Raw genomic sequence first — 144,179 nt, 5'->3', positions numbered from 1 at the left:
GTTGTCGTACAGGAAACTCAGTAAGAAACAAAGCTAATATTTGGGACTTCCATGACAAAAATGAGCAAGTCCTGTTGTTTAACTTGGAACTTGGGAGTTCCCTCTGCTCATTTGTTCTTCTGGGTTCAGCCGGTCCCACATTAAGGTTGGGATTTTATCATCAGGATCAGCAGTGCCAGCATCACCAAGAGCCTGGCTGCCAGGAGACTGCCTTCCCGGACTCTCCAGCAGAGAAGTGTGCAGTGCACTTAGCAAGCATCTGAGCCAATGGAGTCTTTCCCTCTCCCTATGCCTCTCCCCGCACCCCTCAACCCCATCCCTGAAACAAGTCAAGCACAGGCTGAGTGAACTCCAGGAGCCACAGAAGCAAATAGGACCACGCATGGTCTCTGTGTCTCCATTTTTATATGCAGCCTTTGAAGTGTGAGGGAAAACTCTTATTAATTATGTCACACATGGCTATTCTCCAGAACTCCATAAGGAATGATGACGGATCCAAGGATTAACTGGTTTATCTCGCTCAGGTTCCACAAAGTCATCTCTTTTTCACAGAGGGTAGGAGTCATTCAAACTAAACCACAGCAAAGCAGACTGAAAAAGAGAGATGCTTCAGTTGCTTGTTTTACAAACACGGAGACTTAGTTTCATCTCCGGAACCCATGTTACAAAGCCAGCACAGTAGAATGCACTCACAAGCCTGAAGCTGGGGAAGAAGATAAAGGCGGGCCTATGAAACATGTTTGCTAGGGAGCCTCTCCAATTTGACAGGTTCCCAATCAGTGAGAGACTCTGTCTCAAAACCAAGGTAGAGAGCACCTGAGGAGCAACACCAAAAAGTGAAGCCTGACCTGCACACACGCATGCGCACGCACACGCACACTCGCACGCTCGCGGATTCAAATATTGGCTCTACTCATTTTGAACTTAGGTTTATGATGGAGTTTGCAGGCTACAAACTCTTATTAGCCTCTTGTACAAAGTGTGGTATTTGGCATAGCCACCAAACAAGAAGAGGGAACATGGCCATTGTTATCCCACCAGACTCTCATTCTTCATGCTGTGAGGAACACAGCTCAAGGCTTTCTGGTTGTCATTCCTGGTGACTGGCACCTTAATCTGCTAATTGTAATTTGCAAGTCTAATTACGAATAAGACTGAAATATCCAGATGATAATTATAGTGAGACAATGTGTTAATATCAACAACTCAGTGTATCAGATCCACCTCTGTTTTTTATTTAAAGAAATTCAACCAACATCCCTTTTCTCTAAAGGATTCTCTAAAGCTACAAATTTGATAGATTATTGCAGCATTTTTTTTACAAGCTAATAATAAATTTTACAAAACTAAATGTTAAAGGCTCAGCAAGCACATTACACGCATAAAGTATTTCCATGTGTATCCATCTAATATATAGAAAAACCGATATTTTAAGAACACTATTTGACAATGTCATGCATGTATATGATAATTTTGGTCATTTTCACCCTTGTTGGCATAACTCGCTTCTCCTCCTGCTGATTTGTTTTGTTTTTTTAAACAAATTTCCTTCCTGTTTTCACGTCTTTTTTTTAATTGTGTTCAGCTGAGTTTAATTAGGGTTGTTTGTATGAGCATGGGGGAGGAGTTATTTACAGGGGCTTATGGGATTTATTAACGACTAGACCACTGAAGAAAAAAACAGACTCTCCCGGTATCCATTAACTGCCTGTAGTTCCCCCAGGAAGAGTGGGCCCCCAGGAGACCCTGCCTTACTCATGTTGAAAAGCTCAAGGCCCCACCCTGTGCAGGTAACATCAGCTGCTATGAGCTGCTGTGAGCTGCTGTGAGCTGCTGCGAGCGTCATGACATGTCCAGAAAATGCTTTGCGGAGTGAGCACTTCCCAGCCTTCCATGCTTCTATCTGTTCCACTTGCATGGTGATGTGTCTTATTGATGCTCCCTGAGCCTCAGAGCGATACAGAATGATACAGAGGTCCCCATGGAGAGTTGTACACTCAGCAATCAATGGCTCTCAATACTTTGATCCATTTTGAGCTTCAATATTAACTACCTTCTGTGGATAAATAAATAAATAAATAAATAAATAAATAAAAGAGGCTTCTCTAACTAAGGCTGAAGACAGCATTAGTCTTTGGGTACAGACAGAAGTAGGAAAACTAATATTTTCAAAATATTAAATAACATCCCCCAGGATACAAACCTAGCAACTGTATTATTCAAGTTTTTCTGTGATCAGCTAGCTCTCTCCAGTGTCTACATACCTCTCCCCCTTACTCCCCAAGTCTCTTGCCTGATGGCAGAAGTGAAGCCAGTGTGGTCCACCGTATTCAAGGACCCAAGTGTCCCAGGCAAGCATTTCACTAAAAGGCCAGATTCTTAAGGAAACCAACCCATTGCCAAGTAAACAGCATGCTGTCCTTGGTGACCTCTGGGCTCACTCTCAAGATTCCAAAAATGGTAGTTTCCTTAGAAGCACCGGAAGAGAAAGCTGGCTCACAATAAATAATCGTGTGAGGTTTACTCTGCACAGCCTTTGAACTTACCCTTTGGCCTTAAGTTACAGCCAAGACCAAAGATGCCACAGTATTCTCAGGACACAGTGATCACTGCAAGTCATCTATTTATACCAAAAGGGAAACTGTTTCAAGCTCTACAAAATCGTTCTCTTCCTAAGGCAACAGAATCTCATTTTCTTAAAGTATCACTCACGAATACACACACTGAGTTTGCTATTTCAGTGAGTTCATCTGGGTTCCCTAGTGCTATCTTCTGCACCCCTTCCATGGTTCACTGCCAAAGCTAAGTAGATTAGCATTCTATATCATCATTACCTAAATGTTGCAGCATAGAACTGAGTAATGGAACAGAAAGCAAGCAAAGTCTAGGCTGTCTTTATATTGACCCTACTTGCCTGTAATTCAAGACTAATGGGCTTCTCATATAACAAACACCAAAGAAACAAACATTTCTGAGTGAACGAAAGAGAGCAGGAAGCTACAACAGACTGAAATGCCAGTCACATCTGCAGACAACACATGAGATTCTTTTCTGAAGGCAGACAGACCCCCATGTCCACCCCTCCACCCTCCACAGATGCAGCACCCTGTGTTATTACCTTTGCTCCACTGTGTCCAGCTGTGCAGCCTTCCCAAAACTGGCAGACAGGCCTGGGGAAAAGATGGCAAGTCACCACTCTCTCCCTGGAGTCCACTTCTTTCAGGAAAAGTTGAGAAAACACTTACGTAGTCCTCACTATCCAGATCTTTGCATTGTTTATGTAAATTTGAACCTGGTTCTATTTATTTAGCTTCCCTGTAGCTTCCATTAATACCCTTGATCTTTTGAGACAGAGCTCATAAACACTTAACCTTTGGAAGAGTGTGGTTAACACACCAGAGGTGCTGGTATGAATCTTTGATTCCAGCTCTTGGGAGACAGAGGCAGGTGAATCTCTGTGAGTTTGAAACCAGCCTGTTCCACACAGAGTTCAAGGGCAGCCACAGCTACATACTGAGAACTATCTCAAAAAGCCAAATGCCCAGAACAACAACAAAAACATTAACAAAATAACCAAAATTTTAAAGGCTTTGAAGATTCTGTTTACCCATTTCTATTCCTGATGAAGACACTGATATATTGAAATAACTATGAGTGTCACCAATTTCTACTCATCTTAAATCCTGGATTTGGCACTGTGGTAGTTGGGACTACTTGATCACACTAGACTGAATATTGTAGCACTTATTATGAGTGGATCAGATTTCTTCCCACAATTGTTCATACTGTGCTATGTAGTATCATGCATGATATCATGTTGTATTTTGATATGTGACAGCCTTAGATATACTGTTTTAGGTCAATGAGGCTGGAGGAGAGTGAGAAAGCATATGCTAACAAAGACACATGCATGCCTTACAGAAGGGAGGGAAAAGCTGCAGAGACCTCAGTGTCTTACACACTGGAGTGAGCCTGCCTAGGGCCATGGAAGCAGTTAGAGACTAAGATGAGCTGTTGACAGGGACGGCATTGAAACTGTCACTCTCAAATTCTAGAATTATAGTGTTTGGTGTGGCAGCGATGGGAGATGGTGGGGACCTTTTATGAAAGATAAGATGCAATTGCAAGTCATTACATTAGTGGAGGTGCCGTGGTCGTGGTCGGAAAGAGTTAGTTCCTATGAGACCCCAACTTTGTTCTCATAAGATCAAGTTATTATAAGAATCATCTTGACCTCTGAGTTACTCTCTGGTTTCCTGTCTGGCCATGGGCTTGTTCTGTCCCACACACATTCTTGCTACTCTGATATATCTACTGTGATTCCACACCACCCCAGAAGTGTGAGCTAAACAACAACCCAAACAAAACCAACTCCTTTCCTTGCCCTTGAATTTGGAGTCAGGCTCAAGTATTCTGTTATACTAAACAAGGCAACAATGCCCCTCTCCCCTTTTCTTTGTATCTTGTTGTAGCTTGGTCTGTCTTTCACTGAAGTGTGTGTGTGTGTGTGTGTGTGTGTGTGTGTGTGTGTGTGTAGACCTGAGAACAACATTGACTAATGGTCTTCAAGGTGCCACCTCCCCTTTCTTTGAGACAATGCAGCCACTTGCCTGGAATCTAGACTTACACATATGTACAAGTGCCGAAAATGAAGTATAATGAAAACTCAGAGAGGAGAGGACAGTTCTTTCGGGAAAGGACAGGAAAGGAGAGAGCATGATGGAATGTGTGTGTCTGAAAAGCAGAGGGAATGTTGTCTGTGTGGGAAGGCAGTGAGGAAGAAAGGGTTAAAATCAAATGTGTATCATGGCATATGCATATAAATCCCAAATAACACAGCTTATTGCTTTGTATTCCAATTTTGAAAATTCATTCTGAAATTTAAGGATTGTTGATTTACAGAGAAATTGTATGTGTCTGTGTGGCTGCATAGAGATTTTAAAAGTCGACCATGAAAAATATAGAATTAAACCCTCCTGCTGCAGAAGTGGCTGAGTGAGTTAAGCACCTGTCTTGTTGGGAACTGATTTTAATGCTTTGTCTTATTTTAGCTCCCCAAATCACACAGGAATGCACATGTTCAGATGCTGAGGGTCCCTGTCCCTGTTTCTGATTGAGCAATAAAGAGCCAGCAGCCAATGTTTGGGCTGGGTAAAATAGGTGGGACTTTAGGATTCCAGAAAAAAGAAATGCAGGGGAGAAAAGAGGGTATTCCATCATGAGAGGGGTATAGGATGGACCATGCCATGGTGGGGAAGCAGAGAGGTCAGAATTAAGAGCCTATGGACATGTAAGAGTCCCGGGGACCACTCCCATGCTTGGGTCTGGGGCAGCAAAGATAAAACACAGATTTAGAAAGTGTTAACTCAGGAATATGGGAGGGGAGTGTGTGCTTGCTGTGGGGAGGTTCAGGAAGTGCCCAACAATTGAACTAGTCAAGGCATATCAGAATATAAACACTGTGTGTGTGTGTGTGTTTCTTTCGTGAATCCAGAGCTCTTGGGCAGGTGCAGAGACAGGCTTGAACCCACCAGGAGCTCAGAGCAGATTAACAATTCACAGCTCCTTGCCTTGCAGTGCAAACCTGACTGCTACATAAAGGTTTGGAAGACATGGCAGCTTTCTGTCATTTCAGTACTCAGGACACAGAGAAAAGGGATCACCGGGGAAGCTGGCTCTCAAGACCGACTAGAATCGGCAAGCTATGAGTTCCAGGAGAGAACCAGTACATAAAATGGAGTATGATCAGCCTGGTGTAGTGGCGTACATCTTTGATCCCAGGACTCGGGAGGCAAAGGTAGGCTGATTTCTGAGTTCGAGGCCAGCCTGGTCTACAAAGTGAGATCCAGGACAGTCAGGGATACACAGAGAAACCCTGTCTCGAAAAACCAAAAGAAAAAGGAGTATGATCAAGTAAAATATCCAATATCAACTTTGGGCCTCCACCCACACATACCTACTCTTAACACATGTGAGCATGCGTACATACATGCATGACACTTTAAAAATTAAGGATAGTTGATTTCTATTAGAAATTAAAGAAGTGCTCTTCCTGTTCTCCACCATGGCGCAAGATCAAGGGGAAAAGGAGAACCCCATGCGGGAACTGCGCATCCGCAAGCTCTGCCTCAATATCTGCGTCGGGGAGAACGGAGACAGACTGACCCGGGCAGCCAAGGTGTTGGAGCAGCTCACAGGCCAGACCCCGGTGTTCTCCAAAGCTAGATACACTGTCAGGTCCTTTGGCATCCGGAGAAATGAGAAGATTGCTGTTCACTGCACAGTCCGCGGAGCCAAGGCAGAGGAAATTCTGGAGAAAGGCCTGAAGGTGCGGGAGTATGAGTTGCGGAAAAATAACTTCTCGGATACTGGAAACTTTGGTTTTGGAATTCAAGAACACATTGACCTGGGCATCAAATACGACCCAAGCATTGGGATCTACGGCCTGGACTTCTATGTGGTGCTGGGTAGGCCAGGGTTCAGCATCGCAGACAAGAAGCGCAGAACAGGCTGCATTGGGGCCAAACACAGAATCAGCAAGGAGGAGGCCATGCGCTGGTTCCAGCAGAAGTACGATGGAATCATCCTTCCTGGAAAATAAACTTGATCCAAAAAGCTAATAAAATTTTCTCAGAAAAAAAAAAAAAAGAAATTAAAGAAGTGCTAGGCAGATTTCCTGAGTTTAATCCTTAGAATTCATAGAAAATCCAGGCACTGCAGCACACCTGTCTGTAATCTCAGCAAAGACAGGAAGATGCCCAGAGTTCATTAGCCAGTCAACCTAGCCAATCCAGCAAGCTATGAGTTCACTATGAGACTCGATCTCAAAGAAAATGATGGAAAAAGATGCTATATAGTCTGACCTCTCTGTCCTATACTCACAAATGTGTACAAACACATACACTACCACAAAACCAACACTCAATAAAATAAAATGAGATTAAGTTAAAGGGAAATTAAAGAGAGCGAAAAGATCCAGAGGGATAAACATGTGTGAAACAAAACAGAACTTGGGTTTCCTCGGCCAAGGTGAAACACCATGACTCAATACAACTTGAGAAGCAATCTTCTGTTTGGCTTATGCTTCTACATTACTGTTCATCACTGAAGGAAGTCAGGACAGGAACTCAACCAGGGCAGGAACCTAGAGGCAGGAGTTGATTCGGAGGCCATAGAAAGTCATGGCTTACTGACTTGTTCCTCATGGTTTACTCAGCCGGTTTTCTTACAGAACCCAGGAACACCAGCCCAGGGATGGCCACACCCACTTCAGGCTGGGCCCTCTGACATCAATCACTAATTAAGAAAATGTCTTACAGCTCATTCTTTAATTTTTCTCCATTGAGGTTCCCTCTGCTCAGGTGACAAAAGGTTGTGCCAAGTGGACATAACACTAGTCAACGCAGTGGGAGAGAAGGGCTTTTTTCTTGTACACACATTTTCCTGAATATTTCTTTTGCAAAAACCCTGGAGACACCTACACTCTTTTCCCCATCTGGCCTGCTATTCCAGGAACACGGTATCAGTAAAACTGCACATTGGTCCATCTTTAATGTATTCCCCAGCTCCCTAAAGTGCTTCCAGTGGTCTCTAAAACCTGTCTCTGGTGACAGTGTATACCTCTTCCAACTGTCCTGTGATTGATGTGATCAGCTCAGTTTCGCAGATGAGAAATTGAGGCTCGACAAAGACGATCGAGTTATCCATGGTCACAGATATCAGGAGCAGCAAGCAGGCATGACCTCAGTGTGCATTTCTAAAACACTCCGTTAGGTTCTCGTCCCAGGGATGGTGATCGCCTGAGTGCTTCTGCCCATCGAGCCTTTCAGTCAGTTATCTGCTATGTCTCAGCCTATTGATCTCTTTGGGGGCTTTCTTCTCCGTCTCTAGCACTATGGGCCTGGCCCAGTTCAAGATTCTCATACTTCCTGCCAATAGTACTCAGATTTCTTCTTTGTTATTTCCATGTGTAGGTGTGTGTGGTCATATATGTGAGTACTGGTGTGCACAGGTACACATATACATGTATGTGCATGAAAGTGGAGGCCAGAGTTTGACTACACACACACAAAGATATATACATACATATATATATACATATGTATATATCTTTATGTGTGTGTGTGTGTGTGTGTGTGTGTTTGTGTGTATAAATGTGGAGGTCAGAGGTCGGCATCCAGTGTCTTCCTTGAGTATACTACACTTTTCGTGGTAAAGTAGGATATCTTTGCTGAGTCAGGAGATTGTGGACTCAGCTAGTCTGGCTATACAGCTTTCCCCAACGGTGCCTTGACTTTTCCTTATGAGCTGTAGGTAGAAGGTTCACTATACCCACTCAGCCCTTTGTGTGGATTCTGGGGATATGAACTCCTGCCGTCATGCTTACCCAGCAAACTCTTTACCTGCTGAGCCATCTCTGCAGTCCCAATGTGACTCTTATTTCTAGTGAATACCTAATTTGCCCCAAATCCGTCCTCCACATCACTGTCCAAGTCATTTGTTTTAGTGACACACGTCTGATCCTGCCTCTGCCATGCGCAGTCTTCCATGTTTCTCCCAGTCCTCTCCATTATACCTACAGTCTTAGCTTAACATAAAGGATACTTGGAACTTTACACAGGAAAACCCTGTGGAATAGCAAGCAGTCTCACATCCCTGGAAAAGACAGGAAAGATTGGTGCCAGTGTAACTGATTTTTTTTTCAAAGTCTACTTTCAATGGCGGCTCTTAAGTGCTTTAACCTCCTTTTTAAACAGTTCCTTGGAGAAACTCCTGTCTGTGTTGTCTGGAAATTGGCAATTTAGTTCACAGGAGTCAGCCAGCAGTGGCAGCTCGATCCACTCTCAAACACTTTAGGGATAGACCAGCAGTCCAGTACAGTAGAGTCGGGATAGCAAACACAGACCAGCAGTAGTGATACTACCTAGCAGAGACAGCCAGGCCTCACCCTCGGCACTAGTCAGCAGGAGGGACCAGGGCCAACAGAACACCAGGAAAAGTTCTTGTCTCTGCCTCTCTCAGCAAAGACAGGACAACAAGCATTGCAGAGCTAGCTGTACCAGCAAGTAGCTCAGCCTCCATCACTGTCCTATTTATACTCCCTCCAAACATCAGGTCTCCTCTATGTGTCTTTCCTTAGCACATGCCTTGCCTCAGCTGACACCATTCTGCCAATCAGCCTAAGTCCAAGGAAACAGCAAGAAACGGCAGCACACCACCAGAAGATTTTGGTGTGTTTCTCTTTATGGAGTCCCAACAAATGCAGCTCAAATATGCAATGTAAGGCAAACCAAAACATTCATGTTGTTAGCAAAGAATCCCTCATCACGTGTCCTTTCATGTGCTTGTTTTAGCAGAACATCCTTTCTCCTGCGTCTGCTTCAGTGAATCATTCCCTCACAGTCTGCTTAGCCTTTCACCTGTGTCCATTTCAGGAAAACAATCCTTCATGTGTTTGGCCCCAAAAAACACCATCCAACACAACTGACTCTCCAAAAACCCTTAAGTTTCCACTTAATGCCAGCATCAGAGCCTAAAGGATGAAGGAAGTCTACCATACCAGACATTCCAATGTCTGCTGGATATTGCAGGAAACGTGGAATTCAGAGATGGGTGGTAAGTCTCACAGGCTGAACTATAAGCTGAATCACTGCTACCCAATGTAGTAGCATACCTTGCCCAAGTTAACACATCTTCATCTTACCTGGTAAGCAACTATTGATCTAGAAAGTTCCTTTTATTCCATTGCTGCTAATAATACTCACTGAAAGCACTTTGCTTGAAGACAGTGAGGGAAGCATATACCATCGTTGAGTAGCCATGGGAGATATTAACTCACTAGCCCAGCGGATAACATGTTTTGCAGGAATCCAGATAGCATTTCACTTCCTCAAGGTTCTGCATTATCATGCTGATCGCATTATGCTGATTGGACTAAGAAATTCCCGTGCTGGTGTATGGAGAATGCCAACAAATATTCTATCTCAAGAAACGTTTAGGGGCATAAGTGCTATAAAGGATCAAGATAGAATTCTACAGTGATACCCTTGTTAAAAACTGATATCCCACCATAAGCCATAACATTACCATGAAGCTGTTACCTAGCCCACAAAGCTATAAGGTTAGATGTGCACAAAATGTGAAAAGTCCTACCGGTTGGAAATCATGTGCTAATTTCTAATTCAGTAAACTGAATGCTGGTCCCTTTTTCAAGTGCTTTTCTAATTGTTCCTTCTGAGGTTTCCCTGGTTCCTCTTTCAGGGAATATAAATATACATACATATATATATGATATACATATATATACACACACTATACATATACATATATATGTATATATATGTATATGTATAGTGTGTGTGACATTGATTTTTCAATTATTAAATTCTTTATGTGATTCTTCTGAGGCACTGATATTACAGCCTGTATTCTGCCCTGTTCACAATTTGTCTTTGAGGGTGCCTATGCCGATTTCCCAGGTGAATTTGTTGATGGGCCTGTCACTAGGACAGTAGCTTTTCAGGCTCATCCAGGTCTCTGCAGCAGAACGTTCTAACTGCCCTGAGAGGCTTTAGTTCATCTGTCCCTAGTTGTCAGCCAGCATTCTACCACTGACAGCTCGGATACCAAACAGGAGTCTATTTAGTGTGACACAAAATTATAGGCCACCTTCCAGATAGGGGAGGTGCTATCCTTGTATGAAAACCCTTACTGTACATACTGCATGTATGCTTATCCTCTAGCTGAAGCCCGTTTGAAAGGAAGCTCTAAGAACATTGGTAGCAAGAAGCCAACGGTACTTAGTATTTATTTTGCAGCATGTGTAACACTTGGTACTTTGTATGTTCGATACATTTTATCTTTGTGGCGATTCCATAAGTTATATACTAATTGTGTTAGCTAATATTGTCATATTAGCTAGTGTCTAAACTCACTTAGAAGATGGGGCTCTGGGCATTCCTGTGAGAAATTACCTAGGTAAGGGTAACTGAATTGGAAAGGCCCAGCTTAACTGTGAACAGCCTTAGATATTTCTATTATCACGACGACACACTGTGACCAAAGTACTTATAAGAAAGTTTTTAATTTGGGGGCTTGCTTACAGTTTCGGAGAGTGAGTAATGACCATCTTGGTGTGGAACATGGCAGTAGAGAAGTGGGCATGGCATGGAATTGGTAGCTTAGAGCTTACACAGAGAGGCTGGGCCTGGCACGGACTTTTGAAACCTCAAAGCCTAGTGACACACCTCCTCCAACAAGGCCCTGCTGCTAATCATTCCCCAAACGGTTTCACCGACTAGGGATGAAGCTTTTGAATATATGAACCTATGGGGCCATTCCCATGGACCCATTCTTCAGGTTAGGATGCTAAAGGAAAAGGAGAGAGCAAGCTGAACACTCATCACTCTCTGCCTCCTGCCTGTGGTTGCAAACTGATCGGCTGCCTCCAGTTCCCTGCTGTGGTGATGAACTGTACCTTTAATTGAGAGCCAAAATAAACCCTTCTTACTTCCTTTAATTTGCTTTGTTAGGTGTTTTGTTGTAGCAACAGGGGAAGTAACTGACACACTAAGTTGCCCTATTCTAGGAATTTAGGATGTGAGGGTAAGAGGGTTGATGGACTAGACGTATAAAGCAACTAGACGGAGCCTGAGCGCCGGAGCTCCGGCCACCTGTCTGGGGCACTTCAGTCCTGAGGCTATGAAGCAACTAGACCTAGTCTGAGCTCTTCAGCCCAGCATCTGCTCTACTCATCCACACGTCTCTTCTCTCTTTCTCTGTTTATCAGGTTCTACTATTTCTGTGAGCTACAGAGCTAGATGGACTCTTGGAGCTGTGCTCTATTGAAGTATTTGTTTTGTTTTCATGTTTATGTTTGGGTGGTTTTGCTGCACACAGGCTCATTTTACCACGTAAAAGCCAGACAAATGCCAGGAGAGACCAGACTCAAGGACTGGGATTCCAGAATTGGAAGCCATCGTGTGAACGATGGGAACGAAATCCAGGTCCTCTGCAAGAGCCGCCAGGGTTCCTACCCACTGAGCCTTGTCTCTAGCTTTAACTTTGTACTTTGACTGGTTTGCCTGATAGCATTCTTACTCTTCTAGGTGCTGTTAAGTTGTTTTTCCCAACTTCTGAAACTATTTGTGACCTCATGTAGAGTCACATGACTGAATGGAGGTGGGCATTGAAATCTTGCAACAATAAAAAGTTTGTGAAATTGTTAACAACAAAAATTAATCAAAAAAACCATAATAAATGTCAGGTGTTTCTGGTAGTGAGTGCCTGTGTGGCATGATGCAGCGTCACAGTGGCCTTGGCTCTGAACACACAACAGTCTCACTTTGCACAGCACATGCCCTCAGTACCACACAACACCAACGGGCTCTGCCCAAAATAGCGTGGATTGAAGACCATTCTATGTTATGAATTATTGTGAATTTATCACATGGAAAACTTTTCTGCTGTTTCAGAAACATGGTGGCTAAGTTTTAGGAAGCAAAGATGACGTTTTCTACCACTATTCCTCAGCAAGTAAGTATCAAACTAGTGTAGGTTAGGATTTTAATGTGTTAGTTTTATTTTAAAAATTGCTGTTTAAGTTGCTGGCTTGTGTTCCATTAAAAAAAATTCTATGAATCCTGAGCTGGGGTTTAGGTCAAAATATCCAAATATTCCTGAAATTGCCCTAAACATATTTCTGCCATGCTGCCAATATGTAGTAACGTATTTATGGGAAACTTCATTCTCAGCACTAGTGATTCCAAAAGTAAAATATTTATCAACTCTGAAAATATCCAAGATGTTCTATTCTCTGCAGGATCAACTCCTAAGCCAGAATTTAATTCTTCATGCAAAAATCACCACCCATCTCTGTAGTATGCCCATTTGCTTACATCTTTAAGAAGTGATCAAATGACATGTATGCCAAATCATTATTTTAAAATAAAAATTTTAATAACTTACTATCAGAGAATATTTTGTTTATATATACGTGTGTGTGTGTATTAGCTGGGGTCGTGTAAAAGTTTCTAAAATGAGACTGTAAATGGAAAACCTTGATAAGCCCTTTTCCTAACCATGGCCCATGTGATGCCCCACCGTTGATCATCTATCTACTCTTCCAATTGTCGAATACAGAAAGCAGATTCTATAAGGAATGGAATTATGGAATCCAGGTCTATTTCTTTGTTTCTCATAAGATGTTTTTATTCTGTCAGTGACTCTAAAATGAGAAATCTGTATATAGTGCTCTTTCTAAATATAGCCTTTTAAAGACACCGGAGAAACATGAATTTTGGATTTATTTACCTTATTATTCAAAGTATACAATCATTGTGTTGTTTTCACAAGTTTTTATTGTCTAAAAACAAATACTTAGAATATTTATACTTTAGAATAACAAGATAATCTATAATAATCAATTTGTTAGAAAAATTACACAAAGCAAATAAGTTCATAAAGAGAATTGTTATTTAGTCCAATCGTTCAAATCACAGTCCTCCAAGACTGTGTTAATTCTTTTGCTCTCTCAACACTCCAGGTCCTGGCACATTTTACACTCTGACATTTCACAGACTGCCATGCATGGTGCAGCTGGGTCTGTGGGCATAAGTGAGAGATTTGGTTCATGTCCTTGCCTAGTGCAGAGCATGTACCAGAGGGCAGGGACTCAACGCCTGCAGCATCTGTGAATTTTTGAGAGTCACTGCTTTTCATACTAACAGTCCCTTCACTTGCTGCTCACTTGGTTTGTGTTATTCATTGAAATGACTTACAGGAAAATAACATCAAAGTTGCTCTATGAAGGTGGTCATGTTGTTCTCCAACTGTATCAAAGACACGGAGGACAGGGGCTGGAGAGGGCAGGGGCTGGGGAGGCCAGGGGCTTGGGAGGTGACTCGTGGGTAACAGCACCTCAGCACAACCCTACCCTGTATCCTCCGCACTCAGACAAAAAGGTGGGCGTGGCTATGCCTACCCCTGTGACTCTGGTGCTCTGGAGAGGGGCAAAGGCAGGAGGATCCACAGAGCTTGCAGGTTGTCAGCTTAGCTCCAGGCTCAGTGAGAATAAGGCGAGGCATCTTCTGTCTTTCCTGTGTACTAAATAGGTGCGCACAGCCATACATACTTGTACACATCACACACACACACACACACACACACACACACACACACACATACACCACGTGAAACATTTTTATTAAAACAAGAAATTAGATGAAAAAGAACAGTCATACAGTTCAGATTCAAGCTACCTCTCCTAGTCAGGGTTTCTTTTGCTGTGATGATACATCACAAAAGCAAGTTGGGGAGGAAAGGGGTTATTTGACTTACCCTTCCACGTTGTAGTCCATCACCGAAGGAAGTCAGGATAGAAACTCAACCAGGGTAGAAACCTAAAGGCAGGGGCTGATGAAGAGGCCATGTAGGGGTGCTGTTTACTGGTTTGCTTCCCATGGCTTGCTCAGCCTGCTTTCTTATAGAACCCTGGACCACCAGCCCAGCAATGGCCTCGCCCTCAGTGGGCTGGCCTCTCCCATACTGATCACTAATTAAAATGCTCTATAAGCTTGCCTACAGTCACATCTTGTGGAGGTGTTTTCTCAATTGGGGTTCTCGTCTCTCGGACGACTCTAGCCTGACTCAAGTTGATGTGAAATTAGCCAGAGCAGTACATGTCTTGTGGGATGAAAAAAACCTGTAAAATCTGTTGTCCACACACACACACACACACACAAAAACATATGCAGCCAATAAGGCAATTAGACTTAAAACATGTTAAAATTATAAAATAAAAGAAAAAGAAAAACCACTGTGTGGTGAGACAAAGCAAAGGAAGGAGAATTGTGTGAGGCTGTGCAGCACAGAGAGCGGGACTCCGGGTCTGGAATCAAGGTAGAATTTAAAGCACGGAGAAAAATTAAATATTCATTACACATTATCCTAGACTGTATTCATCAGCTGCAAGTAACAAGAAACCCAATCAGTAGATGGGAAAGGACTTGTGCGTTCCAGAGATGTCATGCTGTTCTCAAAGACTCAGCTTCTCTATCTCGTCTCTCACTGGAGAGAGGGGCTTGGTTTTGTGCTCAGTCATGCAGAATAAGCAAGCATAAGGAAGGGGCAGGAGTCTGTGGAAAGATGGGAAACTTCTTTACCAAAATTGGATCCTGTGCCTACCAGTCTTAGTTGTGATGGAGCCTTAGGAAGCAATATCTGAAAAATGAATAGATTGGTGAATAAATAAGCCTACTCATATTGTGCATACATCGGGGAGAAGAGGGACGCTGGAAGGGAGCTGGCAGTCTGTCTGGGGCTTTCATCATTCATTTGTTATCAATACCAGAATTGTTTTTGACAATCGGACTTGGACATCCTCTGTAAATTTCCTCCACCACTACCTTCCACTGAAGGCAGGGCCTTCTCTCGTGTTGTTCTGTACATAGTGACGAGAATGCAATCATTCTCATGAAAGGAAATGCACTAGGATGTGTTCCGAGATCTTTACATCTCTCTCCACCTTCCCCAGCTGCCTCGTCCCCTTTTGCCTGCCTCTGTTCTGAGCCAGCCTGTGCTTGCTAGCTATCTTTGCTGTGCTTTCTTGTCTGTTCCCATCTATCATTCACCATTTTTTTTAATAACAGGACATTAGTTGAAAAATAAAAGCATCATCACCATTCTAGAATCTGGGAAGCCCGAGATCAGGATGCCACAGAGTCTGGCTGGGATCTTCTGACTGTCGGAATATGGCATCTCCACTTGCAAGGCTCGGGGACAGGACCAGTCTCTCTTCCTCCACTTCCAAAGTCACTAGTGTCATAATGGGGGTTTCATTCTCCTCATCTCACTTAACCTCAACTTCTTTCCAAAATCCCCCAACACCAAGCATGTCAGCTACGCAACAAAGGAAATCAGGAACTGAGTTTCCACGACATAAAATTTGAAGGACTCTTTCCGTCCACTGTTGGATACTTTTCAAATCCTCTGACCAACTGCCATTTCCACATCAGTGTCCAAGTACAGCAGATGTTCCTGCCTTTGGGGGTGCTCTTCCCAAACTGGAGTTAAAGCTTTCCCTTTCAATGAGTCCTTGCTTGCCAGCACACACTTGCAACACTGCATGAGAAAAGCCCCACCCATCACCCCGGCTTCAAAGCATTTCTTTCTCAGTCTTCCCCCTTAGATTGATTCTTTGGTATCATTATCCTTAGACAGAAGCACAAGAACTGACAGGGAACACAAGTGCAGAGAGTGTTTGATGTATGAATAAATGGGTGAACTCTATCATTTGACACTTCCAACGGCACTGCCTGGAGGGCACCTGGGGAACAAAAGTTGGAGATGTTATAAAGAAAATACATCCTGATCCGGGTGGGAAATTGTAGCATGCTTCTGTCAGTGTTTAGTAGGTTAAATGCCCTAAACAGGAGCAGACAGAATACTTGAACAACATGGTTAGCAGGCCTAACAGCATAGAAGAAATATAAAATACCGCAGAACACATTCTTTTATGTAGACTTATGGCAGATGACACGTACAAAAGTAAGCTGAAATTTGTCACAAAGCACAGTGAAAAAAATCAAAGCAGAAATTATATGAAGGATAGATTCTGATGATAATATAACAATAGCAAACTAGTAAACTATAACTGGAGACAGGGGCTCAGTGGTTAAGAGCACAACTACTGAAGACCCAAGTTCCATTCCCAGTGCTCATACCAGATGACTAAAACTGCCTGTAACTTCAGCTGCAGAGGCAAAGGGGCCACATCTCTGGCACGTGTGCGTACATGCGCACACATACACGCACGCAATGCACTAAAATTATAAAACAATATAATTAAAATGTATAACTGGAAATACTCTCAATAGGTTTCATTTAAAATATAGGACCACATTTGAGTTCCGTTTTAGAGGAGCATAAGGTGTGCATCAAAGTTCTTTTTTAATTTGGATATCTAAACGTTGTAGTGTGGATTACTAAACCATGTGTTCTTTCGTCTCCTGTGTGCTCTGTTTCTACACTGGTTATTCTCAATTCATCTATATTTGCACCAATAGTTACTAGTGTCATAGCTTCATCATGCTTCCAAGTATGTTAAAGTCTTCCAACTTGCTTCTGTCCTCAAAGTCATGCTAACTTTTGCATTTTTATATGAAAATTTTAGCCAACTAGCCAATTTTACAAGAAGAAAGCTTTCTCTGATTTTTCTTAAGATTGTGTTGAGTTTGAGGGTGAGTCCGGGAGCAACCGACACTTTAGTGAAGCTAAGTCTTCCAACCTCTAGGCACTGTGTCGCCTTGTTGGTTCTCAACTTCTCATAACATCTTGGAGTGTTGAGTTTACAGACCTTTCAATTTCTATAGACTTAATCCTATGCACTGAATATATTTGATGCTATTGTAAGATATACTTAAAATTTCTAAATTTCTACTTGTTTGTTGCTAAAATATAGGAATATAGTTAATTTTAAAATGAGTGTGTGGTGATTCTTAAGCCTTGATAAAAGTATCTTACTACGTCTAATGTGTGCATGTGTATGTGAGTGGTATATGCAGTGCGTGTGTATGTGTGCGGTGTATGCATGTTTTCATTCACCTGTGTGTCAATGTGTTGTCGGAGGTGGATGTCCAATGTCTTTCTCAATCTCTCTCCCTGTCTCTCTGAGACAGGATCTTTCACAGATCCTGGAGCTCACCAGTTCAGCTTGGATATCTGGCAAGTGAGCTCAGGGATAGGCTGGTTTCTGACTCACAGCACTGGGGTCACAAATGTGCTGATTTTATGTGGGTGCTCCACACCCAGGCTCTCCTGCTTCTGGAGAAAGTACTATACTGAGTCATCTCTGCACTCCCTCTAGTAGTCTTTCGAAGACCATATACATACACATATGCATATACATATGCATATACATATACATACATATACACATATGCATATATATTTACAATTTTGAACATGGGATACCTTTTTATTTGTTTGTGGATTTGTATACACGTATGCACTTTCTTTGGAGGTACAAATAGCATTAATTGAAGAAAGTAGTATATTTTCAATAGAATGGTGGAAAAACTGGATATCCATACACGAATGAATGAAAGTAGACACCTGTCTCCCACCAGATACAACACTCAAGTCTAAATGGATTAAATGCTTAAACACAAGGCTTGATACCTTGAAATGCCTAGAAGAGAACATAGAGAAAATGTTTTAAGGCATTGTCACTGATAAGGATTCTAGAAGGGGGTACAACCCCAAAGCATTAGAAACAAAAAGAAAGAAGAAAAATGGGAAGTCATCACACCATAACATCCTCAGGCAAGGACCAATCAACAGCGAGGAGAGACAACCTACAGAAAGGGAGACAATATATTCAAGCTATACATTTAAACAAATACTATATAAATTAACGCAGTATATGTCAGGAGCCATCTGGGAAAAAATAAGGCTAGTAGGTGGCCTTCCTGGAGGTGACACACTGCTTTTGCATGGTCTGCTATAGTCGAGCTCTATGAAGCAAGGTCCCAAAGAGACTTCATCTCAGGATTGCTTCCTGCAAGCTTCCATGCCTTTCCTGTCATTATTAAATTAAAATAATAGTTCCTGGGGATTATCCCACCCTATTGAGCAGATTTCCTGCAGATCAACATAAAGATGAACGTTCATGAATTAATGCTGTTTAGATGAATTAATGACTTAATAGAATTCTTGATTTGATTCAAATAATTTCAGGAAGAAAGTTTTAAGAGACGGTGTTAGATGTTTTGCTAGAAAGTTGTAATAAAGGTAGAATCAAGACTAGAATGTGCCCACTACTCATATAGTAAGTAAAGGATATATGATAAGAAATATAATGATGTCTCATATTTACGCTAAAAAGAGAAATAGACTTGAAACAAATTTGCATTAAAGGAAAAGCATTCATGTCCAAGGATGAAGCCATAGGTGTGCACTACGGTAAGTCAAGGCTATATGAAGTTGTTGCTTTGAACTTATAATGAGCACAGAATGAAACACTGCATTGAACTTAATATCAACATCCTTTTGTAACTCCCTTTTGTGTGACATTTTATCTAGGAGCTATCTTCTAAGAAATTTTGTCTATAAAAAATGCCAGTGAAAAGAAATAAAGATGACAGTTTGGCTTGAGGGGCTCTGTGCTACCCACCCAACCACAAATCCATCCATGCATCCAAATGTAGGGATGTACCCATTTTCTGTTTCATCAGGTGTATATGTGTCTCTGTTAGTGACATCTTTCCTTTTTCTCTCTGGTTCAACCAGCCTGGCCAGTGAAGGGCTTCTGGCTGCTTGACCAGAGAAGAGAGCCATCTATCAATAAATCCTTTTATTTAATTCCCCACTGCTAAATAGCAAGTGTTAGTCACCAGATATTAGCACTTATTTAAGGACAAGAAAGAGTTAAGTTTTTAGCACAGAAGAGTAATAAAGAGTTAAGTTTCCCCAGTGCTTACTGAAGCAGAGAACAATAATAAAGAGCTAATAAAGAGTTGTTTTCAGCACTTAATGAATTATAGAGAAGTAATAATTATAAACCATTTGTACAACATTTAATAAAGCACAGAGGTTTATAAAGTAAAAATAAAGCACGAGAGAGATAATGAAAAAAGAAGCCACAGAGAGTTAAAGAGAAAAGAAGTCAGCGGTTTTCAGCCACAGAATAAGCAAGAGAGTGTTAAGTCTCCAGAAGCCAGCAGTTAATAGCATCCAGTACAGTTAGAGAAAGTTACAAGGCCACAGATCATCAGTCTTTTGGCCCTCGTCCAACTCTGTGTGCCACCTCAGCATGTTCCCCTAAGGCTGGGCAGGTCCTTGGCAAATATAGAATATTTACAAACATAAACTGGATATAGAATGCAAAATAAGCTAAAAAACTCAATTGCAAAATCAAGTAACCTGACTAGACAATGGGCAATAGACAAAGATTTTTTTTTTAACATACAAATGCCCCACGGGTATATGGGAAAATGACTAACAGTAACTGATTATCAGAGAAGTCAAAGAAATCACCTCACCCAGGGATGGAAGGTTATTATTAAAACCACCAAAGCTACATGACGGTGAGAATGTGGGCAAAAAGGGAACTCTCACACGTGCTGGTAGGAATGAATGTTAGCACTGTTACTGTGGAAAAGGATATGGAATGCCATTAAGTATTTTAAATAGAACTATCACATGAACCAGTACATATCCAAATACAATTACATCAGTATGTTAACTACATCTGCATCTCATGTTTATTGCAATACTGTTCACAATAATCAAGACATCAAAACAACTTAACCCATCCATGAGTGAATGGGGTGGTCAGAGAAAGACAGTTATACACAGTGCAGTATTATTTAGTTGTGGAAGAGAATGACATCTTGTCGTATGTGACCATATGGATGATGGTTAATGCTATCTGTCTACTTGATAGAATCACTGGGGATAGGAAACTGAGAGGCTGTGGAGAATTTCCTCGATGATATTAACTGGTGTGGGAAGATCCATCTTAACTGTGTGTAGGACTAGCCCATGGAAAGGAGATCCTGGACTCTGTAAGGCAGATGAAGATGGGGAGTAGCATGCAAACTTTGACTACTGTCTGCTTCTTGACTTTGGGTGCTTTGTAGCCAGTTCTGAGGAATTCTTGCTGTCTTGACCTCTCTACAATGGTGGGCTGTATCCATAAACTCGTGAGCTAGAATAAACTATTTCTTCCTTAAGTTTATTTGTAAGGATATTTTATTACAGAAACTTAAAAAAATCTGAATACAATTGAATGCCAGTGTGTTAAATGAAATAAGACATTAGCAAATAGCCACTTTCCTAGGTGGAATAGAAACACTTGACACAGTAGAAGTTGAAAGCAGAAAGGTGCTCACCAGAGGCTGGAGAGATCCCAAAGGATGTAAGGATGGAAAGAGGCCAATCAATGGATAAAGTTAGATACAACTGAGAAACACAGTAGCTTGACTTTAGATAATAATGGGCTGTGTATTTCTAAAACACAGAAAAAAGGAATTAGAATGTTCAACAACAACAAGAAAAATGGATGTCTTTAGCATTATTGAAGTACCACATACTGCTACAAAAATATGTAAAGTTTTATGCTGTATAAATCGTCTACAGTAAATTTTTGTTTGTCTGTTTTTTGAGACAGGGCTCCTCTGTATAGCCCTGGCTGTCCTGGAACTCACTTTGTAGACCAGGCTGGCCTTGAACTCAGAAATCCGCCTGCCTCTGCCTCCCGAGTGCTGGGATTAAAGGTGTGCACCACCACGCCTGGCGACTACAGTAAATTTTAACTTTAAAAATGGGAAGAAAATTTAAACAGATGTTTTAATAAGAATATATAGCTAGCAAGAGAACAAGAAAAAGACATAGCTAGCAAGAGAGCAAGAAAAAGACATTCGACATCAGGAATCACTAAGAGAATGTGAATTACAGCCACAACACCATCTTAGCATGTCAGAACACAAGAAAGAATTACAAGAGGAAGGACCACACAGGAGGGCAGGCAAGGGTATGAAGCAGTCAAAAACACGTTGAGAACTATAGAATACATTAGGAAAAGTTTGTTTATCCTTTAAAAATAATGTGTTATGATCAAGCCAGTCCATATCTAGAATTTATGCATCATAATGAATGGACATCCCATATGGTAACCCTGCAAGTGAATATCTATAGTAGATTTTTAGTAATGGCCCAAAACAATATAAATGATTATAAGCAGGTATTTGTAGAAAGCAAACCATAAAGTGGAATACTGTGGGCAATAGAAATGAGGTAATTCTTGATACACCAAACAGCATTTTAATCTGAAAATGATGATTCTAAGGACAAGAAGACAAGCCACAGAAGGACGTTTACAAGCCCAATATTAAAATTAAATGCGTTGCAAAAATCTATAGAAACTCAGAGCCAATTAATTGTTGTCTGGGGGTTGGGTAGGTGGGGAGAGCCATGGGGAAAGGATTACAAAGGATTAAAACTTGTGAGGGAAGGGTCTATGCTCATTATTGTGACTGTGGTGACAACTTCATATATGTGCAAACAGTTTTTAAGTCTTAGTGCATATGTGAATACATTAGTTATTTTTTACAAAGCTTAAGAAACATTACACACATCAAAAATAACATGGGTAGTGAGAATACTATTAACACCCTATATAAGATTACAAAGGATTAGAATTCAGGAACTACTCAAGGCTCCAAGAAAGAAGGTTGGCTAATGGTTCTAGAGAAGTGAGTAAAAGTGCAATCAGGAATTTTACATAAAGGATGCACAGGTAACTTTCAAGCATGATATTATACACAAAGGCAAAAATTTATCACTAGCCACAACTGGTTTATTATAAATTGATGCATTTACTTTTTAGAATGGCTTGCTACTGCCCATGAAAAATGAATATGCTCAACTCTACAAACTCTATCTACAACCTTCTATTCAACTATTTGCTATACACCTAACTAAATTATACACATCATTCAGTGTATGTGTTTATAAGAAAGGATTCTTACAGAAACATAATCCAAATAAATACTATTCAAGGAGCAATCTGAATACAAAGCATACACCACAAGGTACGGCCACATACAGTTTGTAAGCACACACCACACCACACCACGACTCCTTTGGAAATGTAGTGGGGTAGAAGATGCAGGGTGTAAATCAATCCTGACCTTTTACAATAAGTTTCAAAAGCAGGCAGAACTGAAGAATTATCTTCTAGAGCTGTATGCCTAAGTAGCAAGTTAAGAAAACTCAACAAACAAACCTACATCAAATCAAGGGGAGATGAGACAATGACTCACTCAGGAGTAATCTTTGTGTGAAGACAGAAACCTGGAAAGGTTCACATAAACACATTCCAAGTATGGTAGTTTTCTGCTCCTCTTTGGGGCTTTGGTTTTCTGTCACCACATTGCTGGGATTGCACATGTATACTTGTACGATACTTTTAGATTGGTTGACTTCACAGTTTGCAACCATTTGAGGGGTGGAAGAAAAGGTATAAGATCATGTCTAGACTAGCTACAAGGCCGACACGGTCACCTCCTCCAGGTGAAAGCTTAACACCTGTAGTTCAGCATCATCTGGCAGCTCGGATGGTGGTGGAGGCACGATGGACGATGGTGGTGGAGGCAGTTTGGGGACTGAATGAGTGGACCTGAATGCCTTGTATAGGACCTGGTCCATTGTAAACTCCAATGACTAGTTTTTCCAATTCAGTACTTTCTGCACTAATTCCCATACTAGGCGCGCACACACACACACACGCACACACACACACACACACACACACAGAGAGAGAAAGAGAGAGAGACAGAGACAGAGACAGAGAGACAGACAGAGAGAAAGACAGACAGACAGACAGACAGACAGACAGAGAATGAGTTAAAAATATACTAGACAAATCTTCAATAAATCCTCAAACCCACTACAAACCTCAGTACTTGCAAGGGTTTACTGATCAACCATGTGTTAGGATTGCTGATCTAGGCAATTGATAGGCTGTGGTGGTTTTATTTCATTAAAATTAACACAAAGTCACACTGAATACATAAACATTAAAGCTCACACAGAGACCATACACTTTTGTTTCTCTCCAGCTCCTCCTTCTAGCCCTTTGAGACTGGGCCATTCTAAGTAGCTCCAGGTGTCTTAAAACTTGCTGCACAGACCAGGTCAGCCTCCAACTCATAGAGATCCTCCTGCCTTTGCCTCCTGTGATGGTTTTTATATCCTTGGACCAGGGAGTGGCACCATCTGAAGGTGTGGCCTTGTTGGAATAGGTTTGACCTGGTTGGAATGGGTGTGTCACTGTGGGTGTGGGTATGAGATCTTCACCCTAGTTGCCTGGAAGTCAGTCTTCCACTAGCAGCCTTTGGATGAAGACATAGAACTCTCAGTTCCTCTTGCGCCATGCCTGCCTGGATACTGCCATGCTCCTACCTTGATGATAATGGACTAAACCTCTGAACCTGTAAGCCATCCCCAATTAAACGTTGCTTTTTATAAGACTTGCCTTGGTCATGGTGTCTGTTCACAGCAGTAAAACCCTAACTAAGACACCACCTAAATACTAATATTAAAGGTGTGCCCCACTAAGCTGGGCTCCAGACTACACTGTATTAAAGGTGGATTGTTCTGAATCTGCTACAATAGAGAAGGGCTGCACTCAATCTCAAGTTATGGTTTGATAGCGATGCTTGTGATTTTGTAGACAAGAAATCAACTGGGTACCAGGTCTTTAACTTTCTGTAAAATAGCTAGCCAATCAAAGCTTCCTCATTGTATATAAGGTTTTGATTTTGTTTCCCACAGATCCTTCAGGCACTGTGGAAATTTCTGTTGTTTGCAGCTTATGATTCTTTCTCTGCAATTCTTTCAAGTCAGAGGCTACATGATCACTTTTATCATCTTGTTCAGAGCAACCTCAAAGACAAGGATGCTGCGTGTGGGAGAACTTACTCTGAAGAACTGTGGGCGACCTCCAGCGCTGCCTTGGAAACAACTCGGAATCCTATGCTAGAGATCTGTATTGTCTGCACTGGCTCTTATCACCCCACATAATTTCAGATTCCACACATCATGCTAATTTTTTTGTTCCCTTCTCCTTAGAAATGGATTCAGCTCCCTCTGGCCCCTAAGCTTGCATAGATGCTCATGAAATAATCCCTTATTTAGGCCAGCTTGTCATTTCTAACAAAACAATTGTGGTTTCAAGTAGCATGCAGTATAAAGTCAATTATTTGCAAATTAATACTAAAGTAATTGTCAATTTCAAAGTTAAAAAAAAGGAAAACTGGGCTGGAGAGATGGCTCAGCGGTTAAGAGCGCCGACTGCTCTTTCAAAGGTCCTGAGTTCAAATTCCAGCAACCACATGGTGGCTCACAACCATCCGTAACGAAATCTGATGCCCTCTTCTGGAGTGTCTGAAGACAGCTACAGTGTACTTACATATCATATAATATAATATAATATATATATATATATATATATATATATATATATATATATATATATATATATAAAGGAAAACTACATTTATTTTTATAATGGTCCTGTCATATTCTGAAGACTTTACCTGAATAACCATTTGGGCTTTCAGGTCAGAAACCAAGGAAGCATATTTAACTTCATTTTCGTTAATTGCAACGTAAAGAATTATCTATCAGAACAATTTTAAAAAGAGTTAAAAGTACTTCCACTCTTTATCCTGTCTGAATCCTAAATATAAGGATTTCTAGTGTGTCCAACAATGCTGTGAAGGTCACTGACCACTGGCTTGGAATCCAGGGAAATTAGCAAATCATTTACCCTAACTTTCTGTTGAATCAATTTTAGATTATTAGATACAATAAATTATCACAAGCTACTAAAGCAATACAAAAGCAATTCATCGTTCGTTGGTCAGAACTTTGACTCAGATCATCATACATCACCACGTCTCCATGACTGGATGAGTATCTCCAGGGGTGAGACCTTCCCTTGCTTTCCCTAGCTTGTACAGGCCACTCCCATCTGCGGCTCTTGCCTTCTTCCATCCTGAAAGCCAGAAGAGGTGCCCAGTCCTCCTCACATAACATCATCCAATGAGTCCTTCTGCCTCCCTGACCAACTGCTGAAGAACTTTGTGATTACATTGTGCCTACATAAATACTCCAAGATAATGTCCTATTTTTTTTATAATACTAACTAGATATCTTAATTTCCCTGTCACTGAAGATACAATAATTACCACAGACATATTCTAGGGAGCACATTATGCTCCTCTTCATATAGGTAACCGCATGAGACTTACATCTATAACTTTAAAAACACCAACTCCCACAAAGACTATGACATGAGGATGAAGTCAGGTTCATTTGGGGGAGGGAGGAACTCTCCACGACAGTCACACGAAGAGACTGATGCTCCGTTGATGCTGCTCACACAGCAGACTTTGTATTGTTCAGTTTCATTCCAATCTTTCAGGTAATCCTGCTCCCCTGAGAATGAGTCTCATGAGACTGCCAACTAGTTGCCTTCTTCTGGGTGAACACAAAATGTTCAGCCAACATAAGGCAATAGAATTTCCTCCTTATAGACTGAATTGTGGTGAAGAAAGAAGACTGAAAAGGGTGGGGATGGATGGTTGTTCTGTCTCGGTTTGATTCCCTTGCCTAAATCAAGAGAAAACACTAACTCCTGCAGTTCTTTGGAGATGCCAGATCTTTAATGCTGGCAGCTACTTAGCCTTCCAGTGAACATCTCTGTAGGGGCCACTTCCATGTGTCTTTCCAGGGCTCCTTTGAATTTCTGACTGTGAACTACACTGGCACCTTTTCTGACTCTGACTCCTCCTCCTCCTCTTCCTCCTCCTCCTCCTCCTCCTCTTTTTCTTCTTCCTCCTCCTCCTCTTCTTTCTCCTCTTCTTCTTCGTCGTCGTCGTCTTCTTCTCCTTTCTCTTCCCCTTCCCCTCCTCCTCCTCCTTCTTCTCTTCCTCCTCTTCTTCCTCTTCCTCCTCCTCTTCCTCCTCATTTCCTGTTTTATAGCACTTCATTTTTAATCACTCTTGTTCATTATTTAAAATCAAACTTATCCTGAGTGCTTTACATATTTAACTATATAACGTCATATATATTGCCAATAGAAATTAATGTTTATGGAAATCACAGAGAGTAGTAGAATAATATCTTATACCCAGATTTTTCTAATGCCAAAGCTTCAATTCTTCCTACCTTACTATACCAAACTCCATGGATTGAAACTTAATAATATGAATACAATTCTAAGTTCATAAAGCAGGCCAGTTTTCCCCTTTTGCTTTGGTAAAAGGTTCCAAATAGAAAAACTGACAAACCATGAAAGGTCTTCCTTGTGTTAAATCTGGTGATTTCACAGAGCAGCAAAGGGCTTGCAGATTTAGGTGTTATGTTTGTTCTATCCATGAGTCAAAATCTACACAACCCAACACGCACACACCCAAGGCTTATGTGTACTTTTTGTAAATACACTCGTAAAATCGGAACATCTGGATCACACATAAATCTTCTCTATCTTACATATAGGAAGTGGCAAATATATTGTTGCATCTCCCTCTGTCTCTTTTGTTTGCTTTTGTTTTTGTTTGTATTTTTTTTTTTACCAACATTCTGAGTTTGTGTTCCAATCCCTCTGCAAAAAGGAGAGGCCATAATTCCATTTAGACTCTAACCGTTGCTTCCTTTTTTCTCTGAGCAAGTTACTTAATCGCAGTCAGATATGCTAACTTCCTTTCTTGTAAAAGATGAATAATAAACCTTGGATAACAAGTTAATCTTGAACAATGGTAGTCTAAGTCTGCCTGACAAAAAAACTTTATAATGTTCTAGAATTATTTGAGCAATTTTTATGTTTCTAATAATGACATCTTCATTTGGGAAACATTATTATGCCTTTTACCTGATATTAAATTTGGTTCATGACCTAACTACACCACAATGAAAGATTATGTGAACTAAGTATTCATGCTAACTATAATCCTATGATGGCAAAATAAGTCTCTGTTTATATTTATGTGATATGATATAAAATCAAAATAGCTTGGACATAAGCAGAACAATCAATTTCTTTATTTGGCCTGGTAAAAGAAAAAAATAAAACAAAACCAAAAAACCTAAGTGCTTTCACTCCTGTGCATGATGATGTTCGATTTACTTCAGAAATTCTTAGCAATCAAGTAAATAATATAAAAGTTGGAATTTACAAGAAAAAACTAGAATATGAATGTGTATTTACTATTTAAATTTTTTTTCTCACTCCTGAGTTGATGGGAACTGGGGACAGAGACAGCAGAGCCTCACTGATTCAGGTTCTTAGTTGCGTCCTATAACAATGAAGTATAAGCTACTGTCATGGCACTTACCACTTGAAAAACTCTGGCCAAGTTACTTACTCCTTTTTGACATCTACTTATTTGGAAAAATGCAAGTAATATATACTGCATTATATATGCATTCTATATGTCATCTCTCTTCTTCGTTAGGTATTGTTGTGATGATCAGATAAGAATGACAAGAATGAGCCAGGCATGGTGGCGCACACCTTTAACTCGGGAGGCAGAGGCAGGCAGATTTCTGAGTTCGAGGTCAGCCTGGTCTACAAAGTGAGTTCCAGGATAGCCAGGGCTACACAGAGAAACCCTGCCTTGAAAAAAACCAAAAGAAAAAAAAAAGACAAGAATGTTTTTACAACAACGACAATAACAAAACCAATTTTTAAAGCAGTTCACGCTGGTTTTCCTGTCTACACAGCACTGCATGCTCATAGGTTAGTGAAAATATGCTATGGAAGGACTATCTTTCTCTGTACGCCCTGCGTCCTGCTGTGACAGTCTGTAGAAAGACGAAATACAGGCTTACCTCATGCTTGCTTATGGTGTAGCAAAGTGATTGGTGGCCAAAAGCAGCCAGTGCTCCATTCGACCATTCCAGGACAGCTGGACAGCTAAAGATTTTTGCCATTTGTACAATTCAGAAAAACCTGATTCTGAGATCGTCTTTTAGATTGTACGTGCATGCTGATTTCCTATTGAGAATGCTTTTCTAATCATCAAAAGTTTCATGTGTACAATTATAAGTGATCATTAGCATTAACTAATCAATAACCATACTTGTAAAGCATAATTACCTAGAAACCCCCACCGCCGTATCAATCCTGCATATGTGTCTAGTGACCAGCATGAATGACAAAAGTAACTAGGCATAATTTGGTGCTGTCTTTGAACATTATTTTCAATCACGGGTCTCTAATAATAGGGCAGACAAATAATAATTGCTAAGTGAGCAGTATAAACAAACCATAATGATAGCATGGAAAGGATAAGAAATTCAAAATTGCTGATCATGGTTTCTATAAACAACTGATTTACTTTCCTCTTAAAATGGACAGAGAAAAAAAGAGATGACTTTTTTTAAAAAAAATTTACTTATCGTCAGGATGTTGTGAGGGTATACATAACTTCCTTTTATGTATGCGTGTATGCATGTTCACATAACGTGGACACACCTGTGTGTGGAGGCACACATGTGTTAGCATGTGCAGGCTCCACACTGATGTTAGGAGTCTCCCTCCATCATTTCCAACCTTCTATGAGGCAGCGTGACTTGATGAACCTCGAGTTCTTAGTTTCTACCCTCTGGCTCACCTCTCCTGGCTAGTGAGCTTGCTCTCAGGATTCCACCTCTTCCTCCTTCCCTGGTAGCCAGCATCCCCAGTCTTGTGAGCAGGCTGTAGAAACACTAACCTGGTCCCCAAGTTTGCCAAGTAAGAACTTTACCTGATGAGCCATCTCTTAAGATCCCACGTTTCTAAGAGGTGCCAACGGCCTCTTTTCCAAATGAGTGATAAATGAAAGATTCTCTCTTACTAGAGACTCCTGATTGAAAATAATGTTAAGGGAAGAGAAAAATCATACACACTTTTATCATTTAAGCTAGTCTTCAGGCCTGTATACATAGTAAAAGTCACTGTTAGGGAGGCAACAGGAGTATTCTAAGGGGTCTAGGAAGGTCCTTCCCAGACAAAGTCGATAACATTTGGAGTGTATGTGATTTTTAGTAGACTTTTAACGTATACAAAACTCACATTCACAAAGCTAAAACTGGAAAAGGGTGTGATATCACTGGGTGCTGACAAAACCTCATATTCTGTGGTCTACTTGTTTTCTTTTCTCCACCACTCACGCCCCCGTCTCTCTTTGAGACAGAGTCTGTGTAACCCTGGCTACCCTGGAGCTCACTATGTGGACAAGGCTGACCTTGAACTCAGAGATCCACCTGTCTCTGCTTCCTCACTCTGGGATTATCGGTATGGGCCCAGTGTTCCCTTAGTATTGGTATTCTGTTTGTATTTAGTGGAAACTTAGGAAACAATATACCCAACATTCTCACGGACTAAACTAATTGTCTATCTTTCCAATTCAGTGACATTTCATATGGAGGGGATGCAATTCACCACAACACAGATGTCTGTCTGACTTACAGTAGAAACAAAAGCCACACCTTTTCCCATTAATTTATTCATTTTACATCCTGATTGCTCCCCCATCCCAGTCTCCTCTCACACAGTCCCTCTGCCCATCCCCTCCCCTTCACATCTCAGAGGGTGAGCCCCCCCCAGTATCCTCCCCACTCCCCTCCCCCGACCCTGGCACATCAAGTCTCTGTAGGGTCAGGTGTATCCTCTCCCACTGAGGTCAGACAAGGCATCCTAGTTAGGGAAACAGGATCCACAAACAGGCAATAGATTTAGGGACAGCCCCCTTTCCAGTTGTTGGGGGACCCACATGAAGATTGAGCCCATACTTGGAGCCCAGCTGCTTATCAGAGAGACAGAACACTTCTATCTGTCTTAATTAGGGTTTTATTACTGTGAAGAGACACTATGACCAAGGCAACTTTTATAAAGGACACTTAATTAGGGCTGGCTTACAATCTTAGAGGTTTAGTCCAATATCATCATAGTGGGAAGCATGGTAGCACGCAGGCAGAAAAGGTGACGGAGCTGAGAGCTCTACATCTTGATTCAGAGGCAGCAAGGAGGGACTGTGTCACTGACCTTAGCTTGAGCATAGGAAACCTCAAAGCCCACCCCCACAAGGCCACACTTCCTCCAAGGCTCCACTTCCTAATAGAGCCACTCCCTATGGCCAAGCATTCAAACACACGAGTCTATGGATGTGATGCCTATTCAAACCACCACACTATCCCACTTCAGTTTTTGTGGGGGGTTCTTTGGTTGTATCTAGGAATCCAAAACGCCAGAGCTGATTAGCCAGAGAAACAGGTAAATTATCAATTTTACAAGTACTTGAAGATCTTCACAAATAGTAAAGTCTGAAGAAGTGACTGATACAGTATATATATATCGATGATAGTGCACTAAGTTCCTGGCATAGTCTGAAGAGATATATATGTAGGGGTATGTTTGAGAGTTATGTCACAGTTTATTCCAGTTCGTGGTATCCCCCAATTAATAGTATCTGGTGACTAAGGTTATTTTCTTATCTTGGTATGTAAAGGACATTTTCCCCACACAATATGGCTTGTTGAAATGAAAGAGCACCAATGGTCTATTCTGAAGTTATAACCTTTCAATTGATTTTAAATAGAAATAATAAATATACCATTCTGGCGCTTTTTGAGATGGTATGGCTTTACCTTCTTCATTTCAAGGTCTTCTAATTAGCTTTGGATAAGTCCTTTAATGTCTCTGTGCCTCTGTGGATCTTAAGTAAAACAATGATAGTCTTGCCACATTTGCATAGGGACTTTATGAGGAAACTAATTACTATTTGTACAACACTTAGAACGCAGTATACTTGGTGTACATGCTTGGTAATTTAACATAATTGCCAATAATAGAAGTATGAATCTGTTTAGAATCTTCCACTCACCGCTACTTTTTTTCCCCAATAACAAAACTTTTAAAATGTTCTGGGAAATCTCCTTAGCAGCCAACAACCATCCGTTCATTACGCGCCAACTGTGGTTTGTGCTGCAGACACAAAATAAACTTACATGGTCTCTGCCCTTCCAGAAGTTAATCTTTCTGTTCTAAATTTGGAATGCTTTTTTTTTAGATAGCAAAAGCTCAAAAAAAAAAAAAAAAAAAAAAAAACCAGAACAAAAACTACCAGAGGGCTAGGTGATTAATTTCTAATAACCTCACGGAAAAGCTCAAGTACTCTCAGATGCATGGAAGCGCAACAATCAATTGGGAATGCGTTTATTTTGAAATTTGTGACTGTGTTGATGCACATAACGTACTTGTGTAAAACAGGCAACACATTCCCATATCTCTCCTTAGAAAGCCTGACAGAATTTGTGAGGGCAATCAGGTGAGACCATGAAGAAGGAACTCGGGAAGGGATAAGCTGTCAAGAATGTTGGTGATTGACCTGGTGTGTTGGGAGAATACCTAGAAGAGCGAAGGGAAGAAGTTCCAATGACAGCTGGGAGCTGAGAAAAGACATTCCTGGCCAACGCTGACCTCAGGGTCAGCAGGGTCGGCAGGACGCGGAGGGGCGCACGCACGTCCCTGCAGCCACGCAGGAAGATCAAGCGAGAGCAACCACGGCGTGCGGAACGCGGGCCACACGGATGCGGGAGCAGGCCGAGCCCTGGCACTGTGCCCCCCGCCCGGCTCTGGGGCACCGGATGCCAGGCCGAGGAAGGATCTGGGGTGCTTCCAAACTAACGGTCCCCACGTCCCTCGCTACTTCGAGCTTAGCCTCCGCGGCCAAGCCCAGCATCCACGCAACAAGCAATAAGTTACCGCTACAACCCTGCACAGAGGGGCTCCCGCCCGCCGGGGGGCTTGACCGCGTCACTTCCGGCGCGCCCGCCCGGAAAGAGGCGGAGGTCGCAGTCCGGGTGTGCGGCTCCTGGGGACGCGCCGTGTCGGGGACGCGCGTGGAGGGCGGGCTCGGGAAGGGGGAGTGTCCGCGCGCCGCCGCTGCCGCCGCCGCCACCGCCGCCACCGCCGCCACCGCCACGGTCCCGGTCTCTGCCGGAGAGCTCTCAGCATCTCTCCCGGACACCCAGCCCCTCCGTGCAGCCGGACGCCGCGCTCTAGGGTCTGCGGGAGCCTAGCCAAAGCCTAGCCAAAGTTGCTGCCGACTGCGGGGCGGGCGGCGGGACGGCCCCGGTCCCCTCCCCTCCGTCATCCCTGCTTGCGGACTCCCGGGTCATGGGGAACACTGCGATCGCCAAGAAAGGCAGCGAAGTGGAGAGCGGTGAGTCGAGTCGAAGGCCCTGGCTGGGTTCCCGCCGGATGGGCCGCCGCGCGGTGCAGCGCCCTGGGCCGGTGTCCCCCCCAAGGCCGCGCGCGAGCCACGGGCCGGGCCTTGCAGTGGCCGCGGGGGCCGGCCGCCTCCTCCTCTGTCCCCTCCCCCACGAAGGCTCGGGGGTGAGGGCCAAGCCCCGGGGCTCACTGGAGAGAGGGAAGGCGGGCAGCGAGGTCCCTGTGATCCCCTTTCTTACTAGAGCGAGGAGGGCTGCCACGGTCTGGAACGCGTCCCCAAATATGGTCCTTTTGTGATCGCACCCTTAGCTCTTCTTTCTCCCAGAGCCCCCAACACCCAGACCCTCCTTTAAGGGAGCCACAGGTAGTACGTTTGGGTTGACTTGGCTTTTTCTCCTTCTCCTGGATGTATATCAGTTTTCTCACAAGGTGAGTGTCCGTGAGGGTCTCCAAAGGTGACGTTAACCCTTAGTGTCTAAGGCTCTTTCTTTCACCCAAGAGATTAGAGATGGCAGACATAAATACAAGCAGCAACTTTATCCATTCGAGGAAAAATAAGTGAGACAGCGTTGCGTTTACTCTAGACATCCAGGAATGTTCCAGGATGCCTGTAAAACTTAGAGGCATTTCAGAGTTGAAGTGCTTTCTTCCGAGAGCTGAAAGTTCAGACGTTCAGTACTGTGTACAAAATTTCAAGACAAAAGGGTCGTGGGAATTGAGTTTCTGTGTAGCAACTTGGTTTTATATGTAAGCATACACATATATGCGTGTTGTGTAACAGGCTGTGAGAAAATTGTGTGCCATTATTCGGCTCATATTATAATTTATAATTCACAATAATTAGAGAACGGTCCCTGACTTTTGTTACATTGCCATAGGTTAATGACATCTCAGTCCTTGAAGTAAGTCTGACAATTTGTTCGTGTTACTGTAAGTAACGTCTTCCATTGTGTCTGTGTTTATAACAGAAGAATGAAGCCAATCTTGTAATTAGCTTGAAGCAAACAGCTTTTGATTCTCATGAACAAAGCAGAGTTGAGTTGACAGAAGAGAGTCTAGCTATTGCTTTTGTGGAATGTAAACAACAGTCAGATTTAACGGGTTATGTTTCATCAATAAGGTTCGTTCCAGGGCATGGAACAGCAGGGCAAACTGTTGGTGAGCATGTGACAACTTGAAAAGCCGATGTAGAATTAGGACTTCCTTGTTATCTTAGTAATTGTGCAAATGTAGTAACTAATTGTACAGACTCACAAAAAATGAAGTATGACAAAATACTATATCCATGTAACATTGCTTTTCCCCTATTTCTCTTGTACAATGTATGCTAATTGTGTTATGAAAATATGCTTGATAGTTGGATCAGCCCAGTAATTTTCTTAGCAAGTGCTATCTTGCACAGTTCTTATATTTTTAATGATAGTCCACTCTCCAGCAGTCTATACACTTCCCCTAGACGATATGCATTTAAACTAGCAGCTATGACAAAGTCTTGTGTGAACTTATTTATAGAAACTGAAGAACATTAGAATCATTTGAAAAATATTGTGAAGTGTCGAAAGAAGACAGCAGATGTCCCATGGGATATAGGAGACGGTCATGGCTCAGCTCTCAGGGCTCACAGGGGGAAGTGTCAGCCAGGTGTGCTGGTGCTCTTCTGTAGCAAAGAAGTGGTACAATGTCATAAAACGTAATGACAGAACATGGCTTACCACTCTGTCCCCAACTCTTCTGTGTACTTTTCAGATGAATTATTCCTGAAAATTTGTGGCTCATATTTTAAATGTAATCATTTAAATTTCTCTTGATACACAGAATACACTTTAAGAGATACACTTAAGAGTTTAGTCTACGAAATCATCCTAACTCAAGACCCAACCAAGTGCCAGACCTGAAGAAACAAGAATTGAGATCATGTTATCAACGAGAGAGTAAAGAACAGCTCTGAGGCTCTGACTACCTCTGCATCACTAATTAATCTGTCCTCTCTCAGAGTAGCTACCACCTGCTTGGGTTTCCTCGTAGACCTGTGGACAAGATCCTAAAGTGTCACTTACTGTGTAGCATCAGGTGAAAGGCAGAGTGTCAGTGCTGGAGCTGAGAGTAAATTAGACCACAAGACGTTACCAGCAGCACAGTGTTTGGTTTGAAGAGCTAATTAAAGATAGGAAGGTAAGATTTGCAGTTTGATGAGGAAGTGCCTCCCACAGACAGGGAATTCTAGAGCTTAATTCTAAAAATACTCCCAAGGAATGAAGTTGGGTATAAAGGTAAATGAACAGGCTTTGGGGGGTTGTTTTTGTTTTGTTTGGGGGAGGTTGTTTTGTTTGGGTGTTTTTTTTTTTTTGTTTTGTTGTGTTTTTGTCAGTGTTGTTTTAGTTTGCTTTGGTTTGCTTTGGTTTTGTTTCTTGTTAGCTTTGAGCACCCAGGGCCTTGCTCCTACACCCACAAAATTAAAGGATTCCATTCTGATCATCACAGTTTCTAGACATAAATTACTTTGAATTCCTCAGAGAACTGGGTGTTTCAAAGAACAACTTTCGCCATTATATAAGTCTCCCATGTGTTTTTAAAATTACTCTTGAAATAAATGTCTTCCAAAATTTGAGTATACTTATTTTTCATCATTTAATACACAGAACCTTAAACTTTTAGAAACAGGAGGCTACAAGTCTCAGAGATGTGTTCAATCCTTGTAAGTCAAGAATGTTTTATTTTTGAGTTAAGTATGTTATTCACATAGCCTTATTAATACAAAAAGAAAAACAAGCAAACAAAAAAACTCCATGCTTTTTGTTCTTTTAAAAAATATATTACATCTCCAAGCTGTCTGTGGAGCTATGTATTACAGATGTAACTATGTCCAGGTCAATGGGTGAAAACTGCTGGGCGTTAATTCTCCCATGAGTAGAGTAGGAAAGCCACCCTCTACCCCAGTGGTTATATAATGGTTTTTGGAAATGACCTTGAAGCTTAGACTGGGTGAGGTGGCACACACCTTAAATCCCAACACTGGAGAGGCAGAAGGCTGATCTCTTTGAGTTCAAGGCTAGCCTGCTCTATACAAAGTTGAGGCCAGCAATAGTGGCATTGTGAGATATTGCCTCAAAAGAAAGAGAAAAGGAAAAAGAGACCTTGAGAGTAGGAAGAAACTGATCAAAGAAAGTCATTAGTAGATCAAGTTCAGCAAATGCAAACTTCTTAACGTTTTGGAGAACTAATCTGGCACTTGGCACACATTGCCATACATACATTTCAAACCCTGTGGAATGGCTCTGATGTTACCCCATTTTCAAACTGGATAAAGAAGTGCTGTGTAACTTGTTAAAGGTTGCATAGTAGTTAATCAGGGAGTGACATTTGAACTTGGGCAGGCTAGTCTCAGAGCCTCTGACCGAAGGGTCCTGCTGAGCAGTCTTTTTTGAGTACCCAGCTGAAAGTCAGGTTCAGGACACACAGAATAGCCAATTCATCGTTTAAGTTTATCAGTGATAACACACTGTGTTGCTTCCAATGATGACTCTATTTGGATAGGCTAACTATCTTAAATACGAAAGATTATCATTCCTGTACCATTTTCTGGATTCATATCATCATCTAAAACTGGGAGGAAGGGCTAAATTACTTTCTTTAATTATTTCATTTTCAATTTGGTAAAATGACAAATTAACCATATATAATTAACTTTCTGCTCTTAAAACCTTCATTGCTATATAGTTTATTCCTCATTTCTAACGTGTACCTTCCTGTTAGGTAGCAAGTCAAGAGGCCACTTGAGCTTACATTGCTATTATTAATGAATTTGGAATTTTGCATCGTACCATGATTTTTCAATCGACGATAGATATGGTCTCCACTTCGCTGCTCCGTGAAATGGTTTCTAACTAGATAGAGCTGTTGGGAATTTGGAATACAGCTGCACCACTGAAGAAATGATATTTTACCTTGCATTTGTCTAGATGGTGTTTGGTAGATTGACAGCCTGTTTTTGACAAGAGCTGTCTTTACATATAATAAAAACGCCAACCAACCCTTATTCTATAATTTTGGTAATTTGGTAATAATCATGAGTGTATTTAGATGAACAAAATTCTAGATATATGTTTTCTCAAAATCATCAGCATTTCTTATAAATAACAATTTATAAACATAGTGAACAAATTAAGATGTAGTAATTTGATATACTCACAAAGTTCCCTTTGGTGGAACTTAGTTATGAATATAAGTATATATATTTGATTGAAAATTTTTTAGGATCATTTGTTGACAAATGAATTTAGTTTTCTCTTGCTTCTTATGTCTTTGAACTTTTTATTTATCAGATTGACAAGTTTCTTAAAGGGTAATTAGAAGTAGAGAGTTGTCAGTTAACTGGCAGAGGTACTTGAAAATAGTCTTCTTTGGGTTAAAAGAGAAAAATCAGAATTATGAACTCGGCTTTGACTGATAAGCACATATGATCTCATTATTTCTGATTTTTATTTTTGTGTGGATTACTGTTTAGAATCATCTCCCATTTGGGAGTCATTTGTCCTGTTCCACTCAGGCTCCTCCGCAGGACACAGGCAGATTGCTGCTTCTCACTGCTGGCATCAAGAAAGCGGCTTGGGTAGATCAGTCATGGCTAAGAGGTAGAAACAGCCGGGAACGAGAGGCTGGGTAAGCCAGAATAGCTCAAGATTCTCATGGACAGTTAGAAGTTAACCACAACCAATTGTGATAGACCATCGAATTAACGAAGTAAAGCAATCATTATCATTTCTAAGTTTAAGACTACAGAGTCAGTTCAGTGAATAAACTGCAGACAGCAGGACCTGAGTTCACATCAGAACTCATGGAAAGCCAGACACAGTAGTGCACAGTTGTAATTTCTGTGCCTTTATGGTGAGAGGGAGGCCAGGCTAGGAGGATCCCTGGAAGTTAGCTTGTGTGTACTCTGCCCAAACAACAGAGGCCCTGTGTCAGACAAAGTGGAAGTTGCGGGCTGAGATTTTTCTTTGATCTCTGTTACACTCACATGCATATCGTGCACACTCACTCACTCACTCACTCACTCACTCATGCTCTTCCAAGACTATCTTGTAGTGGTGGCACACACCTGTAATACCAGGAATAGATGGGCTGAAGCAGGAGGATCATGAGTTATCAGCTCCCTCAGTCATATCACAGGAAACCTGGGCGCAGACATAAAATACTTTATAAAGCTTTTTTTCCTTGTTCTTCCATCCATTTACTCATTCATTTATTCAGTACACAGAAGTAAGCCTACGTGTTAGAGTATATGTGATGATGTAAAAATAAAGATGGGTTATATCCAATTCTAAAACAGCAACAACAAAAGTATTTCATGAAAGGTTAGCAGGGCAGCCAAGAGAAGGAATGGTCTTTTCCATTAAGACAGGGTCCAATAAAGACTTTCAAAGAGGTGGACCCTTAGTGGGATACTGAAATGAGAAATGTTTACCAAAGAGGCTATAGGAGAAAATCAAAGGATAGAAACAGCACACTATGTCACGATTAGAAAGACAATTGCCTGTTAGAACTAAATGGTAGACTCTGGAGTTGGTGATCAAGATTGTATAATGAAAGAACTCAGAAGACACGGGCCCCAGGGAAGACTAAGAATTTGATCCTAAAGACAACTACTACAGACTTTGAAGTCAGGGAAAGAGATTTGATAAAATTTCTGTTTTAAAAATAATTTGTTGACCTTGCTGTGGATATTTAGCTCTAGTGGCCTTTGGTGTGTTTTAGTGAATGGGATGCAGGCAATGAGTTGCTTTCCTGTAGCTCATATAATGAAAGGCTTGAATGTTCTATTATAAATTAGATTTACTGTTCTGTGTCTAAGCAAATGGTTTCGGGTTAAATTTAGGATTCTTTTAAAGACAGAAAAGTAGTAATTGAAATACTGCACTAGTTAGTTGAACTTAGTTCTGCCTTCGAAATCCAGTAGAGATGTGATGTCTTTTATCAGGCTTGCTGTAGTGAGGGATGGGCGTCATGCCCTATGGCTACACTGGAGATTCACATGTTGACTCTTTGGTGACTTCACAAAGCTTTTTCTTCTTCTAAGGCAGTTGTTGAATTTCAGTGTGAAAGTTTATGGCAGACCTAAACTTTTCCAAGTAGATATCGTCCTGAAAAATTGAGCCTTTGAGATTTGACTAATGGTCTCACTTTGTAAAATTTGTTTGTCGTTCTTTTTTAGTAGGTGACCACATAGGCATTCCTTGGCTTCTTTTATAAGGGCTGGCTCTCCTGGGAACTTAGCAGTCACGGATGTTCATGGGGAGAGTGTGTCTCCTCTCCAGCTGTAGCTGTGAGATAAATCATCCTGCAGCTCAGACTCACACAGAAAATGTCTGCATATTTGTCATTCTGTCCTCTGACGCTTCTCACTCAGGACTCCTGAGTGTCTGCTTCAGACTAGGCACTGCGCTTCGTATAGATGCAAAGAAAAGTGAGACTTGGTTCTTGTCCTCAAGCTGCAAGACTGCTACTCAGAACTGTCTGTGGCAAGTCATAGGACACATGGGCCTGGCCTCGGTGCTGGGCAGAAGTGAATTGTGGGGCTTTATATAGGGAAGAGTGTAGAGTTCCCGCGTGGTCTATAGTTGTCTGTTGAGTTCCCTGGGTCACTCCCCGCGTGGTCTATAGCTGCCTGCTGAGTCCCCTGGGTCACACCCTGTGTGCAGCACTCTGGTTACTGTGTTGCTCCGTTTGTTTCTCTACTGGGCAGCATGGTGTGTAGGGCAGAAACAGTGTCCAGTGTGTGTATTTTATTTGCAATAAAAACATGAACACAGCTTTCCCTTACACACTGCTTGACTGGATTGCTGAGTAAAAAGAAAGATGAAGCAAAACTTCGTTTTGTTTTTATTTGTATTTGAGGGAAGGTACGAAAAACCAAAAACTACTTTGGTTTTTCAAAAACTGATCTCTCCTGAGGTCTGTTATCCAAGTGTAAGTAGTATAACCTAATCTACCATTACTGGCTTGTTACGGGTCATATCATGCTACCTGCACTTTCTGAGACCACACATATACATACCTACCAGTGTACCTGGGAAGGTTGCTATAGCGTGGTTACATATGAGTCCATGGTGGGCAGGGAGATGGAAGAAGAGTAATTTGGAACAGGTTTTACATACAGTTTAATGAAAACACTAGCATTACCTTAAAAACAGGTTGCGGCAGAAAAATTGCCATGCTGTTTTCATCTCAGCTGTGTGAGCACACAGCTGCTTGATCCACCTGCGTGTAGAGAAGCCCTGCCAAAAAGTATTAAAGCACATTAGCAGCATCTGCATTATCTACAGTAAATTTTGAGTATTAAACAATGGGCAAAACTTGTAAAACTGCCGACATCTATGGCTACCATGGAAGTAAATGGGAGGGGACAGCGTGGGAATGAGAATAAGCAATCATTCATGTGCAGGGTGTATGCTTCAAGTCTTTGGATTAAAGACTAGTACCTCAAGAAGCTGCTGTTGTGGAATTGCTGGGAAACCTTCTTTACATCTCACTAGGGACCCCAAAAGCCCTAACCAAGGGTCTAAAGCCACTCTGAGATGCTGTGAAGCAGCTTCCCCAGCTGTCCTAATGCTGCCAACCTTCAGCGCAGTTCCTCAGCTGTGTGTCCCCAAGCATAAAAGTTGTCGTGCTACTACTTTATAACTGCAGTGTTTCTGCTCTTATGCATTGTAATGTAAATGCCTGCTAGTCAGGATATCTGATAAGCGGCCACCAAAGGGGTCTCCCAAACAGAAGCCATCGGAGGGAAAAGGAGGAATGCACAAGGCAGTCTGTGGTGTAGCCTCTTTAGCAGTTGAGGGTCAGTAGAAGCCACTAACATACCAGAAGGGCTTTGAGCGCCGCTGAGCGGCTTCTTTGTACAAAACAGTAACAGGACTTCACGCCTAGGGAACTTTGTCAACAATAAAATGACTTAGATTGATTTGACATTGAATATAGCAGAATTGTTTTTAAAAACTAACAAGTACATGTGGTGACAACAGAAAATTATGAGGCAGAGAACACACACAGTCAAGACTTTAGTATAGTTTCAACAATGTTATCCCACAGTGTTGGAAGATGCCTTTTTTAATGGTTCTTTTCAGTTGACTGTGTGATGGAGTTCCACTAGGCCAAGTTAAAAGTGGACCCCACATGGTTACATTGTACAAGCTGTGAAGGTTTTAAACCTGTGACAAGTGACAGAAGGGAATATCTACTCGTTGCAAGAAAATCCTCACTTATGATCCAGAGTGCTACAAGCACTTAAAACCCATGTACCTCTCCTGGACTTTCTCAGCCCGCCCACTCTCTGTCAGCAGCTGCCATATGTTCTTAGGCTGGTCACTCTGTAGCTGAAATATATTTATGGAGGGGCTCAGTTGCAGTACCATGACAGGCAAATTTCTTGTTAAACACCTTCATTCGTTATTTTGTTTTTGTTTTGTTTGTGATCATCAGCAATTCCTTGGTCAGGAATAAGAATCTTCCTGCTGTTCCTCTGTTGAAGTCTTACATGGATCTAATCCTCTGTGCCAGCTGGAAACAGGTCATCACCCTTCCTGCATCAGCAAAGAGGCCAAAAGAGGATCTTCTGGATAGTGTGCGTACCATAAGATTCCTTTTCCTCGCTTCAAGGGCGAGGCAGCTGAGTCCTAAGTGACCAGGGCCTATCACTCACTTGCTTATTGTTTATAAGTCACTTATTCATTGAATGACTGTAACAAGTTAAGGCTTTTTCTCTTTACCTGCTGGAGATGCCTACATAGTTAGCTTTCTGTACTATATGATTTAAAAAAAAAAACTCCTCGGCAGTGTGGACTTCATTAAAATCAGTTATTGAATCCTATTCCCCTGTATGATTAAAATTGCCATCTTCATAATGTACTAGAATCTAGCTACCTGGGTTGTAGGTAGTGTGGTTATGGTGGCGAACTTGCACTCTGATGTCTAGTCACCATTGCAGAAGCTTTTAGACTGAAACCTGTGGCTTTCAGTCCGTGTCACAATAGTCTTCCGCCTGTCTTCATTTTGGCATGAACAGTGCAGGAGTCATTGGTGTAAATCTTTCCCATGGACTTGTAGAGCACAGTCACAAATCCTGGGTCATCAAATCTCCATCCCCATCCTCTGGCTAGGGGGAAGGTCACTTGATTGTTTCTGTAAGTGATCAAACTTAAAGGAGACTTGTTCATAGATGCCAAACTCTGAAAGTGTGCAGATCACCACGCTCTGTCATCGAAGCCTGCTCTCCCCGCATCTTCATCATTATTAACCGACCCATGTTATACGGGGTGTATGTGCCCTTTTTAGAGGAGATTGTCATTATTAAGTAGTAGCCAGTCATTGACTACATCACATTTTATTAAACTCCTCTGGGAATGTATAGGTGATAATCTGACATCTGTGCCTAAGGTTGCAGAGGGATGAAGTCTGTCATGTAGGAAAGACCTGGTGTGCTGCAGATCCAGAATATGACATTTTCATCCATACAGGAATCAGAGAGCTTGCTCAGTGTCTTGACTCTAGAGTGTGCCAGGGTTGATGGCTCATGTATAGTGGAAACTAAAGTCACGGATGGTTTAATGGGTGATAAAACTAGCAAACTCAGGAGCTGGAGAGATGGCTCAGTGGTTAAGAGCATTTGCGCCCATTCAGAGGACTTAGGTTCAATTCCCAATACCCACATGGTAACATGTCTGTAACTCCTTTTCCAGATGAGCTACCACCCTCGTCTAGCTTCCATGGGCACCAGGCATGCACATGGCACACATACATTCATGAAGACAAAACATCCATAAATTGAATTCTATTTTGTGAGTGTTACAGGAGAATACTTTACTTTATCTGTACTGCGTTGACCATTTGGGGTCAGAGCTACTTGACCTGATGAGGTTGCTCTTCTTTAGTATAGTACAGTTTACTGTATTAAAGTAATATCACTTCTTTTGTAAAGGGTGCACGTGTGTGTCTATGTGTGTGTGTGTATACACATGAGTGCAGGTGACTAAGAAGGCCAGAGGTGTCAGATCCTGTTGAAGCTGGAGTTGTAGACAGTCTTAAGCCACCTGAAATGGATGTTAGGAACTTAAGTCATACAAGTTCTCAACCTCTGAGCCGTTTCTTTAGCCCCAAATTTACAATATCTAAAATGGGAGAAGAAAATTGGTTTTTGTGGGGGGAGGCGGGGCATGGTTGTAAAATGTTTTCCTTGACCTTTGAAAACTCCTTCTTTTGAAGTGTTTGTCACTCATCTGTACTACTGCTACCAGTTACTGCTTTTATTTAATCTGTGGCTTGCTTCGCATTTACCAAGAGCACGGACCTCACAATCTCTTTTGGTTTTTAAGCCTGGCATTCATTTTAGGCAGGTTCCAATTCTGTGTGGATAACTATTCATCATCACGGGGCCTCAGAAACCTTTGTTATCTGTAACCTCCTTCCCTGTACTTCACTCATCTCATTAAGAACCTTGTCTGTCATATGAACGAACTGCTCTCTGATTGCCAGGGTAGCTAGCAATTCTCTGATCGCAGCGTCTTCTTTCTGATTGCCTTTAACAGTTGTTCTCTGCGCAGCCACTCATTCGCACTTCATTTTCTTCTTACCAGTCAGGATGACATGGAGCCCAGAACCTTTGCAAGTCTTCATATCATATCTGCCTGATAAACCCAACTCTGAGAGACTCCGCTCTCCTCCTCCTCAGTGCTTTCAGCCGAGAATTGAACACTAGGAGAAAGCTATGCACAAGAATGCTCTAAATTCACTGTCATCTTCAAGTGGGCTGTCAGCAAGACAGTTGTCAGCAAGACAGTCAGACTACGTTTCTCTGAACAACTCTCCTTTATGATTCCTGTTTCATTCTTCTGTCTGGCTTCTGCACTATCTTCCTCTTCTAATAATAATCTAACCTCATATATCACAATGAAAACACCAGATAGGAAGCCAGGTATATCTCTTATCAGGTTTCATCCTCAGCTTATAGTTTAGAGATACTTCATATTGACCTATCTAGGAATCTTGGTAATTTTATTAATTCTAAGTTCTATGTGTGTGTGTGTGTATATGTGTTATTAGATTATTTTTGTTGTTACTCCTACTGTGACAATATCTGAGAATTTACAAGGAGGAAAGATTTGTTTTGGCTTATGATGTCAGCGATTCTCAGATCATGGTCAGCAGGCTTTGCTTCTTTGACCTATGACAAGGCAGAGCATTGGGTTAGTGTGTATGTGCTACAGCAGAACTTTACATCATGGCAGCCAGGAAGCAGAAGGATATAGGAAGGCTCTGGATCTCAATGTTCTTTCAACAGTGTGCCTCTAACATTACCTTTATCTGATTTAGGAAGGATATTCTTTGTCTCGCATACACAAATTATGTGTGTATGTATGGTGTATGTAGTATATATACTACATATATGTATGAATATGTAGTATATATACTACATATATACACATATATACATATACATACATATATGTAGTATATACACCATACATACATATATATACACACATATGAAAATAGTGTGAGCATATGCTACTTACATGTGTATTTCTCATATGTATTAGAGTCTATACATATAAAATAGAAAATGGGTGTCCTTGTTAACTTCAGCTGTCAGCTTCACATAGCTCAGAGTCATCTGAAGGAATCTTAATTGCGGAATTGCCCAGATCCAATTGGCCTGTGACTTTATGTGTAAAAGAGTATCCTGATAGACGACTGATTGCTATGTGAGGGTTCAGCCCACTGAAGGTAGCAGCATCCCTAAGCAGGGTGATCTGTGCTTGAAGAGCTGGCTGAGCGCGAACCAGAGAGCAAGCCAACAGTAAACAGCAGTATTCCACCATTACTTTTGCCTCCAGCATCGTGCTTTGAGTTCCTCTTCTTCATTCCATCAATGAAGCTTGTGACCTGAAAGTGAAAGCCTATCATCTTTTGTTTCCCAAGTTCCTTTTGGTTATGCCATTTATCACAGCAGCAAAAAACAAATTAGAACAATGGGCAGTCTGTTAAAAGTTCTTTTTATAGTTATGACTTTTGAATAGTAATCCAATATTGGCTATCTAGGAAATGTTCAGCTTGATTGTGAAATATTATCATTTTGGATCCTTTATGTAGAAGTGAGTTTTGTTGTTATATTTTGATATTTATGACTTTTTTGACTAATGTTTTCTAATGTTTTGTTTTCAAATGTTTGAGGGTTTTAAAATTTTTATTTATTTATTTATTTTAGTTTCATTGGGATTAGAATATATTTTGAAAGATATTCAGTCTTAAAAACTTTTGGACTTAGAGGGATCTGGGAGGGAGAAAGAAGGGGGAAGGAAAAGGGGGGTTGGTTCAGATAAAGGAGGAGATGGGGGAGAAGTACAGAGGGTCAGGAATTTGAAAGGAGGAGAGTAGCAGTGGGGGAGGGGGACTGGAGGTGGTCACTAGAAAGTCCCAGACGCCAGGACCCCAAGAGGTTCCCAGGATTCAACAGGGAGGACATTAGCTGAATTACCCAACAAAGGAGAGATTAAACCTGTAGAGACCATATCCAGTGGATAGGCATGGCCCCCAGTTGAAAAATGGGGCCACCAACCCACCTCAAAAATATTAATCCAGAATTCCTCCTGTCAAAAGGAAGTGCAGGGACAAAGAGTGGAGCAGAGATTAAAGGAAAGGCCATCCAGAGGCTGCTCCACCTAGGGATCCATCCTATATGTAGACACCAAACTCTTGCTGATGCTAATAAGCACTTGCTGACAGGAGCCTGGTATAGCTGTCCCCTGAGAGGCTCTGCCAGTGCCTGACCAATACAGATGTGGATGCTGGCAGCCAAACATTGGACTGAGCGTGGGGACCCCAGTAGAGAATGTAGGGTAAGGACTGAAGGATCTGAAGGGGTTTGCAACCCCATAGGAAGAACAGTTATCAACTAACCAGACCTCCCAAAGCTCCCAGCGACTAAATCACCAACCAAAGAATAAACATGGGGGACCCCATGGTTCCAGCTGGATATGTAGCAGAGAATTGCCTTATCTGGCATCACTGGTAGGGGAACCCCTGGTTACTATGGAGGCTCGATGACCCAGGGTCATCGAATGCTAGGGTGCTAAGGCAGGAGTGGGTGGGTGGGTGGGAGAACACCGCATAGAGGCAGGGAAAGGGAGGAGGGGATAGGAGGGTTGTGGAGGGGAAACTGGGAAGGGGGATAACATTTGAAATGTCAATAAATAAAATAACCAATAAGAAATGAAAATAAAATTGGACTTGATATATATATGGGATACCCGAGTATCACACACACCACTATGTAGGGGAATAATTGCTCCTGATAAATACCCTGTTGATTTTTGAAGAGTGTATATGCTCTACTTGTTGCTTACAGTGTTTTCCCATTTCTCAAGCATCACAGTTTTAGAAAAGTTGTCATGCTGTGCATCAGTGTTACTTATTTTTATTGATAATCTTTTATTGTTAATTATAGCTAATATTTAAAGTCTTACTGGATCTGTGTGCTTCTTTTCAATCTGCCAACGTTCATTTTAAGTTCTTCTGGACTTTAAGACAGATAATTTGTAGATCTTTGTCTTTTACAGTTACTGGTGTCTTTCCTTCTTCAGTTTGTCAGGTATTAGCTTAGCTCATCTGTTAATTCTGGCTAGTATGTGTATGGCATACTTTTCTCAGTAGGCTTTTAACTTCTCAGTACTTCTAGAATAATTGAGATTTTGCTAATCAGCTCTTAACACCCTCTGTTTTGGAGAGTTTCTGTATAGACTGAGGTAGTTGGTAATAGCTTAGGTTTTGCGCTTGTCACTTGTTTTTGTGTTTGTCATACAGCTGATCTTTGTGCTGTTTCAGATTCTCCTGTTTCTCTCTGTGCACTCACTTGTTGATTTTAAATTTGGTCATCTCTAATATCAGATTATTACTATATAAGTTACAATGAATACTAAGCCATGGCCTGCTATTCATCACCCACTAGTTTAGTCTTAGCTGTATTTTTAATTTGGAATATAATTAGAATTCCATGGCTCTTTATTATGGTTATTCCTTGCCATTAATTGGATGCTGAGGATAAAATCAGGTGACATACAGTGATTCCTAAGGTTTCCTGAAAACCAGCTGTCTGTCAAGGCCACTGAGTGTCACAAGACAATGACATTGACTACAGCAGGAAGATCCAGGACTCTTCTACTCTTCTGGACACAGATCTTAGAGATCATTGTGTTTTATTGGCAGGGGTATAATGTTGGCAATATTTTGGGGGGGGGGGGTTTGAGACACGGTTCTCTGTGTAGCCCTGGCTGTCCCGGAACTCACTTTGTAGACCAGGGTGGCCTCGAACTCAGAAATCCGCCTGCCTCTGCCTCCTGAGTGCTGAGATTAAAGGAGTTGCACCACTACACCCTGCTCAATGTTGGTGATCTTGAGTGTGGTACTTGAACTGGTTTCTAAGTATTTTTGGCACCCTTGTCATTCTCTCTCTCTTTTTTTTTTCATATGATCTGTGATTAACTTTGCTCTAAAGTTGCTCAAACCATCCATAGTACTCATTTCTGTGACTGAAAAAAGCAAGATAGACTTGGTATACTCACAACTGAGCAGCCCGTAAAAGTAAGCTTGACCAGTAGTTAATGCATAGGAAAGTGAGATAATAGAAATCAGTCTTGAGTTTGGAGTATTTTGGAATTAGGGCTTTTGTTTGTTTCTTTCTTTGTTTTTCATTTCTAGATGCAGAAACTTAACTCAAAGAACTAAAACAGAAAGGGAGGGAGCCTATGCTGGGAACCACCTGTGACCCTGTCAGTGCAGAGAGTAGAGGCGAATGGACCACAGGGCCAAGGCCAGTTAGGTTACATAATAAGATCTGGGCTCAAAAAAAAAAGCAAAACCAGAAAGAAAATATTTTTCAAGTAATTTGAGAGCAAAAGTAGTAAGATTGACTTTAGGCATAATAATATCTGAAATACTGTAATTATCCTTGTGTCTTTCTTTGTCTCTGCCTCTGTCAACTCTGTCTTAGATACTAATGTAACCGTCTCTGTTCCTCTGAAGGTGGAGCTGAAGTAACGTGAACACTGCTGCCTGCCACAGATGTGCTGCAGGCAGCACAGAAGCGGTCAGTAGGGGCTTGGTTTGTGTGTCAGAGCTCACCAGTGGAGTCCAGGAAGGGTGCTTTGGAGCGTCCCTCTTCTATCACAGAAAGCAAGAATGGGGGCTGAGTCCCCTGTGCCTTCAAGCGTGCTCTATTCTTTACCTGTTTATACTGGTCTACTGCTGGTCCCCAGCAAGGACATTCACTGTATGCTCCATCTCAGATAATGAAGCCATCATTCATACACATGAAAACACAACTTTGAACCAAACAGAGACCCCCAGACCCCACAGTCTGTCTGTCAGTCTCTGGGAACTTGCTCCAGCCCTTTCTGTATAGTACTCACCTTGATTTTCTTACAGTTTTGGTGCTGAATATTGTTAACTTCCATACTTACACCTTATGTAAAAATGTTGAGGGAAGCAGGAAAAAACCTTGATATTTATATAAACACACAAATGTAGGCATAGAGTTTTTTCAAAACCTACTTTACTTAGGGTTCTTAAATGCTTCAACTTTCCTTCTAACCCACCAATCAGAAGTAGGGGGTTAAAGAAGGTTAAATGGGAAAGTGGTATTGTGGACCCGTTTAAAAGTAGTTAAAGTGGTGTTGTGGGCCCGTTTAAAAGTAGTTCCTTAGGGCGATTCTTCTCTTTTATGTCAGGATACCAGCAGTGCAGTTCTATAGCAAGCACCAAGCCTGAGTCAGTAATGGTAGCAGGATTCAGCAGGAACAGCAAGGCTCCCTCAAATCACAAGTGGCCAGAATACCACAAGAAGTTCTTTGGTGTGTTTCTATAAAGTGAACACCAACAGAGACCAGTTCAGACCGGCTAAGACCAGCGAAGCATTACATAGCATAGCAATGCACTAGCATCCTCTCACTGTCTGTGGGGCTCCTTTTATCTTCTTTCTAAACACCATGCGCCCTCCCAAGGGTCTGTTCTCAGCACATCATCACATGTCCTCTCACAAGACAGCTTCTAGAAAAATGTTGCGTGACACAACTGAGTTGTTAAAGAAACCTTAACCTTCCACTTCACACAAATATACATGCACACACAAAATTCAGGAGGAGGTATCTAGTATAGTCAGTCATCCTGTTGAGAATTGCTATTATATTTATAACTTTATCATTGATCCCTTGTTCCTACCAACAGTGTATAAGATAAACTGGGTGTCTTGGCATGGTAGTAGTTCAGACAGTTACTCTTACACCACTGAGAGTTCCATAGTACTTCCTAATAAATGCTTCTTAAGCTGGAAATATTTTAATTAAGAATGTGTTGAGCACCATGACCACTCTGCTAACAGTATAGCATATAAGAGCATAATGAGGTCGGTTAGGAGCTGCATCTTACTGCCACTGCCTGGCATCTCAGGGAAGTATCTTAATGCATATTGCCAGTCTGAGAAAAGATGAAAATGCAAAACTTAAAATGTTAGTTTCAACTGAGTGTGTTACTTTTGCACCCTTAAAATGGAAACCTTTGTAAATCAGGGATCACTGGATTGCTGAAGTCATTTCTCTGTTTTTGTTGTCAGTATTGACATTTCCAGATGATACACAAGATTGCATGGCTCTGCAGCACACTCCGCATCCCCTTCTTACCGCAGGAAACGATGCCTCGCTGATGCCTCACCAAAGAAAGAAAGGTCTCTCTTGCCTTATTTCAGTGGAATGAGGGCTCCAGAGCGCCCAGTGGCATTCTCAACTGTGTGTCAAGGAGTTTATTATGATGATAGAAGCCCTCTCTCCCAAGGTCTTAGCTTTATAAAACACAAAGGCAGACTTTTTCCAGTGAATAAACTATGGAGCTATAGCCCACTGACTCTTAACATGGTTACGTTTTTAACACTGGATAGTTGATACTAGACATTTTCTAAATGCTATGGTTTCATAGTTATGGTCAACTAGACAGCTGTGGCACACTTGTCATTGTGGTATAAACAAATGCTGGATCAGTAGCCACAGCTTGGAAGAAAATGTAGGAAATGATAAAGCCCTGCAAGAACTAACTCAGCATTAAATTATCTATATTATTTTTATATCATAAAAGAGAATAAATATTGATGCAAAAACTCAGCAATGACTGAGGCACAGATTGATTCAGAAGTTAGTATCTGAGTGTAAATGGGTTTGAGGGATTCTTTCATATTTTTTAATGTTTTTTTTAATTTTATATGTGTTCAAACCAATATAAAGTTAAAATCTAAAGAGTTCTCTTCATAAATAACTATAAAATTATAATTAATAAAGCATATCATAGCTAGCTGTCTAGACTTTTCCCTTGCAGTACATGAGGGATGATAAATCTTTTTTTTTTTTTTTCTGTTTTTTTTGAGACAGGGTTTCTCTGTGTAGCCCTGGCTCTCCTGGAACTCACTTTGTAGACCAGGCTGGCCTTGAACTCAGAGATCTGCCCACCTCTGCCTCCTGAGTGCTAGGATTAAAGGCGTGTGCCACCACCGCCCCGCCTGGGATGATAACCCTTACGATTTACTATCATGACTGGTGGAATAGAGTAGTGAGGTCTGCTGTTAGCATCTCTGCCCTGCAGTTCACAAACGTGTTTTTGCAGTGGAAGAAATGGCATTTTTTCTGGTCCTTGGTAAGCTTTCTTTCCTGTGAAAGCTTTAAGGTTTCAGACCATGGATGGCAGGAGCCAGCAGTTGCTGAGCAGCTTGCTGACTCTTTAGTTTTGAAGCAGGCTTCATTCTATAGCTCAAGAGCTGGTCGCTAGAGAAAGCACCCAAGGAACTAAAGGGAACTGCAACCCTATAGGTGGAACAACAATATGAACTAACCAGTACCCCGGAGCTCTTGTCTCTAGCTGCATATGTATCAAAAGATGGCCTAATAGGCCATCACTTGAAAGAGAGGCCCATTGGACTTGCAAACTTTATATGCCCCAGTACAGGGGAACGCCAGGGCCAAAAAGGGGGAGTGGGTGGGTAGGGGAGTGGGGGTGGGTGGGTATGGGGGACTTTTGGTATAGCATTGGAAATGTAAATGAGCTAAATACCTAATAAAAAAATGGAAAAAAAAAAGAGCTGGTCTATTCTCCTGCCTCCATTCCTCATATTATTTTTCTTATAATTATGTGACTAAGTGAGCTGTTTGGAATTTTTTCCTACTTAATGCTTTGAAATGATCTGCAAATTTCTTATAATTTGTTTTTCTGTGTAAGAATATTGGTGGTTTATTAATCTGTGACTCATCTTTAATAATCTGACATTTCAGTGTGTTTTTATTTTAACTTTTATTTGAATGTTTTGACATGAAAATTGTATTCATATGCATTCAAATTAGGCCTGGGTAATGTAATACTTTCATCAGCAGGCCCTAAGCATCTTCTTAGGTATAGCTAAAATGACCCCTCATCTCCATTCCCCTCCAGAATGCACGCAGGGTGAAGGAGAGGAAGCTGAGTTATCAGTGACAGCAGCTGTAGCCTGTATCTTACGGTATCGTGAGCGTCTGAAAACCCTTTAAACGCTAGCTCCTTTCACACAGTGCGGGCTCTCCCGAGGCATCAGAAGAGTCCTGAAATTTCATCTGGACCAGTCTGTTCTGCACCATATTTCTGTGTTCTTCCCAGAGGCAGCCTTTCCTCTGGCGACCCTCCTTTCCCTTTGTACTCCTCATGACACACAAATGTATCACCCTGTGAGTGTCATGGGGAGCCTCCTCCCAGATCTTTTGGCAAGAGGTGCTTTGTCCTCCTTGTAGTGCCTCGGTCTGATAGAGCCTGTGAATCCCCTAAACACAAGTCCTGGCTCATGTGGCTCCAGAAGCCACCACTGCTCTGTGGAGCCCTTGGTGAGGCTTGACACACTTGCCTCCACTAAGTAGCCCTGCAGACCTCGCAGCCTTACCCCAGCTCTTCCCTCCTGACCCTTCGTTCTGGTTGCCTTATGCGAATGGCTGCTATTGGCAAATCTAGTTTTAAAATCAACCAGTTTGTCTGTATGCGGTTCCTTCCCTACCCGAGAGCTGTTAGCACCTGTTTGTTTTGTTTTTTCTTTTGTTTCGATTTGTTTTATTTTGTTTTCAGGTGAGAAAGTAACATGAACTACATGCTAGTGTCTTAGGTATCTGTCTAATGGTTTTCAGTCTCAGTTTTCACCTTGATGTTTTACTCAGTTGATGTTTCATCAGCAGGTCCTAAGTGTTTATGTGTTCTAGGCTCTGTAGTCGGAATCAGGAAAGCAAAGATGAACAAGTCTGTTGTGAACAGTCAAGTGATAGTTGAAGAACAATATAGTAAACCTTATTACACCTTCTCATTATAGAAACAACTTTTCTGTTTTGTTTTGTTTGTTTTGTTTTGTTTTGTTTTGTTTTTCCAGACAGGGTTTCTCTGTGTAGCCCTGGCTGTCCTGGAACTCACTTTGTAGACCAGGCTGGCCTTGAACTCAGAAATCCGCCTGCCTCTGCCTCCTGAGTGCTGGGATCAAAGGCGTGCGCCACCATGCCAGAAACAACTTTTCTTAATAGTATTATGAAGGATTTCATCTTGCTGTTACTGATAACTGCTACCAACCTTACCAAACAAAATAGATTAAATCGTGTAACATTTGTAGTAATTCTCCAAGGAATTGTTAGTAGATTCAGGTATAATACTGAAATGAAACAAAGGATGGGTAGAGCCATATTTTCTTAGTGTTGTATAAATAGGCTTCTGGGAGCAGGAAAATGGAGAATAGTCTTCTGATAGGATGGTCTTTGTGGGAGTTTTATAACCTAATTTGTGTATATGAAATAATGTTCTTGTGTATTCTCAGCTCATCTTCGTATAAGGGTCTAAATTTGTGTTTTTCATCTGTTGTCCAAGTCTACAGAAATGACAAAAGAATTTGTAGTTTTGAATTTCAATTCTACATAGCCCCATTCTGCCACCTTCTGGTAGACTTCATTTCTTATACTGCTATGCGCTGAATGTCATCTAATTATTCATATCATGGTAGGAGATTGTATTTGGGGATGGGCTACTGCAGATATCAGTCACTTAAGCTGTGCTCTCATTCTCACTGTGAGCCTCAAAGCCTCAGACTGACATCTGTGTTTTTAGTTGTAAGATGTGCTTAATGTTATGGGAAGAGAATGTTACGGTGGCTGCTTACCACAGGGTAACATGTAGGGCTGTTTATCACACAGCATGCTTACAACTAGGTCACCACAATTCTGAAGTTCCTTCAGATGTTACCTGATATTAAAACTGTCAAATTTATTATCTATTCATCACAGTCCCAATAAAAATAACTTGGAAATTAGTATAGACATGAAAGTTGATAAAGCAGTGCAAAATTCTAATACAGAAACTAATGTGTGTGGTAGTTTCTAGTTGGAACTTTAAAATGAAATCAGAAAATATTAGTGCTCTTTATCCCTGGTTTTGTGACACCTTGATATGTTTTCACATTTACAAAGTATTTCCAAGTTACTAAAAACATTTATGGAAAGAAAAGTTGGGGGCTTAGCTTTGTGATTGGAGTATATACCTACAAGTAGGAGGCCTAGATAGATAGATGAAGGGAGAGAGGGAGTTTTGAAAATACTGTTTGCTTATTTAAAATAGATAAATTGAAAATAGTGGAATGCAGTATCCTAAAGTAGTTGTAAATATACTTGCTCTACTGAGGACCAATAAATGTCCTATAAGGGCTGAGCAGATAGTTCACTCTATCAAGTTTGAGGCTATGACTTCAATCTCCAAAAAGAATACCTCCAAAGATTATTTTCTTCCCCCTTCTAAGTGGGATTGAAACATCCATACTTTGGCCTTCCTTCTTGTTAAGCTTCATATAGTCTGTGAGTTATATGGTGTGTATTCTGAGCTTTTGGGCTAATATTCACTTATCAGTGAGTATATACCATGTGTGCCCTCTTGGGTCTGGGTTACCTCACTCAGGATGAAATTTTCTAGTTCAGTCTATTTGCCTGCAAAATTCTTGAGTTCATCATTTCTAATAGTATTCCATTGTGTAAATGTACCACATTTTCTATATTCATTCTTCTGTGAGGGACATCTGGGTTGTTTCCAGCTTCTGGCTATTATAAATAAGGCTGCTCTGAGCAGAGTGGAGCACATGTTCTTATTATATGTTGGAGCTTCTTTTGGGTATATGCCCAGGAGTGGTATAGCTGGGTCTTCAAGTAGAACTATTTCCAATTTTTGAGAAACCACCAGATTGATTTCCAGAGTGGTTGTAATCTCATCAGCAATGGAGGAGTGTTCTTCTTTCTCCACATCTTCTCCAGCATCTACTGTCCCCTGAGTTTTTGTTCTTAATCATTCTGATTGGTGTAAGATCAGAGTTGTTTTGATTTGCATTTCTCTGATGACTAAGAATGTTGAACTTTCTTTAGGTACTTCCTGGCCATTTGAGATTCCTCAGTTGAGAATTCTCTGTTTAGCATTTGTTAATTGGGTTCTTTGATTTTTTTTTTTTTTTTTGAGGTTAGCTTCTAGAGTTCTTTATATATTTTGGATATTAACCTTTTATTGGATGTGGGGTTGGTAAAGATTTTTTTCCCAATCTGTAGGTTGCCAATTTGTCCTATTAACTGTGTCTTTTGCCTTACAGAAGCTTTTCAGTTTCATGAGCTCTTATTTGTCAATTTTTGATCTTAGAGCGTGAGCCATTGGAGTTCTGTCCAGGAAATGGGGCCAGGCCAATGAGTTTGAGGTTTTTTGTTTGTTTGTTTGTTTGTTTGTTTTCCCACTTTCTCTTCTATTAGATCCACTCTGTCTGGTTTTATGTTTAGGTCCTTGATCCATTTGGATTTGAGCTTTGTTCAAGGTGACAAATACGGATCTATTTTCATTTTTCTACATACAGACTACTAGTTAGATCAGCACCATTTATAGAAGCTGCTTTCTTTTCTCTATTACACGTTTTTGGCTTCTTTGTCAACGATCAAGTGTACATAAGTGTGTGGGTTTATTTCTGGGTCTTCAGTTCTATTTCATTGATCAGCCTATCTGTCTATGTACCAGTTCCATGCGGTTTGCTTCCCTGATCTTGATTTCAAATGTTGTTGTTCAATAGAAGGGAAGCATGGGCCTTGGAGAAAGTGCTGAATCTAAGGCTTGGGCAGGGAATATGCGAAATATGGAGGTACTGATTACTAAAGAACGTGAGGATGTGTTTAGACATGTGTGTGCTTGAACACATCACAGGGACACAGAGGCAATCAGAAGAACTTCCACTGGCCAGAGTGTGGATAAATAATATGGTGTTGAATTAGAGCCCAAAGTATAAATATATGAGTTGATGACTTAGTACCTCAATGGGGGCAAAGACCCACACTACCTGTACCGACAAATTAAATTGCACTTGGCCCTCAGGGAGGTCAAGCATAGCTCCTTAAGTGTGCTGTTCATAGTCACTTCCTGGCAGAGAGTGTAGTATGGAAAGCTGGGGTGGCAGAGTATTCTAACGCTCAGTACTAGCTACAGGAAATAGTCAAGCTGTCTGCAGTGATGAGCTACATTGAATACACAGCCAGTTCTAGCTGACGGATAGTTTACAGTGTGAGTAACCAGTGCTTCCTGGATTTCTAAGGGTGCGGGGAGAAGGAGGAAAATCTAGAGATTATCCCAGCCAGAGAAGTGTAAGAGACATGGGTACTGATGGAGTGTGGCATCCTGGGTGGAATCCTGGAGCAGAAAGGACACTAGATAAAACCAGTGAGCTGGTTAACCCTAGTGTGTCAATATCGATTGACTAATTATAAAAAGCAACCACATAAAAGCAAAGCAAGATGTCATAGGATTGATGTAGCATTGTATATCTCAATCTATTGTACAATAAAATCTTAGTTTAATGAAAGAAATTTTGATATGTAAAAGTCTATAGAATGCAAATTATCTGCATTGTTAAAAGCTCTGCTTGCCTGGGGATTTTGAGTGGTAGGAGGGAGACATAGTAAGGAAGTGTGAGAAAAGTCACAAAGGCAATGAGTGCTCTCTCATCATCTTCATTGGGCATGGGATCTTATTGTTGTATTTGTACAACAATGAAGACAAATTAAACTAGTGCATTCACCTCAAAGATGGGTCATTTCCAGCATGTCAAGTCTGTTCATTATAACATAAGGAGAACAGCAGAAAAGAAATTGTAGACCTAAATCCAATTTTGCCAACAATCACATTAAATATAACTACTCTTTGTAAGATCCAGCAATGTGCTTTTTTCTTGTCCATTGAATATTTTGGAGAAGATTGTTTAAAATTGGGAGAAAGGGGGTGGGGAGAATATACCATATAAATACTGTTACACTTAATCCCATCTCGACAAATCAAGAATTACCTAGGTAACAAACCTCTTGTGATGTTTGTGAGGTAGGTCCTAATTGATTCTATGCAGTGCCCATCAAAGTTCCAGAAAACTAGTCTTCAAAAAACTAGAAAAAATAATTTTGAAATGTATATGAAACAAGGTAGAGACTAGATAAAGTGGTCCTTAGGAGAATAAATATACATTGGAATTTACTTTGACTCCAAAAAAATGAAATATGTAGACAAATATATGCAGCTGTAAACTTACATCAAGTGATGTGTTTTGGTGGTTCTTTCTCATAAGGATTTTAGTTTATAATGTCTGTGCTTGTTTGTAAGTGGGGGTGAATATGGGCATAAACTGCCCAACTAGAGAGAGCAGGAGTTGGGAAGATGTGGAGAGAGAGTGAGGAAGAACAAGTGTGGCATGAAAGCACAGAGGAGATGAGGGACCAAAGGAACAAGATGGGCTTTTGGGGTATGGAAGATGATGGGAGGGTCAGCAAAAATCAAGGTTTGTTTGAAAATGCCTTGATGAAACCTAATGGTGGAGATGCTGGTTAACTTGAAAATAAAAACAGAGAGCAAATAATTAAGCAAAATCCAGGCTATAGAAGTTAATAAACAACACTATTACATTAGAGTTCTCCAGAGAAACAGAACCAAAATAAAGTATGTATATATACTTTAAAGGGTATATGTTTGGCTGACTTACAGTTCAGAGTTTAAAGTTTCTTCTGAGATTCATCCAATCACTTAACTGTAATCCCCAAGGCAAGACAGGAAATCCACTAGGCAAACTCCAAACTCTACATCTCCAAGTCTGATGGCAAAATGGTCTGCAGATCTCCAACTCCTTTTTCATCTTTGTTGACTGCAACAAACTTCTTTCTTGTGAGCTGGTTCCACTCCCTGTTAGCAGCTTTCCTCAGCAGATAGCCCATGGCTCTGGCATCTTGAACATCTTGGGGTCTCTAAGTCAACTTGAACTTCACAGCTTCTTGTTCCAGTGTCTAGGATCCACACATGATCCTCCAAAAGGCTTGGGGTCACATCTCCAGCTCTGCTCTCTGTAGTACTCTAGGCTCTGGTTGACTTCACTGCTTCTGTTGTTCTTGGTGGTCATCCCATGGTACTGGCATCTCCAATCTGCTGGGGTCTTCCGCTGCAACTAAGCTTCACCAATAGCCTCTCATAGACTCTCTCTTCATGGTGGCAAACCTCATGTTCTTTGCATGACCACTTCAGGCCTTGGCTATTAACTGCAACTAAGGCTGCACCTTCACCAGTGACCTCTCACATCTGGATCAGAAACTGTGTCCTCTCTTGTTGAACACTATGCTGAAAGTCATAGACATAGAGTATAATAAGGAAGGTAAATGGATGGCATAAATCTGTTCAAAATGATTAAATGTATATATAAAATCCCAAGAAATGTAAGAAACAAGGGAGGACTAGTAAGTTCACATGTTAGTCTGCAGTGATGATATGTATATTCTTTGCCCAGGGAGTGGCACTTAGGAGGTGTGGCCTTGTTGGTGTGTCACTGTGGGTGTGGGCTTTAAGACTCTCATCCAAGCTGCCTGGAAGCCAGTTTTCTAGCAGCCTTCAGAGGAAGATGTAGAACTCTCAGCGCCTCCTGCCCAGTGCCTGCCTGGATGCTGCCATGTTCCACCTTGATGATAATGGACTGAACCTCTGAACCTGTAAGCCAGCCTCAATTAAGTGTTGGCCTTATAAGAGTTGCCTTGGTCATGGTGTCTGTTCACAGCAGTAAAACCCTAACTAAGACAGAAGTTGGTACCAGGCTCTGGGGTACTGCTGTGATAGGCCTGACCATGCTTTTGTTTGGAAGAAAGTGGATTTGGGGACTTTGGATTTGGAAAGCAATGGACTGTTTTAAATGGAGCTTAATGGGCCATCCTAGAAGGAATATGAAAGACTTTGTTGCTAACAGTGATTTGAACTGTGGAAGCCTGGCTCTAGAGGTTTTTGAGGAGAAGAATTTTAGTATGTGGCCTAGAGACTGTCCGTGTGATATTGGTGAAGAATGTGGCTGCTTTTTGCCCTTGTCTGAAGAGTCTACCTGATGCTAAGGTAAAGAGATTTATATTAATTGCAATGACAAAGGAAGTCTCAAAAAAGCCCAACAGAGACTTTGTTCTCTGGTTAAGTCTCATGAAGTGTTTTGAACAAGCAGAGCAAGCTTAGAAAGGAAAAATATAAAATGTATGGTTCAGGTAATAATAAAAGGGCACCAGGAAGTGAAATGCAGCTAAATCCCGAATTTGAGGAGATGAAGAGATTAAGGGAGTGCTGATCTCAGGGTAAGACTGTTTGGAGTTGAACAGGAAATAGTTTGGACTTTTAATCTGGAACGAACTACAATCCAGAAATGGAGAGCACACTTGTGATCCGGCTCTTGGAGCTAGAAGACACAGACTTTTGATCTGGATCTTGAGGAACAGTGGCCCAGGCATGGTGGTGCACACTTTTAATCCCAGAAGTCAAAGTAAATCAGATCTCTGAGTTCAAGGCCTTCCTGAGACAGAGAAAGTCTTAGGTGAAGAAAAGCTTAAATTCAGGCCTTTAATCCCAGCATTCCAGAGACACAGCCATGTAGATTTCTGAGTTAAGGTTAATCTACAGATCAAGTTCCAAGACAGCCAACTTTAGGCATTGAGGGAGTTAGAAAATCGAAAGCTGATAATAGAATAAGGGAGGGGTGGGCATGTTCCAGATTCAGCGGCTTTGGCTATGGGGCTTGGGCTTTAGAGTCAAGAATTGAAGGGACTACTGGGACAATTGCTGCTGGTTAGCTGGAGCTAAGAAATTAGCAGTGATTAAGAAGAGACCAAATCACTGAGGTGAAATATTCTGGTAAATTTTTTTCTGATAGCACAAAGAAGCTGTGTTCCAGAGATACCCAAGGTTGTACCTTGTGCTGCAGCAGGACTTAGTAATGTACCCAGGTGGTACTGGGTTTGAATGTATGAAGGGGTTATGGATAGCAACTGAGGCTTGGCACTGAGAGGCCATGGAAGGCCATTATGAAGGTGCAGCCTTAGTTGCAGTTAATAGCCAAGGCCTGAAGTGGTCATGCAAAGAACATGAGGTTTGCCACCATGAAGAGAGAGTCTATGAGAGGCTATTGGTGAAGCTTAGTTGCAGCGGAAGACCCCAGCAGATTGGAGATGCCAGTACCATGGGATGACCACCAAGAACAACAGAAGCAGTGAAGTCAACCAGAGCCTAGAGTACTACAGAGAGCAGAGCTGGAGATGTGACCCCAAGCCTTTTGGAGGATCATGTGTGGATCCTAGACACTGGAACAAGAAGCTGTGAAGTTCAAGTTGACTTAGAGACCCCAAGATGTTCAAGATGCCAGAGCCATGGGCTATCTGCTGAGGAAAGCTGCTAACAGGGAGTGGAACCAGCTCACAAGAAAGAAGTTTGTTGCAGTCAACAAAGATGAAAAAGGAGTTGGAGATCTGCAGACCATTTTGCCATCAGACTTGGAGATGTAGAGTTTGGAGTTTGCCTAGTGGATTTCCTGTCTTGCCTTGGGGATTACAGTTAAGTGATTGGATGAATCTCAGAAGAAACTTTGGACTTTTAACATTTTTCAGACTCCTGTAGTTTATGGGAACTTTGGAAGTTGGACTAAATGTATTTTTTTATTATACTTTGGCTAGGTATAACCCCCCAGACTCATGTGTTTGAAGAAGCCAATGGGGACTAAGGAGTGGAATCAGACTTTATGAGTATGCTTGGTCCAGGGGGTGGCACTATTAGAAGGTGTGACCTTCTTGGAGTAGGTGTGTAACTGTGGGTGTGGGCTTTAAGACCCTCATCCTATCTCCCTGGAAGACAGTCTTTTCCTGTTCCTTTAGAATAAGATATAGAATTGTTAGCTCCTCCTACACTGTGCCTGCCTGGATACTGCCATGTTTCCCTCCTTGATGATAATGGACTGAACCTCTGAACCTGTAAGCCAGCCCTTATAAGAATTTCCTTGGTCATAGTGTCTGTTCACAGCAGTAAAACCACACACACACACACACACACACACACACACACACACACACACACACACACAGAGTGCAGAAAGGTAATGGAATGGGAGTTAGAAGATTTACACTGTAAGATTTTAAGTTGACTGGCAATTCTGAAGCTTCCAAGTCAGTATGGTATGTGAAGGGACTTGGCACAAGTTGATAAAATAAAAGACTAAGACCCAGGAGTAGATACATATATTCAGCCACCTGAATTTTAATAGGTGCAAATGAAGTTTAATTGTAAATGGATATGTATATTGTTATAAATCTACCCAATGGAATCCTTACTAAAAATATGAGCTATTCAGACTGTGTAGGTAAATGCCAGTCACTGTGCTATGCTACATGAATTTCACTTGCTGTGTAAATCTATATTTACATAACAAGGTCATGGCTGTGTCATTTTTCCTCCACGTGAAAGCATTACATACTAAATATGATCCCATGTCTTCCTTAATCTTCAGACTTCTGTACATAATTTTGCTAGGCCCCGGTGTGTTTGCAAACATAGATACAGATATGAAACTGAAAGGCTTCAAGATCTGTATCAAGATACAGATACAGATATAAAACTGAAAGTCTTAAAGGTCTGTATCAAGGTCCGACCATCTGAAGGAAAGCATACACTGGCAGAGTCTCAGACACTTGGCAATAGGTCCAACAGCCCATCTTGCCCACCACCACTTTCACCTCCCTCCCCAGCCAAAACTGAAACTGACTTGAAAGGTCCTTCTGGAGAGTCAGCTCATGCAGCCTAAGGGCTTTTTCCTCTTCTTGAAGTAGGCGTGGTCAGATGAGCATGGTGCCATAGTCCTGCTGTCCCAGTGCTCAAGGACTCTGAGACAAGGGATCTCAAACTCCAGGCCAGCCTTAGCAACATAACAAAGTCCTGTCTCAAAATACAGTGTTTGAAATATCTGAAAATAAATCTTGTCGGTGTAGTTTGTGTTTCGAATGTTTGAGACCCCTGGTTGAGTTCCCAAATAGCATTGAGGTGGGTGGTGGGAATCACATAATATCAGTGTTGTTATTCACTTGTAAAGACTATAGGAGCCTTAACATCACAAATGCAGATCTCACATGTGGTAAAGTATTTAGCAAATATATTGCTGATATTTGCTATTTCTGTGTGCAAGCCTGTATACCGTGTGTGTGTGTGTGTGTGTGTGTGTGTGTGTGTGTGCGTGTGCGTGTGCGTGTGCGTGTGTGTGTGTTCCATCTCTTGGCATTCACAGCACGTTTACCTTCAGAAACTGCTATTGTTTCTTGTAATTCCAGTTTAGCTGGAGCTGCAGTTGTTTCTGTCAGGCAGTAGATGCCAGCAGAGTTCTTTTAAACTAAAAAGCAAGTCTCTGGCACCACCATAGCAACAGCTTCCTGTCACACTACTACAGACAGATATTTTAAAAATTAAATATTCTATGTTTTGCAAGGTCTTTTGAACAAAAGGAACCAGTTTTATAACCAACAACAAAAAACTATCAAACATAGCATTTTCAAGATACTCAGTTTAAGTTTACCTTTTTGATATAATAATTTTAAATCTTATGTATTTTAGTTAAATGAATCCCTGTGTTGTTGTTTGAATGTGGGACTTTATTTAAGCAATATCAAACAAAGGTCTGGCTAGATGTCTGTTAAAAGGCATAATAGCTGACATACTATGTTTAGTTAGGTTTGGCAAGGAACCACCATGGGAGTCTTATCTGGGGAGGCCCATGCAGCAGAGATGAATGCAGGAGCGTTTTCAGAAATCTACCTTTGCACTTAATGAACAGAAAAGAATGAAATCAAACTTTGACTGTAGAAAACCTTGAAAGGTCCAATAATATCACTTCTATTTTTTTTTTTTTTTAAGAATTATTTATTTATTATATGTAAGTACATTGTAGCTGTCTTCAGACACTCCAGAAGAGGGAATCAGATCTCGTTACAGATGGTTGTGAGCCACCATGTGGTTGCTGGGATTTGAACTCTGGACCTTCGGAAGAGCAGTCGGGTGCTCTTACCCACTGAGCCATCTCACCAGCCCATCACTTCTATTATTAACTATAAATTACTTAATGCTTACTAGTGTATTTACAATTAGAGTCCTGTTATTAACAATAATGTTTTCTAGTATATGGTGATTTTAGTTAGACTTTTGGAGTGCTAAAAGTTATGCTTATATTCTTTATTAATCTTATAGTATATAATAATATGCATATATGTAATCATGTGCTCATGAATTCAAATAATACAACAGGAGCACAAGCTGATAGACAGCCAGTATTAGTGTGACGTGACAAGGGTCGTGGAAGCAGGACAGCTTCTTTCCTCGTTATGTAGCAGTTATGTAGCAGTGCTCTGCTGACAGCGCCACCACTCTGTGCTCAGCATGACAGGGAGCAGAACTCTCTCAGGAGAGCCAGTCAAGGGAACTGAATGCTTTCATCTGTTTTTTGCCTACTGGTCACTGTGTGCCAGACACATTTAGACACTGCAGGCTCCTAGTCTTTCTGTCTTGTAAGATATCTCCACGTGTTAATAGATCACTGATTACACACAGTTGACGATTTTAAAAGCAGCACATTTTAAGGTTGAATGGTTGGTCCTGTAGGTCCTGCTGTATGCTTGTCTACCCTGGTGGTATTACTCCAGAGAGTCACTGCAGGGTTTCAATGGCAGAGCTTTCTGCTCAGGGTCTCCCTGGCAGGCCTGCCTGTGACCTGCCTGGTACTGCTTATTTTATTTAACATTATTGTTTTTATTTATTGCATTAAAATACTTAACAGGAAATAGGAATTCAGATATGTTTCAGAAGGACAAAGACTTTTTAAACGTCTTTCCCTTTCTTTTCCCTCTTTTCCTTTATTTGAACTTCCAAAGAGAAAACCATCAATTTCTGACACGCATGATGTAGACAGGCAAATACTCAAAATCCTTAAATGCTACCTTTATCATGCAAACTGGACATGACTTTTTTTTTTATTGTATGTGATGTTTCTAAGAGATCCTTAAATTAGACTAAAGAAGCAGCGGCCTTCTGTGTTAGGGCTTTGACAGTCATTAGCCAAGCAACAGGGATTCTTTTCTCAGTTAAAATTTCTTGGTATGGCTAATAGCCTATAAAATTATAATAGATGGTTACTATATGATTTCATAATTCCAATCTGATTTCTTTTCCTCAAGCTTTCCAAATGTTAGAATGTTTTCAGATGTTATTTATAGACAGGCACATATCTATAAATAAATTAATTAGGCAGTATTGGTATGCTGTTTCTATAATTTTCATATGTATTAGCCTTGAGTCAGTGAGTTAGCAACTTTGATTCTTTTGAAATTATGAAATTAGCTCAGATTTTTTCTTAGTTATGACATGCTATCCATTGATACCTTTTCATACTAATGTTAATGAAAAGTTAACTACTTATAAAGATTCATACAGTCTGTCAGCTGACATCCTGTAAACTAATTCTAGCGTGTTACTATTTGGCCTCTGGTTATTTGCATGGGGTTGTAATACATGTTTAACTAGTTTTCCACATTGTCAAAAATACTTTTTCTCCTTCTCTGTATATGAACCTTTATAGTTACTGTGTTCATTCTCCTGCATATTAGTATCAGAACACTCAAACCTAGAACCTTTAGCAGATATTGCAAGTTTTAAAGTATGCATGTCTAGCAGAGATGAGGCTCGCTAATGTGCTGTTTTATATTAACAGGAAACAGCCACAGTAGTGGTTTGCAAACCCTGCTGACAGGAAGTTTAGCACATGCATAGCTCTTAGCGTCTTGGTAGGAAGTTGAGCTCCTTCTGAAAACACTTGCAGTTACTTTAAAGTGTAAATGCACGCGAATGGCAGCTCACAAAGAACTGTCCAGTGGCCAGCACAGTGGCACGCCCACCGCCCTCCAGAAGCTGGAGGGGTTCGCTAGCCGCCTGTTTCACAGGCACTCCAGAGGCACCGCACAAGAGCACAGGGCAGCTCTGGAAGATGACGGCCTTCGGGCCTCTGAGCACACTGCCTCATGGGACAAATCAAGTAAGTGGTTTGGTTTTGTTTTTAAACTGATACAGTGTAATTAGCAGCTAAAGTACTTGGAGTTTCAGGATCAAATGCAAAGAATCCAGTTTTGTCTTTTTTTGATTTGCATAAGGATTTTTTTCAGGATGGTGAGAAAGTTCATAAAAAATTAAGTTGAGCTGTTTTGTTCTTTTTTTAAATTTTATAAGTACCTAGGACAAATATCAATAACAAAATATCAGTGTTATTCTTATTTAATTCTATTCTATGTCACATGGTTTTTGTTCTACAGCATAAACAATGATCTGCTTACTTTTACATTTCTTTTATTTATAACTAATCTTATGTTTCAGAAGTGAAAAGAAACATTTATGTATATTGTATCAGGCTTGTCATCTTATTTAATGCATATGTAAAAGTCACTCGGAGTCTTACAGAAAAGGCCTTCTAATAAAAGCACATTATTCTATGTAAAATTTTATATATTTGTCACATGATGAACATCAAAATCTTACATCCTTGTATTTTATATCATGTATAAAATAGATTAAACAAATTGTGTAATATATTACATATCTTTAGGACCTGTTAAAATGTTCAGACTTAGACTGTTGTGTTAAAATGGTTTGGCATCTCTGATGGCAAGAAGATTAAAGGCTGAGTTCACACATAACAGCTGTATGCCTCCATTCCCATATTAGCTTGGACCCTTCCCAGGGAGCATGCAGGGGACTACTAAGAAGCAGCCGTTGTCCTTGGCATTAGAGCTTTTTCTACTGCGTTTACATGGTCATTAAATAGAACTAGGATTTGCCTCCTTGGATTCATGGATTGTAAAGCAGTTAAGTAAGAGAACTCATCTTTAAAATGAAAATGTACATGTAGATGGCTCTGGGGAAGCTCGGGCAACTGTTCTACAATGTCAGACTTGCTTTTTCACTCCTTGAAGCTACTTTAGGGAGATATGAAAAAGGGTGTATTTTTGTACAAAACCATTTTCATCAACATATTCTCTCTCTCTCATTCTGTGTGTGTGTGTGTGTGTTTGTATGTATGTGTGCATGTATATCTGTGTGTGTGTATGCATATATATATGCATGTATCTGTGTGTCCATATATGTATATATATATGTATATGTGCATGTGTCTGTGTGTACATATATGTACTTACGTGTGCATGTGTTTCTCTGTGTGTCTGTGTCTTTCTGCTTCTGTCTGTGTCTCTGAGCATCTCTATCTGCATATGTGTGTATGTGTGCGTGTGTGTTTATCTCTGTCTGTGTGTTTTCACACAAGATCTCACAATGCAGCTGCAGATTCAAGGAATTTGTAGCTCCTCCTGCCTAGCTTCCTGGGTGCTATGATTCTGACCCTGTACCATCATGCCCAACTTCCCAGAAAGATTGCATTACTTCAAGTTATCTTTACTGTATAGGAAGTTAATACATGAAGAGTCTCATATCTGTCTCAGTGAACTGTTAAAAAGTGGAATAACAGCTCAGTATTCAACTTCTTGTATGACAAAGTCTCCATGGCCTGGTCCCGCTCTGTAAATTGCAGTCTTCTAAACCCTTTTGGAGATATTTTTGTGTTCTTTAAAGGTGTTTATAATTTTAAATGAGGACAGAGTTGATTTTCTGCTTTGTAGTGAATATAATGGAATTTAATCATTGGAGGTTCTGTTTGAACTAGACTGAACAGGCTGTAAGTGTACAAGACCAATATACTTTCTGGAACATTGTTAAATTCAGTGACAGAGTACAGTTTTGTAATACATAATTTCTTTTAAACAAATAGACTCTTAATAAATACTGTTTTTATCTTTTCTTTTGAAAAGACAGAAACAGGGCACTAGGATCATGGCATACAAACACAATTAGGACCAAACGTTAGAGCTCTGTGAATAATGAGCTGGAGTAAGAAATGGCTAAGGAGCAAGGAAAGCTCAGTCAGTGCTCCTCACCCTCTTCTCCTTTCAGCCCCTCAGCTGTTCTAAGAGACACTGTGAACGCATGTGCGAGGAGGAGCACAGTAAGCGTGTAAGCATGCGCTCTGCTGTGTCGATGCACAGGAGGAAGGCAGAGAAGAGAAACTGTGATCCTGTCAATTCTCTTTTCTGCACTTACTTGTTTTGCGTGATGAAAACAGTTCTGTGGTCACATGTGTATGTGCTAAGGGATGGATTTTTAAAAAATACTTGTTTGGAGTCGTGGGTGTAGAAACCAGAGGACAGATTGCAGGAGTTGATTATCTTCTTCCACCATTGTAGGTCCTGGAGATCAAACTCACGTTACCAGGTTCAGGGACAAATGCCTTTACTCTCTGAGCCATCTCACTAGACCATAGAAGAGCTCTGGCCAGTAAGGAGTTTTCAGGCATTGTTGGATTGTTGGAAGCTACTAAGTGGAGTTTACGTGCATGGCTTGTTTTACAGGGTGCTGTATTCCAAAGTGCTATTTTAAGAAACAACTAAGAGTGGAAGTCACAATTTAACAATTAGGTACATGGACTCTTGAGTAAAGATTAAAGGGTAATTTAGGCAATTGGAGTTTTGGTTTTTGAAAAGGTGTTTGGTTTTATTTTGTTTTGTAATGTGGCTCAGGTTACCTTTGGACTCGATATGTAGCAGCTTATGCTGGCCTTAACTGTCTGTCATCCTCTTGCTTCAGCCTGAGAATAATAGGCATGCCCCTTTCATCAGATGGAAGATAGGAAATGGAATAAACTTTAATCAAAGTTTTTTCTTCTCCAGGGATGTTTCTGTAGGGATAAATATGGAGCATCGGCTACAGAGTTGTTTCTAGGGGTTTCAGCTTTTACTTTCAAATTAATTAATTAATTGTTCCTGATTGATAAAATATGTCATAGCTATCTCTGTGCACACCTTAGTACATTCGGCTGTAGTAACAGCACAGAGGAATTCCTTTTGTCCTGACTCATTGACATTCATTGACTCGTCTTCCTAGAAAATGTATTGTGCTTCCCTTTTCAATATTTCTTACCTCAATAGCAGTTATATAAAACTGAAAGTAATCAAAGGTTTGCATGTTGTGAGCCATTGATTTTCACGCTTAACAGTGTCTAAGCTGCAGCATTTTAAAGAGCAAATGTGTTAAGACCTTACAACACTTTGCCTGAACTTCCCAAGAAATGCTTGTCAGTTTCTTTGTGAGCACAAGTTAATTTTTGTGAAGTGCACGCGACAGCAAATGCTGTGATGCCTTAGGATGCGAATGTCCTCGGAACTTGATAGCTCATGTGACTGTCATAGCTGTCAGCTTTACCCTTCTGAAGCTCTTCAAACCCAATCTGTTAGTCCGTTGAATTTGTGTAATTGTAACTTCTAAATTATTTTTTAATCTCTTTTCTTAATTCTGCAACTATTTTATGAGCTCATTGATTATAATCAATTTCTACTCATTAGAAAGCTATTTTAATATTTATTATGTCATAGTTTCTAAACTGATTATAGAGGTCAGAGAAATTGTCCAGAGTTAAGAGCACTTACTTGCAGAGGACCTGGCTTCAGTACGCAGACCCACAGGACAGTCCACAACCTCCTGGAATTCCTGTTCCAGGAGATCCAAAGACCCCTTCTGGCCTTAGGCATCGGCTACAAATGTGCTACACATGCATTTTTGTAGGAAAACATTCATACACATGATATAAAAATAAATCATTTTTAAAACTATGATTGTAAAAATTCTAAAGATTATGATTATAAAGATTCTGGGGGAAATTAGAAATCAGAAGCAATATAACCCTTAATATTCAGAGTGTTAGGTTGTAATAGCAGGAAGCCTATAGCATGTCTGTCCCTTTCCTGTCCCCTCCCCTTTTCCCATGTCTGTGTGTGTGATGCTGGGAGTATAATTGAACATGGTGGGTAGGCGAGTGATATTTCCAGCCATATTAACATCATTTGTTAAAATGGGAAATCATAACATAATGACACGTTAGATAAAAGAGCCAAAAGAATCTGTAATATGCCATTGGGGATAATTTAATCTGCTTAGTCTTCTACAAAGAAGTCGGTATAGCTAGCATACTTTCTGTTTGTTTGTGTTGGGTCTTTAATTCGGACTAACACTATTAAAACTACAGCAAATATGACAATTTATGATAACCAAATAGTGAATTCCCTGCTTGGCCATATTTGTTCACAGTACTCTGATAGGAATTTCTTTTTGCAGTTTCTTCCTGTGTGAAGATTTACTCATAGATAATGTCTTTCAGATATTAGCTCTTAACAAGACTATCAAAGTACCCCATTCCTCCATCGTTCGTTCTTATCAGAACCCACAATTCCTTTCTTCATGCTCTGACCATCTTCTGCTTATTTTTAGTAAGACTTAAGTTCGTGGTGTGAGAGCTGTGTTTCTTTTAGTCCTTGTGTTGTGTTTGTCTGTGGTTTGATTTTGAACTCTGTGGAAACATAACGACTATGGGTTCATTCTGACACACTGTTCTGAGAAAATGCTTTGTTATCTTAATCGTTTATAGCCTTTACACTTATGCTAATGGACTCTTCTAACTTGTTCTATTGTGGTGTTTGCCATTTCTTTAAAAGGTTTACAGATATTTAGTAAAAATAGCAAAATGCTCACCCACCTCAAGTAAATACTGTGTTTCAATGGCCAGGAATTTAAGTACCAACAATACTTTCCCATTATACCATGTCTCTGAATCACTCTAAATACTCAGCTACCTCCTCTTTCTGTTAATTTCTTTTTCTAGATGTTTTACATCACTGCAATTCTATAGTATGTAGCCTATTGTTTCTGGCATCTTCTATCTATGTTGCGGAATATGCAAGTAGTTGCTTCCTGCTTATTGCTAAATTATCCTGTGTTGTGTGACAAGAACACATTTGCTTTATCTGTTCTGACTAACAAAAAAATTGTTTTTTAGACTGTTTGGCTATATGGATAATGTTATGATAAACATTTGAAAACAAGTCTGAGTGAACAGGGTTCTTAGTAGATATATAGGAGAAGACTGGGAATAAAATGATCGTATGATATATTTTTATATTTTGAAGAAACAGCCACTGCTGGAGAGATGCCTCAGTGGTTCATAGCACTGGCTGCTTTTCCAGAGGTCCTGAGTTCAATTCCCAGCAACCACATGGTGACTCACAACCATCTGTAATGGGATCTGATGCCCTCTTCAGGAGTGTATAAAGACAGCATACTCATATATATAAAATAGATAAATCTTTTTTAAAAAGAAGAAGAAGAAGAAAGAACCAGTATACTTTCTCACAGTCTCTGCGCTGTTTTACCCGTCCCTTGCACTTGGAAGGAGTGGAGTTCCTTCATGTGTTCAGCAGGACTTGGTGGCATCAGGCTTTGGGGCGTAGCCAGATTGAGGTTTAAACTTAGGTTTCACAGTAGGTTTTAGTTTCTCTGTCCATAATAACTAGTAGTATTGGTTAATTTTACAATCTCAGAAGCCATTTGTCTATCTAGTTTGGACATGTGTCCACTTTTAAAATTAAAGTGTCTTCTTTTTATTAAATCTTACGAATCTATTATATATTCTGAGTCCAAATTCTTTTAAAGACTTGTAACTTGCAAACATTTGCTCTCAGCTTCTAGCATGTCTCATCATTTCTTAAAATAATATCTTTGAAGAAAGAAAGGTCAACACTTTAATGAAGTCAGTGTTATCTTTCTCTTCCCCTGTGTACTGTGCCTTTTGGGCCAGGCCTTAGGAAATCTTTGTCTTACTGAAACCCATTCATATTTTTAATTTGTGCTTTCTGCTACAGACCCATTTTTCAGCTTTATATTTACTGTGAAGTATGGGCTGAAGTAGTTTTTTATATGTGTATCGGGTTTTTATTACTTCATTTTTTATGAAAACGTTCCTCCATTGAACTATCTTAATCCCTTTTTCGGAACTCAAGATAGATGTATATTTATCGATGACTTGGCAGCTCTGTGTCAGCGAATGAGGGATATTTATTCTTACGCCAGCCACACTGGTTTGCTCACTGAGTTTTGAAATCAAGCAGTGTTTCATTAATTTTGTCCTTTTACCAAAGTTATTTTAGCTATTATGAGGGCTTTGTCTTTTCATACAAATTTGTGAATCAGCTTATCATTTTCTAAAGAAAAGCCTATTGAATTTCTCTAGATATGGTGTGGGATTCATTGATCAGTTTGTAAGAAATTGTCATCTTGACGACAGACATGTCCCTCTCCATGTCTTTAGATGTTTGTAACTATCTGTGATACCTCCAAGTTCATCTCTAAATACTTTATTTCTAATTCTTTTGTGAATAAGACCATTTCTGAATTTCACTTTTAAATTCTTTCCTGCTTATTTTTCAAATGATTATTGGTAAGTTTCTTTATAACTTTAAAATTCTCTTCAGATTGAATCATGTGGCCTTCACATAAAGCTTGTTATGTATGGAAATGTCTTTAATATTTCTCCTAGTTGCCCTGGCTATACAAAGTTAATGCAGAGGAGTGCTTTGTACCCATCTTACAGGAAAGCAGCTCCTCTCTCACTGTCAAGTGTGATGTAAATCACGGGAATTTTCTCTGCACAGCAGACTGAGAAACCCTTCTACTGTTAGTTCTTGAGAGGACTCGCTGCTGCTGATGCTGCACTTGCTGGTGGTCATGTGGTTTGTCCTTCGTGTTACTGATGTATTTGATTCATTACTCTTCAACATGGAACTGTCTTGCCTTTCTAAGACAAGCCTGCATGCTCATGTCTTCAGCAGACTTGCAGGCACTTTCGTATTATTGGTGAGATTTGCAATTTTCAATCTCATATTTTCAATTTTATTAGTAATTGCTTCCATTTTCATTAGTTTCAACAAAATGGAAGAAATGACCACTTTGGGACCTGCTAATCACCCACAGTTTTCTATTTCTACAGTTGGTTCTCAGATGATAGCACAATACTTACTGGTTGTGAGACCTCTTGGACATGGGCACACTCGGCCAGCATGGAGCCCTGGGAGCCTCCCAGAGAAGTGTGTAGGTTGTTTCCTTCCTTTTCAGAAGGTTTCCTTATTTTCTTTGGGATTTCTTTGTGGTACAGTGTCTGAGGATTTCCACATTCTCTCCTGTTGTTGATTCCTTAATTATGCTTTTTAAAAATTTTTTGAACATATGTGGAGTGTGTGTGTGTGTGTGTGTGTGTGTGTGTGTGGTATGTGCATGCCATGGCATAGATGTGGAAGTCAGAGGAGCGGCCACTTACAGGAGCTGGTTCTCGCCAGCCACGTTGTGGGCCTGGGAATGGAGCTCAGGCCATCAGACTTGGTGCCAGATGTCTTCCACTCAACCATCTCGCAAGCCCTTAATTATACCTGAGAAGAGAATGTATTTTAAAAGATTGAACAAGCCTTTTGATTAATTCATTTATTATTTTGTCTTGCATATGAACACAGAGCATTTTCATGTACATTGCAAAAGATTAACATTCTGCTCACTTTTAGCACCTCATTTTATGTGTATGAGTTTTCAGTGTCGTTGTACAAGTTTGATCCATCCGTGTTCACTTCCTGTCTACTTTTCCTATGAATTATTAAGAGAAGAGCCTGAAGTCACCAACTCGAGCCCGGCTTTGCATCATTGAGTTTCAGTGAACAGTGAGCGTCGTCCTCTGTGGCTGCAGCTCCACTCCATCATCTTGGAGTACAGACCTTCGTATTGCATAGTGATGCCATAGCTGTGCTAATCCCATAGGTCAATGCATTGTTCATGTCTTTATAGAAATACTATCATCAACAAAGTTACTGCTCCGAGAGCTGTAGAAAGGTGCACCTCATATAATTACAGCCCATAGATAATGTGTAGTGATGAGAGTAAACAGATTGGTTGCTGGCTTGTGTGTTTTGGTACTATAGTATTTAACATTCTGTTAGAACACAGCCTTCTGTTTATATGTTAGAAAGTCTACTCTGAAGCAGTATGTCAGGCTAAGTGAGCAGCAACCTCAAGTTCACACTTAAACTGCATTTGTGCACTGCATCGTTTTCTCTTGTGTGTGACTTAATCCCCTAGTGTTGTGTTCATCACGCACCTTCATGTGGGCTGTGTTACCACTCTTGCAATAAGCACGTTGACTGACTGGGCATGAAAGGAGGAACTCAGGTGCATAAGTGGAAGTCAGTGAGAGCTGTTGTTGCTTGTTTTTTGGGCAGGGTCCATTCTGTTATAGCTGTGTTAAAATATTTTTCTTAGTAGGTGCCTTTGGTTTTTAATGACTTTATCTGATAACAATCTATTTTAGGATATGATTGACATAATTCTCTAGTTAAATAGAACTTCTTTGAACCAATAAATGTCTTATCTAAATTTGATTATTATTATTTTCATCTATATTGCATCTGTACATTTTGAACTCTTACCTAGCAGTTTAAGGTTTGATACCACCACATACACAGCCACATATATAAGACTGTGTATAACCATTATATGTGTATATATGCATGTAGGTGCACATACATGTTTCCTCTTTAGTTTGCTTTTTTGGTATTCTTTGTCCCTTCCTGTCAGCTTACCCTTTAATGGCATTTCGTTGTCGTCTGAAAACTCCACTGTGCATTTGTACTTAAAACACATGTTCTCTATTATAATTTCTCCTGGAATTTTACGTTTGTGGGCGATCGTTTTCCTGGATGTACAGTTATTACTGGGCAGTTTTGTTTCTTGTTTCTTCTAGCATTTCAAAATATCATTTCACTGTCTTCTGGCCACTCTTAGTTCTACTTGCGAAGTTAGCACTCAATTGAATTGTTTTTCCTTTGTACATTAGTACTGGTTTTTCTCTTGCTACAAATTAAGATTTCTTCCTTTGTCTTTATTGTTCAGTAACTTGAATTTGAAGTGTCTAGGTGTAGGTGTCTTTGTGTTTGCCCCAGCTAGCATTAGCTTAACTGCTAGCTTCACCTGCCTTGTAGACTGGGGGCTCTTCTTTCAGTAGGACATTGTCAGTCACTGTTCTTTTAAACGTTTCCTCTTTCCTCTTGTTTCCTCTTAGATGTATGTTGAGCCCTCAGATTGGATGCCTGTGTGAGACTTGTACTTTCCTTGGAGTTTGTTCTTCATAGTTACTCATCTATCTTCAGCTCACATTTACAGGGTTAGGGCCATTTTCCTTCTGAAATGGGGTGTTAGTATTAGAGTGAGTTTAAGTTTTTCTATTAATTTGTCAGATCTCTACTTTTTGTTTTTTCATATTTTTCTTTTCTGTACTGACATTTCCATCTGTATCATTCTCATCAAGTCCTTAAACAGTTCCCTTTTATTTCATCTAACATTTCACTAGCCAGTTGCAAATACTTTTTAGCTGTACATAAATGCCATTCCTGCTTGTTATTCTCATCGTGAATGATGTATGTTTGGACAAAAATCAGGGGCTTAAAATAAGGTATTTGTAGTAACTCTGTATTCTATTTAATCTTTTTCCTCCAAGGACTTATGTTTTCATTTCATGTTCAGCATCTTTAGTCCAGTTTGTAGATTGAATGTCCTTCATGGTATGTGCTGCACATCTCTCAATTCTGATTTGATGTTACCCTGAGTCCCAGAACTCAGTGTTGTATGCTATCTGAAATCATGCTGGTGGGCCACGTGATCAGGAAGTACACATTTGGTCCATAACAGTTTTAAATTTTGGATCTCAAATGGGGCTCATAATGCCCTGTGCAGCCATTTCCTTGCTAAAGCTCTGTCTAGACCATCAGTGCTGCCTGCCTCTGCTTGGACATTCGGCTACTGGAGCTGGGCAGTATTCCTGATTCCTTCCACTTCACTTTTTTTTTTTTTTTTTTTTTTTTTTTTTTACAGTGTAGAGTTTGGGTCTCTGATGGTGTCACTGCTAAGCCTTCCAGACCAAGCTGGAGGGATCTGAGCAGACAAGAACACCTCAGACTTGAGTATTTTTACCCAGAGTCCAGTACTGCCTCCTAAAATGCTTCCCAGCTTGTCTGTAATGGGCCTGTACCAGAGCAGTGCAGGTCCTTTCCTGCACCCCTGTCCAGCTCTGTTGTTTCTTGGGGAGGTTTGCTGACTGACTGTTCATCACAAGTGCCGCCTTTTCTGGCAGCTTTAAAGGTGCAGATTCACCTGCTGAAGTTCTGCCTCAGCCCCAGTTCTCTAGTCCCTTCCTCTTACCAGTGCTGCAAATCAGAGGTCTCTGAGATTAGAACACCCTGCTCATCATGCCACCCAGCCTACCCACCTTGCCGTACAGTCTGTCCTCAGAGTACTGTATCATGAGAGGAATGTCACTCTTGGATAATGGTTACTAGTAAATTTGTTGTGTGTGGTCTTTTAAAAATAATATCTTGGTAATATCAGATACTCAATGCTGAATTTAATGGAAATTTACAAGTGCTATTCCCTGATTTTCCTTTATAAAAGAAGATTTAGATAACATTACCCCATGGTACAGAATGTTTAAATAGTTAACATTTGTGCCGCAGTATAGCTTTTGGCTCGTGAAAAATGAAAGCTGTCAGCGATCTGGGCAATAAGATTCATCGCCAATAGTCACTAGCAACAGCACACAGCACTTGAGTCTCCGTGAGGTCCGCAGCAGTAGGAGCTGCTGTAATGAAAGGCATTTAGGCGCAATCACTCTGCTGTCGTTCCTCGCTGGATCCAACATGGGCTTGTGTGAGTATGTGAAGCAAACAGCATTTAAAGATAGGCTTGAGCGGTGTGGGAAGAGGGTAGCTCAGTGCTTACATGGAGAGAATGTCGTAATGTGGACATCACGCTACCCTAAAATAAAAAGGTAGTTTATTTGCTTTAGTTGGTTAAAGCTTCAGGAAAGCTACCTCTTGGTTAGAAGGAAACTGATAATGCTGGTCTAATGTTGCCGTGGTAACAGCTCATGCTGATAGGATTGAGAATATCGTATACATCCTGGTTTGCATTTTCTCTCTGCCATTTTGAGTTATTCTGGAGGTATATGAAGGAAGCTAGGATAGCTAGCTGGGGAAAAAAAAGCTAAACCTCGTTACATAAAACATCTTTGGCATTATTCTCTTATCTAGTAGTACCTCCTACTGGGCATTTGGGCGTTGCTTTGGGGGCTTTTCTTTTAAAACAAAAGAGAGCTCTTGGTTTTCGGCTGCCTGCTCCAGCGTATGTGTTTACACCATCGCTGCCTCCAGAGATTAGCATAACTCCCTTTGCAGTCGGGCTGTTGTTCTGAGCAATATGCTCTGGAGACATTGCCTGTCATCATGAATGGTGAGTTGGTCTCGGAGACTTTTCAACTATATATTTTTAAAAAATATTTAGTTGTACAAGGAAAAATATTTTGTAGACAAGGTTATTAAAGCCAGAGCTGTGGTAATGACCTTTGTGTTGATGCTTTTAAAGTAGGCATTATTGTAAAGAGCCCGGGAGAGCCATTAGGAGCTGTAAACAGCCAGTGCTGACAGCTCCAGCATGCCAGCTCTGATTGTCTCTATGGTTGATCTCTGTTCACTAGAACTGCTCTTGTTTTCTGTATTGTAAAGATAAGGAGAATACCTATATACTGCAAAGGAGGTTTTTATTTTAGTATTTGGTGTTCAAGATATCCATATTTAACATAACTTTAATTACTTTTGTCATCCAAATACTATTTTTTGTTAGGTTCTTTTGGGCACTATTTTTTAAATACTAATTCTGAAAATAAGATGCTGCCAAAATTGTATTGATTTTTTTTTGAGGGTTGCTTTTAATTGTAAGTAGTTTAAAATAGTGAATTAAGGATGAAATAAATATGTATGTTTTGGCTTTGGAGGCTTTGTTAAAATTAGTTTGGGAAAATGATTTATGAAACTAAATCGCTTGTGAAAAATTTATCTTTTGCTATGACTGTTTATTTTTCTTAGGATGTTCAAAAGTGCTTTTATTTTTATTTTTTTTTCCGAGAAAATCTGCCATAGTGTGTACTGCAGCTTACCATAGGGCAGGAGCTGTTCACTTCAAGCAAACCTGCAGCTAAAAATAGACACACTGTTGTCAGAGAGAGTGTTTGCTCAGAGCATCACTCATTAGCATCTCTGCTGAGCCGGAAAGGGCTGGTCCAGGTGTCCCTTATAGGGGGAGCATTATGTGGCCCTGTGATGACAGGGTTCTTGCCTAAGACATGTAGGATTGGCTTCTGGATCAGAAAGTTTTTTTAATGGTATAGTGAAGGCATTCAAAGCCAAAGAACCTTGTCGTCATAAGTAGAGATGGCTTCATTAAAGGGAGGAAATGCTCTTTATCCTGCTGCAATCTAAAATTACCTTCATGTTACAGAGTGGCGTTTGATACACAAGGAGTTGTCTTACATGAAAATGTGAAGAATTGCCTGGACGATTACGTTCTTGTTTCCAGAGTAGATTTTCTGATTTAGTCCTTGAAATTTGGGCTGATAGTGTGAAATCAATGTGTTGACATTTCTTAGAATTCTGCAGATATGAAAGCTGGTTATCATGCTATTCATTTATTTGGATAAAGCTATGTTTCCTTTAAAAGTTTGCACATAGCCTTAGAATCTTTACCAGCCACAGTGGTGCTGTTGGATCTGGCCAGCTGGTGTTTGAGTGGGGGACATCGCTGCTGTTCCTTTCTCGTCCTGAGCTATGGCGGAAAGGTTTGTGTGCTTGGTCATAGTTGCCTCCCGACAGCCCTTTCTACCACACACGTGTGCTGGTAACAAGTAGACATTGGCTTCTCCAAGGAGGTTCAGTCCTAAATAAATTCATTCCTGCTGTGACTTGAGTGCTCTAGCCATTTAAAGTATGGGAAATTATAAGTGTGGCTTCATTAATAAAAATAATCAAATATTGGGCCGTTTTATCTGAGTCTAAAATTATGATGAGTTTCTCTATGTGGTGCATACAGCTATGTTTATGTGGAAATTGCTGGAAAGCTTTCTTTTTTCCTTCCTGGTAATTCTATGTTCTTCTTCTGTGAGAATCTATCTGCTCTTGGCCCTCTCAGCGCTGCATTGTCTGAGTGATCTCATTCCTGCCCACGCCTCAGTCACTACCTGAGACATCCATTACAAGAGTCAGCTTCGTCTTTCTCCCTTAACATCTGTCCCTTTATCTCTGGTCCTCGCTTCTCTTAGTGACTCCATAACCCGCATGAGAAGAAAAGCAAGAATCTAGGGTTGTTTGTAACTTGTCACCCTGGTTGTGTATATGCTCATTTAGTTCCATTGACTGTACATCAGGAGTTTTCTCTAGGCCCAATAACACTAGGAAGGCCTTTAGAACTGGGCATCAGTCTCTTTTCAGCGGCCTTACACTGACTGGCTTCATGTTTCTGCCTCTTCAGATGACTTTTCATACTGAGTTTTAAATTGAAATAAGTCCATTTCTTAATACAGTGTGAAACTTGCAATTCTGGAATTGCAAATCTGGAATCTAAAGATTAAGCTCCTTAGCAAGTTAGGGGAGATCCACCTGTGCGTCATGTATGAGTAATGACCTCCCATAGTTATATTCCTTGTAGAAATCACACAAACAATAATAGCTTTCAGTATCTCCATTACAAACTCTGAAGGTGATGTTGCTATACTTTCAAAGCACAAAAGCGGATTATATATTTGCCTGTGAGTCTCTGGATCTTAAGTGAAAGCTATCCCTTGAGGACTTTAATTGTTCTCATCTGCTCTTTCCTCTCTGGCATCGAAAGATTGCTTGTAAATGGAAGAAGAGCCTTGGCTGCCCCCTTGTAAGTTGCTTTCATTTGGTGAGGATTTTCTCTTGTTAAGCAAGTTTTGTGAAAACATTGTAAAGGAGTTCTCCCCAAATTCATCTGGGTTCCATACGGCCCTCCGACTAGACGACATGGCACAGCATGCACAGCGATAGGTGCTGTTGCCTTCCGAGGCAAAGGAAGAGCTAAGCTTTGACAAGGACCAGCACTGGCACTGGTGAAGGAGCCTGGAATTAAAACACCTTTCTCCACTTTTCTTTCTGAGACCACGTGATTTCATTATTTTCTCTGTGCCTGGTGTTCTATCATCACAGCATGTAGCAGGTTGCAGTGCTGTTTGTGTAAGATGGAGCTGAGTCATCTGACACATTGAGTTACTGTGCACTCCTGGTTCACATACCAATTCCTATTCGGAAAACCGGAGCCAGCAAGCTGTGGAGAAGAAACACCAGTCAACAGGTCCTTTGTTACAGCTGATAAGGGGAGCAAGAGCGGGTCTTCTGTACACGGTGGGGTGACTAGAGAGGATGATTTTGCATTCTGTTGTTTCAGTGGAAGAAGATTTCTTATGATCTCACTGCAAAAATAGGCAGGAGGAGACAGATCCGCTCACTCTGATTTGCACATCACACAGGACATCCACTTATGGAAACATCATGTGACACACTGCAGATATGTACAAATTCTAGGCTGCTCGGGGAGCCTGCTTCCTGGTGCAGCTCACTGAGCGTCAGTGTGAAGAAAAAGCACTAAGTAATGGTTCTCGGAAGTGTGTGGACCTAAGCAGGAGTGAGCAGCTGGTTCACGCCCTCTCCTCTGTCTGACCGAGAACACATGAGCCGAACACTGAAAGCGCTGCTTTTGCCCCCAGTGAGGACGGACCTCTGTCCGATGAGGACTGTTCTAGAGCGGATTGTGCTCTGGATTACTTGCCTTCCAGTAAGAGAAGCAACCATTTCATCCTCACTGATTTCCTGGGATGAAGCTTGTGAGGAAATGAGTGCAGGACAACACTGCCTGTTGCTTCTGTGCTCCTCCTAGCCCTGTTGGGACAGCCAGGAATTCATTAGGTCATGGCAAATTGAAAGGATGGCCTTTGTTTTCTGGATACAACAGGGCTCTCCCTTGCTGTGCTGGCACCAATACCAGCAAGTTCCTTGTGATCCTAGACACTTGCACATTTCTTTGTTGTTGTTAATGAGTCTGAGTGTTTTGCCTGCTTGCATGTATGTGACTACAGCGACCAGACATCAGATCTCCCTCAGGAAATGGAGCTTCAGATGCTTGTGAACCTCCATGTGGGTGCTGAGAACTGAGCCTGGGTCCTCTGCAGGAGCAGCCAGGACTCTTGACTGCTGAACATCTCCCCAACCTCTACAACCACATTTCTGAAAGTTGCTGGATTATTTAATTAATACACATACATATGCGTATACAGAGAAAAATATCCAGAACTTAATTTTAATAGCACCTATATAGAAAATGAGAGATCCAAAGAAAAATACACTATGTTGTTTTAGATCGTGTGTAAAGATTTTAAAACCTTCCCATTGTTTGTGGATAAATAAGCAAAAAAAGAAAAGAAAGGAAAGTGGAGCCTATAAAAAGGGTTACACATGATTAAAGGATAAAATCACAGCCTTCAATAGGAAAAGAATGAACTTATATTCAGAAATATGTGTTTAAAAAACTACAGATAGCATCTAAATTAATTCTTCAATGTTTTGAGTGAACATAAAATCTATGAAATAAGACAGAGGAAATAATCCTGAAGGGACTGGAGACATGGCTCAGCAGTTATAAGCCTTTTCTGCTCAGTCGTAAGGACCTGAATTCAAGTGCCAGCATACAATCGTCTGTAATTCCAACTCCCAAAGATCCATGGCACCAGCACACTTATGTGCATGTATATGCACACATACACATAGGCATTTGCATACACATTCATAAATAAAGTGAATCTTTTAATAAGAACAAGGCTGGGATGAAAAAAGGGGCTGAAAATAAAATAGAAAAGAAGCATAATATTATGATAAGGAAATATGATGAGAAAATTCATGTGGTGCTTGCAAGATAACAGGCAAGCTGAATTAGATCAGGGGAGTGTATACTGCTCATTGTAGGAAAGTAAATGAATGAGGTAAAGAGCCAGCCTCATGAAGGTAATGGGTAAGATCAGACTTAATGTGTATAGCCTGGGAGGTGGCTCCATGAGAAAGAGTGTGTGCAAGCATGAGGGCCTGAGCTAAGATCCAAGACCCACATAAAAGCTCAGCATGGCTTCATGAGCCTGTAACCACAGCACTGAGGGCAGAAACTGGTGGCCAGCTATGATAGACAAAACAACTTTCTGTGGTTCAGAGAGTGATTCAGTCTCAAAGCCATAAGATGGTGGCATAGGTTGGGGGTGTGGGAGTAGAATGATATCTCATCTCTATATGCAGCTGCACACATGCACGCACGCACCACACGTGCATGCAACCACAGATAAATGTAAATAAGAGAAATTGGCAGTACAGCCTGCAGTCTAGGCTCAGGAGAGTTTGAGGCCAGCCTAAGCTCTTCAGCCAGATCCTGCCTCAAAATACACAGAACTGGTGCAGCAAAGCCCTGTCTCAGCAAACAAACAGTGAAGCCTACAAAATGAACACTATGTTATATAAAAGCAGGCAGTCTACAGATTCACTGAGCAGGGTTCACACGAGGCAGTAGGATCAGAAGAGAAAGTAGTTGTTGTTTGTTTGTTTGTTTGTTTTGTTTTATAATTAACTAACAAAAAAAGTTTTTGTTTTGGTGCCAGGGACCCCCAACAGCACCACCACACACCTAGCACGTGGGAAAACTTAAAGCAAAACTTAAAAGCCTGAATCTGCCAATCAGAAGCCATCGTGCTTTGACAAAATCAACAAGCTATCAGCACTATGCGCTTTCTGGTGGCAGTTTTGAATTTTAAGGTAACAATTCAATTGTCAAACATCTAGGTCTCTTTACATCTTAAAATCTCATGTGAAGCTTTCCAGTGACGGGAGAGAAAAATCTAGAATGGAGACCACATAACTTAAGGACTCTCCTGTAAATGTCCTCACAAAAACAGAAGATAAGCCCTTAAGTCTGTCCATCATGAGATTTCCTCCAGCCCTGTGGGCAGTCAGGATCCTGAGAAGATGGTCATCTCAGTGGATGTGTTGCTTAGAAAACTCAACCTCTGCTGGCACGATACACAGGAAGTTAACAGGTCTTGGCTTGAGTGCCTGGGGTCAGGGGTGGGATGTGTGTTTGTTCATGTAGGATGCCTCTTCCAAGAAATGACAATCAGCAGATTCCTCTCAAAAACATTTCAGGTTTAATGTATATTAATTTTGTGGTCTATGGACTGACAATAAAACATACTGTTGGAAAAGATCCAGGCTGGTAACACACTGATACCAGCAGAAGCAAATACAAAACCTCTGCTAGGACAATCCCTTCAAGTTTCCTACAGGTAAAGCAATGTTCAAGTTTTAGTTCACGCTTGTAAGGGTCTGGACCTTGATAAGAGCACCCAATTATTTTATTTTATAGTAAGATCTCAGAGATTCAAGTCATTTATGGGTCCCCATTTAACATCAATGACAAGAAGAAATGAAAACCATGTGTGCCTCCGAGTCTCAAAATGCACAAAACACAACTGGCTTATTTAGGAGAAATTATAAAATATAAAATTTATACATTTTATATATATATAGAGAGAGAGTTCTCAAAAATATATAAAACAAGACTGGCCTATATGGGAAAAATTATAAAATATAAAATTTATAGATTTTATATATAGAGAGATTTCTTATAGTCATAAAGAGAATAAGGAGAAATATAAAGACTGCTTATTACATAGTCAACAAATTCCAAAGAGTGGAGATATATTTACTTACTTATAATATTTGACATAGAGTAATTGAGTTTAGTCAATAAAGGCTCATTAATAAACAAAAATATGTTTGCTTATTTTCTTAGGGTTTTACTGGTGTGAACAGACCCCATGACCAAGGGAAGTCTTACAAAGGACAACATTTAATTGGGGCTGGCTTACAGGTTCAGAAGTTCAATCCAGTATCATCAGGAACATGGCAATATCCGGACAGTTCAGTAGGAGCTGAGAGTTCTACATCTTCATCTGAAGGCTGCTAGCAGAATACTAGCTTCCAGGCAGCTAGGATGAGGGCCCACACCCACAGTGCCAATTCTACTCCAACAAGGCCACACCTACTCCAACAGGGTCACGCCTTCTAATAGTGCTACTCCCTGGGCCAAGCATATACAAACTATCACACTTTATGGACTTAGAAAATACCAGTAAATCATGAGCCAATAATTAACTTTGATGAATTAAAATTCAACTACATATTGAAATTTATAGTGTAGCTAAAATGGATTTTGAGCTCATTTTTTAGGATAGCTTGTGAAGTGTTTAGGAAAAGAACTGTGTAAGCAGATCAGTTGGTGAAGATCCAGCACAGATAAGTCAGAACTTGGGGTGTGGGAGGGGTGAATAACAAACATGAGTGAAAGGTTGTAGAATAGAAAGTATAGACAAGAGCTAAATCTTTTCATGGAAACCATTTTTAAAGAAGAGATTAAAGCTATACCCACCCCAGCTGTGGGTTCTAAGATCCCAGTGGTAGAGAGTCTTGAATTGTCTGAGTAGCAGTCACTTATGAATAATGACAGTTCTGGCTCTTGCCTTTTTCTTATCTTACTCTTAGTCTTTTTTTTTTTTTAATTATTTGTTTACATTTCAAATGTCCCCTTCCCAGTTTACCCTCCACAAACACCCCGCCCTATTCCCCTCCCCTTTGCCTTAATAGAGTGCTAACCCGTCCACTCCCACCTCACCCTCTAGCATCCTCCTTCTCTAGGGTATGGAGCCCCCACAGGACCAAGCCCCTCCCCTCCATGGTCCTGACTGACAGTGCAGAGGTGAGGAGCAGTGGGCATGGGCATCTTTCCCTTGATGTAGCTGCAGACAAGATGTTCCAGGTTCATGCTTCTTGCTTTCCTGTCTGTCTAAGACAATGTACTTCTGTTGTACAAGATCACCTCGGCCTGCAGTGTCCTCTCTTACAACCTTGCCAGTCAGAGCAACTCTTTAGACTTCAAAATTCGGCACGAATGTGTCTTCTGTGATGTTTCAGCTTACTGTCCAAGTGATACACATTCACATATCTTATGTCCCTACTACAACTTTCTCAGCTTCATGGTGTTAGATTTATTATCTGTAAGATATTACATAAAACAACATAAAATTAAATCATTTGCTTTATCACAAAAATGTTTTATTTTTAAGTATTAAACCAAAATACTTAAAAATATAAAAATAAAAACATGCAAATAACTGAATAGGAAGAATAATAGTAAATGCTTGTTTTATTAAAAAGGAGTTGCCTACCAGCTGTGTCTGAAGAGGAAGGAGAACCATGTGTATGAAAACTGAGTGATTCTTAAACTACACTTATAGAGCGCTATGTTAGGATAGAGCCATTTATATGTATTTGTTCCAAAATATTGGTAGAAATAAGATGTTAATGTAAAAACTCATTTATTTGGCTACATATATTTAAATAGTACACTTTAAAGGATAAATAAAACTAACAACTGTTTGATACCAAAATTTGTTTCATTTTAATTTTCCTTAAAATTACGAGTGCTATCAGAGTTTGCAAGAGGCTCTTGGTTGAAGAGTGGCTTTTGAAAAGATACAGTTTGAGTGAAACAATATTTAGTTGTGCTTTTGCTGTAGGCAGTTTATAGTCTGAGGGTTTGTTTTCTCTGTCCCCTCTCTTGTTTTCTAATACACGTTGACTGACTCTTGTCCTTCTATTGTATGAGGTGTGATGGGGAGGATGAGATGCATCTTGTGAGAGACTCTAGAGGTCAGCATCTAGAGCACAGTGTCTCATCTTCCGTATAAATGTACACGTTCTGCACATGAGACGGCCATGATGATATCTGGCAGGTAGACCTTGCACAGTGTGACTCACGGCGTGGCATGACAGATTAGCAGCTGTTCAGTTTATCCAGTACAGAGCCATGTGGGTTTGTTCACGGTCACTACTGAAACATTCTTGTTCATTGTCAAACTATGTGAACTGCGTAGGTAAAATTATACCATACTTGAAGTGCTAGTTAAATTTCCTATTTAAAATGAACTCTAGGCTGGGCATGGTGGCGCACGCCTTTGATCCCAGCACTTGAGAGGCAGAGGCAGGGGGATCTCTGAGTTCAAGTCCAGCCTGGTCTACAGAGTGAGTTCCAGGACAGCCAGGGCTACACAGAGAGACCCTGTCTTGTAAAACCAAAAAAAAAAAAAAAAGAGAGAGAGAGAGAGAGAGAGAGAGATCTGACTCTAAGTTGTGACTTGCTTCCAACTAATGTACAAAGACATCGGTGCTGGCAACAGAAGGTGCTGAGAAATGAGTTTCTTTTTTTCTGTAACTGGAAGCCCATGAGACTTGTCTCTTTTTGCATCTTTCCTCATATCTTGGGTAGGTGACTAAGAAACCCTGGGTAAGCATATAGATTCATTTGGTATGCTCTTTTAGAGTACAACATTGTAGATTCTAGAAATGACAAAAATTGAAGAGAAAATTATTTTATTTGGGTAAGTAAAATTGTCCATGAATGAATTGATTGAGTTTTTGGTGTGTCCTCTTTTGCTCCATTATTAAACAATACAGAGCAAAACACAATTGCAGAAAAAACGTTCCCTGAAGTGTTGGTTCTAAGGATAGTCGTCAGTTAGTTAGAAGCTTTGCTGAAGGTTCCTGATCACACAGCTATGACGTATTCCAAAGACTGTATTAGCCTGTCTCACTGCTTCAAATGGTTAAATGTATATACAGATCATGTAATAGAAGAGAACTGAACATCGAGAACCTCGCAGTGCTTGCTTTATGGCCCGTTGAATGGAATGGGGTCCAGTGTGTGAGCCTGAGTACCATCCCTCCCTCTGCTTCACTACCTGCTAACATCTCAGTGGGTAGCAAGGTTGGCAGTGCCTATCGAAAAGCAGTTAGACGTTAAATCCACCCATGTCTGAAGATAATAGACGACCATGGCAAATCCCTGTGAATTGTCTGTTGTTTAAAGATCAATTAAAGAGAATCAATCGCAACTATTTTATTGAGAGCTGATTATATTTGTCTTTGTATCTAAATAGTGTACATACATGCTAGAAATTCCATGTTTGTACATACTGCATATGACAAAAGCGTGTTTCAGGAACAGCCTTCTTCATGGTATTATTTACATTATAACTGATATATCCTCAATTCTAAAAGAAAATGCCTTTATATGTTAAAATGGTACTAGAACTTACTATTTTACCAGTGTGTAGTATGCATCTTAGTAAAACTTTTCTGGCTCTTTGCTTGCCCAGTGTGACTTGTCAGTAAACTTAGACTGCTCATGAGTGCGGAGAATATTTCAAAGCACAAGTGAATCCTGGGTAGCATCAAAGCCTGTCTCCTGGAGCTCATCACGGGCACAGGAGAAGAGACTGTTGTGTGTCCCCGCACAGGTCTTTGTCATCTGTGCTCACTGCTCACTCGCCTCCGTTCCCTTCAACCCTCCTCAGGGTAACACAAGAGCAGGCTCTCTCTCTCTCTCCCCACTTCTCCCTTCTCTGGTCGATGTGAACTCAGCAGGTATCTGGAGAGTTTGCACCATAACTTCACAGTTCTGTTATACATGGGAACTGAAATATTTTTCAGAAGAAATTTAGAGATGTATTATTTTCATTTTCAGAATCACCAAATAGGGCTTTTTTTTTTCCAGAAACCACAGTTATATATCCTGATGTGTTTTGTTTCTAATTTAACTTACACCCATTATTTCCAAGTCATGGGCATGTGCAGACATCTCTATTCCATGAACACAAAACAAATAAACAAAAAACTTAGTTATAAGATACAAAGCCAGCCTTTTTGAGCCTGGGATGGAGCTTAGTGGTAAGAAACATGCCAGTCAGTTCATGTGAGAGCCCCTGGTTGGAGTCCTGGAGCAGACACAAAACAAGCGAGCGCTCTCCATGCCGCTAGCATACCAACTTCCCAAAGATCAGAGTTCAGACTACAACCCAAAGCCTCTTGACTTTTCCAGTCCTAAAATGAATTAGATCATGTGTTGATAATTATATGTATCAGTTAATTTACTGTTTTGGTACATGAGAATTTTAACTCTGAAAGTTAATTTTCTCTAATTTTTAAAATAAGTATTTTGCAAATTCTGTATGATACAATACTTAGAAAGTCGTAAAGTGCTATTTCCAGAAATGCATAAGCGGCGTTCTCTCAAAACTACCGTTTATTATTGATGTTCCTCATTGTCCGCATATTAAAATGGCAGAACAGAATGGCAAGCGCCATCTTGGTTTGTGCTGGGCCATAGGTGTTGTCCTGTAGAGAAAACAAGACAGTGTAATGCACACCGTAAGTATCAGGTCCCTGCTGTGCACGCCGGGTCTCTGCTTTGCCCTATTTGGGGATTTGATAGGAACATTTGTTGTTGTTTGTGTGAGACAGAGTCCTTGCCCTATAGCCTAGCCTTGCCTAGAAATCACAGTGTAGCCCAGGCTGGTCTTGAACATACACTGTAGTGCACCCATCTCAGCCTTCGACAAACTGGGATTGCAGACCCCATCATGCCTAGCGTGATTCTGGCTGTATTCCAGCCACTCTTTGTTTCTAAAGTAGTGGCTGATGCAACAGCTCATCTCCCCCAGCATCTTACTGTTCTGTGGCCTGTCACCCTGCTCTCTCCTCCATTGAGCCACGCAGGGAAATGCCAGGATTCTGCTGAACAAAAGATATAGTAAAGGGATCTTGTGTAATCCAATTGTATTCTCATTTTTTACATAAAAATAAGAATATATCATTTTTAAATGTTTACAGTTATTTGTTTCTAAACCATCAAAAATTTGTTTAAAAACAGAAGCCCTTGTTAGTGAATTTGTGGGAGGAGTGTGTAAACAGGACATACTCTTAAGTGACTCATCTTTGGTTAACAAATTTAACAATATAAACCACAGCTCTACAAATACAGCTATTATTAACTACCATATAAACATCTGCTTCTGTTTGACTTTATTTTAATGTAAAATTTAAATCAGACATTCAGTTTAATTTTTGTTATAAGTTCACAGCTAGTTTTTAAAGTAGTTTGTATTGTAATTAGTGTTTTGTTCCTTTTGGGTTTTATGGGTTTGTAGATCCTGTCTGTACCTGTTAGTCTGTGGTTTCTCCGCTGCTCTCTGCTGGTGGAGAGACCACAGATCTAATGCACACAGCCTGTACCTGGAACTGCCTTTTCCCACAACCAGTTCTCAGGTTGACTATCCTCAGCTCGAGCTCCAGCTTCCATTAACCCCACTCACGGCTTAGTCAGTCACTAGGTTGTCATCAGTTGATAGCTTGTACACAACCTCAGTATGTTTTCTGAGCATTGTGGTGACTGGGTATGATGGTGTCAGAGTGGGCCCTATGTAGAGCAATCGTTGAGGCCTTTAGAAATGGAGACACCAGTAGCCCCCTGGGCTGTCACACTGAGGGATGCACGTGTCCTTACAACAGTTGCTCACACAAGGATATCTGTGTTTCATATAGCCACATGGGATGTGTCTTCTTTATGCAATATACGCATTCTTACCAGACACTGTCTATTTTCTTTTCTTTTTTCCAGTGAAAGAGTTTCTAGCCAAAGCCAAAGAAGACTTTCTGAGGAAATGGGAGAACCCTCCCCCGGTAAGGAAGCTGTATGCTTTTCTGCAATTGGAAGTGAATTCATGATTCTTGTTTAACTTGTTGCTACTTCGCAAATTTTAGTTTTTAAGTGTTAATAGTAAACATATGATATGGTGGAAATTCCACCATAATGCTGTGCTATAATTCATTAATTTATAATTTTATGGATACCTACATCGGAGAAGCAGCCATCTTCTCATAGAATCCCTCAAGGGGGGAGTTTGGTTGTTTCATTTCTTGGCACAGCCTGGGAATTGAACACAGGGCCTCGTATACCAGACAAAATTTCCACCACCAAGCTATATGCTAAGACTGTTGTGTTGATACTAATTCCAAATTGCTATAATATAAGGTAAATACTTCCTGAAATATTTTTAGTTCTACTATTTGTCACATGAAACATTAAAAAGGCGGCAAGGAGGGCATTCTTTTCCGCTATGAAGAAAAGCAGTGATCAGACATGAAGAGATGGCTTCTTGTACACTGTTTGTTCGAGCTACTTGACTGTGACTGCATTAGCCAGTGCAATCCTCCTGTGTCAGGAAAACCAACAACTAACCACACGTTAATTCAATCAGAATTATAAGGATTTTTATTTTTGATAATAATTTCCCTAAATGTGAAATGAACATACAGTGCAAACACATTTATAAGTAAAATATAATATTGTTTTCCTTCTGTAATGATTCAGTAAGATGTCTCTTCAAAGCAGCATTTGTGTTACTGTGGAGATTAAATGACTGCAGTGGACACTGCACATAGAAGAGCCGTGTCACATCAGACTTAGCTCAGGCTAAGGCTGCAGATTGAGCCTCGGAAACACTCTCTGAGATTTTCCTGGGTGTTTTCATAACGAAGCCTAGTGAACAGATGGGTCAGCAATTACTACTTGTTGCTAGCACATAATTTGTTCCTAGCAATTTAGTTTTGTTGTAGCAGCAACAAATTGAATAGATTGATGCCTCTAATTTTTTGCTTCTGTGTACTAGTCAAAGCCAAACAAAGATGTTTGCTTAACAAAGCATCTATTCAACTAGGAGAAGAATCTGATTATTGTTCTGAGACTCTGGCTTCGGGTCTTTGTGCAATGAAGACATTTCTTCCCTTCCTGTTTTAGGTAATGCTGGATTCTCACAATCAAGGAGAAAGTCTGGGACCATACACTGGTCTGAGACCATTACCTAGTTCTATGACTCTTACCAAGCCCTAAGGCTGTTAGCTAGTTTTACAGCTGCTACCTAGTTCTATGACTAGTGCTTACTTCTGCAGCTGATGTCTGGTTGTTTGACTTTCATCTAGTACTATGGGTATTGTCTAGTTATGCAGACACAATACCACTTTTCGTGGAGGCATGAAACTTATCTCTCAGTTTTCATTTGTACAGTTATTTACAGATATTCTTTGACCACACATGTTATTTGACTATAGGTTTATAATTTTTTTTTATTTTGTTTTGGTTTTTTTTGGTTTTTTCGAGACAGGGTTTCTCTGTATAGCCCTGGCTGTCCTGGAGCTTACTTTGTAGACCAGGCAGGCCTCGAACTCAGAAATCCGCCTGCCTCTGCCTCCCGAGTGCTGGGATTAAAGGAGTGCGCCACCATGCCCGGCGGGTTTATAATTCTTAAAATGTACTAGTAATTCATTAGCTGTGTTAGGGGCTCACATTGGAAGTGAAATATGACCATTAATATTTTATCCAAGGCTCTTATTTCCTTCATTTTTATACTCCACTTTACAGAGTTTTCTTTATTATTGGACTTTTATTAATCAAAGGAGAATATAGAATTAATGGCCTGAAATTTAAAGAGTATATATGCATTGTTTCTACATGGATAGTTACAAATTAAATTGTTTACCCTGATTATAGAACACTGAAGTGATAATAATTGTAGTCTTATGGGAATTTCTAATTTAAAACCTTATTATATTTTTTAATACTTGTATAGAGTAATGCTGGGCTTGAGGATTTTGAGAGGAAGAAAACCCTCGGGACGGGTTCCTTTGGAAGAGTCATGTTGGTGAAGCATAAAGCCACTGAGCAGTACTACGCCATGAAGATCTTAGACAAGCAGAAGGTTGGTGACCCCGTGGCCTACCCCCTTCACTTTAAAATCCAGTCAGTGAGAATGCCTGCCACTGACACCTTCAAATGATACTTGAGGTTGCTGTTTGCGATTGTATTATTTATTATGACTTTGTTATGAAGTAGTTATGTGGGATTTAGTGTCTGAGAACATGTCATTTCTATAATTCTCAATAGATAACACATGATTCATATGTGCACGAACAGTATGGGATCCATATGTGCAGAACAAGTACCCCTCACGCTGCACTTGCAGACCAGCTATTAACGGAAGCTCCTGACTTTAGTTCATGCTCCTCCATTGCAGTTTAAAGCTGCCTTACTGACGTGCCTGGGTTTGATCAATTTAAAATGTCAGTCAAATTGTGGAAAAGCTGTAAAACCTATATTGTACGTAAAAGAACTTCTCGTTGTTTCTGAGCCAGTATAATAATCAGGTTGTCTGAGGCACCTAGGACTTACGAACCTTAACTAGTAAGCGTTGTCTTGTCATCACGTAACAACTTAGGCAAAAGCAGAGGAATACTGGTGCGTGTTCTTAGTGCTTGCCTTAGACAGACTGGCTTCTGGGCCGACAGGGATCCTACTAGAAAACTGTTAGCAGAAGAGTGGGGATAGCCAAGGGACAGACATGTAACTGACCTGTGGGAATGTGTGCCAGGGAACAGATGTGGAGTAACTTTGTCCTCTAGTAATAGAAAGAAGCTCTGCTTCTGACTCTACATTACCTAAGAACCATACCATATTTTAAGAAATAAGAAATAGATTTTAAAGGCTGGTTTGTTTAATGGCCCAGTGTTTAATGCTTAACAAATATAGAATTATTGTGGTTCATACTAAGATTTCAAAATCTGTTGTGTATTTTACATTTTGATTAGCCATATTTTATGTTAAATAACTACACATGTTGGGCACCATAGCATCAGACTGTCCCAACCTTCATTTTAATTGAAACTAGATTAATCTCTCACATGAAAAACAAATACTGGCTTACATCTCTGTGGAATTAATGGTAATGATACACACATCATTGTCAGCTGCCCTCAGTCACACATATTCGAACTGTTCTTCTTAAACAGTGGTTTCACTAACTCACTTCCTGACTATTCTAACCCCACACTTCAGATGTTCCTAATCTGTCTTCTCACTGTCTTCCTGCATGTCTCTGCCAAGGGTCACCAAGCTAGTAACCAAATCACCAACTCCAGAGCCCTCTGCTTATCTTACTTGGCTTTTCTTGGAGTAGGTGACCATTGTGGCCTCTCCTCCTGACATGGTCCCATGCCAGCCCCTCGAAGTGGGCCTCTCTCCTGATCCTGTCCCTACTTCTGGGGACTTCCTAACATTTCTTTTCCTCTCTTCATTTTATTTCTCCCATGTTCTTTGAGAATTTCATTTCTCTAGGCTCTAGACTGGTGCTCTCTCTCTCTCTTTTTCTCTCTCTCTCTCTCTGTCCACCTGCCCCCCACCCTGTCTGTGTGTCTGTGTCTGTCTGTCTGTCTGTCTGTCTCTCCCTTTGCTCATGTTACCTTTTCTCCTTATATATTCTTATCCAACAACCTCAACCCTTTCTCGGGGGCTTTGTTCCTAAGCTGTACAGTCTGAGTGCGCATGCGCTTCCCCGGCTGTTTACTTCCTGTCTCTATTCTGATGATGAGGTTGTGGATCTCAAAGGGTTACCAGCTCACCTGCTCACACTGGGAACAAAAAACAAGAGGCTTCAGCTTCAGCTTTTATTTATAAACTTGTCATTATAGTGTGTATTAAATACTGTCAGAATAGCTTCTAATATGTTATCTTTCTTAAAGAATTCATAAAATGCTTTATTTCAAAGAAAAGGTAATGATATTTACCATGCTCATTTTTAAAATATTTGGAAAGACATATTTAGCTTCTCCTTTTCGTCCTTTAGAACCTGTGAAGTAATTACTAAGGTGGCTGCCTCACCTCGTGGATAAGTCATGGGCATGGGCATGGGAGTTTGCAGAAAAGTAACTGCAAGTTGATGTCATTTCTGTTACTGCAATACACTGTGTCTTGGCATAAATCACTGTGAAAACTTTTATATTTGGATTTTTGTTTATTTAATTTGCTTGAGATAAGTAATAAAATAACAAGCTATAATAACCCTTTTTGTCAGTAAGATCATAAAAATCATTCAGTTAGCTATGCTTAGCTTCTCTGGCCTTAGAGTCCATGGGATTAAAATCAGTACAGAAATTGAGGCAGTCACATTACTTCTTTCTACAGTGCGTCAGATACTGCTAGCATACACACACACACACACACACACAGGAGCACAGGCAAGCATATGTACACATGTGCAAATATTCACACATGTCTGCATATATACACACATGTAACAAGCATGTGCCAGTTGTATCAGTAAGTCTTCACAGTTGCATGTGGTATTGTTGTCCCTTTTCTAAGCTAACCACTGCGCGACATTATTTCCCAGTGTCTGACAGCTAGTAAGGTAGACTAGGATGCTGGCCGAGGTTTATCCGATTTCATGCCGTACTCCTCTTCATTGTCTCTTTAAAATGTACTTTATCTCCAAGAGTCTTCCTTGTTTGATGCCCAGTCAATGTCAGCTAGTTTTTTTATAGCAACACCATGATTTGCAAGCTCTAGACTTCTTTCTTGTATTTCCTTCCTCTCTGACACAGATTTTTTACTCTACCATAGCATTTCTTTGACTCATCTGAAAGCCTGTGACATTTATTAAGTTTATTAAGTCCGAGTTGAGCTCTAGCTTCCCCTACTTCCTAGCCTGTCATAATTGTCTCCCAAACTACACAGGAGTCTCTCACCTCATGCCGTCATACGTGCTCTCTGTGGCTACTTCTCTGATTGAAAGGATACACGATTTTCTGAGGGGAAGGGGATGCTGTGTGGCCCATATATGAATTTTGAAGCTAATATAGGAACTTTATCTAAAGTTTTCTCTGACACGTTCTTTACCACGTTTTCAGAAGCACCGTCTATCCTTAAGCATCCATCGCTAAAAGAAATCATCATTCTTGCTTGTCTCCGCGTGTTTTCCCTCCTGGGACTGGTTCTAGGGGTAACCTGAACCCAGCTTTTCTTCCAGCTCTCCTGATAACTAGCTTTTAAAGTCATCTCAGCTCTTATTGTTTTTTTTAAATAAGTTGTAGTAACAGCTGACTTTTTTTTTGAGCTTTACTGTGTGTCAGGCAGTAAATTAACCACGTGACTTGTGTCATATACCATGACATTTTAAAGCATCATAATTTTAGAAATGAAGATTCTGTCCTCAGCCTCAAGTAAGCAGTTTCTCTGCTGACAGCTTATGAAATCATGGCTGTCATTTGCCGGCCGCTCATGGATTGCTATTTACAGGTAAATCCTCTGCAGCATGAAGGCAGACACTTCTTAACCTGTCCCTTCAGTGTCATTGTTGATGGTGTATATATAGTAGATAAGCACAATTGAAAGTCAATTCAGTTTAAGTAGCTAATTATTTAAACTTTTACATTAAAAAGTGGCTAAGCATATATGCCTTACCAGTTTATATATTTTGAATTAATGTCTATCTTAATCATATTATATCTCATGTGAATATAGTTGACTTCTTTGATCTTTAATTTTCTGCTACTTACTGAGATAATGATTTGATCATGTTGTTAGCAGCAAATATTTTTCAAATAGTACCTTTTAAAGTAATGGGTCTGCTTTTTGTTCCTATTTAACCCTTGTTTTTAACTTGATTTACAGTTGACTGTGTTTTGTTTTGTTTTGTTTTGGGACGGTATCTCACTACATAGCCTAAACTAGCCTTGAATTTATGGTACTCTTCCTGAGTCTTCCTCCCGTGTGTTGGGATAGTAGACACACTTCAGCACAGCTGGAGCATACCTGCCCAGAAGATAGAGGCTGGGACTCTGCTAGGCTGCAAACTTGACTCTTACCACCCTGGTTGTTACTATTTTCTTTATTGAGGTCTAGTAATCCTGTTCATCCGTTGTGATTATTACATGCAAGATATTTTTCTTTGAAATGATAACAACATTTAAATTTGTTGAAATACACTGACGTCTGTGTCTTCCCCTTGCAGGTTGTTAAGCTGAAGCAAATAGAGCACACTCTGAATGAGAAGAGAATCCTGCAGGCCGTGGAGTTCCCGTTCCTTGTGCGGCTGGAGTACTCTTTTAAGGTCAGTTGCCCCATTAGGAAATACCTAATGAAGGTATTTCCACCCAGATATGCTTTTGGCACGTGAAACAGTAGGAGAAGCCTGGTGAAATGATAAAACTAGAGAGTGGACGTGAGCAAACACTCTAAGCCCTGGATTGTGTGTGATCAGCCCGTTGTGCTTGTGAGCTGGGGCAACGTTGAGGGAGTCCTGCTTCTTTCTGGATCAGTGATGCACGGGTGGACATCTTCCTAGTCAGTCTTATGCTCATTCAAATGAAGATGCTACGCATGTTCTGCAGAGCGTAAACCCTTCCTGTGACGGCCTGGAGATTTTCCTTCGTGTACTGATTTGTACTCTGGGCTTTTGTGGCTTTATTGTTGCTGTTGCTTTGCTAACCAGGAGAACGACCTCTGTGCCACTGTTGCTAAGTCAGCTAAAGTGGAGGTGGATCCTTCAAATCCGCGCTGCCCTGGTTCTGTGGAGTGACGCTTCTCAGGACTGCTGAGCACAGGCGGCACCTTGCTCCTGCCTAGTCCTTAACATAGACAGCCATCCAGCTTTCAAACAGAAAATGTCAATAGTCTTATTAGCTTTTCCAAATTGTTTTCAATGTTATTATTTCTTTGCATATGCTGTGCTAGTATGTCATTGTTGTAATATTTCATTATTCTGAATTAAATGTCCCCTTCAAGAAGAGGAACAGCAAAAGTCTCAGGTTTCTTTGTGGCTGGAATACTAAGGGGGTCGAGATGAGTGTGGAAAACTAGAGCACTTTTTATTTCGTGTCTCTCCCACTCATTTCTATTGATCTGTTAAATGGATTTTGACTTTGCCCTTTCTAATTGAACATGCTGTCATCTTAAAATGTTTTATAATTGGTACTTGTTATTTGTTCATAGGATAATTCTAATTTATACATGGTTATGGAATACGTCCCTGGGGGAGAGATGTTCTCACATCTGAGAAGAATTGGAAGGTTCAGGTAACGCACGCGCGCGCGCACGTCCTCCTCCTGAGTCTTCCCATGCTTGCATTTACTTTAAGCCAAAACACATCTGAGTCAATTAACTCATTTTATCCATAGGAAGTACTAGGTGAGCACAGCAATAGGAAGCTATGACAGATATGAGCTTTACATTTCAAATGAGAGCACCATGAAACTAATTTAAATATTCTTCCACTGGTAAGTAGTGTGACCTGATTTGAAGAATTTCTAAAAATAAAAAATTTAAATTTAAAAAACCAACATGTTTTGAAAAAAAATAATAGTATTTGAGATATATAACAACACATGCTATGTGACTCCTAATAATACTTAGTGGGCATTTATAACAAATTTGATTGAGCGAATATGAGGAAGAAGACATAAAAGTAATAGTGATCATGGTGATGGATGAGGTTGTGTTATAAAGTCTTTTTAGACTTATATTAAAGCTTTTCTCATGTGGAGTTCCTTAAATGTATATACAAATTGCATACACAATTATATTTACATATATAATTAGTAATGTGCCAAGTTTTTACTAACATGCTTCAATTTTTATCTATGTACAAGGTTCATAGCGACAACTGTTAATTAGTAATCATTTATAAAATGTATCTTAAGATTAAGACCAGAATAAGTTTCACTCAGTATTCAGAATTCAGTTAAACGGAAGTGTGAGTTTCCGTGGACTGATGACTGACTCATAGATCGTAGAGTTGTGTCATCACAAGAGAATAACACAGAAGCAGCCATTTGTTATGTGAGCTGCCTGAGCCTAAGCCAAGATGCATTCATTGACCTTTAGTGCAAGGGAAACCTAGTGCATGGAGACTGTAGTGAAATGTGGCTTCTCTTTGACATTGATGATCTTCTTTTACGTCCTGTCTTCACCTCTTTCCAATCACCCTGTCTGTGGTTCTGCTCCGTTCTTTGTTCTGTGACTCTAAGGAAGCCCTATATACTTAAAGTATTGCAACCATGCCCTTGTCCCTGTTGTCCTTCTGTGCTTACACTGAAATGCCACGCCCAAACCTGTCCTTTTCTGTAAGCCCTTGTCTCTTTCCTGTGAGGCTGCCCCACCTGCAGCCGTAAGAAAAGCAAGCTGACTAGAATGATCCCTGAGCTCTCATTTGCTGTATGTGAACCCTAAGCACTGCATTTTCTTACAAGGGGACTTAAGTAATGGCTCAGTGTGACTTTTATCAGTCTAGTCAGTCATTTGAGTCTTGACTTAGACTGGTTCTTCACTTAAAGCTGCTTTAATGCATTGCATTTAGAATATGTTCTTGCATTTCAACATTTTGATTACTGGATTGGTACATTCTCTGTATTTCTTCACACAAGCATTAGGTTGAATAAACAAATAAAGGCGACACCAAGCAGACCTCATAGTTACAGATGAGGAGAGAAGATATAATGGGGTCTTCCAGATCAAATTCTCAGGGCTTCATGCCCCAAACCAGGGAGGAGTCCCCCAATATCTACTCCAGAGCCCCCCTCATTCTTTATTTTCTTGTTGGGACCTGGCTGAAACTGGAGAGGCAATGTAAAATACCTCTGCTTGTTCCAAAAATTAGCCAGTTTTTCTTGGGCACCTGAAGTGAGTGTGGCAAGGAAGGACCTGTGGGCTATGCTGATGGGCACAAAGAGCAGCAGGTGTCCACGTCCTCTTAGGTATCTCTGATTCTGCTGCCATCCCTTGAAATTCTATCAGTAATTGAGGTTGTTTATTAAAGACACAAGTCTGAAAATCATAAAAAATTATCAGACAGATTAGCAAACACTCAATGAATGTTTTTGAAAATTAACTACAAATTCCAATTAGAAATTTGGTATACCATTTTCAAATAATTCTAAGGTTATAGCATGAAAATTGCACTAATGTCAGAGTTTCTAGATATATGACTTAGGTACAGATTGTGTCTATGTGACTATAAACGTGCCCGGTTGGAGATTAGGAAACTTGAGTGACAAGATTGCCTGTATAGTTCTAGATGGGATTGTGTGTGTTCTTACCAGGATTTTATATGATGCCGAGTGTGTGCCAGTCAGTGAATAGGGGACAGTGTTGATCTTCAGATGAATGCAGCTAAGCAGTTCTGTATAATGAAACTCCTTAAACCCCTGAGCTGTGGTAGGAAAGTGAGTGGAGCCTGGGACCTGGGAACTGCGGTGGGGGCTCTTCTAGACCATCCTCTCAAGGGCAGCTGTATTTACAATGGCATCACCAGCTCCCAGTTTGGGCAATGATAACTTGCAATAAGATGTGTTATTTGAAGGCAATAGATGTTTGGAAAATGACAAATTTTTCACCAATATTTGAATAAGGAAACCCTCTCCCCAAATGCATCCACTCCGTTTGCATTTAGTGTATAATCCACGAGCGAGCATTCTTCACCCGTTTCTACAGGAAACTGCTTTCTCTTTTCCAGTGAGCCCCACGCCCGTTTCTATGCAGCCCAGATTGTGCTAACATTTGAGTACCTTCATTCCCTCGACCTCATCTACAGAGATCTCAAGCCGGAAAACCTCTTAATTGACCACCAGGGTTACATCCAGGTAGGATTGGATCCCATGGCATGGATGCATTTGGCAGACACTGAAATAGCTTCACACATCTTGCCTCAACTGTCAGTGTTTGATGGGTGGGTTGGTTGGTTGGCTGGTTGGTCGTTTGGTTTGGTTTGAAGGAGAAAGTTGGTTCTATCTAAAAGGCTTGAAGTGAGCTGACAGCTCTGCCTTTACAGGTGTGTACATCACTCATGAAGGAGGGGAGGGGCCTGTTTGTATCCCCTAGAATCAGTGGCTGTGAGCTAAGCTTAGGCTCCTGCCAAAAGAAACAGTGTGGCTAACTGTGTGAGTAGTCGTGGGTGCCGGAAATCCTGTCTGTGTAGCTCTAGTCTCTCAGTCTGAAAACCCCAATCAAAACTGGTCCAGTCGGAAATCCGTTTGTATATTGACGTCTCACCCTAAGTGGAGAATTGCTCAGGTGACTTCATGGGACAGTGTGATCAGAGTCAGGCGCCCTGATGAGAGTGTTTGCAGTTCCTCCAGGCTGTGACCGTGCATCGTCTACAGAACATGAATTCTGTGGCTGCCTCCTCACCAGGATCTCGATGCTCATTTGGAATTATTAAAAAAAAAAAAACTGGAAAAATCCAAACTTTGAAGCACTCTTGGTACCTAATACTTTGGATAAGCAATAGTCAATCTGTGTTGCCTCTTTTAATACTAATATTAACCATGTGAATTATAAATACTCCTAATCTCAAAGTTAATGTGTCTCAGTCATGGCCAGGTACATAGTCAGGAATGGAAGAATTAGAATTTTAACCCAGAAAGTCTAGCAATGTTTACCACTCAAATTCGTGACTGGCTGGGACCTAACTGCAGACACAGCAGTTAATGGGTATCTTTTCTCTAGTTCCTTTAATAGCTTGAGGCCACGGCTTTCTAGGGCTTACCTGTCAGAAGTGTGTCCGCAGAGGATGACCCATGTCACGGGCAGAGCCAGGCAGGACTTTGGGGTGTCTCACCAGCACTTACTGTGTACTGGGCCTCTACCTTTGCTCCTCCTGTTCACTTGTGAGGTGCATAGGTCTGTGTCCTGCCACACGAGAGTTGTTTTTGTTTTGAGAAGAGATGGGGTTTCATGAATTACTGTTAATCGTGTGGACTTTTTTTTCATGTATATTATTTTAATCCTGAATTCTTAACTTTGGATTTGAGTACAGGACCTCTGTACTCTGTGAGTGAGTTTTCACATTCCTGTTTCCCTTCATAGGTCACAGATTTCGGGTTCGCCAAAAGAGTCAAGGGCAGGACATGGACATTGTGTGGCACCCCAGAGTACCTGGCCCCGGAGATCATCCTCAGCAAGGTACTGGGTATGACTGGCACACACAGGCAGAAGCTTGAAGTCCTTTAAGTTATAAGGGGGAGTGGGTGGGTAGGGGATTGGGGGGGTGGGTATGGGGGACCTTTGGGATAGCATTGAAAATGTAAACGAGGAAAATACCTAATTAAAAAAAAAAGTTATAAATCCAAACCTGCTGGGGCAGTCTGCCTAGCGCTGGTCACACATCTCTAAGTTGTGTTAGTTTTGACTCTGAGTCCTGATGAAGCAGAGTAATGACTCAACCCTCAGTGCAGCCCAGGCAGTCCTGGTTCTTCCAGCCAGGAAGGGTCCCAGTGCAGAGGGCTTGTTCCAGGCCCTTCCCAGATGCTGAGCTAGAGACAAGGTGGGTCAGCTGACAGCTCTTCCTTTCTTTCAAACTCACCACCTAAGCGAAGGGATGTCTGAAACATCTTAACAACAAGGTGAGCTTTGTCATTCCGTTGTAATCTGCAGTTGGCACAGACCAATGCTGCATGAATGGATTCTGTATTGAGAATGTGTTGACTTTTACACATTGCTCAGCGTGTGCTTTTTAGTGAGCTTGATAGAGCACGTGGCAAACGGAGCAGGTCAGCGCCTCTGACTGGTCTTCCTCACAGTGTACTCTGTAAGCATGCCTTTCCCTGGGTACACTGCTCACGCAGCCTATGCAGGAGGTGAAACATGGAGACAAGCAAGTAGCAAACTTCACATGTACTTGGACACTACTGCTGATTAGAGGCCACAGTAAATTTTAAGTTTTCAGAAAATATGGAAATAGATGTGACTATGTCAAGTGTTTCTGCCTTCCAGACCCCAGAATGTAGGCTGTTCGGAAGTTGGTTCCATCTTTTGCTATTCCAATAATCCTATTTTGTTTTAGAATTTCTGACTTCCCTAGCTAGACTGTTGCACACCTAATGCATAGGGCTGTGGCCTAGGTTGGGCCTCGAGCGGCACTTTGCTCTAATTCCCTTTCTGCTGTCAGTGTTATTCTCAGTGATTTTTAGGACTCAGATTTAACAGTTCTTCCCAATAACACATTCCAATATCTGGAAATTCTTTGCTTCATTTAATTAAACTTGCCCTGATAGGTTTTATTCATTTATCATATTCTGTTCTACACAGTTGCTAAAAACTGCTACAGTCATGTTCATACATTTCCAGATCATTTTGAAATCACTGGTGTCTTAGTGTTCGCTGATGTTGCTCTATCCCAGGGTTACAATAAGGCGGTGGACTGGTGGGCACTGGGCGTGCTGATCTATGAGATGGCTGCTGGCTACCCTCCATTCTTTGCTGACCAGCCAATTCAGATCTATGAGAAGATTGTCTCTGGAAAGGTAAGTCTCATTACTTCTTCCCCCGGAGCTCTGCGTGAAGTTAAAGCTGCAGATTCGAGCCATATCGTGATGTCAGGTCACTGCCCCAAGCAGCCGGGAGGTAGAGACTCTGTATCGATGCTCCTCTAGACTAAAGAGCTCCTGTGCAACCAGGTCAGCAGGGTCAGAAGAAGGAGCCAGCTACCTGTGAGTGCAGTCGCTCTCAGTATTCCTGTAAACCAGACCTAACCTCACGTGAAGTTATACTTAGAGTTTTAGGAGCTGTCTTTATATAACTGCTCTAAAAATAGATGTCTTATTTGAATTACATCAAAATTAAAAGTCAAAATAACTTGGATGGGCCTTTTCAAAGAAGAATTCACAGAATTGAGTTCAACAGAATTGAGTATGTTTAATGGGATTATAATTGGTGCTGATTTTTAGCAAGTAGGAAATAATGACCCTTGATCATTTGTGGACTGAGCATGTAACACTCTCCAAAATTACTCCATAAACTTTTCTTTTGCACTTTTAGTCTCTAATTTTTCTTCCAAAAGTATTTGCTTAAAGTCATTACTTCTCACCTTAGCTCATGCTTGAGACTTTTCTGGAATTACTCCTTCCGTTTTCAGTAGAGAAGGAACGCAAGCATTGGAAGCTTTGGGAGTTGAGAGATAGCTCTGCAGGAAAGGGCCCTGAGTTCACAGACAGAAGAAGGCACTCATGTGCCCTCCCCCCACAGAAAGAAGGCCATGTAATTAACTTCTGGATTCACAGGAGGAGGCACCCTGCTTAGCACTTACCCCACACCCCTCACTCACCCTTTTGTTTTTATTGAAGAATGGACCTGTGGCTCTAACTAATATCGCCCTGGGGTGCATACATTTACCGTTTTTTGGTTATTGTTGTATTTTATGACCCTCGTAGGCAGAGATAAAGCTGATCAGCATGGAAGTAAAGTCTCCATTTCTTTCTAACCAACCGGATCCACACTCGGCATTTTGGAAAGCTGAGCCTAGCATCAATGAGTTTAAATTTTACAATGTTAAATATTCACAAGGTACCATGAATATCCAATAACGTAGTAATTTATCCTTTATGCTAGGATCCAAATTTAAATTAATTGCAGCCACAATGAGACTGCTAGGAAAGACTCAGTAGACTGTCTATCCAGCAATTGGGGGTTACTGCTCTACATAGCATTGTCATTTCCAAATCTCACAGTGTGTATGCTCTCTATGAGAGTTAGGAGAATTTTTTCCTGGTATTTTATTACATTTTCTTGAGATGCCTTCATGCCAGAATAGAATTTACAAATTAGTGGGCTTACCATCGACATTAACCTTAACTTTGTCACAGGTAAAAAGCAAATACCTCTTGCAAGTAAATAAGCTGAGACTAGTGTTCAAAGAGGAACAGTGTTGACATGATGCAGGCAGTGGATTGCAGCCTTTCTTCTGAGGGACAGGAGCTCTGCTGGTCTAGTTACACTTGATCCTCTGTACCGCAGGGCTCTCAGCCATCACGGTTGTTATCTCAGTATGAAAGTCACCGTAAGATCATTTAGTATACACGAAGGGAAGCATGGTGGGAAAGCTGGTAGAGAAGGAAGTGACGCTGTTTGAAGAAGGCTGGGCAAGAGAGACTACTCACCTCACTGGACTTGCAGAGCTCCAGGGCGTGGTTCCCAGCATCCACATGGCAGCTCAGGGCCTCTGGTCACTCAAGTTCTGGGGGAATCTGATGCTAACCCTGACCTCCACAGGCTTCTGCACACAAGATACAAATAAAGTCACGCAGGTGCACACGCGTGTGCATGAAAAGAACACGTCAGTGAGTCTTTAAAAAGAAAGAATGGGAAAAGTAAATTCTATTCAGAAGAGAATAAGAGCCCAAGGTCATGAAGACGGTTGAGAAAGCTGAAATATATAAAACTATAAGAGGAGGATATTTTATTAATATAGAGTAGAAATATAGCCAGAACAGAAATTTGGAAATTATAGGAATGTTTTAAATAATTTAATGGAGGTAATTATAAAATTCCTGAACCTTTACTATACAACTTTTATTTCTTCTTCATAAAAGAAATCAAATTATAACAAAGATGCTGTGTAAACTAAATTTATGTTTACTTAGAACAGTTGCTCCAGTTAAAACAAATGCATGTGTCTTGGTATGATTGGCCTCAGTTTGACGGTCGTTCTCCCTTGGGTAATATGATTTTGGCTGTTTGTGAATTTTTTTATTTTATGTCTAATTTTAATATTTTGTATTCAATAAGTGAATATGTTCTAAATAGATAACCATGTAAAATGTAATCACACTTTTAAAATAGCATAATATATGACATCATTGTAGGATGGTTTTCATCATTTATTTGGAAGTACAGCAGATGTTCGATGCTGTCGTATTCAGCTGAAGGTTTGATCCTCTCCCCTTGTTAGTTTCTACCATTTCCCTGTCGAAGGTCACATGCCATGTTACCACCTCATCATTTTAGAATCTGTAACGATGTAACATACAAGTCATAGTCCCCAGTTCTCCCATAATGCTGTTTCAACTTCAGATCCAAGCAGAAGGCTGTCTGTCCATACTGCAAGACTGTCACTGCCTCTATTAGTACACAAAATCCAAATTGGATGTTAACTAGCTTTTAATTTTCATAGCTCATCTCATTAAAATCCAATTTTAGTCTTATATTTGGGTATTCTATATTTGTAGTTTTAATTTCAATTTGGTTGTTATGCCAGGAAAGGTGGTGTGTGCCTGTGCTCTTAACACTGGGAGAACAGGGAAGATGTTAAGGAGCCTAAGAGCAAACTGGGCTCCGTGCAGTAACAGCAGAAAGGAACAAAAGGAATAGCAGCAAGTTACTCAATACGATAATATTACATCCTAGCCTGAAACCGTGTTGTAAAATAGGTGCAATGTTAAAATTAAAAAAAAATTATTAAGTGATTAATTCACTTATATACATACATTTGAATATTGAATTGTTAAGCAATTTCTCTATTACAGTATTTTAACCCAAACTAGTATTTTTAAGTGCACAGAATGATAGATGGTCAGTCAGCTTTTATACTCTCGCCTGCCCATATTTTGCCTTTGAAAAACAGAGGAGGTGGCATTTAAATGTCAGATTATTCATGACTATTAAGATTCAGGGAAATGCAGTTAAGAGAAAGGATTTGCAATCCTGCAGTGACTGTGCCCATCCTAGCAATGCATGAACTGTGTTTCTGTATATAGTCTTTATATTTGATGCCTGTATGCCAGTAGTGTATAATCAGAGTCAAGTATGGTTTCCATGGCAACCCTATCTGGCTGTGTTGCTAATGGGAATATAAAAATCAATATTGTGTTCAAAAATGGTATGTGAGAACAGAATAATCAAGTAGCAGCTGTTACAGAAAACCTAATTCTAGAGTCTTTGACTTACGTACTGGAAAAATATCTTAGGTTTACTATATATAATGTAAATATTTGTCTGTTCTTCATGAGCAGCAAGATACCGCAGGAAATGTAGAAGTATATACGTCAATGTATACTGATCAGGGAGTTCATTAATATTTGCTGAAGGGACATTAGCATTCACATGATAGATAACTGATTAGTAGCCCAAAGGTCATTCCCTCTGCTAATGGATCCTAAAATCTCTCTCCAGGTTCAGTAACTCTGTGAGGACTCAGAAGGCCCAGCACATATTGGTAGTTGGGTTTAGATTTGTGACAGTCATGAGGTAGATAGGAGACCAGGCACAGACAGGTAGGCCACCTGTGGACCGCAGGGGTGCATTTTACTGCCTCAACATCAATTCACCGAAGCTCACACATGTGAAGTGTTACATATCAGTGCCAGCCATGGGAGACTCAGTGTTCTTACTGGCAGCTTGTCACCCATGTACCCTCTCCTTATCACACAATGCCGTCCTGGACTCTGAGAGTGACAGCTCACATTCAGACAAACCATGTGTCTGTAGATATGTGCACCAAAAGCCAACTGTACTTCAGGGCAGTTTCCTACAGTACCACTGGTACCACTCGCTCAAGGTCCTGACAAACACAGAACTTGGAAGCAAGGTTAAACCTAGGGCTTCATGCATTCTAGAAAAGCGCTCTACTAGCTGAGCCACGTCCCTGGCCCCTAAATGTTGTGTTTGTGAAATAAAAAGCAATCGTGCTGTCTTCATGAAATCCAGGCCATTTTTTGCCATTTCGTTCTGGTGACTTACTGGTCGTCAGGACTTGCTTCCAGATAGTCTCTTACTGGTCTGCTAGCAGACAGTTATAACACTGACTGCTTTGGGGGAGGGGAAGGAAGGAGGAGTGACCAGTAGCCCTGTGCACCCATCTGCAGACTTACTGTACTCCCTTAGAGACACCACAGCCATGGTACTGTATTTACAGCTGTGCTTTCCTGCCCCAGCCCTCGTTCCACTGATGGGATGCAGGCTGATTCCCTTTCCCATGAGGACCACAGGTAATGTGAATATTGACACATGTATAGAAAGCCTAGGGTATGAAAATGCTTTATCTTTGAGAATTTAATTAATGTATAACTTTTTTCCTGCTAAATAAATCCTTTATTGAGATTGCAATAGCTGATTTAGAGAAATAGTTTCTTAAAACGTAATCTAGTGTGCTGTGACCGGAAGTTAATAGAGTGCCACTTGGTGCTCTTCTATGAGGCGCTTTAACCCCAGCAAGTCTATTCGGAGCACAGAAATTTACCAGTTATATAATCTTTCCCCTGTGACAATAACTGTAGAATACTAACAAGATGCTCCCACCATTAGCCAGAAATCAATTTTATAACTTCTGATATTCTGTGAAGACAAATTTGATTCAGAATTATTTTATTGCTAGATGGGAGGAGGGTCAGTAAGACTAATTAGTGAATATAAGTTATAGATACCATGACAACATGCAATGACTTGCTTTTTAAATGTTACTTCACCTTTGAGAAATAAATTTACACATCTAAGTTTGTAGAAAATAATGGTTATTTTAAAATTGAAAAGCACGAGACTGTAATTGGTTCCAAGAGCACAAGAATCTGTCAGGCCTGTTCACCCCGAGCTGAGTGCTCCATGGATGTGCTCCATGGGATGTGTTACAAGTCACACACAGCGCTGATCCTAGAAAACATGGCTAGGGTCAGCCATTTTCTCCTATTCTATCAAAGTTTCGGCATGACTGTATTTCAGTATTTTGGAAACATTAAATTATGCTTTCCTATCATCTAGGCTTCTTCTTTGATTAAAGTGGTATCTAATGGAAACGCTTAAAGATGTGGGAAGTGCATTACTATTGGGCATAACGAAAGTTGCTTTTATAAATGTTAGGCTTTTTCATACTGTCAAGTAAAATCTGTTTCCTCCTATTATAATTGGACAGATTGAAGGGTTTTCTATAGGCCATAGACTATGTATATAATCCAAGTTGAGACTGAAAGTCAGGATATTTCTTCTGACCCGAGTGCTGTAGATGTCTGTCACCCTTGCTGCTCAGGAGATTGAGGCAGGATGCTCGCTGGACCCCAGGAGCGAGGCCATTCTGGGCAGCATCGCAGGAGCCTACCTTTGCAGTCAGGAGTTGAGAACATACAAGAAATAGCTTGAGAGCTTTTGTAGCTTGTGAGTCTGTGTCCCCCACACAGGGGAGACGGTTCGGCTGTGCTTTTGAATACACGTTTACCTGTCCACTGCCACCACTGTTACCTTACATAAGCCACTAGAGCGGCTGGTTCCTTGAAAACAAGTCCCATCCTGTCACTTCTACAAAACCCTGTGATGGAAGGCTGCAGCTACAGTCTAAGGTTACATTCCATCTCAGCATGCTTCCGGCCCTGGGTTCAGGCCCCAGAGCCAAAACCAAAGTGATAAAGGAAAAACCCTTTTCCTTGATTTCCATAGTCTTCAGAGTAAAAGTCTGCGAGGAGTGATATAAAACTCTAGGATCCACGGAGAGAAAACATATTTTCAAGTGGGGCTTACGGGTCCCGTTTTCCTTGGGCATTGCACCTGTTGACTGACTCCTAGGTGACTGCCGGTGCTTCAGCAGATAGGAGTATGCAAGGACCTCTGGGGCTATCTTGACTTGGTTCCTTTGCCAGATCCCCACTCCCCGTGGGTGATACAGCTGAGCTCTGGGGTAGCTGTAGTTTGCTGCAGAGCCTCCTTGCTGCTTCCTAGTGGCTGAGTCGTTTCCATCCCGCAGTGTAAGGTCCTCTGCTTGTCATGCTCACCCGCACTGCTGCGTGTCCTCACCAATCTCTCTGTGTTTCATCTTTCGAGATCTTCGTGTTCATTTCATAAGCTGTCTTGCTGTTTTTACAATAGAGAGTAGATAATCCTCATCTTGTAGTAATTGCTTCTAGTAGAAAAGATGAACGTTACAGAACATTTTTAAGTCTAAACTTCCAGCCTTCTCAACAGCTCTGGATACCATTTTAGTCTGTTAGTCATGATGGTGAGGCAGGGCAATGAGAAGGGTTTGTGCTGATGTTGGAACATCTGTTTGCAAATGCAGCTCTACCTCTTGGGTCTGCAGTCTTAAGCAATTTGGTCATCATACATATCAGTTGCTTTACCTGTTCCTGTAAAGTGGGCACTATAGCCTACCTGCCCCCTATTCCCCCCCCCCCCCCCGCAAAACCTGCATTTTTAATATTGTGTCTCCTGGGTATGTATTCCTAGCATTGCTATGTTATTTCCCAATAGCAAAATTCTGCTTAAAAGTTTTTGTTTCATGTCTAACTGTAATGTCCCTATGCTGGGAAAGGCAGTGTGGGTGTTTACAGCCCTTTTCAGAGTCTTCCTTGGAGGACCTCTTCTCAACATATGCTCCATGTTCCACGTGGATTACAAAGTTACATTGTACATCTCAGAAAGTGTTTGCATTGAGGCCCAAGGGCATCTCTTTTGAGAATGGGGGAGCCTCTGATAGTGTTGGGTGACTGCATGTGTGCTTTAGGCTTCTGGAGGCCACCTTGTGTTCCTTACCTAAATCATGCTCTTCCTTTAAGATGACTACAGACACTGGTATGTCATGAAAAGTGTTTGGTGGTCACCACTACCGTCTGTTTTCATAACGATCGGTCACTGAATAAAGCCTGTAAGAAATCAGAACAGAAATGTCCGGCAGCCGTGATTGTGCTTCACCTCCTGCCGTGTTCTTGCAGGTCCGGTTCCCATCACACTTCAGCTCCGATCTCAAGGACCTTCTGCGGAACCTGCTGCAGGTGGATCTGACAAAGCGATTCGGGAACCTGAAGAACGGCGTGAGTGACATAAAGACCCACAAGTGGTTTGCCACAACTGACTGGATTGCTATTTATCAGAGAAAGGTGTGGTTCTGTTCCTCGTTTAATGCCTTTGAGAAGGTGTGATTTATCATGTAGCAGAGATGCTTTCAACTTTAGCATATTTGTAATTATTTTAAGCTAATCTCTGCAGTGGCTTCCCTTGTAGATTTTTACTGTTCATACTAAATCTTGACAATACTGTGGAAATAGGATTTTAGACAGTATTCTACAGGCTTGCTTTTCAGAACTGATAAAAGCCACATTTAAAAGATAGTATATAAATGAATATAATCCAAATTCAGCACATAGCCACACAGAAATCAACTTAAGTTCTGGGACTGTTTTCTCTCATTTTAGCCTTGCTGTGGACATTTACTAAAACTGCAACTTTTCTATGGGGTTTCCCTAGAAAGATTCAAGCTTTTCACAGATCCTGCATGTCTGCCTCTCCACTCCCAGAGGCGTTCCCCATTTTGCTGACCCTCCATAGTCCACTGAGTGCTTAAGAACTCAATTATTAATTCACTGATATTTTCTCTGAAGCTAGTCCTTCCTTGCTATTCTGTATACTCTCTCTCATTTTCAAATATTTCATGAGAATAGAAACTTTACCTTCCTTGTTTTATACCCTCTCCCAGGCAACAGCCACTGGTGCTTGTGCCTGCATGTTGCTCAGTTCCTCATCGTTCTGCACATGCAACTGTCCTCCACTGTCTTACACACGTGCAACTGTCCTCCACTGTCTTACACATGTGCAGCTGTCCTCTACTGTCTTTGCACACGTGCAACTGTCCCCCACTGCCTTACACAAGTGCAACTGTCCTCCACTGTCTTACACACGTGCAACTGTCCCCCACTGTCTTACACAAGTGCAGCTGTCCTCCACTATCTTTACACACGTGCAACTGTCATCCACTGTCTTACACACGTGCAACTGTCCTCCACTGCCTTACACACATGCAACTGTCCTCCACTGTCTTTACACAAGTGCAACTGTCCCACTGTCTTTTCACACATGCAACTGTCCTCCACTGTCTTACACACATGCAACTGTCCTCCACTGTCTTACACACATGCAACTGTCCTCCACTGTCTTTACACAAGTGCAACTGTCCCACTGTCTTTACACATGTGCAACTGTCCTCCACTGTCTTTACACACGTGCAACTGTCCTCCACTGCCTTACACACATGCAACTGTCCTCCACTGTCTTTACACAAGTGCAACTGTTCCACTGTCTTTACACATGTGCATCTGTCCTCCACTGTCTTACACACGTGCAACTGTCCTCCACTGTCTTTACACAAGTGCAACTGTCCCACTGTCTTTACACATGTGCAACTGTCCTCCACTGTCTTTACACACGTGCAACTGTCCTCCACTGCCTTACACACATGCAACTGTCCTCCACTGTCTTTACACAAGTGCAACTGTTCCACTGTCTTTACACATGTGCATCTGTCCTCCACTGTCTTACACACGTGCAGCTGTCCTCCACTGTCTTACACACATGCAGCTGTCCTCCACTGTCTTACACACGTGCAGCTGTCCTCCACTGTCTTACCACGTGTGCAGCTGTCCTCCACTGTCTTACCACGTGTGCAGCTGTCCTCCACTGTCTTACCACATGTGCAGCTGTACTCCACTGTCTTACACACGTCCATCTGTTCTCCACTGTTTTACACAAGTGCAACTGTCCCACTCTGTCTTTACACACGTGCAGCTGTCCTCCACTGTCTTCCACACATGCAGTTGTCCTCCTCTTTCTTTACACATTGCAACTGTCTTCCACTGTCTTTACAAACATGCAACTGTCCTGCTCTGTCTTTACATACATGCAGCTGTCCTCCAGTCTCTTACACAAGTACAACTGTCCCCTACTGTCTTACACACATGCAACTGTCCTTCACTGTTTTTACACATATGTAACTGTCCTTCATGTGTGTCCTCCAGTTTTTATTGATTTGCTTAACATTCTTCCAAATAGTAGCTTGGACCCTGTGCTGTTTCTAGGTACTCTTCAAAGTGCTAAGTGATTAGTGAAGTCTGCCTTACTCCTCCAGCTTAGACCTCAGAGTTCAAGAACTGGAAGGCAAATCAGCCTGTTGTGCTAATCAGTTTGGGAGGAGTCTAGTGAGTGCTTTGTACCCGAGTGTCTAGATGTTCTTATCTGCTTGCTTGCTTGCTTGCTTCCCAGCAGACTCTTAAATGTTAGAAGGTCAAGCAATGTGGACCATAGGTGTAAATGCACCTTAGTGCCTCCCCGCACTACTGTAGCCCGTGATTAAATAGAGAAGGGCTGTAGCTGACCAGCAGTGCTTTGAGGAGACTAGCTGTGTTTCCCAGGGTCTCAGCGCTAGCAGCCGCAGTAACGCCAGCCACTGTGTTACTTAGCAGTAATTCCTCTACCATGGCAATAAACTGGGGAATTTGAGCAAAGATTTTGCTCCATTAACTTTCTCTCCCCTTCCCCTCTCGAATGCTAAATTAAAGATAACTCGGATGCAGTGTATATATTTGGCTTCCTCCCTCCCCACCCCCACAAAACCCACAGAGTCTGATGTTTCAGAGTCTTGCCACATTTCATAATGAACAACTACAGAGCACATTTCCTGAGGAAAAATAATTTAAAATGCCATTTTATATTGAAAACAGTTTTTCTAATTCATTAAAAGTTTACAAGATTATAAAAACAAAGTTATAAAATTTTAAAATTCATCTAATAGCATAGCAAGGCCAGAACAAAACAGTAAGTACAGTCACTGTGCCCCACAGAGTCCCAAGGCTCAGCCAAGATCAAGATTGCGCTGAGTGCCATTAGCTCAGCACTGTTCAGTAGCCACAGATAAGGACCCTGTGACTAAAACAGTCTGTCCAGCTTAGAAAACATGCTGCGCGCCTCTTCTAGATTTGCTCGAATGAAGACAGTTCCTCATTGTTAATAGAAGGGTTTTGATCAGTCTTTGAGGTTTTCCTGTTAAAAGGAGAATGCATGTTTTGTTTTATTATGTTTTCATTTTACTGATTAAAAACATGACCCCAAATAGGATAACTGCTTTAAATATCAGTGCTACCACATAGCTTCTCAGTTTGATCCCAGCTTCACCAGGTTTAAATTTCAGCACATTGCTATTTGAAAATCTTCCCCCTCTTTTTTTCTGGGTTTTGTGGGGGTCATTTGCTTGAGACAGATTCTCACTCTGTAACTCAAGTTGGTTTGGAACTACATAGGTATATTCTTAACACCCCTGCTGGGTGTCGTGGGGAATCCTCTGACCTTGGCTTCCCAGGTGCTGGGATTATAGGAAGGTACAGAACATTAAATACCATATTTCATAAAACATTCAGATTTTACAGGGCACCTGTTTAACTTGTAGCTTTGAGCATTTGGGAAAGAGGAAGGCAATTTCTACAGGAAGGAGAAAGGAGAGAGAGGGAGGGAGGGAGGGAGGGAGGGAGGGGGAGGGGAGAGGAGAGAAAGAGAAGAGGAGTGGAGGGGGAGAGACACGAGGAGAGAGACCTGGGGAGCTGTGAGCCTGAGTCAGATCAAGTGTGCATTGCAGTATGGCCTTGAGCGCACTGTGAACTATGTAAGCATAAGCTTTATTACGTTAAAGTGCCAGGGAAGGTGGAGAATTCAACAGGGATCACGGAAAGTTGAGGAAGACTAGATCAGTAGGTCCTGGTTCCTATCCGGATAACTTGGTGAGGGAACCTGGGTTGACACTAGGTGTCTTCCAGCTCCTTCCTTCCTTCTCATCCTTGCAGTCCACCTGGCTGTGACCTCAGTGGCAAGCTTCAGTCTTCCCTCACATTTGCTGCTTGGCATACATCCCCTTCAGTGCCTTACTATACACGGCAGAACACTGGGAAAGAGTCTGCTTGACACCTCTTCCTTCCTGGACTGAGAGATCTAATGTTTTTATTGTTACATTATTGTTAGCATTATTGAGTAACCTCGATTTAGCTCCTTACAAGTACTAAACTGTCATACATTTGACTCTATTTTTAAACATACCATTCCTCTGTCTTTATTCCAATGTCCCCTGGCATTGGGCAGTTTTAAGGTCCCCGTGTGGCTGCAGCTGTCCTTACAGGATTATGTGTATTTGTCCCTTGTAAATTTTAGGGGAAAAAAAGTACTTACTTTTCTCCAGCCAGTTTTAGAAACTGACATTTTTCTGTAAAATTATTGTTTTTATCATCTTTATTATTATGTTTATTGTTAGTCAGTGCTGTACTAAAAGTATATATTTCTGTGACGTGTGTTGTGATTTCTTAGTTTGGCAGGGTTGGGGGTTGGGGAGGTGTTTGTTTCTCTGCATAGCCCTGGCTGTCCTCACCTTGTAGACCAGGCTGGCCTCGAACTCAGAAATCCCCTGCCTCTGCCTCCCTAGAGCTGGGATTAAAGGCGTGCGCCACCATGCCCAGCTCATGTGTCTGTGTTATCTATAACCTAGGACATATTGATAAAGTCATGAAAAAATAAATAAATATCCATGTAATGATATACTAGAAAATACTTAATGAGATCACTGCTGTACACAGAAGAAAAAACCCTTGAGAGTTTGATCCCTGGTTCAGTCATTTATTAGTGATATAAATTCAGTCAGCTCTGTTTTGTAATCTTTAAAACAGGAATGAAAATGGCTGCTTTGGCTTCCTTGCAGTGTGGGGAAGTGGACATGGGGACAGCTGTGTGTGACTGTCAATCCAGTGGCTGTGGTGTAAAGCTGCAGCCGTGGCAGCTCTCAGAGGTTTTCTTTACATATATTAGGGATACAGAAGATTATATGGGAAGAAAGACTTGATTTTTCAGAGTCAAAAAAAAGAAAATGTTTAGAATTTGAGTTCTGTGATTCTGTGAGATGTCTCTAACTTAGACTTTTCATAGTCACAGGTTTTAAGTAAGCTTAGCAATTAGAAAAGACAATGAAAGTATAAAGTGTATTAACCACAGAAGAAAGGAAGTTGGAGAAAATACTGAAAGTCTTGGAAATAAATTGATAAAAATAAAATAAAATGGAGAGTAGTTCTCTCGAGCCTGGAGCCCACACTCTGATGCTGTTCTCTGTTGGTCTGCACTCGTGTTTGTGGTTCTCAGTGAAAACATGAGGCTTTAGCTAACTTCTGTGGATCGTACTTCAAGCACTTCTGTGTTTAAAGATGCCCGTGTGAGCTAGGCTGGGAAAGCATTGTTCTTGGTGTTTGGAAGTGTCTGAGGAGTTCATTCTCTCACTTGCCTCCTGATGTCGATTACAGGTTGAGGCTCCATTCATACCAAAGTTCAGAGGCTCTGGCGATACCAGCAACTTCGATGACTATGAAGAAGAAGAAATCCGTGTGTCTATAACAGAAAAATGTGGAAAGGAATTTTGTGAATTTTAGGGAGGAGAAAGATAGCCTGGAGCTCACACTCAGCCCTTGCACGCTGTGGAGGTGGAAGGTGGAGCCGAGACCTGCTTGTTGGAGCGGGTTCCAATCCCTTCATTCCAGCAACTGCGTGAGGTCTTTCCTGCGTCATCAGTGTGCGCTCGCTCTGCAACCACCTGTGTCCCCAGGCACGGCTCCGCAGCATCGTCTGCCATAACACGGTGTGCACCACGTCCTCCTGGTTTGGTTTTTCTCCACCCTCCTATATCCTTCTCATTCACTTCTCTGACCAGTGCTCCCTTTATTTTCCTGGTGTTTCAGATGGGCAGTGTTATGGCTGTGTGATATTTAAAAGGAAAGCTACATGTTGCTTTTTGTAGTTTTGAGCAATATTTTTGCTGACCAGTGGCTTGAAGATAAACTCTCTAATGATTATTTTTATTTTGAGTAGCTTGAATTCAGTTTTGCCAAAACTCTTAGTAATTTTGAAGATGGAATGTCTTGTCAGCATGGGAATTTGCATAAGTAAAGATAACTTTTCAGGGGTCACTGATGCAGCAGTGAGTCAGAGCGCCTAGAGAGCAGTGAGGACTCCTGGACGAGAGGCTACGTTCCCCTGGGCCTTCTAGTGCTCTTCACTCCGTGAGATAGTAAGTGACCAGACAGATAAGTGAGGGGCATGGCTCCTCGCCGCAGCTGTCTCCCTTGGTACCGACCTCTCTGTGGGCTGGAGAGAGGCCTAAGGTTTCTGAGCCTTGGCTCTTCCATGGGGGCTTCAGCCAGTATTTGAGGAAAGTGTGACTGAGAAATGACACTTTGGGAGGTTTCTCCGTCCTCATCGGTGGGCTCTTAAGGGAAAAGAGCAAACGTGCATTTGGATAAATGCTAAGTCAGCAGAAGCCTTGATACCTGCTTGCAGCTTAGAGGTTCTCTCCTTTAAGGGAACTTGTCTGTTTGCTTTGGTTCGTACCAGGTAAGAAAACAAGCAAAGCAGTAGCTTATTGCGTCCTCTTCTGAGGGAAGAAGACGGCAGGCGGGCACTGCCGCAGCTCTGCCGTGTCCCTGCCTGGCTAGTGACAGGAGAACGCAAAGCTTGAGACACTGCCACATTTGTATTTCATGCTGAGCTGTGATATCTTTAAGTACGTCAGAATTGCTAACCTCTTCCTTCTCTTTCATAGACAGAGTATATGATCATGCGGATACAGTTTTCATATTTGCTTTTCCTTAATTTTTCTATACATTTTGCCAATTGACTTAACAATGTTGCCATCGTGAGGACATTTCAAGCACTCTTGCACATTTAGTTCAGTGTTCCTTTGTGAATAAATGGCTTCACTTTTTTTTTACTATACTTTCATTACTTTTAATTTTCTCACCTCATTTTATCTCTGTATCAGTGACCTACCTTAAATAGTCCACTTACCCAAATAGTTTAAAATATTTCATTTCATGATGAATCTCCAAGGATATAAGATTGTTTTAAGTCAGACAAACCCTGTTGTATATAGAGCCTCTCTATCTGCCTCCTTACTGGTGCAGGTAGGTCATTGACAGCAGTCCTAGTCATATGCACACACACCCTCACCAAACCCTTGAAGACATTGAAAATCCTATCTGAGACCTTCTCTCCACCTATCTGCATGTGTTTTGGTTGTCAAGTGTTTCTGCATGGCAATGTCCCACAGTAACAAATAATGATTTCAGTTGGTCCACCTGTATTTAAAATGTGCAAGAAAAACTGAAATACTCTGCTGTAGCAAGTTCTGTGTAACAAAGATATATCATCGTGTTAATAAACTGAAAGCATCATTTGTATAAAATACTTTATTTACTTTTATGTATTTCATTTAAATCCAAGAACATGCTAATCATGTGTTCTATGTATGCTACAAATTCTCTGGTAGCGTTGTTGTATATTAATGTAAAATTACTTCAATAAATTGTGGGGATGACAATTTGATTATTATAATTTAGTTTTCAAAAATTGATGAACAGATTTCTATGAATCCTAAAAATATTTTTTTCTATAAAATTATTAGTGCCCAGCTAGAATCTACCCAGGTAGATGACACCTAGGTTTCTGGGGCTTCTCAGCCATTCCATTTTATTGTCTCTGTTGGAAGTACACGAGCAAACCATCAGCTGGGTCAAGGGGTCTCTTTCTGACTAACCAAGTACACTAAATTGGAGTATTTTTAACATGCCTAAAATTCCCATTTTTAGCCACAGCTGAAAAGACTTTCTTTAAAAACTTGAAATAGTAAGTCAGTGGCAAAAACCAGTATTTTATTCAAAGTATATTACGTAAGACAGAAGAAATGGTGTTTTGCCCATTAAATCAAGAGATGGCATTGTATAGGACAGAGCCCTGGACTGAGGGAGACTTGTTGGAGTGGCGTTGTGCAGACAGAGGGCAGAAGCAGGCACGTTGTGGGACCCCCGACTCCCTGAGGTAGGTCAGGATTCCCTCCTCAGCTAATATTCTCAAGGGTATCCCGCTGTGAAGTAAGCTTTGATAGCAACACGTTTCTGTTTGTCCTCCCTCTTACCTCCACAGTGTGCTGAAAACCCTTTGACTATCAGAAAGGCCTTGTCTGTTCCATTCCTTCCTTCCTCCCTCACTGATGCTAAATAGACACTTGATATCAAACTGTCAGCCTACCAAAAAGAAGCCGTGGCTTATGGGTATTGCTGTCTTGTTCTTGGTGTGTACCTGTACTGATTGCCCCTTGGTCTGAAAAAAAAAAAAAACAATGCTCATTGTAAGCCTAAAAATACATGATTATCTTTTCCCACTGACTGTTGTTCTTTCCTTCTGCTTGTTGTAAGAATCAAATGAAATAATGTATGTAAAGGCACCTTGTAAACTGTACGCTTTCAATGTAAGACGTAAGGTGTGTTATTTCATTAATTAGTTCTTTGTTTAGAGTGCAATTTCCTATGCGCTACTATAGCTAGGAAATGCTGAAAATGTGTTTTTTAATTCATCAATAACCGCAAAATTAAAGTATCTTCAAAGGATAAAAGCTATTGAGTCTTCTGTCCGATGCCCGTCATCCTGGGCTTCTTTCCTGCTGATGTGAAAAAAATGGTTATGGATTCCTAACTTTCAGATATTTGGGGTGATATTTGGGGCTGAGATCCTAGCAAAGTAACTGTGAATAATCAACAGACTATTCAAATTATACCTTTATTGTGACACTGCTACGCACAACCTGGTGTTGCTAAGATGTCTTCGGACTTCATTTGGCTTCAGATCACTCCTGACAGTGGGAATGCTCACATGTATGTATTTGCTGCTGCAAGGGCCCTCGCTCTCATTGGCAGTGAGCTGGAAGCTTGGGTTTTATTCTTCAGGGTCTCTTGGGAGCTCACCTCCACCACCACCCTTACAGTTAAACCTTATGGTTCACCATGTATGGCTGCAGCAGCAGTTTGTCTTGAGAAATTACCAGTTTTAGGTCATTGTTTTAATAGCTTGCAATTCTGTTTGATGGTCTTTGCATTTTCTAACATGATTCTTTCTCCAGTACTAAGTATTTTAGTCATTATCAGGGCTTAATACAAATTCCCATTCTCTCTTTCTCTCTCATAAAAGTCTGGGCGTGTCTTTATCCTATAACTACTATTATTTGAGATCTAATTAACAAATTTTGTTTATGCACAAAAGATAAACATTTGTTTTCATTTTAGCTTTTCTGAATATATGCTTGCTAGTCTTTGTGCTCAGAGGGGCTCCGTTTAGATTGTGCTATAGACAGGAGTGACCTGTTGCCCAAGCATGGTGGTGCACACATGATGAGGCCTGTGCTGAGATCAGCTGATGAGCGTGGCGTCTCCACAGATGTCACGTCCACCAGATCTTGGTCTTGCAGACTCCAGAACTGCAAGAAGTTTGTGCCTGCAGTCCACAGAGCTCTGTTGTGATGATGCTAGCAAATTAAAACACCCACAGAACTAACTGCACATGTCCATACTCTGACTGAACTGGTGTTTTTAAAAGGTGGAGAGAGAGGTATATTCATGAAGCTCAGGGTGTCTTCTCTCCTGGTTCTAGGAGAGCTACTGGGACACTCAAATCCCTGTTAATTCCCAGATAGATTGCCACTGAGTATTAAGCTAATCTCTTAGAGCAGTTCAAATTGAACATGAAAGGTCAGAGCACATTAATTCCATTGAACTTAGAGTCAGCTCGTCCATTAACTGATGCTGCCCATAACTAGCTGGATCCTCCTCCCTGTGTTTTTCTCAGGAGAAGGGGTGGTGACCTTAAGGTATTGGTTTTCTGTTGCTGCTCTAACAAATCTTTATAAATTGAGTGACTTGAGCTACTAGGTGCATTACTTTGCAGCTGCCTATAATCTGCAGCAGGCTCACTGGGCTAAAGCGGTGGAGGTGGTGATACACCTCAGAGATTTTACTTTTTCCTGTGTGTACAAGGCCTGGGGTTTGGTCCCCAACTCCAAGAGAGAACACTGCCTTGTGATCATCTGAGGCCTATGAGCTAACCCAGGCTCATGTCCCATTTTTTTGAGACCAGTTGAACATCCTTAAGTCCATCCACTACTGTAATTCTCTTTAAGAGGGTAAGTTTTATTTTGAATTGTCTGTGTTCCTGTGAAAGGTATACTCGGGTAAGTACAGATGCCTGTATAGACGTGAAACTGGTGGTTGAGGGCTGCCGTATGAGTGCTTGGAACCAAGTTTGGGTCCTTTGCAAGAGCAGCAAATGCTCTTAACTAACAAGTCGTCTCTCCCACCCCCAGGGAGAATGTTGTGAACAAAGCCTTTTTTTTTTTTTTCAAGTTACCTCTGCAACTAACTCTTGGTTAGCAACTGTGGAGAGACTATGCCGTGCTGACTAGCCCTCTGTGGTCCAGGGAGGCCTGACTGGTGGAATGATGATAAAAGACTAAAGAATAGGAGAAAGGTAACCAAAGGCTCTCTCTCTGCTTCGCCACCATCTTGTGGCTCTTCTCCATTGCCCGGCTCATACCTACCGCCATGGCTTTCCACTTTACTGTGGGGTTGCAGCTCCTCATCTCTGCAGCCTCTGTCTCTTTGTTTCTCCTAGGACTGACAGAAAGCACTGCTGGTGCTCATCTTGGGGTCACTTCCTTATCCACCATGTCTATTTTTAGTAGGCTTTCTAAACCAGAAGGTTTAGAAGGTACCGTGTACTCATTCTTTTGTCCTGTAAAGTGCAGTTGTCTGGCTGTGTAATCTGTCTCTTCTACCCATATGTAATCTCTCTGTTCTATTTAATAGTAGAGGGGCTTCTGCTTTCTTGACTGTTGTTCCTAGGGTCACCATTCCTATACTACCCTGTACTCCATAACCAGACATCACTGTGAAGGAACAACGTAGGATAAAATAACGATTCTTCCAGAGGAAAGAGCTTTCTGTGAACAGATCCTTATTAGAGCCCTACAAATGTGTTTTGGGTAAAGGAGTCTGAGAAGTGTGAGTGGAAAACAAAAAGAGAGAGAAACCCCCAAATATGTTTACATGTTCATTAGGAATGGGACATGAGATAAACGTGGTGGCGCACGCCTTTAATCCCAGCACTCGGGAGGCAGAGGCAGGTGGATTTCTGAGTTCGAGGCCAGCCTGGTCTACAAAGTGAGTTCCAGGACAGCCAGGGCTATACAGAAAAACCCTGTCTCGAAAAACCAAAAAAAAAAAAAAAACCACTACTTTTCAAACCTAGCTGAGAATACTTGTTGGGCAGATCTGTGAAGGCATTCACATCTTTCTTGTTTCCCTCCACTGTCTCTTCCAAAGCACATGGCAAGGACAAAGCATGTTCTTAACATCTTTAAGTACAGAAGTCACAATAAAAACAAGATTAACAGCTCCCCAGATCAGACCTTCACAATAGAAAACAGTGATTTTTAAAAGGCAAAGGACAGAATGAAGATCAATCTGCTGTTGACATTCCTCAATTGAGAAGCTACTGAATGGATCTAGAAGGGGTATCAAATGTTTTGTAGAAGCATTTCTCTAAAATAAAGGAAAAACAGTTTACATATTGAAAGGGCACTCTGTTCTTCTTGGAGCAGAAGCAGGTCTTTCAACGCTAAGCCATATTTTGGAAGATTTTTAATTGTGACAAAATTTTGTGCATGATAGTCAATTCCTAGCACTGAATAAAAACCTGAGTAGTGTCACACAGCTGTATTCCCGCACTGGAGGGATGGGAAGAGAAGGAGCATATGTTCAAGGTTAGCCACAGCTGTAAGTAAGACCTTAGCCAGCCTGGAATATGTAAAACTGTCTAAATATGAATGAACAAACAAGCCAGCAAGCAGTCAAGCTAGTCCAAGACAAGAGCAGGAAAGAACTTGTGTCTTCAGATGCCGCTTTATTAACACTCAAACTATACACTGGCTACAATGGTGCAGGATAGAAATGTATTAGGCAAGAGTATTATACCCAGCTAAGATGGTACTGCACTTAAAAATCACAAGACAGGTTCCTTTAAGTAAACAGAAGAGTGAGAAATTCTTCAGCCCTTCCTTCAGATCCAAGTGGTCGTGGATAAAAAGAACTGGGTGACTAGCAATGATGGGAACCAGGTGACCATGATTCAGTGTAAACAAAGCAGCTGTGGTCACTGTAATTATAGAGCTGGTGTGCTTCAAACTTTAGCAAACAGACTTAAAAAAAAAAAAAACACACACAACAGAAAGGAAGGAAGGAAGGAAGGAAGGAAGGAAGGAAGGAAGAACTTGAAGGCCACAAAAGAAGGAAATGAGAGAGGACTAGAAACATCCAGTTTCTTCCTTTGCTGTGGATGGCAGGCAACTAACTCTAAATTTAAACCTGTGGTTGAAAGGTGACTCCAATCGCACAAGAGTTTGTTATGATTTTGTAAATCTTTTATAGGGAAGGGAACTTTATCAGTTTTGATTTTCACTTCAGCTTTTTGCTATGTTAAACCCAGTGACAGTGCTACAAGAAGGCCAGGCCTCTCACTGGCCGGTCATAGATGGATCAATCAGGGCTAAGCAGATTTAGTAAGGAAGGGGAAACCAGGACACATCAGCAGCAAATCTACTTGCTGTCTTCTCTCTAAGAGAGCTCTAGAAGATCCGAGGATGCCATCAGACCTACACCCCTGCCTGCCTCTGAGCCATTTTCTCAGAACTGACTGATCTTCAGTAAACGTTCTTCAGAGGCGGAAGATTAAAGCAGCAGCCACACTCTACCATAGCATTTCCAAAGAGGGAGGAGATGGAGGCCTCTTGAGCATAACATAGAAGAGTATGGGTCTAATGCCAGTGAAGGAATGTCTTAGCCATAGGAGAAACGAACTTAGCAGGGAGACTGAAGGCAAGCAGTCAAAGCAAAAGTGCCCTTCTTCCATGTCCTTTTATCTGGGCTGCCGTCAGAAAGCAAAGCCTAGATTTAAGGTGAGCCTTCCACTTGAAATGATCCAATTAAGAAAGTGCCTCACAGGCAGGCCCCGCAGCTTGAGTTGTAGATGATTCCAGATGTGGTCAAGATGACAACCACGACTGGCCATATCACATACCCAACTCAGGACAGAGAAAATACAGTCTATTTTTTAATTAATCGTTCATCCACCTCCAAATACTCCCAACTATTTGGTCAAAGGAAGAAATAATTTGCTTACATGCTATTTTTTAAGCACAATCCAGTCTGATGAGCTGAGGTTGCTACAGAAAACAGTTGCTCGGAGATCATCCATACAACTGAGGCAATGTATGGGTCTCCAGATAAAAAGAAGGGAAGGGCTTGACATTCCATCCTCATTCCATCAAGGAAAGACTGACTGGACTTAGGGTGGTAACTGGAGAGCAACTCTGGCATGAGTCCCTATGTCAGGCATCACGTTAGGGTAGACACTCATCTGGGCATCACTATTATGCATGCGACATCCTGGTCTTCCCTAGCCTAGCCTCCAATGAGCCCTCTCCTTACAACAGCTTTGGCTTCTGTCCGTCCTATGCAGTGATCCTCAGGCATAATAACTCTGAACACATGGATGTACCATCATCTGTTGTAATGTAGCAGCTGGTATTTAGTTGCAAATAACTCAGACACCCAAGATCCTGATGGATATATTTTGATTTAACATTACAGCAGATTTGAATGGTGCCTTTAATAACAGTCCCCTCAATCACTTACATTCTCACACGTTGTAAATGAGCAAACAAAGGGTGATGCTTCTGAACTCAACAGATACTCAGGGGTGTGCATGGAACACCAGATCACACCATCATGTGAATCGTGCCAGCATAAGGAACTGTTGAGTTGGTCACCTGAGAGAGCTCTTGTGCTGTCCTGTGGCTCCTGTATGTCTCCTTGCTGGCTTCCTCTTATCAGACAGGCTGTAGTCCTGACAGGGTGAGCTGATCTGGGGCCTCTCTATCAACCTGGATGTACCTTCCATAAAGTGTCGCTGGGCTGAGAATACTCTGAACACATTGGCCCAAGGAACTGTCATCAGAAGTAGAGGATGAGCTGGAAGAATTCATTGACTATGACACAGAAGCACAAAAATTGTGATTCTATGGCCGGCCGTTGTCTGCATCAGAAGCAGAAACTATAATGAACATAGACTTCCAAGTAGTATCTACCCAGAGTCAAGTTCCAACCAGACCTTCCCGTTGCTTCTGTCAAATCTGCCAAGACTGTTGCTCTCTGCCTCCTCGCTTGTAAAAAATACAATTCATATTTCAGTATGTTTCTTTTCAAAGCAACATCCGAAGTACATTATGGTCTAAGGTCATAGGTTCATTATTTTCCTTTCCCCAGAAGGATGTATCGATAATATAATATGCCTATGAAAATTAGATGAAAGCTCAGACATTTTAAAAATATCTCATCTGGTCCCTGGGCCCTGGTACAAGCCTGTAGACCTATCCCTTTGTGTCTGTGCCTCCTAGCTTTGGAAGGATGACCAATTTGCTCTGGGACTAAAAGCAATGCATTGTGATTTTCATTTCATGTCTAGACCTGGAATAGTATTGCAAAAGTCTGCAACTTTGACCCATGCTGACACTTCCTGGCACTATATAATTAAAACCCTGACCTTGTGGCCTTTGCCTATGCACTCTGAACAAGAGAGCAGCCTCGGGACACCTTTGGAATACCAAAGGAATGAGCAAATTTCAAGTCTGTCCCTGTTAACTCCTTTCTGTCACTGGAAAAAAATCTCCTGACCTAGGACTGATGGTTTCCCTGGGTCAGAGGAAACATCACATTCCTCTAGAATAGAGATGAAGTAGCATTTCTTGGCAGCCAATTTTGAATCCCACATTTGAAATCATTCAGAGAGCTCTGCAGCTGGCGGAAGGCAGCAACTGATTTGGAAAGAGGGACAAGAAATACGTCAAAGAATGACACCTCCTCGGGAGGAATTTTGATGGTAAATAGGACAGATGCCATCTGCCTAGATGAGTCCTTGTTCATTCATTTGTTCCCTCAGAAATATTACTCTGTGTGTGTGTGTGTGTGTGTGTGTGTGTGTGTGTACACTGAGCTGAGAAGTTGTGACACAAAACTGATACAGAACAAAACTGAGAACAAATAAAATCATAGGAGACATAAAAGATGAAAATCATATCAGGAAAGCTCAGAGCTACTGCAGAAAAAATACAAGGAACACCTTACAACACACAGGCACCTTCTGCTTTACTTTAAGACTCCAGGGGGCCCCAGTCTCTCAATGGGGGAGGGCATTCCAGGTCAATGCCTTTAGGAGTGTAGGGAGCTATGATGAAGGTTCGGCCATAGCAGTAAGCACTGAAGGAGTGATAAGGTAGAAAGGCTATTCAGTCCTATCATGAGAGGCAGCCAGCAAGTGATACAAGGATTGTGCGGGTCACCCTACAGATTGTTGGGAACTATTGGAGGATGCTAAATAGAAAAGGCTTTGAGATGGCTCAGCAGGTAGAGGGTAGTGCCTCCAAGCATGGTAACCAGAGTTCAATCCCAGGAATGCACACGATAGAGGAAGAACCAATTCGCAGGAGTTACCCCTTGATGTCCTGGTTTATGCCATAGCACCACAGTGAAGGCACCGTAGTCTGAGACACCTGGCCTTCAGAATTATAAGACAGAAATCCTAGGGGTCTTGTTTTGTGGTGTTCTTTATAGCATCTTGTTGGAGTAGGCTAGAAGCAGAGAACAGCATGGATCCTAAAAGATGCACGAAGTGTCTTGTGAGAATCTAGTAAGAAGGGAATTGAGACCAGCTTCAGAGTATGCTGGAGGGAATGATGGCAGAGCACATTAGGGAAGGAGGGCCTGGGGTCTCAGTTTGAGAAGCAGGTCTGAGTTGACAGAGCTGTCCAGCATGCAGTTGGGATGGCTTCAGCTCATCACAGACATCTGGATAGACAGATATCCTTGCAGGCTACCCTGCGTAGTGCATGCTAACGGTTGAATCTTTGGTCATGATGAGAACATTTCCAGGGGAAAAGGGAGGGGAGGTTACAAATGCACGTCCCAAGGCCAGACATAGCCGTGGAGGCAGGAGGATTGATTCGCTTACATACAGCTTCGACATATTTAACAAGCCCATTGTTCAAATTTTAAAGTCAACGGATGTCACAAAGAATGGGAACTTTGCTTCTCTGAACGAGAAAGATCTGGGAAAACTGGGATCCCATTCCAGGATGACAGATTCTGTCTGGCATAATCCAGCACCATATTCTATCCTCCCTCCTGCTCCACTCTCTTGGCCTATCAGACAGCCTGGACTTACGAAGAGAGGGCTAAAAAGAAACAGCAGTAAGAAGGCCTGCAGGGAGAGAGATGCTCCCAAACATGGCCGTGTGCACTGCCTGACAATAAATGACAAAGAGAACGTAAGCAGACAGAGAACTAAAATGCCTCATCAGCTGTCCTTCAAACAGTGGCTAGAGTTCCCCCAGTGGCCCAATCCAAGTCCTGAAGTCTTTAACCCATGAAAGATGGAGACAAGAGGAAGAGGAGATTAGCAGTCATGGAGGATTTAAGTTGATTGAAGATAGAGGAGTAAAAGAATGTTTAAAATTGGCAGAGGAAGGCAGGAAAGGAGGACCATGGGAAATGTAGTCAGAAGCATGGTAGGATCGATACCTGACAGTAATTACTGTGAAATAGAGGAGGGCCTGACCTTGGAGGCTGGTACTGAGTCCCCTGGAGCCCACAGAACAGAGCTCTGGACACGTTAACTTTACTCAATGAGGCTTCCTAAACATAATCTAAAGATAATGCCAGATAGTATGCATAAAGAATCAAGACAGGGCCCACTTGTGTGTGTGTGTGTGGGGGGGGGGGGTGCGTACATTTTCAAATAGAAGTGAGAGGTCAAGTTTTTCCAGTATCTTTCTTCAAGAGCTGTCTGCCTTGATTTTTAACATAAGATTTCTCACTGAATTTGGAGTTGCTGATTAGGCTACAATGGACAACCAGGAAGTCTTAGGGATCCGTTTGTCTCCCGTTCCCCGGCACTGGGAACACAATCCAGTGCTACTAAACCCAGCTTTTTTACATGGGTTCTGGATACCAAATTCATATTCTTGTGTGACTGTGGCAAGCACTGTATGAAGGGAGCCACCACCACCTGCTCAGTCCCTAGATGTTATCAGGAGTCAGTGACTTTTCATGTCCAGTTAGGAAAGCAAGTTGCAATCCTATTAATGATCAAATCAAGGACACATCCTTGGAGAATATGAGTCCCCAAGGTTCACATGAAGGAAGCTACTGTACAAGATGCTGACGTGCAGCCAGGCTTGGTCACTGAGGAAGACAATGACCTGTTGTCTTATGAGTTATATACACCCCTCACACCTATTATCTGAACGCTTACCTTAGTCTCTATGGAGCCGTTCCACGCAGGAAACCATGTGATATTTCTGTTAAGCCACACCTTCTATTTATCTACATGATGGTTTTGCCTCTATGTAGATAATAAACTCTTTGTGGGATGGAGGTGCTTGCTAAATATTTGATGGCTAGATACATTGAATGGACATTGTTTATTCTGTAATGTTTTCTAACGCTAACAGAATGAGCAGATTCATTAAGGCCTATGTAAATTAAATAACTTGGATTTCTTATACACAACAATTTGTCCTATGGCTGGAGCCCTACTTAGATGTCTGGAATCTTCTGCGGCTTGTCAGAGCATCAGAACAGCCAGGATTAATCTATGAAGAGGTGTCTGAATCAGTGTGACAAACTCCCTTTCATACTTCCTCTCCTGAAACTTCCTTCAGTAGTGGCCCACTAGCCCAGGTCAAATGAAATACATCTCTCTCTTAATTGTGACTACTGCAGAGCATATCCCCAATTCTGAGCTATCCTCAGAGCCTGGTCTGACAGGAGCTGAGCACTAATCAAAGGGAAAGGCTGAGGTAGCAACCATAATTCTCTAAGTCATAATGTGATATCTTCTGGCCCCTCGACATGGTGTTTGATGGAGGATTGATGTATTTTGGCACTTGAGGAAAACCACTGAGGCCTAGGAGAGAGAAGGTAGTGCCATCGAGAGATGGCAAGAGAAAAACACAAATAAACAAACAAACAACTTCAATTATATGTTAACATGTGCCTGGAATCCCAGGACGAGCTACAGACACACAGAAGATCTTAGAGCTAAGATCTGGGAAGCTGAGACATGTCCTGCTGTCTAAGCAGAAGGGAGTCCGTTAGCCTGAGGGGAAGGAGGAAGAGAAGCTGGCAGCATGCCACACGCTCTCATCCAGGTTAGGTCCCAACTACTAGAACAGCTTCAAAAGAGCTGCAGCAGAAGACCTGCTACAATGGGTTAATATCATGCCTTAGAAAATCTCAGACAAGATGGAAAAGTAGGTCAAGAAGCTAGAAACAACCAGCATAATGAAGGAAGATTTTTTTTATGTTGTCATTTGCTTGCTTCTATTTCCAGGATTAAAGAGAACTCAGCAATTACCTTATCCAAGAAAGGAAGAGACCTGAAACACAGAAAACAGAAAATAAATGGAACAAAGACAGGGATGATGGAGGCAATGTGACCACGCCCAAGCCCAGGTGGGATTGATCAATAAATAAACCCAATCACCTAGCCTGTACCAGGGACTCTTCTTAGCTCTGGCAACACGCCACACAGGCATTGTCCTTTCTTGGGGACATATAAAGTCCAGATGCCACTGTAAATTTTATCTTCCTTAGTTGTGAATAACAGAAAACCCAACCAGCCAAAGTAAAAAGGAGAACTGATCAACCCATGCATCTGAAAACCTCCAGGCATGGCTGCACCTCAGAGACACAGTCAATATTCTCCCTATCTCTGCCTGCCTTTCTCTCTCCTTCCCGTCTTTCATCATGCCTTTCTCCTTGTTCTCTTCTTTTCCTTCTCCCTCCTCATAGTCCCTCTTTCTTCTTCATTTTCCTCTCTGTTGGCTTTGTACTCAGGAAGCTCTGTGCACAGACTTGCAAGAATCTCAGAAAAGATGCTGAAGAGGAACAAAAGGAGGGTCTCTTTGCCAGAGGGTTTAGGTGACAACACCTCTTCACATCTCAAGTAGCCAGGCCCCGTGGACAGGAAACCCACTGGTTCTGTAAGAAAGCCTGGTTTGTCACATGTGAATGGTGAAGAACATGCAGGCGGCACTTCTGGCACACATTCTGTAGCCTGATTGATTCCTTGTGGCTGTCTCCATGTGTTCTCAGGCTTATAAAGAACTGTCCTGTGAGGGTTCCTACTGCATAAAGAGGGGCATGTTAAGTCTGACATCCCACTTACTGCTTTCATTACACTCATAAATTCTTATCTTGGCTCCTGTGCTACAAAGGAGGATGAGGGTTCTCACAATGTTGATGAATATGCTCAGAGTGCCCACATGGTGAGGGGCTCGGGTAGTAAGGCTTTGCCCTAAGATTCTATTTTATGTCATGAAACCACCTGGTACAGTTGTGGATAAACATCATTACTTAATACCTAAAGATTTCTAGAGGTCCTCAAATACACCACCAACGTCTGCAAGAACTCCTTTTTGCTTTAAAGACCCTATACTCATGCTTCAAATACTTGGGTCTGGATGGCGCTCAGGCAGCCAGCTCCCAGCCTAGAGATAGGACCTTTGAGAATGAACTCTGAGCTCCCTGTGGATACAAAGGAAAGTCATTCTGACTCATTCTAGTATTGTCCCTTCCAGGAGAACACGGAGGACCCATAAGGAGGCACTCAAGCAAACAGTGGAAGGTCAAGGTTCACACAGGAGGAAAAATGTTAGTAATTTTCAAAAGGCATTACTCAGAGCTCGGAGTCTCATTATGACACTGGAGAGGCTCAGACTCAAATCCATTACAAATGTCACCCACTCCCCTCCGTGCCCTTCTAACTGAGTACCTGGAAAAATGAGGTCTCCATAATGCTCTGTAAAATATTGAGACCAGTTTCAACTTAAAAAGAACATCTTAGTCATTCCTGTCATAAGCCCTTCCAGTGTGATGCTACGTCTCCTATGTTATAGGAAAGAAACTGAGTTCACGGCAATCACTAGCGTGGCAATGTAGTTGGAGCAGCACAAATCAACCTCAGATTCTTCTAGGGAGGGTACTTCTACTGTGCCACGTGAAGCCCATTTCTAGGCAGAACTAAAGGCTAATGGAGATGTCTCTGCTGTCTTGAGAGAGCCGAGTGCTTCGCATCTGCTGTCTTCTGTTAAGAGTAAGTCAACAGGGTCTTACACAGGAATATCTTCTCGCTGAATGGTGTACAGTAACATAAAGGGCTCAGCATCTCTCAGCTGAAGGGAAATTTTCTCCAGTCTCTTGCCACCAGGGAAGGCTCCCTCAAATGAAGCCAAATAAGTCATTTGCTTTCTGAATAAATACACACTAGGCATATGCACTTGGCTTTGCTGTTAAAAGATGGGAGATGTGACTTGGAAAATCGCCAGCTGCATCAGGGCGAAGGGCACAGTGAAAATGCCTGTTATTAGTTCTTTCTCTTTGCACTCTTGTTTTCTGTCTTTCGGGTGAGGATAACGACTCGGAGTCCTTGGAGCAGAGCTACCTGGACACAGTGAATAGACCTTCCCTGGTGCTGTAACGTGCAGTATTTTCTAAATGTTAAATTTCTGATAATTAACATCCTGAAAAGAATTTAAAAGTTGAATATTTAAAATCTACAAATGAAAAGAAAATGGATTTCGAGCCAACTCAGCGACAAAAGACCCAATTAAGAAATTCGAACATAGGTTCTGGTGCTGTGCTTTGTAATCCCCTGTTCAAAGAGACCAGTGCATACTAAATTATAACCTCTAGAAAGCCATCACTTAATACCAATTGAAAATCCCGAGTAAAGTAATGTGCATGTGCAATGTGTCAAATTTATATTTGACAAAAATAAGAACTCAACAAATCATCAAAATTTTATGTTTCATTGAAAAATAGCCTAGGAGTATAGAACAATCACTATTGGTCTTGAAATGTCTCCATTAGCACGCCCTATTTTCTGAGCAAAGTGCCTCCACCTTTATAGGTGTGCTTTGCTGGGCCTCTCTGGTCAGAAGGACTTCCACTTACCCTCCATCTTGTCTCACTTCATACCGCATAACCAGAAGAGTCATAGATTCTTTCAGGTAGCGCTAAGGATTCCCTGAAACATTGAGTGGTTCTGGTAGGGGCAGCAGGGTTCAGGAGATATTATTCTGGATGGATTACAGACTCGGTGGGGGGTGGGGGGGGAGCTACTAAGGCTGATTTTTTTTTTTTTTTAAGAAGCAGTAAGATCAAAGAATAGGAAAGAAAACAGAGAGGCAATATGGAAGGCGCTGGTCAGCCAAAACCAGCTCTCAACTGAATGAACCAACAAACGGACAAATTGAAGGAGAAGGTTAGAGCCAAACTAGAAGGCATAGGACCATGTCCATTTGGACCTCAGCACACACAGCGCCAGCATGATTATTCCTGCCACTCATGGGTATAAGGAGCACCCTCTAGGACTAGCTGTGCCCCTGGGTAGAGGCAAAATAATAAGCCTTTTGTGGTTTGTCCCGAAACACACTTACAAAATTTCAGTCCTCTGAGAACCTTTCAGAGGATATCTCATTCACTAATGTCATCAAATGAATTTTAAGCAGTCAGAGCCCATATAAAATGTAGACGACTTTAGCAAATAGAAAATCATCCCTAAGATTGCTAAATCAACATTTTGTAATGACTAAGAAGTGCTGGCCCTTGAGAGCCTGGAAGAATGAAGCTCTTGATTATGGCAGATGGATGAGTTTCAAAGTGAAGACTGAATTTGCCCGCAGACTTCCTTCTGGCCCTAGGCTGGTTTGCCATGGATGAAGAGTCGTTGAATCTGTGTAGACTGTACCCTGGGATGCTATAAATCTTCATGCATTTAGAAGCTAAGGTTACTACTGGGGACTGTTACTGTCTTATCCATCAGTAGACCTGAGTCTGCAAGACAAGTTGTACACTGTGCTGCAAATGGCAGAGCTGGAGAGGCGGGGCTACCCAACACGTTAGGAGCCTAGGAAATCAGGAGTGAGTCCTAGACTTTGGATATTGAGCTATTTACACTAATGCGTTTTGCTTTTGCTTTGATCTAATTGTAAGCCTCATTCCTCCAAAGACTCAGCGTCAGTTCCTGCTTCTAGGTTCCTGGTTTGAGTTATTTTCCTGACTTCCCTCAGTGATGGGTTGTGACCTGGGAGTTGTAAGCCAAAATAAACCCTTTCTTTCCCAGTCATTTCCCTCTCCCCCCAACATAATATTTGTATTAATTATTTGGGAATTTCATGCAATGCCTTTGTTGGCCACACTGCTCGTAACTGATACCTGGTACCCACACACAGCCCATGGGCAGCTGCCAGGTGCTCCCCTCCCACCAGCAGGGTGAGCAGCATGAGTGGCCACAGCAGCAGTGGTGACTCCATGTCCCAGGCATACAGGGCAACCACAGCCTGAGCCTTCCGGCAGCCCAAGGACCGTTTCTCCTGGACAATGACATGCTTTCTTGTCTGCCTGGCTACACTTCCATACCTGTCACCCGCAAGTTGCTTTCTTGTCATAGTGTTTAATCACAGAAAGAGAAGAAAACAGAACCGTGAGGTTGTGCGTGTTGACGTTAGTACTACCGAGTACCCAGTAGGTACCTAAGCACCTTCCTGGGTACAGTCAGATGGGAGCTCTCAGGAGCTTCTTTCTCTAACTTAATTTACATTTCATCTAGATGGGGAAAAATGATCAATAAAAGGAACTATGTGTTGAGAGAGAAAACTTAGTGTCTGAGTTTAAATTAAATCAACTTTAATTAGAAAGCCCAAACAAGACCAAGTAATTATGTTAATATCCATGCTTTAAGCAGCCAGGAGCATTGTATTCCCCAAGCTGAGAATGATGCTCAGCCCCGCTTGATGCTTTGTTAGTCAGGACAACACGTGGCAAATGCAACCTACTTTCCCCTACTAAGTTGTGTGGCAACTGGATAATCAAAGTGACCCTAATCCTCAAAGTCACTTATAAACGGTATTTTGAGTAAGGGTTTTGGGAACTGATTGGGTCATGAAGACAGCAGCTCTTAAATTTAACCAATTAATGAATTCATGGGTCATTGCTCTTGGGGTGTCAAGGTGGTTCAGTGGGTAAAAGTAATTATTCCTAAGTCTGTTGAGCTATTGTAGATCCCCGAGACTCTCGTGGTAGGAGATAACAACGTCCTCAAGTTGTCTTGTGACTCTACATACTCGTGAACACCCATATACATTCATTCATGCACACATACTCAATTAATTTTTGAACATATTTCTCTATTGTGGGTTAACTTGGAATGCCTGTAGAAAGAAGCCTTTGTTAAAGGGCAGGGGTAATAGGGCCTGTTATGGAGGAAGAAAGGCAAATCATGTGTTAGGAAGATTTCAGTGGGGTAAGGACTGGGAGACAAGGAAAGGTGGGGTGAAGAAAAGGCAAAGCAACACAAAAGGTGCCAGAAAGATCCATGTGAAACCTATGCCTTCATAAGCTTCCGAAGAAATGTATTTAAGACTTTGAATGGAATTACCTTGTGCTCCTCCTGAAAGACATAGATAGCAAACAAAAGTCCCAGCACCAGATGTGTAATATCCCCATCTGCATTATTGAGCAAAGGAATCCCCAAAATCTTAAAAAAAACAATACAAGAATTTGCCATTGCTCTTGGTTGCCCACCAGAACACGACAATAAGACCCTATCACTAAAGATGCCATGCGTTTTTGTCACGGGACACGGAAGCTTCCACCCCACCGTTTAGGTTGCACAGAGTCAGAGGGTGCCATGCAAGGACCTGGGAAAGAAGCCATCAACAATCTTACCTGGCTGTGAACCAAGCAAGCTACAACAAAGACCAGCCTGGCAAGAAACACACACACACACACACACACACACACCAATGTAGCCGTGGCATGGATAATGTGGGAGTAACCAACTACTTCCTAACTGGATTTAAGGTTGGCTCTCCTCATAGAACTCATGCCTGGTGTTATCCGCCATGGCTGAGACCTCATGGCTGGGCTTCTCAAGGTCCTGAGGGAGAAGCTGTCATTATTATTTTGACGGGTGATAAAGTGTCAGACTTTCTTCTCAATGCTTACTTGTACTCCCATAGATTACTACATCTTTCAGCCCTCATCAGGGAAGCTGCTTTTTGCAGTGGATGATGGTTAATCCTGAGCCTCACAAATGGTCAAAGTTTAGAGAATAAGGGACCACGGAGTGTCCAGCGCTAAATGGGACATGGATATTACACACGAGAGAGACAGACACAGAGATGGAGACAAAGAGCCAGGGAAGCTCGTGGACTATCATAGAATAGGACACAGAGAGAAAGACTTTAAAGTGCCAGAGGTTGGTTAGGACCACTGCACAAAAAAAAAAAAAAAAAAAAAAAAACAAAACAAAATGACAACAACAACAACAACAAGCCTTTTGGATGTGACACAGCCAGTTCACTTAGACCTCATAGCAACTGCAAGTACCTACACAAGATCAAGCTGGTTAGTATCCCAGCATGGCTGGGGTTGTGGGGGACTCACCAGGTCCCATCCCTAGCTAAGGAGCTATTGGTAGTTGATGATTACTGGGTGGTTGGGTTATTTCTCTTCATGTGTATGGCCCCTAATAGGCTTCCTTTGGCCCCAGTGGATGATCCAACACCCATGCACAAACAGGTAGCAATAATTTGATTCAGTGATCTATACATTTTTTTTCTAAAGTAAGAGTAAATGAAGTGAGAGAATAAAGTAGACTGATGTGCCAAGGAAGAGTTGGTGGAGAGGTGTGGAGGGTTGTACGATCAAAACACATTGGATACATATATGAAATTCCCTCAGAATAAAATACAAAATAATTTGAGCTTTCTCTGCCATGTGCACCAGCTCAGGGCTTTGCAGAGAGTCCTCAGCAACAGGAAGTTCTACAGCCAGAGTCCAGTCCTAGCAGATAAACACTCCCACACCTGAGGTTCAAGGGACAGGGAGGGAGAGGGGGCAGACAGACTGTAAAAGCCCAAGATGCGGGAGTTTTCTGAGACCATGTATCCTAGTAACATCAGAAGCTGTACTCATAAAGTCTTACCAACACCACAGCCAAAGTGGGAGCGGAACAGAAGGACACCTACAGAAATGACAAGCTGGGCAGGGAAGCCATGAGGCTGTACCCCAACACAAAGGACTGAAGCAACTGATAAAGCTGGGAGCAGGAGAAGTGTCTCCAGGCAGAGCACACATGTTGTCCGGTGCCCAACGATCAGCTCTGAAAACATACGCCCAAGTAACATCATATGAACTCAACAGGTTCTATTTAGCAGTATATGTGTATGTACAGCGACATAAATGCATTCTATAACATTTACATTTGATGAGCAGAGAAGGGTTGTGTGAGAGGTTGGAGGGAAGAAGGTGTTGTGTTAGAAAGCTGCTCATTTCTGGACAAATCACTCCAGGCCAACAACAAATCAACTCCAGGTTTTGTTTCGGGGGAGCGAGAAAGGGAAGAAAGAGGAAAAGGGGGTAAGGGGTCGGGGTCTCTGCCTTTTATTCAGGCTGTGAGGTAGATACACCACTTCACACAGGTGAGGCACCCACAGGTTAGGCGTATGCAGGGAGTGTGTGGCGGTTGCCAAGGCAACAGATGCAAGAGGGTCCTTGCTGCCTAGGGTGACATCATCACTGGATTCGGAGGCTGACCTTAAAGCCGTTTCTAATGCCAACAGAAGGGGAAGGGAGAAACATTGTCAATATATCAAAATCTCAAAAATAAGTTGAAAAAAATTTAAAAAAGCATTTCCAACCATCATGAAAGCTGACAGATATGTAAATTCAGCCATAATCTACTGGTGTTGGCTCCCTGCAGTGGGGCACCAAAATCCCCAGTTCACAGTCTTGAGATTTAAACAAATTATTGTCAGTATTTTAAAAAAGAAGTTCCACATTAAATGTAGCCTTTTAACTTTACATCTTCCAAACTCCAGAAACCTGAGTAAACGTTTGATTTTTTGCAAGGCACCCTTGTGGTATTCAATCATAGTAACAACAAAATAAGGTGAGTAAGACTTATGACAATGTCCAGGGAAGAGGAAGAGGAGGAGGAGGAAGAGGAGGAAGAGGAGGAGGAGGAGGAGGAGGAGGAGGAGGAGGAGGAGGAGGAGGAGGAGGAGGAGGAGGAGGTAAAAATGGTGGTTAGCTGGCAAAACCACACAGAATGGGAAGTGGTGTGGCTGTAAACAGAGCCCTGGCAAGGGAAAGACACTTGCCATGTTCAGAGCTATCTTTGCAAGCTAGGACATCCAGCACCTGACTCTGCCCTGCCTGTCACTCACATCCTTCCTTCCCTAGATTTGAGCATCTCCGTTGCTTGGAAACTCACATAAGGCCTGAAGGAGAAGCACTGAACGCCAGCCAATCCTCACCCGCTATGGCTGCTTTGATTGCCTCTGTGGCATTTCAAGGTGAAAGTCTATATTTATCCACATCCTTTGGCTTCCTCTGAAACATTTCAGACAGCCTCCGTGAGGCTCTGAAGTCCCTCCTGCCTCCGCAGGACCCCGTGTCCTCACATTCTGACCTTTCCAGAGCTTCTCTTTGGGGGTCCTACTCTCTGGGACAATGACCAGCCTGGGGGCGGAAGACAACTCTGATCATGTCTGCTTTTCCTTTGGTCTCTCATATTCCATTGCATAGCCGCAGACAGGAGAACCATGTAAGATTTGAGTATCACATAAATAACAAGCTTTTCCAGATATTGTACTGTCATTATGAGCTCTTTCCTTGAGAAAAAGGCAGACTGCCCCCGGCAGCTTTCATCCACCTACTCCTTTTTCTCTTCGCTTAGTTAGAAAAAAAAAAAGCCACTGTGGTGGGAAAACTCACTTTGCAAGAATCCTACGCCCGAAGGGCCGTCTGGCTACTGCAGAAAGCTTTCCTTTGACAGGAAAATGAACAATTTCATAGTCTTTAAGGAAATAAAAACAGTTTCTCGCTTTTTTTTTTTAGAAATGGGAAAAACAGGAGGAGAATTCTAAGGGTGGGGGTATATTTAAGCATTCCCAATATGTGGATGTGTGTGTGTGTGTGTGTGTGTGTGTAGCAGGAAAAGGCCATTTGACTCTTCCCCGAAGGATTGGATTCAGGAATATGCTCCTGTTTCGTATATTTCTCTCTCTAATACATAATCAGCTTGTAAAACACAGATCCACCACGGAAGTGTCTCTGTTATTCTAGGATGCTACCACAGGTGGCTGTCCAGTAAGGACACGGGGAACTGAGAACTGTGATCATCAGTTACTCACAGAGTAACTCTGAGTTCAAGTTCTCACCACTCACCGCTCATCTACACATCTGTAAAGTAGAAACCGCGTGCCTTTCCCCATTGCTTGGTCGGCAGTAGAGCGATGAGAACATCGAATTTCTGGTTGGGTTTGAACAGGATCCGAAGCAATCAGTACATGATACAAAGTGGACAGACTGCTCTGCAGCGGGCTTCTCAGACATTTCTCATCATAGCTCCGGCGTGCCCAAGATACCACCATGCCACCATCAGCTTTTAAACCAGGTATATAAACCAAACACTTACTAACACTAAATGAAAAGACATTTATTTGAAAACAGTTCTTTGGTAGACATATAATTTTGCCACTTATTAAATCAAAACCAAATCTACATTCTGATGAAGAGACCGATCTGCTTATTTATTCTCATGCAAAGGCTTGACTTGTGACCGAATATTTGACTCTGAAAGACATGAAGTGTCTTTAAAAATGTTCAGCATTAATTGATATTTTGGTTTTATAATTGTCAGTGCTGAGAATCCCCGCTCCACATAAATAGACAGGACAAGATGACAAACATATGTTTAGGGACATTTCAGAAATCATTGGAAATGCTTTCTTATTACAAAGCCAGAACTCATTTCACAGTTATTTATGCAACCCAACTCAGCAGCTCAAACGCTCTAACTCAATACAATCCAAAGACAGATTCATTTGATGCAAGCTAAAGAATGGCAGTAGGGAATATTAAAAAGTTGTTGTTGTCCATAATTAAATCATTGTTTCCATACGAGCAGAGAACTTGGCATGCCCAGTAAAAACACTGCAGTTCTTCTCACACATAGTCTCCAGTCTGAGCTGGGATGTTCGAGATGTGCTGTTCGCTAGTGCTGCACTGCCTGACATGTATAGAAGGTCCATTTGTGTGTCAACAGCAAGGCTCTTGGGAATCTACATATATGACACAGGTGCACGCTGCCAGAAACATCTCCGGTTCATTCCACATTTCTTATGAACTAACGTTGGATCGTTGCATGTTCACAAACCTTTCCATGTTTCTAAACCTTTTCATGACTCTCATTCATTTACATGATCTCCTCCGGGCTTAGGGCTCACACTATAAGAAACTGTGCTCATCATGAGGTACGTAGCGAACGTAGCTACAGGGATGGTAGTAATACAAACAAACAAGCTATCTAGAAAATATCATTCAGCACAGATTGGAACATAAAACAACAACACAAAATGAGAGGACACAGGTCCTTCGAACAGACCCCCTCAGTGTCCTTCCTGAACTTAGTCTAGACTCCCTTCATCAGTAATTTGAAGCTGAAAGTTCTAGAAATACAGCATATTAGAATCAGACATCTTAATCCTTATTCACAACACACCAGCACTGTGGGTTCATTTAATGTTCTCCATCCCTCTCAAAGCAGCTCCCTGGGGCCTCTCCTTTCCTTGCTTTGCCACCATACCATCCCCTGAATTTGTCCTGACATTACTGACTTGAACTGAGGCCCACTTCCTGCCTACTGAATTACTCCAGTGTTCTTAGTCATTCATTCCCATGACTAAGCCTCAGAAAGACACCCTGTCTATAAAGAGATTATGTCTAGGTTCCTTGGGTAACAAGAGTTGTCACTTGCTCTGGCCCTCCCCTCCCAAGCTGGCTTTATCCTTGCTTGTCTCCCATGTTAGGCCGACAGGGTAGCAACAAGTACCTGCTTGTAAGATGCTCACTGATCAGTAGTGCTCACCCCTTTGTGTGGTCCCTCCATATAGACTTGTGAAAAATACCAGGGCAGAAATAAGGGTTTCCTTGAAGGGATTGCTCTTTCTCCCTTCTTCCTTTCTTCCTGCCTCCATCCTTGCGATGGAATCTATGGAGAGGTTCTTGTAACAAGAGATGGATATTTCAGCTCACAGCAGCATAAGCAAACACAGTCCCGTGTCCGTCCCCCCCCCCCAAGCCTCACAAAGCCCATAATATCCAGCCACGTTGTTGAGGCTATCATGGATTCATGACTCTCAGACACTGTGAGATCCCAAACACACATTGTTATAACATTATAATCAGAGAGTTATAATGACACCATGGTATATAACTAATTCAAATGTCATCTTCATTGCTGTCTCCTGTCCCTACCACATCTATCCCTACCAGCCACTGGCACCCATGCAAGCCTTAGCTAAAAATTAACTCTATAAATCTCTCCCACATCTCACCTCCAGTGTCACATTAGTTACACAGACCTGTGTGGCAGGCTGAGTAAAGGTTATGTAACACATTGCACATCTTGATCCCCAGGCCTGCAAACAATGCCTTATATGGTAAAAGGGACTTGGTGACGTGATTAGGTTAAGGATCATGAAATGGAGAGACTGCTCTGGATGACGTGGTGAGTTCAAGGTCTTCACAAAGATCCTCAGAAAGAGGCAGAGGGGGAGAAGGTCGAAGAAGCAGAGCGTTGTGGTGAAGAAAGGGTCTATAAACCAAGGATGTAGGTGGTTGTTGAAATTAAAGCAAGATAATAACAGATCCTGTAGAGTCAGGAGATGGGACAGAGCTTCCTGTTACCTGAATTTACTCTAATTAAGATCCATTTTGGATTTCTGATTTTCAAAACTGTTAAAGATCACATCACAACCCTGAAAGCCACCCAGGTCTTTTTATAAGCCAGTAAATTGGGGATAATTTGTGATATTAAGACTAAAAATCCTAAACCCTCTTCTCATTTGTTCCCAAAGCAAAATCCACAGATGCCACCATCAGCCCCTTTGAACAGCGCCACTAGAAAGCTGTATTTCACATATGTCAGTACTCAGGAAAAGTGATCAGTTGGGTAAATCAAGCCATTTAAATCATTCAGACTATGCCTTAAAAATAGTCATGCTTCTAGGATTGCAGACTGCTTTGATGTGCCGTGAGGTGACATAATTGTGTGAGTTCCTCATAGTGGGTACCAGCTAGACCTAAATGTGTATACCATTAGGTATCATGATCTCATGGGACCACTATCATGATCTATCACTTACGGAAACATCTTCAGGTTTTGCAAAACTCTATTTCGTTTTATAATTGAATGTAATTGCTTCCTTAAGGACATTTTGTTCCCTGGTGCAGTGCCACTCATTGTTTGATCAGACAGATCCAGAATTCCTGAATAAGAGTAAAAAAAGATCTTGAAAGTCGCCTTGTGGAATAGAAAGAATGTTTGCAGCCATCCTGGGTATGACTGGTGGACTTCTCTAAAGGTCTTTCTTCCCTTAAGTACAAAGCTTAAAAATAGGTGTGTCTGTTATGGTTTGTATATGCTTGGCCCAGGGAGTGGCACTATTAGAAGGTGTGACGCTGTTGGAGTAGGTGTGTCACTGTGGGTGTGGGTTTTAAGACCCTTATCCTAGTAGCTTGGAAGCCAGTCTTCCACTAGCAGCCTTCAGATGAAGATGTAAAACTCTCAGCTCCCCCTGCACCACGCCTGCCTGGATGCTGCCATGCTCCCACCTTGATGATAATAGACTGAACCTCTGAACCTGTAAGCCAGCCCCAATTAAATGTTGTCCTTTATAAGACTTGCATTGGTCATGGTGTCTGTTCATAGCAGTAAGACCCTAACTAAAGCAGTGCCCAAATGCACATAGTCTGGTGAGGAAATACAAGTAAGAATAAAATGCCAGGATCTAAGCAGTGACCTTGATCTGTGGTCACTGGTGTCTGATCTTACTGAGGACATAACCACTCTGGCCCCAGATCAATGTGAAATCTTGGAAACGCTACATATTCTGAGCTGCTGAGCATCTTTGTCTATAGAAACAAATACTTGATTGAGAGTCATTCAGAACTATATTCAACAAATATTTACTGCGCACCTGGCATATTAAAGATAATGATGTAGGCGTTGAGATTAAAGTTATAAACAGAACACCCTGCTCTTATGGATTTTTAGAGTCAAAATTAAGCAACAAACAAAGCAAACTATAAAAGCATAGAGCAAACGTGATGGTGAATGCTACAGACAAAAGTGAAACACAGAAGTTAGGACTGAGAGGGTTGCTCAGTGGGTAAGAGCACTTGCTCTCCTGACATGGGGACATACATTTGAATCCCTAGAACCCACATTAAAAGCTCAGCATGACTATGTGGGTACCCCAGCACTGGGGGCAGAAACTGGTGGATACTAAGAAGTGGAAAGGGCTAAAGGAGACATCTGACAGCCTGCTCTGGTCTCTACATGGACACTCACACTTGGGCATGTGCACCCACACATTCCCATGAATGCACTGCATGAGTGTGCACCACTTGTGCACACAATCAACACATACAGGCAAGTAAGATAGCCCAGGAATATGTAAATGGATGTGGATAAGGAATGTAGTTTTCAATAAGATACTCAGGAAGTCATTTGTGAGGGGGTGAAGTTGGGATGGAGTCCAGAGAAGGCAAGGAAACATCCAGCTCATAGGATGGAAGGTTTCCCGTGGTCGGAAGCAGCATTTACAAATGCCCATCAAGAACACATTGGGTGGGCACGCATGCTTGAGGACTAGCGAAGGACTGGCATTACTAAGGTGAAGTGAGCAAGAGCAAGAGTGAAGAGAAGGCAGGATCAGAAGCAGTTTTATGGAGGACTCACAAGCTATGGACCAGCTCTGTCTGACAGAAATGCAGGACACAGCTAACTGAGACGCACATGCTCAATTTGATTCATGGTGCTGGAGGGACAGCTCAGTGCTTACATGTATTACCTTTGCGTGGGACTCAAGTTCGGATCTCAATACCTGTGTCAGAAGCTCAGTATGGCCTCTGCCTCTACATCCACCTCCAGGGGATCTGATGCCATCCTCTGGCCTCTGTAGCCATAGGTACATAGTTACAGAGACACATACACAAACACACACATAATTCTTAAAAATAAGATTAATATTTTTTTAAAAAATAAACTTTAAACTTCACACTCTTCTAGGCCACACCAAAGATATAGAAAGCCACAAACTAGTTAAAATAGTGACTACTGAATATAAGAGGAAGGGCTGTGCTCTGTGAAGAAGGCTGTTGGAAAGTCAGATGGAAAAGATGACAGAGTTGGGATGGGTATGAGACCCAGAGATGTCCAGGTGGTGAAAGTCATAATGTTGGTCAATATAAATGTATGACTAAGCCAATGGTGCTCACTAACTACAACCACAGACGTTATTCTGCCCTTCAGCAGACTGGGAGACCAAGGGTGTACCCTTCCCACTCAGGATGCTGATACAAGAGAGTCCAGAAGAGGGAGGAGGAGAATGAAGAGGCAAAATTCCCTGAGTTGTAGCAGACCCATGTATATCTCACAGACAGAGGGAAAGAATCCAAATTGCAACCCTTTTTAAGCAGAAAAGAGAGATAAAGGTTGAGCTTTTCCTGATGCTCTGACGACTCCCAGGGTCAAGGCCTGGGTTCCTAGAAGCCACCTCAAAGTATGTTCAGTTCTCACCATGCAGGGCTTCATCCTGAGAGTCTGTGTGACTCATCTCCAGGGGCCTCCTTCCTGTGTGGGATTTTAGTACAAACTCAGTTTGTCTTGTTATGCCCTGAAGGTTGCATGCCATGTTGGGTTGCAGAGTTGCTCTGATTTGCTCTGGTGTGCTGTACAGGGGCAAGTCTGCATGAAGGTCTAGCTGGAGGATGCCTCTTTATGCGCCTCTGAGCCTAATTTTATGACCATGCTTTGATTTCCTCTCCCCTGAAGAGGAATTTCCCATTGTAAAATTGTCAATAAGAATAGGACCTGGAAGTCCCCAAATGTTTGTTCTGAAGGTAGGAAGAACATCCCACCCTAGATCTATCCTAGGAATAAAAATAACTGACTTGTGTAAAAGTGTGGGAGAGGCTTGCACACACCAGTCTGTAACACATCTGGCCAGGGCCATTTGTTTACATGGCAGGAAAAGCAGCCCACACCTACCCAGCCCCTGCCCTTTAAAATGGTAGACAATTTTCCTAGAAGGTTTATAAGTTTGCCTTTCCCAAGCTAACTGATCGTAAAACCAGCTGGTTGCCTCCCTTTGAGATAAGACTTTATTTTCCAAACCAGTTTTCGGTTTACAGTAACACTGAACAAGAGACGCCAGTTTCATATAAATTCCTGGCCTTCGGTGAGCGGCCCTATGTTTCCACAGCTCCGACCACGCAGTGGTAATGACAACTGATAAATCAGCATTGATACATCATCACCCCCCAAAGTCCATTTATGAGAAGGTTCTGTTCTTTGTACTGTCTGGTCTTTGGGTTTGGAAAGCTTTACAATGACAAGGAGACGCCATTAGAGTACGCATAGAAGTTTCACCAACCCTCAAACGTCTTCTGTGTTCCACTTGTCTTTCCTTTCTCCTCATCTCTGCTAAGCAGCCATCTATCTATTCCTTCTTTAGTTTGGCCTTTTCCAGAATACTGGGTTCTACACGGCTGGAGTTCTGCACAATGGTCCTTCTGGATGCTGCCCTTTAGACCAGCTTCTCTCACTTAGCAGTGTGCACTGTGCAATTTCCCCGCCCCAGAGCTTATGACTCATTCCTCTTCAGTGCAGAGTCCAAGCTGCTGTTCTCTGGATTCGCAGCAGCTCACCCATTCATCTGCTGCAGGACCGCTTGGTCCTTTCCCAGGCAGAACAAATTTTTAAACAAAATTTCTAAAAAAAAAAAAAAAAACAAATGAAAGAACAAAAAACAAACAAACAAACAAACAAAAACACCCACTACATCTGTGTTTTTGTCTGGACTTAAGCTTCCAATTCTTTCGGGAAAACAGCCGGGAAGAGTGCAACACCTCAGGATGGGAGCTTACTTAGTTGTCTCCAGCCTGCCAGTGTTTCCACTCTGCAGGGTTGAGGGAAAGCTCCTGGGTCTGAGCTTGCTTCCTGCCCTTTGCTGAGAGCATTGCAGATTCTGACCTCTCTAACAGGTAGCTCACTGCTGTTTGATTTACATTTCCTGGACAATGTATTATGTAAAGCACCTCTTTGTGTATTTATTTTCCATCTGGGCGTCTTCTAAAGCAAGGCATCCATGACGGCCTTGGGCCCACAGCTTAATTGCGATGTTTGTTTGTTCTGAAGGCTTAAGAATTCTTTATGTGAGACAGAGGGGATACTTACACCCAACCAATGGACTGAAATGGGGACCCCTGTGGTTGAATTATGGAAAGGCTGGAAGAAGCTGAGGAGGAGGGTGACCCCACAGGAAGATAGCAGTCTCAACTAGTCAGACCCCTGAGTTCTCTCAGACACTGAGCCACCAACCAGGCTGGCATAGCTATCTGGTAGAGGGCCTCCCTCCCCCACCCCCAACACACACAGCAGAGGACTGCCTGGTCTGTCCTCAGTGAGAGAAGATGCACCTAAGGAGAGACTTGAGGCTCCAGGGAGTGAGGAGGCCATCAGGGGGTGGGGATGAAGGAGTGGGGAGGGTGGGAGGAGGAATAAGATGAGGAACTGTAGGAGGGCAGACCAGGAGGGGGTAACGACTGGACTGTAAAAACATAAAAGTAATTAAGAACATTCTTTATGTAGTTTAGAAACCATCCATCCTCAGAAGACTCTTTGATAAATAATTTATCTCAGTGGTTTTGGCTTACTTTATCATATATGTACATACATGAAAGAATATGATATCTTCATGCATACCAGAAAAGGGCATCACATAAAATAAATCTTAAGAAAAAAAGTGAGTGGTTAGCTAATAAATACATAAATATGTGGGACATAGTAAATGACCACAGTGATTAAGAAAAAAAAAACTTCAGTCATGTGTATTCTAGTACTTAGTTAGCTTACTATTTATGTTTATAAAATGTATTCTATGACTTTTTTTTTTTTTACTGTATCTTCTTTCATTTCATTTCTTTTTACTGTTAGTTGATTTCTGGAAACCAGCTGAAAGAATATTTGCCATCCTATTAGTGGGATCCAGAACTGGGCAAGTCTCTCGGCTCTGACCTAGCTATTGATGATGGAATGGATATTAATCACTGAAAGTGCTTGGCTTCATGCACCTCCTCCCTGATTTTCTTGTCAGGGTAAAGAAGCATAAAACAGAAAAAAACCTCCACGGCTGAGCCGACGCCACGATGCTGTCCCACCCAGAGCCAGCGAGAAAGACGCCTATGCCCAACCTGAGATTTCATATCAGGGTGAACTGCATTGGCAAGACGTTTTGTTGTCTTACTAATTTACCTAACATAACTTGAGGGAAGAAACATTTATAGCTCGTGGTGTTTGTCCTGTCCTGTCAGGAGGCAGGCTATCACTGTGGCAGAGGGCAGAGAGAGCAACAGAAAGCATCGAGGGAAGAGCTAGCCAAGGATCAGCCCACAGTGGTCTTCCTCCACCAAGAACACACTTCTGAAAGTTCCAGAATCTGCCAAAAAAAAACCCCAAAAAACAAAAAAGGAATCACCAGATCCACCCAAACAGTGACAGTGACAGATATGTCCAAACATTACTGTCTAAGCACTGTGATTTGGGAATGGCTGGGTGAGAATTCTATTCCGGCCTCTCTGCAGAGGTATTGAGGGATTGAGTAGAACCAGCTAGCCATCGTGCAGAGAGAGCCTTGGCAGGTACACAGAGTGTTATGCATGTACCCCTCCTAGTTACTGGGGCTACAGAGAAGCTCCATGAAAAGATCACTTTAAGTGTCCAAACCTTGGTCTTCGTTCTTCTTGAGTTTCATGTGTTTCTCAAATTGTATCTTATATCTTGGGTATTCTAAATTTCTGGGCTAATATCCACTTATCAGTGAGTACATATTGTGTGAGTTCCTTTGTGATTGGGTTACCTCACTCAGGATGATGCCCTCCAGGTCCATCCATTTGCCTAGGAATTTCATAAATTCATTCTTTTTAATAGCTGAGTAGTACTCCATTGTGTAAATGTACCATCTTTTCTGTATCCATTCTTCTGTTGAGGGGCATCTGGGTTCTTTCCAGCTACTGGCTATTATAAATAAGGCTGCTATGAACATGGTGGAGCATGTGTCCTTCTTACCGGTTGGAACATCTTCTGGATATATGCCCAGGAGAAGTATTGCAGGATCCTTCGATAGTACTATGTCCAATTTTCTGAGGAACCGCCAGACTGATTTCCAGAGTGGTTGTACAAGCTTGCAATCCCACCAACAAGGGAGGAGTGTTCCTCTTTCTCTATATCCTTGCCAGCATCTGCTGTCACCTGAATGTTTGATCTTAGCCATTCTGACTGGTGTGAGGTGGAACCTCAGGGTTGTTTTGATTTGCTTTTCCCTGATGATTAAGGATGTTGAACATTTTTTCAGGTGCTTCTCAGACATTTGGTATTCCTCAGGTGAGAATTCTTTGTTTAGCTTTGAGCCCCTTCTTAGAATTGGGAACAAAACACCCATGGAAGGAGTTACAGAGACAAAGTTTGGAGCTGAGACGAAAGGATGGACCATCTAGAGACTGCCATACCCAGGGATCCATCCCATAATCAGCCTCCAAATGCTGACACCATTGCATACATAGCAAGATTTTGCTGAAAGGACTCTGACATAGCTGACTCTTGTGAGGCTATGCCGGGGCCTGGAAAACACAGAAGTGGATGTTCACAGTCAGCT

General features: G+C 41.5%; 1 protein-coding gene, 1 long non-coding RNA gene and 2 pseudogenes across 5 annotated transcripts; 3 read left to right on the top strand and 1 right to left on the bottom strand.

Annotated features, from left to right (window-relative positions):
* Gm10288 (predicted gene 10288) lies at positions 6,047–6,637 on the top strand (annotated as a pseudogene).
* On the top strand, positions 32,466–115,833 carry Prkacb (protein kinase, cAMP dependent, catalytic, beta). Of its 4 annotated transcripts, none has more exons than NM_011100.4 (10): positions 32,466–32,774; positions 87,644–87,705; positions 89,652–89,780; positions 93,867–93,965; positions 94,847–94,929; positions 97,365–97,491; positions 98,717–98,812; positions 100,030–100,152; positions 107,314–107,478; positions 112,699–115,833. In NM_011100.4, the coding sequence occupies exons 1-10, from the start codon at positions 32,729–32,731 to the stop codon at positions 112,822–112,824; spliced, it is 1,056 nt and encodes a 351-aa protein (NP_035230.1). In that variant the 5' UTR covers positions 32,466–32,728; the 3' UTR covers positions 112,825–115,833. The 4 variants fall into 4 exon arrangements, with proteins under 4 accessions (NP_035230.1, NP_001157672.1, NP_001157671.1 ...); NM_001164200.1 differs by lacking the exon at positions 32,466–32,774 and adding an exon at positions 63,996–64,265; NM_001164199.1 differs by lacking the exon at positions 32,466–32,774 and adding an exon at positions 74,719–74,896.
* Positions 32,782–45,137, top strand: LOC115486180. Its single transcript, XR_003954577.1, has 2 exons — positions 32,782–33,211; positions 41,261–45,137. It is a non-coding gene; the product is annotated as an uncharacterized LOC115486180 (long non-coding RNA).
* On the bottom strand, positions 41,601–42,196 carry Gm19104 (predicted gene, 19104; annotated as a pseudogene).
* Positions 115,834–144,179: the final 28,346 nt, after the last annotated feature.

This window comes from Mus musculus, chromosome 3, assembly GCF_000001635.26.
Source record: "Mus musculus strain C57BL/6J chromosome 3, GRCm38.p6 C57BL/6J".
Classification (NCBI taxonomy): domain Eukaryota; kingdom Metazoa; phylum Chordata; class Mammalia; order Rodentia; family Muridae; genus Mus; species Mus musculus.
This window is presented reverse-complemented; position numbering and strand designations above follow the sequence as displayed.

Excerpts from the sequence above, each read along its gene's own strand:
- Prkacb (NM_001164200.1), top strand. The coding sequence starts at position 64,079 with ATGGCAGCTCACAAAGAACTGTCCAGTGGCCAGCACAGTGGCACGCCC. Across the intron at positions 94,930-97,364 it reads AGAAGAATTGGAAGGTTCAG|TGAGCCCCACGCCCGTTTCT; the intron begins GTAACGCACGCG and ends TCTCTTTTCCAG. Across the intron at positions 100,153-107,313 it reads AGAAGATTGTCTCTGGAAAG|GTCCGGTTCCCATCACACTT; the intron begins GTAAGTCTCATT and ends GTGTTCTTGCAG.